We start from the raw sequence: 144,179 nt of genomic DNA on the forward strand, positions 1-144,179 counted from the left end.
TTATTTACTTATATCAATGTCTGTCTTCCCCACTAGATTGTAAGCTCGCTTTGAGCAGGGAATGTGCCTATCAGCTCTGTTGTACTCTCCTAAGCACTCAGTACAGAGCTCAGCACCTCAGCTTCTCCTCTCTCTGGTGGTGCCACCCACCACCAGACTTGAGGGACTCAAGACTCCATTAGAAATGCACCTGAGGGGAATTAGAAGAAAGCATGACTCACATCCAAATGGGTTATTTCCACTTTTATTAGGCATAACTTATTTTCACAAAATTGACTCTTATACATCATTAGAATACTTTTCAATCACTCTCAAAAATCATAACCATTCAAATATTATGTGTTATTTCACAGTTTAAGGACACCAAATGTAAGAAATGTACAACTGCACATTGCTGTGTTATGTACCCCCCCAAAAGCCTGCAGGTAAAAAAATAAAACAAATATGTTAAGATGGCTATTTACACAATATACAGCAGCTTGTCATAGATTGTAGTCAATTTGATAAAAACTGAGCACTTTAAAAGATACAGAATTGATAACTCAGATATCACTATTTAAAAGGCAATCAGAAGTGTTTACTTTTAAGGTTTGTATTTTGAAGACAAAATAATGCTTTCTACTACTACTAGAAACAGGAACATGGCCCAGTGGATTGAGCATGTACCTGGGAGTCAGAAGAACCTGGGTTCTAATCCCAGCTCCACCTCATGTGTCTGCTGTGTGACCCTGGTTAAGTCACTTAACTTCTCTGTGCTTCAGGTACCAAATCTATAAAATGGGGATTAAGACTGTGAGTCCCATGTGGGACATGGACTGTGTCCCAACTGATTATCTTGTATGTACCATAGTGCTTAGTACAGTGCCTGGCACATTGTGCTTAATGAATACCATTTAAAAAAAAACCCATGAACTTTTTTCTTAAAGGGCTCTAATCTTGACCTTCAATTCAGGAATAATGAACAGGAATAATGTAAATGCCTTACATATAAGCATTTCCTTGTGAGGTAGTATACACATTATCCCCCTTTTTAGCTAGAGAAGCTGAAGCAAAAAAAAAAAAAATTACTTGATTTTGTTGAGTTGCGATAAGCCCAAAGATTTGGGCTCCTTTTCCCTAAGGTAACTTACTTTCAATTATGTGGAAAATAAAATGGAAAGGTCCTTTACCTGTTAGATCATAAATTCCTTGAGAACAGGGATCACGTTTTCTACTTCTATTGTTTTCTCCCAAGTGCTTAGTTCAGTGCCCTGTTCACAGCAAGTATTCTATAAATAATTTTATTATTACTCTGCTCCTTAATTCAGAATTTACTCTCCTCCTCTCTCTCCCTTTTCTCTTTGTCCCATCCCCTCCTTCTCTCTGTCTTTTCTCTCCCTGTCCCCTAACCTTTCACTGTACTTTGGAAGGCTTTTTAAAAAAACTCCTACCTTTTTCCTTTATTAAAGTTTAACATTAGCCAAAAAAGAGACCATCTTCTTAGGGACCTGCGACAGAGAAGAAACTGTTGCACTAACAAAAAGATACAAATGGTTTTAAGCTTTTAATGTTAGTGATTCTTAGACCCTGTATTACACCCAAAAGACACATTTATTGAGATACCCATTAAAAAATCAAAAGGAAAATAACTGTGCTATTTATAAGTGATCATAATCTTTGTTCTAAAACCAAATAAGCGAAAAGAGATTTTTTTTTTCCTTTGCTACAATCACCATCCTATTACATCTTGATGATAGGCAGTCTGGAGTAGATGTGGCAAATATGGCATTCCAGGTAGACATTAATTTAATTTAGGTTTAGCATAGGAATTGAAAATTGCTGTGATTAGATACAATCACAATCACTTAAAAGTTTAGTCTACATTTTACATTTTTATTATTATTATGATAATGACATTTGAGTGTTTTGTCTTGTTCATAAAGCCTTAAATTTAATGATTTCATTAATGAAAGGAAAGGACCTGAATGGTCTACCATCTTTGTCCATTCAAATGCACTGTAAATTCCCAAAGGAATAATTGTAGAAAACATACATGAATATGCATATATATATACATATACATGTTATGTCTATCCATCCCATGCTAAATGGCAAAACTTGAACTATTGATTCTATTTATCTTGATGATGTTATCTTGTTTTGATTTGTTCTGTTTTGCTTTGCTGTCTAACTCCCCCGTTTAGACTGTGAGCCCGTCACTGGGCAGGGATAGTCTCTATCTGTAGCCAAATTGTACATTCTAAGCACTTAGTACATAGTAAGCGCTCAATAAGTGCTACTGAATGAATGAATGAATAATATGTTGGCAAAAACAAAGCTAAAAATGGCCTTATAACAGCAGTCAGTATAGCAGACAAAACCTTTCAGATTTCATTTAAAATAGTAACATATGCTGTGATTGATACAAATTGTATTAACTGTGGATTTACTACTCCTCTCCTCTTTAATTTGCTTTACTATTTCATTTTGGGGTTTGTAAAAGGAAGATAAAACAGTTTGATGACACCTCTTCCTATCATTCCAGGACAAATTTGCTTTGAAGATAGGAATTGATCAAAAGGATATTGGTAGGTAGCAATTCCTGTACCAAACCCAGGCACGAAGCCTGAACTTTGAAAACCACAGAGAGCTTTGGAAGTTAAATGAATGTTATTCTCAAAGACCGCAGAATGTTTAGGTCTGTTTTGACATTGTAATTTTCAATGATTTATCAAAGACTATCAATACTCAGTTATCAGATACAAAAATGACATAGGAATAACAAGCCCCAACATCCATATAAAACATCTTGATACAGTAGTACACTAATTCCCATAATAACACCTGGTATTTCCATAGCACCTTTCACCCCTAAACCTGTATGCAATAATAATCCCTCAGAGCAGCCATGGGAAGTCATTTGTTATTATTTCTATCCATTTTTAAAGTGAGGAAACAGATATGAGAGTGAAACCCAATTAATGAACAAAACTTGTCACCTGACCCCTCAATCTCCTAGCCATGTCCATTAGATACAAGATATTTTTTAAAACATTTGCTAACTTTCATTTAGGCTCTATCCAAGCACACCAATATAGGACATGTTTTTTGTTTTTCTTTTTAAAAAAGGTCTGTACTTTCTATACATTCCCTTGATTCCTCATGGCTTCAATCCACAAGAAAAAAAATATCAATTATATTTACTAAACATTTACTTACACTGTGCAGAGAATTTGCTAAGTGTTTGGGAGAGTACAATATAAAATGCAAGATGGCCCAATAAACCTATACCAGACAGCAAGTGAGCTAATGCTAGAAGGAAAAGAATATTGAGGGTGAAGAAAGTAATCTTTCAAGTCTGTCGCAAAGGTCTGGCACCTTGTTTCTCATGAACATAATTTGTTCAATTCAGTGCATTTGTAGTGTCAGCCAGAACCAGAAGAAGAAGAGAACCATGCAAAACCACGTGGCTGTTCAGATTTGATTGGCAGTTTCTCTCATGTTCCTGGGCATGGAGCAGAGATAAACAGACCTGCCCATCTCCCCACCCAGGCTTGTGCCCAAATGGATGGGGCATTTATCACAACAGTGCAGCAGAAGCTTCCTTCAATTTCATCCCGGACCAAATCCCATTCTAACAGTGGAGAGTTTCACAGCTTCCCAAAGACAATGTTCTCAGACCTGCAAAACACTGTTGCCTGCCAAATCTTTATTCACCCTCATACCCATTCCCCTGGGACTCGGAGAGAAAATTTGGCTGTCATTTAGAAGAGTGATGGACACAGAGCTAAAGCCAGACAACATGCATATTGCTTGACCAGAGAAGAGAGTCAGGTTGGTTGAAATATACATTTCAATGAAGATTCGGAGCAATCACTTCTTTTCAGCATTCAGTGTAAGAGACTGGCACATGATGGCTGGAGAGAAAAAGTCTCCACAGGCCATAAACCCCATGATCCACAAAGTCAAATTCAAGTGCAAGAATGATCTTTGTAAACACAATTGATGGCAGTGCTTTCATTGGGCACGGGTTCACTAGGAGTTTTTGGGAACCCAGGTAAACTTCCAACCTCCCTCTTCATCTCGACGCACGAAGGCTTGTCCTTGGTGGAAGGAATGTGTTTTCACATTGCAGTGGGGGCTCAGGGATGTAGAAAAGACCACTTCTGTCTTATTGGGTGACACATCAGCAGAGTAGAAAGGTGAGTTGAAAGGGCCAAAAGGCACAGTATTAGGGGTGGAATGCAAACCTCCTGGTGGATTAGCCAGCCCAGGGTGGAGGGCTAAGTCCTCCTCCTCCTGGCACGGAGTGATATTTAAGGGCGCCCTCTGATCACCACTGTAAGCGATGGGTAGGTTATCATATCCAAACGCAGTGGCTTGGGCGGGGAGTTGGGAGAATGTTTTGGAACATCTTGAAGATTCAGAGGATAGGGCACTGTAGTTAGCTGATAAAGAATCATCAATGGTGTCAATATCTTTTAATCCAAGTGTCTGAAGGACCCATGAGTCCACAGGTGGACTAGGTTGCCTTTCGCAGGCAACGAAGTCTCCAAAAAGGTTTCTCTTGGCACTCTTAGGACGAGAGGTCTCTGCAACAGTGAAGTGTTCTTCCTTTGGTTTCCTCTTCCCACTTTTTGAGTTTTGAGTCAGCAGTTTCTGGGGAAAGTAACATTAAAGACTGTGTAAACTTTTAAAAGGAATACTAGATATGTCACCTAGATAAATCACTGTCCATACCACGGGTTATTTATTAACTTCGTGTTAAGGATCACTTTAAACAGATATCCTCTTCCAAATTCCTTTGCATCCTCCAACCATACAAACAGATCATTCTGATTATTTTCATTAAGCTGTCCTTGGAATCAAAGTCAGGAACTGATGTGAAACTGCAGGGTTACCATACCACCTCTTACTACACAGTAATTTGTTTTTCTCACCACTCCCTCTGAAAGTGAAGAAGTTCTCTAAATAAGCACTACAAACCTGTCCCCAAGACTGATCCAAAGTCATGGTTGTTAAGACTGGAGCTCAAAATTAAAATAACAGAGAAAATTGATATAACTCTGCAAGAGGTTGGAACTATGTAACTATCTGAATTTAAGCATTTGGCTCAAATTTTCCCTTAGTGGAAATCCAGGGTACAAAATTACACATGGTTATGACAAGTGTTTAGTCAATATGGAAAGGTGATAGCTTCAAAATATTTTATTTCTTATTGTATATAAAACTTCTACTCGACCAAAGGAATTATATTGATTTTCTAAATTTATTTTTCATTGAACTACTGTGAGATTGAACCTCTCTTGCAGATAGTAAAACTAAGTCTCAGAAAGATGAAGTTACATAAGAAAAAATGAGTCAATTGTTTTTATGGAGCACCCACTACATGTAGGACACTGTACTTGAGCATTTGTGAGTAGAATTGAGGTGGAAGACCCAATCTCTGACCACATAAAGTTTACAACCTAACAATTAGAATGACTGTATTAGAAGGAGAGATACACAATTTCAAGACTGTGATCTGATGAAGCTCTATGTTCTGAGTGGAGTAGAGTGATCCCTGCCTACTCCCTGTCCTTTAAATGAATGCATATTGCCCATAGATACATGAATATTACTCTTTCTTAGCTGATTGAGCTCTTTGCTATCTCCCAGTTTGGTATGTTTTCTCTTCCTCCACTGTCACTTGCTTCACCTTTTCAATTCTCCACGCTCCACACTTTCTTTTGTCTTCAGATTTCCTTTCTCTTCTCTCAGTCTGTCCCTTTCAGTTTCTGCCTCCACCGTCCCAACCCTGCATCAGTAGTAGCCCCAGGGAGCATGAGCCAATTTGCTTAAATGTCATCACAGTTACACCTGAGAGAGGCTCCACAGGAGGAAGAACCAGGACCCCAGTAATCCAAAACCCATTCTGATCCCATGAGCTAGTCCTAACCTAAATTATATGGGGCCTAAAAGTTATTCATACAGTGAACTGACACAGGTTTTTGATGACTATGGAAATAAAATAGAGGAAGATAAGTAAAAAGTATTTTTCACATGTTTGAAAAAAACCTCATTTGGTCATAATAATAGTATTTATTAAGTGACGTAAGCACTGGGAAAGAGTTCATGGGTGAGAATTAGACAGGGTCCCTGGTCCTCAAGGGGCTCATATTCTAAGAATAAAGAGGGAAATGGGACTGGCAATGAACATTTAAGGAAAAAAAACAATAAGGATACAAAAAACACATAAAAGGTGAGGACTGGGATAAATACAAACATGCAGTAAAGGTTGAACAGCAGCGTTTCAGGCTTCTCCCGGCTCAGTTTTGACAGTCACCATCTAATGGAGTCCACTGACTTACTAAAATGTCAAGCTTCGAGTGCAAAGATCATGCTTTCTTTAGGATTATTACCATTATATAGCTGTGAACAAGGTGCCTTGCACACTTATGTGCTAAATAAAAGTTATTAAATGATGAAGACACTTTTTATGCATCCAAATGCCTATAAGATACATCTCTATCTACTGCTATCCTCCACATTCATAGGTGGTGCTAATTATAGGTCCGAAGTCCAATCCATAAACGCAGGGCCTAGTGGAAACTGCATGGGAACTGGAGTCACTCAACTTCTCCGTGTTTCAGGTCTCATCTGTAAAATGGGAATAAAATATTTGTCCTCCCTCCCCCTTAGGCTGTGAGCTCCTTATAGGCCATAGACTGTCTCATCATCTTATCTATTGCATCATTTAGCACAGTGATTGGCTTATAACATGGACATAATAAAAACTTGTAGTAGTAGAAAAGTGACTAAAAGGTTCAATATTGTATTGGCACCATCTCCCTCATTGCTTACACACAAACTGTTATTATGCTGCAGGATTAAAGCTCACCAGGCACAGTTGGGGGTTGGTGAGGTTTGAGGTTGGTGAGGCTGGCAATATTAGGGCAATTTTTCTAGGTTCCCTCTCACCCTGCACCCCCACGGAGTGAACAGTGCATCCCTAAATAGGGCTGCTCAGACCCTCAGGGTATCACCAAAATACCCAAAATATCTCACACTCCTTGCCCATTTGCCCAAGGGTTTTGTTTAGTGGTAGGGTAAGGACTAGCCCCAAGGAGATAGGAACCCTAAAGTGTATTTGAGGGAGTGACCATCATAGGAATGAAGCCTCACCCCACAGAAGCAAAAGGTGAGCAGAAAGAAGCCTGGCCTCCCAACTTATCAAATGTTGCTGACATCTGGGCTGTTTGAAAATAAAAGCTGTATGTGTGGAACAATCAGTTATATTTATTGAGCAGTTACCATATGCAGGGTACCCTACAAAGTGCTTGCAGAGTACCAGTATTGTTCAAGTGAGGTATTTCTTATGTCATATTAACTTGTCTTCATTGTGTTTCCATAACCTCCTCTTTTAGGTGTTCCTTCTCCATTTAGACTGTGAACTCCCTGTGAGAAAGCACCATATTTTAAGTTGATCTTATATTTAGACCAGGGTTTGGGGCAGTGCTTTGCATACAGGAAAAGCTTGATGAATGCTAGTAATGAGGACTTTGCTCTATAATTTAAACATCCTTCTTTCAGCCTTCTCTCAAAATGAACAAAACAAAGCAGGAGTAATTTTCAAAGGGAGAAGCAATATAAAGTAGGTCACTAGATATCTGCAGGAGGAAAGAGTCCTGGGAGTCTGCGCTGTCACTGGTTGCGTAGTTCTCCTATTTCACTTTCTCCATCTGTAAAATAGGGTAACATCTAAACCTCACAGTTCACCCATGAAGAAGGAAAGAGTGAAAGCATCTCTAAAAACACTTTGGGCTTGAACAGAAGGTAGTTAGAACACCCAAAAAGTTTGATTATACCCCAAAAGGGCCTTGCCTTTTAATTCAATTACATTTTTCCCAGATGTTCTCGTTGCATGGCATACCTTGGCTTTTTCCTCAAGACATTTAACCAAGGCAGAATTCAGGTACTTTCTGAGGTTATTATTTTCTTCATGTAACCTAGCAAGTTCTTCTTCCTTCTGCAGCAGGGTGTCTTGAAGCTGTGAAATGCAGACAACTGATGAATTTGTTTCTCTCCCTTATTGACTTTGTAACTTTATAATAATCAAATTTCTCCTTAGCTTGCTTAGACTTGGTTATTCCTCTGTTTGTTTTATGAACACAATCTCCAGAAACTCGCATCCAAATAGAGCTAAGTAGAATCTGCCACCCCAGCCACCTGACTGTTCACTTTTCTGCTTTTGACTTCTCCTATTCTTTGCAAAGTATTGAAAGGGATTACAGTATTTTAAAATTGTAACCACAGAGGAATAATTGAGGTATACAGGAAAATGAGCTGCGCACAACTGTTTAAACAGAGAGACAGAAGCTCAGGCAGAAATATGTCACTGGCCCTTCTTTCCCCTCAATATCAAAAAAGGTGTTTGGGTTCTATTTGCTTGACTGATTGATCTGTGTGTAGGCAAATAGATTGAATTACTCTCCCAGGTAGAAAACAAAATGGGGACTTTGCTTTAGTTATTGGAATGGGGATCAGAAAATAAAATAGAAATCTTTAAGGGTTCACATATAGTGAGCCCATACTGGTTGTAATGTCAGTTTTGACTCTGCATCTAAACCCAAGGCCGGGTTAAGGGAAGTTATGGAAATCAGATTGAGTTGAGTTGAAAATGTAGATTGTTCTAGTCCACGTATTCCTTGTTACCTGTTTATTTCTGTAGAGCTGTGAGGATAGCTGATCCCCTTCCCATGCGAAGTCATCTTGAACCAGAAAATCCAAGTCACCTAATTGTTCTGTATGAAAAATAAGTGAATGGTTGATAGGCCAGGCTTGTTGTATCAAAAAGTTTGTAAACGTTCAAACATGTTCATCATCCTGGTTAATCCGAGAGAAAGATTATCCAGAGTTTTCTGTTTGGACAGTCTTAGGGATAAAAATATTTGTCTCCTTTGGCCCATGTATCTTGGTCCCAAAAGTAAATTGTTTAGAACTATGGACAAACAGAAACTTATCCTTTTGTGCACATAGAACAGTGCTGTGCACATAGTGAATGCTTAAAAAATACCATTAAAAAATTCCTATTTACCAACCTCAAAGGATTATCAATCATCCCCTTTTATATTTACTTCTGTGTAATGTGTAAACTTTCTTTAGCGCGGGAAAAACCTACGTATGACCTAAACACTCTGGAAATAGTTTTGAGAACAGACTTATCATTATGCTTCATTATAACATGAAAGTTATATGGCTTGGTTTTATTTTAGTCTTTTCGAGTTTTTTCATGTCTCTCAAAAGAAGTAGATTTATTCAGTATGCAAGAGTTTCCTCTTATTAGTGAAAAATAAGGTGCAGCAATGACCACATTTCCATAGCCCTTTTTACATCAGAATGGCTCATCAACACTCATACTCTTGATTTTATATTGATTTAATTTACTGTCTTGGGAGATTCGTTGGCCAAGCTGGTTCAGGAAGTGGTAGAGGGCTAAATTCAGCTCCTCAATTCTAAATTCACTTCAAGTATTTTCTAAATTTTATGACTCTTGAGACAGAATTCCACAGTCTCAATCCTGCAGAACTCTCAGCTGTTTTTTTGGCCAGCAATTTTATTAGGGGCCCTCTTTGCTCTGAATAGCCAATGATAGTCCTGTATAGTAAACAAGCTAGACCTTAACTTCAGTGCTCACACGGTTACTGTGGCAGAGGGGGCGATTTGAATCTCCTCTCACCCTCCACCTTCTATCTCCAAATATCTAAACATGGTCATTTTCCAAAAAGGGGCCCTGCCTTAGTTTAAATAATTGGAAACGTTAATCCTCATAAGAAAAGTATATGTCAGTCTGTGGAAATGCTTCTTTGCTTTGCCAATTAACCTTGGTTTCACCTAAAAATTAGTTAGATTCTTGGGGAGTTCTTGAAGCACAGAGCACACTCCAGAGTGCTCACAGTAAGTCCCTTAGCAGGGAAGCTCATCCGCTCAACTGTATATATTTTCATTTCCCTATTTATTTGTTAATGAGATGTACATCAACTTGATTCTATTTATTCGCTACTGTTTTAATGAGATGTTCATCCCCTTGATTCTATTTATTGCTATTGTTCTTGTCTGTCCATCTCCCCGATTAGACTGTAAGCCCGTCAAAGGGCAGGGATCTTATCTGTGGCCGATTTGTACATTCAAGCGCTTAGTACAGTGCTCTGCACATAGTAAGCGCTCAATAAATACTATTGAATGAATGAATAGACTAAATTGAATGATCTACCCTGCTTTGATCCTTAGCTATTCAGTATGTTACTGAGATATACCGAAGATACCAGGAAGACAGGCAGGAGAGGGTCCCAGTATAAAGTGGGGTTAAAAAAATAGCAGTGATGCTTCGAATCACTTAGCTATTGGAGTCTGTTGAAGTGGTGCTAATAAAAATAATAGTATTTGTTAAGCATTTACCTGGTACTGTACTAAGCGCTAGGTGGATACAAGCAAATCGAGTTGGACACAGGCCCTGTCCTACATGGGGCGCACATTCTCAATCCTCATTTCACAGATGAATTCACTGAGGCACAGAGAAGTGAAGCGACTTGCCCAAGTTCACACAGCATGCAAGTGGCAGAGCCGGGACTCCACATGTGGCTCACAGTGTTAACCCCTATTTTACAGATGAGCTAACGGCACAGTGCAGTTAAGGGATTTGCCTAAAGTCACAGAGCAAGCAAGTGGCAGTGGGGATTAGAATCCAGATCCTTCTGATTCCCAAGCCAGTAGTCCACTCTGCTTCTCACACTATGATGATGATGATGATGATGATGGTATTTGTTAAGCTCTTGCTATGTACAAGCACCATTCTAAGCGCTGTGGTAGATACAAGCTAATCAGGTTGTTCCCAGGTGGGGCCTCACAGGATGATCCCCATTTTACAGATGAGGTCACTGAGGCCCGGAGAAGTTAAGTGACCTGTCCACAGCTGACAAGTGGCAGAGCTGGGATTAGAACCCATGACCTCTGACTCCCAAGCCCAGGCTCTTTCCACTAAGCCACGCTGCTTCTATCTTCCCTTCATCTCCAGGGATCTGAGCCCCTTTTCCTCTCTGCAGAACTTAGCAGCTTTCAGTGCAAACGGGGGGCTTTGGTGCCGGGATCCAACCGGTCCTGTAACGGTGGGGACAGAAGAGTAGGAACTTACCCTGCGCCTGAGGCTCTTGTTGGCTTCTCTGTTGTCCAGGAGACCGGCGGTTCCAGAAAGAGACCCAAGTCTCCTGGAAACATCAACACTGGATTCTGACGTGGCGACGGAATAGGGGCAGTTAGAGACCTGCCCTCCTACAAATCCTGATCTTGGCAAGAGGGAACGGGGCGCTGGGAAATTCAACACAAGGGATGGATGGGGTCGGGGGGGAAGGGGTGGGAGAGGGAGAAAAATTAGATGCATTTAAAAAGAACAATGAAGTTTAGGAAAAAAAAACCCTCGAGATCATCAGCATCTCTTGAGAACACACCACTGCCTCCCTCCCCCAGGAGAAGCACCTATTCCTTAAAGATTTTCCGGACTCTCCCACTTTCTTCTCTCTGTTTCCTTTGCCATCACCGTTCATTTCCCATTCTGGGAAAGGACATCACTGGAAGCTAAGAGCCTCAAAATGTTATCACTCCCTTTGGGCAGAAAGGAAGGTGGTGTGGCCCGAGTTCTGAAACACTGAAAACTGAAAAAAAGAAGTTATTTCCTCGATGAAATGACTCGCCCCGGCCCATCTCGCGGAGCCAGATCAGAAGGGCTGGGGAATGGGGTTGGAAGGACGGTCTGCAAGTGTCCAGTCGCGTACATTTTTTATTAATTTTATTTTTTTTGCTTTTCTCCGATATACACTAGCTCTCTTTCCAAGGCACGACGGGCTGCAAATGATCCAGGCACAACCAGACACTGACGCCTGAATAATCAAGCAGAGACGCCACGGTCCAGATCTCTCTCCGCAAAGAGCTCTCCTCCTGGCCGTCACCTTTGCCCAGGACAGCGTGACACCCCAGGCACAGACACACACTACACAAACACAGGAGAGATGAAGTTGGATTAGTCAGTTTCATGTCACAACACACACCACCCCACCCCTCTACTCCGCCCTCTCCACCAATTCTTACTCCCACGTTGCACGCTGCTGGTTTACACAGCAAGCTAACTGGCCGACTCGTTTCCTACGCATCACTCCCTGCAACAAATTACCCCAGAGGCCATTCAGGAATTTTTTTTATTATTATCATCATCCCCCCGGCAACAACTGAAATCTCCCCAGCCCTTCCACAGATATACTTGCTCTTGAAATAACGTTTATGTTCTGTCTTTCAGAGGCTTCAAAGGTTACTTGATCTTATCAAAAGATCTCGGAACAGAATCGTTTAGGAGTGTTTGGTTAATTGTCTGTCATCCACCGCAGCTCTAAACCGACAAATGCATATAAACATCCAATCCAACATCCAGGTAAACTCGGGTGTGAAGGCTTGCTTGATTAATTCGTTCAGCCGTTCATTTTTATTTCTTTGCAAAGGTTTAATCTTCTTAAAGAATTGAGGCCAGTAGCTTAGTCCCAGCTAGATGCGGTCTCTCTGACCTCCAAAATCTATCTGGCTCAGGGGCTTTAAAAATCCTAGAATAGCTGATGGGGAAACAAGTTTTTTTAAAAAATAGTAAACGAGAAAAATTGAAACCAGTGTCGCACACTGCAAATCAAGACGATTCAGTCCAGTTTTATCTAATGCTACTTTCTTCCTGCCTATGCACAGTTTTCACCAGATTCACCAACCGAGGCACGACTGTGGAATCCACAATTGTGACCAAAACCAGATCTTTCCGAGTAAATCAGAGATTCGGTGGGAGAGAGATAGACAGATAAAGAGAGAGAGAGAACAGGAACACACCTGATTTTGCAGGTACTAGAGAAAGATCACTCGCACTGTGGAAGAAATCCTGAAGATCCAGATTAATGCTACTCTGCAAATTTTCAGACTAGCCCAAGTTCCTTCCCCAGCGGGCAAATGTTTTACTCCTAACTTACCATCTTGCTGAGGGAGACTGAGCGGCAGAACTTGAGACCACGTTTTCCTTAAAGCCCCGCGGAGCTTTAAATGGAAATGAAGGGAGAGAGCAGGGAGGCGAGTTCTAATCTAAAAGGAGAGTCTAGTGACGCCCCGGGGCTTTCTGCAAATCCGCCAATCTGATTTGGTGCGAAGCTGTCAAACTCGTGACGTGCATAAATAGAAAACTTGGCAGAAAAATCAAAGTCATTCTGGTCCCACAAATCAAGCCCGCGAAGGGAGGGGAGGGAGGACCAGGCGGCACCAGCTGGATACCGGATTCATTTATTCATTCCTATTTACTGAGCGCTTACTCTGTGCAGAGCACCGTCCTGAGCGTTTGGGAGAGTGCAGTACAACAATGAACTGACTCATTCCCTGGCCACAACGAGTTTACAGTCTAGAGGTGGGGAGACAGATATTCATATAAATGAAGAAATTACAGATCTGTACATAAGTGCTGTGGGGCTGGGAGGGGGGAAGAAGTAAGGGAGCAAATCAGGGCGACACAGAAGCGAGTGGAAGAAGAGGAAAGGGGGGCTTAGTCTGGGAAGGCCTCTTGGAGGAGATGGGCCTTCAATAAGGCTTTGAAGAAGGGAAGGGAGATTAATAGATTGTCTCTGTTGCCAAATTGTACTTTCCAAGCGCTTAGTCCAGTGCTCTGCACACAATAAGTGCTCAATAAATATGATTGAATGAATTGCTATTATTAATGATAAAAATTGTGGTATTTGTTAAGCACTGACTATGGGTCAGGCACCGTTCTAAGCCCTGGGGTAGATACAAGCTAAATGGGTTGGACGGACTCCCTACTCCACAAAGGGCTCACAGTCTTAATCCCCATTTTAAAGATGGGTGAACTGAGGCCCAAGGTCGCACATGTGGCAGAGCTGGGAATAGAACCCATGACCTTCTGACTCCCAGGGCCTACTCTAACCATTAGACCATACTGCTTCTTGTCAGATTTGAAGAGGGAGGGTGTTTGCCCGGTGCCGCTTCAAAACGGGCACCCCCAGACCTGCTCCTTGGAAGCCACAAGTCCCCAAGCCTCCTGACCCTGGGGTGAAAGAGGTGGGCGGCGGCCACCCAGAGGATGGGTGGAACAGTGGGCGGAATGGGCCAGCCAGAGCCCACCAGTCCAGGTAGAGCTATCAGTCAGTCAATCAGTCCTACTTATTGAGCTCTTACCACATGCAGAGCCCTGTACTAAGTGCTTGGGAGAGTACAGTGCAACAAAGTTCGGAGTCACATTCCCTGCCTACAACAAGCTTGCAGCCTAGATGGGGAGAGCTAGGGAACAGAGGGAGCCATCCGAGGAAAAAGCCGTGAAAGGGGAAGCCTTCCAATCCTCCTTTTTCCTTGTGTCCCCACTCTGCCATGTTGAAAGACGTCAACCGGGGAGCCCAGCATAGCAGTGGAAAACAAAATTCCAATGCATTCACACCCAGATAGCATTTATAAGGAACAGCATTGCTTGAGAGCTAAAAGTGATGCAAGATTTGACACTATTTTTTCACAATAAAGTGTTTCTAAGGTATGATTTTTAGACACTAAAGTGTCACTGTTTTAGGACCAAAAATCATCAATGAACGAAGCTCTTCCGCTGTTTGGGATGGGTATCGAGTTTTAATTTTTGTGTCCAGAGTGAATTTTAGGCAGATCTCCCAGGGACTGAGGTAAGGTGAAAGTGTGGAAGTAAAGATACAGAGAATAAGAAAGACTATGAGCTTCATGTGAGACAGGGACTGTGTCCAATTCAATCATTGTGTATCTAACCCAGTGGTTAATGCAGTGCTTGGCACAGGGTTAGCACTTAACAAATGCCATTATTATTATTGTTGTCATTATCATTATTTTTATCATTATCATCCCCTAAACTCCTATGCCGGTTGGTTGGGGTGAAGTGGAAGGACAGCTCCTTTTTCATAGGACTTTTGGGGCAAGGGTGAGAGGAACTACTCCTGCTCAGACCTGGTGACTGGTGAGGGCCAAAATAGCAGTAGGGGTGGTCTGCCCCTTCTTCCACTTCATCCTCCTCTTCCTCTTACACCCCTTCCTCCTTCTCCTCCTCCTCCTCTTCCTCTTCTCCTCCCCTCCACTACTTTGGGATGTGATGAAGCTGGTATCTTGGCTCCATCTCTGGCCCCCGCCTCTGAGAGCCTCCCTTAAACATGGCCAGAAGGAGCAACTCTTTGCCCCAATCACTACTCCACCCTTTGTTGGAACTCCATCTCCTCCCTGCAAATCTGACCTATCTCTGCAGAAAACCCTAGCACGGGATTGTTAAATGGTGCAGCCCTCTCGATGGGGATGGGGCCTGGGGTGTGTGTGGCGGAGGATGGGGGCGACAGAAAGATGAGGAGCCAGAGAGAGGACATATTAGGGAGATAGGAAGAGATGGGAAGAGAGACAGCATCTTTGGGGAAGGCAACAATAGAGTCAGTAGGTTGACCACTCTAGACACTGGAGAGTTTCCCAGCGGTACTTAGCCATGCTGCCTAACACCACACCCATGTTGGTCTCAGCAGCTTCTTTTCCAGAGTGTGTCTCCAAATTCCTGACTTGGGGAAAATTGGAAAATAAAACACAACCAGCTGGTAAAGGCACTATTCCCTTTTCTAGTCCTTATTGTAGCCTCTTGTAAAAGGGCTCCATTGTCCCCTTCCCCAAAGATGCTATCCCCTTCTCTTCCCATCTCCCTAACCTGCCCTCTCTCTAGGTCCTCACCTTCTGGTCACCCCTCTCAGGACCCATTCACCTCAAGGGCTACATCATCTATCAATCACATGCTGGGATTTTCCCCAGCAACAAGCCAGAGTTGCAGGAAGGAACTGGATACTGACCCTGGAGCTTTGTTACAGTAGGGTCCCATTACTACATAAACTGATTTTGGCAGTTCCAAATTAATTTGGGGTCAGCATATGGGAATTATAAGAAAGCAGAATCCCATGGCATCAGATTTGACTGAAATGTGCTCTTGAAGATACTCTTCCTTTGGTTTAGAAATTAGGAAGAACATCTAACAAAAAAAGCAAAAAGCAAAAACTTGAATCAATATGGGAATGTCATTTCAAACTGTCAACAAGTTTCATTTGATATAAAATAGAGGATAACATTAAGTACTCAGTCAAAATCATTGATTGATTCATGACTAAGTATGGAATGATAAAGGCAAATGCAAAATGGGCAGATTTTCTATACACCCCCCCACACACCCCCACATGCATTTGTACATTCTGGTTTTCATGGCGATAAAAACCCTAAATTGACTTGATTTCCATGAAGAAAAATCTCATTTAGGAACAGTCTTTGTATGGGCTGTAAGGGGATGGTGTACAAAGTTGGAGCTAATAACAGACCAGTTGTTGAATCGTGGCAGGGCAAAGATAGAATAAAAAGCTAGGTAACCTGACCTGTCAGCAGACATGATCTACAGACAGTAAAAGGTACAGTTTGAGCAAGGGTGAACCAAAGATGAAAACAGGTTGGCATATGGAATGTGATTGCATTTCCCCCCTGGAGGATAGTTTATTCTGTTAACCAGTTAGCAGGGTTCAATGACACAGATAAAAAGAGAATAATTTTCTTTCATTTCTCTCATTACAAATATATCTTCCTCCTGTGCTGCAGGAGCTAAGTCACCACCCCATGAGAAATCTTGTTAAAAAGTGGCGTGTGGGGCAGGTCATTTAGCTGTTTTTCTTGACCAGCCCTGTTTTCTAGCTCTTAATTATAGAGAATCAGTCAAATGCCAGGTTGATACTAAATAGGATATGTATTTTATATATATCCTATTAAGTAATACCCTTGAACTACTGACTCCTATCTTGACTCAGCTTTTCACAGTGCATAAGCTCTGTGGCCAGATGAAAAACAGGGACTTTAAAATGTTATGTAAGTCATTTTTTAAAAAAGCAAACCAACAGTTTCTGTCCATCTGCTTTGAGAAGAAGTATGGACTCTTGGAAAGTGCTAATCCCAGGCTCACCACTTTCCTGCTGTGACCTTGGATAAATCACTTAACTTCACTGAGCCTCAGTTTCCTCATGTGTAAAATGGGGATTAAATTCTTGGGCTCTGAGCCCCATGTGGGACAGGTCTTTAAACTTCTCTAATCCCCTTGATTTCCCAGAGCCAGCTGCTTTTACTTCCTCCATGCCTACATCTCTCTACTTCCTCTGCAGAGGGAAATTTCAGCTAAGAAGAAGCCCTCCCTTTCTCCTTTGCTATTGGTCATCAGGCTAAAGTAGACAAGCTACTGCTTTCTCAGAGAAAACCCTCTCTCCTCTGCTAGTATTATATTCAAAGTGCTACTGGGAGAAGCAATCAGTCAGTCAATCATATTTATTGAGCACTTACTGTGACCAGAGCACTGTACTAAGAGCTTGGGAAAGAACAATATGACAACATAACAGACATATTCCCTGCCCACGGTTAGCTCACAGTCTAGAGGGTCACATGGCCTGCTCTGAACAATTGATCTAATTCTCCCTAAAAAGTTTCAGTTGAGTATTAGGCCAGATTTCCCCAACTTTTATCCTTCCTCCACAATTCTGATTCCTCTGTCCCTGGGGGAAAATTAGAATTTTTTTTAAAAAGGTATTGATTCATTTATTCAACTGTATTTACTGGGCACTTACTGTGTGCAGAGCACTGTACTAAGCATTTGGGAGAGTACAATACAAAAATAAACTGATACATTCCCTGCCCACAAAGAGACTGTAGGCTAGAGGGAGAGACAGACATTAATGTAAATAAATATATAAATTACAGATTTATACATATTTCCTGTTCCTCTCCTCTTAATCCCTACGCACTCCTATTTTTTTTAAACTAAAAATCAATCAAAAGTATTTTTTAAGTAACTTCTGTGTGAAGAGCACCATACTAAGGCCCAGGGAGAGCTAAATAGACTGACTAGGCACAATTCCTACCTCCAAGGACCAAGGACGGGAGAAAGATATTACAGTAAATTATAGCAAGAATGAAGTAATGTAGCAGAAAGAACATGGACCTGGGAGTCAGAGGATCTGGGTTCTAACCCAGATCCACCACATGGCTGCTCTGTGACCTTGGACAAGTCATTTAGTTCTCTGGACCTCAGTTTCCTCATCTGTAATATGGGGATTAAATATCTGTTCTCCCGACTCCTTAGACTGTGAGCCTCATGTGGGGCAGAGAATGTGTCCAACCTGGTAATACTGTACCTATCCCAGCATTTAGTATAGTGCTTAGAACAGAGTAAATACTAAATGAGACCATGAGAAGCGTTGGAAAGACCATAGGCCTGGGAGTCAGGTGACCTGGCTTCCAATCCCAGCTCTGGTGATTGCTTGCTCTGTAACCTTGGGCAAGTCACCTAACTCTTCTGTGTCTCATTTCTCCTATTCTCCCTCCTACTTAGGCTGTGAGCCCCTTGCAAGACAGGGATTCTGGCCAACCTATTTAACTTGTATCTATCCAGTGTTTAGGACAGTGTTTATGTCAAACACACAGTAAGCACTAAACAAATACCATAAGACCAAATACCATCACCATTATTATTTTTAATAATAATAATAGTCATATTTATCAAGTGCTTACTATGTGCAAAACACTGTATTAAGCCCTTGGGAGAGTACAGTATACCATCAGATACATTCTCTGCCCACAATGAGCTCATTATTATTAGTCAGCCAATCACATTTATTGAGTACTTATTGTGTACAAAGCACAGTACTAAGTTCTTGGGAGAGTACAGTGACAAAATAACAAGCATATTACATTATCTGCTCACAACGAGCTTACAGTCTAGAGTGGGATGCAGCCATTAATATATAAATAAATAAATTACAGATTATATTTAGCATAAATAAAATTACAGGTAAGAATAAATAAAATTACAGACATGACCTGGTTATTATTACTATTATTTACATAAGTTCAACAGGAGGTTGTGAGTACTTACCTATTTATGTGGTATAAATAGGAATCATGGCAGTAGCTGGGATATAAAATGTGGAGATTAGATTTTAACAGGGGAATACCTCATGGGAATGTAATAGCCAAAAGGTTTTAAAGATGTGGAGAGCTGTGGTCAGTCAGATGTGAAGGGGGAAGGAGTTCCAGGTAGGGGGAGATCATGAACAAGAGGTCGCAGAGGGAGAAGAGAGAGACAAGGTGAATAGGTTAGCTTGAAAGGAATGCAAATTATGAGCTGGATGAAGTGGAGAAAAGAGTAAGTAGGAGGGAGAGGTGATTGATGCTAAAAACTATTTTCAATCCGTCAAGTTTTTTTGTAGTGGAGTCTAAGTGGAGTATGTAAGTACAGTGTACGGGGATGTACAGTGGAGTGAGTAAGCACTGGAGGATTTTGAGGAGTGAAAGATGTGTGCAAAATGATATTTTAGAAAGTGATCTGGAAGCAGGGTGAGTACTGTCTGGTGGCAAAGAGATGAGCAAGAAGCTAACTCTTTTTCTTGGCTCCATGTATCGATAGTTATGATAATGATGATGCTGTGAATTTAGTTTATCCACTGGGTCTTATTCTTCCACTGCTGTCTTTTTGCTCACACCTTCACCATACTGGAACACTTTCCCCACTCATATAATAGGAATAATAAATGGTAATTTTTTAAGTTCTTACTAGTGCCAAGATGTTCTAAGTGCTTGGGTGATACAGGTTATCAGTTGTTCACGTGGGGCTCACAGTCTATCCCCATTTTATAGATGAGGTCTAAGCACAGTGAAATTAAAGTGACTTGCCCAAAGTCACAGCTGACGGAGTCGGTGGAGTTGGAATTAGAATCACTACCTCTGACTTCCAGACGTGCTCTTTCCACTAGTCACGTACGTGCTTTTTAAGCATATCTGAAGTCCAAGTCTCCCATGTTCAAAACCTTCTGAAATCTCATCTATTCAGGAGATAAGTTCTAATCTCCCATATCTTTGTGCCACTTACGTATTTAAATAAAACCCATTTGAATATATGTAGTCTTACATAACCTGTTATGCCCCTATTTCAATTTATTTGCTTGTCTACCACTAGTCTGTAAGATTATTGAGGAAGGAATCATGTTTAAAACTCTTTTTACTCTTTCAAGCACTTAGTACGTAATCTGAACACTAGGTTCTCATAAATGCATTTATGGATTCCATGTCATAGCTTTTCTTCTACATCCTGCTTGAGGTTAACTTTTTAAGATCATGTTATTCACCTTTTATTAATCTGTTCTATGGAGCTTAATTTTTTCTAATAATTGTATGTTATATGCTTTATATATTGCCTTCCAAAGTGACTATATTGGTAAATGAAGGTGATTATTCCAGGTCATTCTATTTTTAGTATGTATTTCCTTGAAGAATGATATGTAATTTACAAGGGGACTGATTCTTTAAAGAATTTGTTTTTTAAAAATGTAGAATATTTATATTAAACTTACATAATCCCTAGATTGCCTAATATTTGTTGAACACCTTGAACAATTAGAAATGAAAGTGCAGAAAGATTCATAAGTTGTTTTCTTTAATATTACAAGGAAATTCTTTATAATCCTTTATCTCTAATTTTCAGGGCAACAGAGGTGTGATAATTCTCCTAGTCATCATTATGGTCTTTGTGTTTTCATGGAAAGTTGACAAATATTCCATTAAAATAAATTAGGGCTTCTGGATTTCACTTTAGGTTAGGAGGTATGTTTCTATCTGTTAAGTAGAAGCATTCTATTGTCCTGAATTATAGGCAATCTGGATATAGCAGGAAAAGGAAAAGAATTAATGAGAATCCCTTATTAAGGTTATAAGGCTTCAAATAGAGGATAGGGAAAAGTGACTGGCATCCCATTCTTTTTGTACTTAGCCAAATTGACAAACCCGATAGAATTGATCAAATCATATTTATTGAGCATTACTGTGTATTAGAGCACTGTAAAGTGCTTGGGAGAGTAAATATCAAGAGAGTTGGTAGACACAGTCTATTGATGGTGTATTTTATCATCAGACATTGTTAGAAAACATATAAAGTAAATTGAATTCTCAACATGTTCAGAGACGCCTAGGATGATTTTGGTTCAGGTGAAGAAACTATATAAGGCAAGTGATAATTAAGGTAAAAGATACTCTTTGGGTAAATGACTGCTATCATTATAATCATATTTATTGATTGCTTACTATGTGCATAGCACTGTGCTAAGTGATTAGGAGTACAACACAACGATATAAAAGACATATTCCGTGCCCAACACAGATGGGGGAGAAAGGCATTTAATAGAAAGAATTTAGATATGTAGCTTTTAAGACCTGTGAGCCCGTGTTGGGCAGGGTTTTGTTTCTGTTGCCAAATTGTAACATTCCGCTATGAGAGGTGGCTTTCCAGGCAGAGCAGGAAATGGGTGAATGTTGCAGGGATAGACAAGCTCGAGTACAGGGAGTAGGTGGGCATTAGAGGAGCGAAGTGTATGGTTGGTTGCAGTAGGAGTGTAGTGAGGTGAGGTAGGGAGGGGGCAAAGTTATTGAGTGCTTTAAAGCTGGTGGTAAGGAGTTTCTGGTTTGATGCAGAGGTGGATGGACAACCGCTGGAGGTTCTTGAGGATGAGAAATGGACTAAACATTTTTGTAGACAAAATGATTGGCAGTCAGAGTGAAGTATGGACTGGAGAAGGGAGAGACTGGAGGCCGGTGGTCAGCCAGGAGGGTTACAGTAATCAAGGCTCGATAGGATAAGTGCTTGGATTACATGGTAGTAGTTTGGATGGAGAGGAAAGGAGGATTTTAGTGATGTTGTGGAGATTGACCAAGAGGAATTAGTGATAGATTGAATATAATTAGTAGAATTTAAGTGTCCAAAAAAGGAACATGAATTAGTGATACAAAGTAAATCTGATTCTGTTCTGGTCCACCCACTTTTGCGAGAGAGTGGTTGATATGATGTTGGCTGGCATTTATTGATTTAGCGGGGACTGGGACTATATTTGCATGTTGCTGCAGTTTTGATCTTGGCTGTTGGAAATGTAAGTATTCTGAATGACAGCAAAAACTTTGGAATCGGGGGAGGAAGAAAAGATAGGGAAGAAGAAATGAAAGAATCATCATATAGAGGTATAGAAGATGTTGGAAGAGGATGAATTTTATGAGACAAGAATATAGAGAGAAAATGGAAGATTGGGGACATAATTTGAAGGGCATGATGAAGTAGGTGTATCATATTTTTATCCAAGGAGGAATCTAGATACTGCTTATCGGGACAGTTACTTGTCAGTGCAGCATTAAGAACATAATTTATTTCAGTCGAGGTATGTACCTAGCCTGGCCTATCCACTCCTTGTTCTAACTCTTGGCCTTCCACCTCTTCTCTCCACACTCTGAACCCAGCCACCCTACTCTGTGTGCCCGTTCCCTCTCTGCTCCCACCTAACCTTCACAGATTTTTATTCTTCGAGCTCACATATATTTTTACAGCTATTGCTGCCTCTGCGACTGTGCTATCTGCTCTCAACCATCCCGATCCATTCTGGCCGGCTCCTGGCTCTGCATCTCCGAGAGATGGGAACCACAAAACATTAGAGAAGCAGCGTGGCTCAGTGGAAAGAGCACGGGCTTTGGAGTCAGAGTTCATGGGTTCGTATCCCGGCTTGGCCACTTGTCTGCTGTGTGACTTTGGGCAAGTCACTCAACTTCTCTGTGCCTCAGTTCCCTCATCTGTAAAATGGGGATTAAGAATGTGCGCCCCACGTGGGACAACCTGATTCCCCTGTGTCTACCCCAGCACTTAGAACAGTGCTCAGCACATAGTAAGCGCTTAACAAATACCAACATTAACATTATTAAGAAGGGGATGATGGCAGTAGCAGCAGTGGGAAAGGAGGACTGAGGGGGAATAAGTCTGAAGAGGCAGCAGAAAGGAAAGAGGTTTGGGAGGGGGCTGCTTCATCCCTGTGCTCTGCTACCTAGTGGAAAGAGTCCTCTAGACTGTAAGCTTGTTGCTAGACTGTAAACTTGTTGTGGGCAGGGAATGTGTCTGTTATATTGTTATACTGTTCTCTCCCAAGCATTGTGGGCAGGGAGCGTGTCTGTTATATTGTTAAACTGTACTTTTCCAAGCACTTAGTACAGTGCTCTGCACATGGTAAGCTTTCAATAAAGATGATTGACAGACTGACTGAAATGGAAGTGTAAATCCCTGTTCTGCCTCCTACTCAGACTGTGAGCCCCATGTGGGGACAGGGACTGTGTGTTTCCTGATTATACCATACTTACCCCAGCTCTAAGTTCAGTGATTGGCACATAGCAAGCACTTAACCTGTACTAAAAATTTAATTATTATTATTTACTCTCAATCCATCAATCAATTATATTTATTGAGTGCTCACTATGTGAACTTTCCTGTCCCTACCACTCTATCTTGGTGTGGCCCTGCATCTCCGGTCTCTAGGCCTGGAAGATGAGAACTGCAACTTGCAGGAGGAGGAGGGATCATGGAAATGGAGGGCAGTAAAGAAGGGGCTAGATGTTTTTGGAATTTGGATAGGTGTCAGGGAGCAAAACCGTGGGCTGGGAACGAGGATGGTAGATGGAGGGAAATGAGGGGAGATTTGGGGTAACCAAGGGGCTGGGTTACTTACCTGGAGCACCTGCAAATATGGAAATCCTAGATGATGTCATTTCAACTGGAAGTGATGTCTATTGGGCTGATAGGGAATCGATTGGGACTTAGTCAAGTGCTGAACTGGAAGACTTTCTGTATGAGGAGTGTCAGCCATGCTTAAATTACAAATGCCAATTTAATGTCCAATGTGATACTGAAGGAGGTTATGATGATGATAATGGCATTTGGTAAACACTATGTGCTAAGCATTCTTTTAAGGGCTGCGATAGATGCAAGGTAATCAGCTTGTCCCGCGTAGGGCTCACAGTCTTAATCCCCATTTTACAGATGAGGTAACTGAGGCATCACCCCTCAGGGTCGCACCTGGAGAGTTTCCAGTACTCTACCAGTCTCAACTGTAAGAGGGGGAGTTAGGCAGAGGCATATCCATTCCATTCCTATCTTGGCCAGTGGCTAGCGAGTGGAAGACGATCTGCTATAAGTCAAAAATTACCTGTGCTGGGCAGCAGCATCATGGGAGAGAGTCGAGGGTGGAGACTCAGGTTTACTGCGCGAAAGGAGGTAATGGTAAACCGCTTCAGTATTTTTACCCAGAAAACTCTATGGATGCACTACCAGAACGATTGCAGTTGGAGGTGGGGCATTCTGGAAGAGATATGTCCATGGCGTCGCTATGAGTCCGCACTACTAGACAGCATAAGACAACAGCACTGAGGCACAGAGACATTAAGTGACTTGTCCAAGGTCACGCAGCAGACAAGTGGAGTTTTGCAGCTGCAAATCTACCTCATTCTCATTATAATCATTTAACTTCTCTGTGCTGCAGGTACCTCATCTGTAAAATGGGGATAAGACTGTGAGCCCTATGGGGGACAGGGACTGTGTCCAATTTGATTGTCTTGTATCTACCCTAGCGCTTAATATAGTACCTGTCGCATAGTAATCACCTAACAAATATCATAAAAAAAGAACTAGGGTGAACTGACTTTCCTAAACAAATGATCTGTTTCTCAACATCAACAGAGTAGGTAGCATGTTTTGATATGGGGGATATATTTTAATTAAACAATGATGAACACAAGATGATAGAAGGTAGCGATTTTTCAGTGACTGAAGTAGGGAGAAATCATAATAAATAATATCAACTTGGCAGCTGAACATGGATCAGCAATCTTTTGGTCTTAGATCAACATCTCCAATAGGTAATAACGTTTGAGTATTACTAGTTATGAAAATGTCTCCGTTCAACTACGGAAAACTCCCAGCTATGTATGGGTTGACTTGATCTTCATGTATAACCGTTGCAATCTTTAGACACTAGAGGGCTACTGAAACCTTTCCAGTGTTTTTTTATTTTTATTTTTTATGTAGCATTCTTAATATGTCCTTAACATTTATTCAGTTGTATTTATTTAAGCGCTTACTGGTGTTGCAGAGCACTGTACTAAGCACTTGAGGAAAGTACAATATGACAGTCCCTGCCCACAACAAGCTCACAGTCTTGGAGGGGGGCCGAGACAAACATCAATACAAATAAATAAAATTACAACATATAAACATAAAGTGCTTTGGGGCTGGGGGGCCGGGGGGGGCGGCGGGAGGGAGAGCAAAGGGAGCAAGGCAGGGGTGACGCAGAAGGCGAGTGGGGAAAATGAGGAAAAGTGGGGGTTTCGTCTGGAAGGCCTCTTGGAGGTGAAGGGCTTCAAAAATCACTTCCGATTAATTTTAAAGAAAGTGGTTTTGCTGTTCTGAATAAGTGGATGAAAAGTGAAGTAGGAAAAAAGAAAATTTGTATTAATTAAGCAATGAGCTACAGAGCAAGAAAAAATGTTCAGAAAGAAAATAGGGTCAGTGGCCTAGTGCAGAAGAGAAAGGGATTGGGGAATCAGGAGACTGGTATGCCATCTGTATGACCTGGGAAAGTCACTTAACTCCTCTGGGCCTCAGTTTCCTCATCTGTGAAGTGAGGGTTAAATATCAACTTTCCTTCTCCCTCAGACAGTGAGCCCTGTGTGGGACAGGGATTATGTCCGATCTGGTTATCTTGTGTAAACCCCAATTCTTAGCACAGTGGTTAGCACTTAATAAGTGCTTAACAAATAATAATAATAATCATAATGAGTGGAGTGGAGTGGAGTGGAGTGGATACAAGCAAATCAAGATGAGACTGGAGTGGATACAAGCAAAGAAAGTTGGAAACAGTCCCAGTCCCACATGGGGCTTATAGTTTCAATCCCCATTTTACAGATGAGGTAACTGAGGCACAGAGAAGTGAAGTAACTTGTCCAAGGACACACAACAGAAAAATGACAGAGCCAGGATTAAAACCATGGCCTTCAGACTCCCAGACCTGTGCTCTATCTACACCACACTGCTTCACAGTCATGGTCATTATTAAAACACAGTTTAGATTTGTTAAATAGCAGTCATTCTTTATGGTGTAGAATGATACTGGCAGGAAATCTACTAACCAAAATGTTTTGCCAGCAGGTCCAAAATTGATTCCTGAAGGCCATCAATACCAAAGGTCAAAAGTAAGTGGTGCTAAGGTAATGGGGCTTTTTCTACCTCAGGGTCATTAAGATGACTGCAAGGGATTCCTCCACTCCTAGTACAGGAACAGGTAGGCGAAATATAACCTACTTACTCTGCCAGTCTTTGAACACATGGATTTTGGGATTCCTCAGGTTCAAAAACCTGACCTGTAGACCCTTTGCTGTGATTCCGTCAGGGGTTAAATCGGTGTCTCTGAGCGTTGTGAAGTGTCTTGTTAAAGGAGCAGGAAGACAAAATGCATGCCCCCCTTCAACTCTTGAGTTAACTTTAGCAATAGAAGCAGTCAGAGGCTTTCCTGCAGATGACCAGTTTGTTTGACTTTCCCCACTCACAATTCAACATTAATTATTTTTTGTTTGACTTTCCCCACTCACAGTTCAACATTAATTATCCTCTGAAATGTAAATTCTCAAATTTTTAGCTGTTCATTGACTTTTTTATGATATTACATGTACTGTTTAGAGCATATTTCTGAAAGTCATGATTCCTGGGCTTTGCTGCTCCACAAATTATTTACTTGGTTTAAAGAAAGAAAAAGGGAGTGTTGGAAGTGATTTTCTGCTGTGAATTTTTTATGCTTTGGGTACCCCTGTTGTCCTTAGATAGAATTCCAGAAAATTAGATATTGGATTTCTAGAGTGAAAGCCCATTGTGGGCAGGGATTGTCTTTATTGCTGAATTGTACTTTCCAAGTACTTAGTACAGAGTTCTGTACACAGTAAGTGCTCAATAAATGTGATTGAATAAATGAATGAAAGCATTTTATTTTTGACAATCCATGGAATCCTGTCACCCTAACTGACAGCTGTCTTTAGCTTGACACTGACACTGACAGATTTTTTTAGGGAGACAAATGAGTATCTGCCTTGGGCTTAAAGAGGATAAAGAATGAAGACAAAAATGCTGGTCCAGAGGTCAGTCATTTGTTCACACTGTGATCCTAACTGGGGGCAGGTGGAGTGGCTGTGAATAGCTTCCCCAAGGGCAAGAGCTGTTATAATTGCTGCTGGCTTGTGAGTCTCCCTCATCTCCTAGGTAAGCATATTTTGTTCTCTTTTCAAATTGGTCAGAGAAACTCATGCATCAGTAAGAACTCTCACCAGCCTCTTTGGCCTGGGAGGGTGTCAGGTAATAATAATGATGGTATTAAAGGGACAGTCTCTGATTGGAAGGAATCTGGCAGGCAAAAAGACTTAAGGCAGGTTGCCAATTTGGCCTTATTCAGAGCTTATGAAGTTAACCAAGTGGGGTTTCTCCCTCCTTGTCACTACTGGAAACAAGGAGGCTGGGGTTGAGGTAGGACAAAAGAATATGTATGGACAGGAGGCCAGTTAATTGCCTGTGCTTGAATCTTTGTGGATGTTTTCATACTGTTTAAATTTTCAATCTAAATTCATCAATGATCTTTATTGAGTGCTTACTATGTGCAGAGCATTGTACTACGCTCTTGGGAGACTATAATAGAACAGAATTAGTAGAAATATTACCTGCCCATAACAAGCTTCTGTTCTAGAGGAACAAACATTAATATAACTATTTCATTAGTATAAATGGTCATGTCTTAGGGAAGGAAACAGAGAAATAGAAACTGAAGACCTGGCCTTGTTTTCCTTGATAGCTAGAACAGTTATTTTTATTCTCAGGGTATTTGTTAAGCAGCAGCAGCAGCATCAATTTTTTTTAGCCCTTACTATACATAGATTACTCTAAGCACTTATTGTGTGTTATACACTCCTTGAAGCATGGGGATAGATACAAGTTGATGAGATTAGTTACAATCCCACATGGAGCTCACAGTCTAAGTAGAAGGAAGAACAGTTGTTTAATCCCCATGTTCCAGATGAGGAAACTGAGGCACAGATAAGTGACTTGCCCAAAGTCATAGCAGGCAGTTGGCAAAACCAATATTAGAACCCAGGTCCTCTGACTCCCAGGTTCATGGTCTTTCCATTAGGCCAGGATGTTTATCAGTAGTGGCAGCTAGGAGGCCTGCATTTATTTCTGGCTCTTCTACTAATGTTCTATGTGGCTTTGGATATAGTACTTGACTTCTGTGACTCAGTTTCTAGACCAAGAAAAAGTCATCATTCTTAGCTAAATAATGTTTGTGAAAGATCTTGAGCTTTTCAGATGAACGAGGCGCTATAGGATTTTTCCAAAAGTAGTAGCGTATAGCTTTTTAATCAACTTTGGGTATTGTGATGTTCACTGTAGGTGATATGTTGTGAAACTCTAACAAAACAATGGTGAGGTTTAGTAGTAAATTTGTCATTTCCTTCACCTGTAGACAATGAAAGAGATGCTGCCTTTCAGGCCTGACAGAATTTGAATAGAAAGTGGGATTCTCTAAATAAAATTTTTCATTAAACTAACTTTATGTGGGGGTTTTCATCTTTGAAATAAACAACATAAAACACACACCTAGTAAGTTCTTGATGTGTAGGACCCCCTACCAATAAAATCTTCCCCTTCTTTTGTTCTTTGGCTTTGAGGCAACAGATGACAAATAGTTTGTGAAGTTTGTCTGAAAAGGCCTCGTTTTAACTAATGATCAATTCAAGTATAAAATCGACTTTAATAATAATAATAATGTTGGTATTTGTTAAGCACTTACTATGTACTACACTGTTCTAAGCGCTGGGGTAGACATGGGGAATCAGGTTGTCCCACGTGGGGCTCACAGTCTTAATCCCCATTTTTACAGATGAGGGAACTGAGGCCCAGAGAAGTTAAGTGACTTACCCACAGTCACACAGACGACAAGTAGCAGAGCTGGGATTCGAACTCATGAGCCCTGACTCCAAAGCCCGTGCTCTTTCCACTGAGCCACGCTGCTTCTCTGACTTTGAAGACAAGAAACACATTAAATCCCATTGTCTGAATTAAATTGAAAGGAGTGCAGTTAAGCCTATTGTAAACAGTAATAACTTTAGCTGTGTCCAATTAGGGCCTTGAATTAGATGAAACTCCAACCCATATCTGCTTCCAGGGCAAAATATTCCATGATACCATTGCAGTTCTGAGAAGCAGAGCTACCTGCTACCCACTGTCCAAAGGCTTCTGTGACATTAAGTAGAGACCAATGTTGACCTATTATTTCTGAGAATAATTCAGGCTAGACATGTTCTTTCACGTTGTTTTTCCATGTTCTATCTTTTAATGGTGGAAAGTACAGATCTGACAAAAGACTTAGGAAAATGAAATATTTGCTTGTGACTCGGGTGGAACTATCATTGTCCACTTCCTTGTTAGGGGACTGTACAAGGTCCTTCAGGATTCCTGTCCTGGAAAAGACTGTGGGTGATTATTGTAATTACTGCAGCTGGGAAAATGTCTAAACTTGTGGAACATACACATTTAGAAAACTGGTAGGGTCCACTGTGCTTCCTTGTAATCCTCAGGATTTCAATTCCCAGTAGCACCTGGAGCTTTAAGCCCCTCCTGTACTCCTCATCCTCACTTTCCTGTTGATGGAGTGAGAGTGGGGAGGCAGAAACTTTGCTCTAGGCCTTGTTCTGCAGTTGGATTCTAATCAAGAAAAAGGTAAGAGTTGTGATATTTTCCAAAATTCTCAAAAGTAATGAAGATTGTAAAGTCATGAAGGATGGGAGCCTGTCTTTTTTAATAGAGACTAAGATGTAGAAAATACTTTATGTAGTATTAACCCTGAGACTTGAAAGTTCATTTCAGGAAAAATGGGAGTTTCACTGGCAATGTTATTGGATGGTCCAGGCTTTCATAACCAAGATGAAAGAATTCATAAAGAGGTTAAGTAGGATAATGTTATGTTAACCAATCCAATTGCCTCCAGGTTGATCTTTTCTGGATCAACTTGGAGGCAATTAGAATACCTATGATTTAGTTATAATTAGCAAAGGCTAAAAGAACCCAGGTGATTTAAGTGACAGTGTATTTGTTGATGCCTTTTATGAGACAATTCTTTGTTCACATTTGCAAATCAAAATGAATCCTTATGTTGAGATTAAATAGTACTTTTCAGAGAATAGGTCCTTTTAACCCTTCTTCTAGGGAAGAGTCAACTTCCAATCCTATGGTACCTGTCCCTTATTAATTTTGTAAATACATGGGTGATTTCCTACTGGCTTGGGACTTTACACATTCAATTGCTATTCATTTTGTGGATGTGATCAGATTAATTTTAAATAGAACTACAGAGAGCATGGTGTAAACTTTTTGAATTGCTTTTTCTTTCCCATGTGATGAGATTTCAATTCCAGTTCTATACACACTGTTTGACAGCATTCCCCGTCTCAACACACAAAGTACAGCAACCACATTTGCTGGTAAGAATTAACCAGTGCATATGGGAACAAGTGTGAATTTCTTATTGTGGTTACAGTTTTCCCCTTAAATACTTTCTAAAAGTATTTATTTTAAAATGTTTTCTTCTGCTATATTGAGAACCATTTTTTTTCTTTACAAAACACTTTAGGCTCAACTCTGAGGGAACAATATGTAAGAGATAAATGAATTGACAGATTGAAGACCAAAGCCCTGGATAAAGTCCTAGCCCCTTTGTTCCTTAGGTTGTAAAAGATAAGACAGTGTGATTCCACACATCTGGAACTAAATATTGCCCTAGATTCACTTAGAATCTTATTCTTTTGAAACCCAGTCCAAGCCCATGTAAATTAACAATGTAGATGGAAGAAAAGTGTCTTGGGTTGCATATTGGAAACTTTTTTTTATAATGATATTTAAGTGCTTACTATGTGTCAAACATTCTAAGAGCTGACACTCTCCTAAGTGCTGACTCTCTGGCCTGAGCCCATGTCTTGGGCCAATACCATTACCTCTCACTGGACTAGAAAGACCAGTTATAGAAAGGGACAAAGCAACTCAGATTCCACATCCAAACTTGTTTTTGATCTTTGTTGTTGACAGTGTCAGTAGAGGGCCTATTAATTGAAATCAGTTGTTTGTTTCTCTAACTGGTAAATACATAAGTACCTAATGTGAATCTTGTAAATAATTTAACAATCCCCTTCTTTCCTTCTTTCACCCCTCCATCTGTCCTGAATGGGACAGACAAGGATGAAAGAGTGGCTTCCTACAAAACATCAGCAGAATCAATTCCTTTACAAAGATTCTGGGATCCAAAGTCTTCATGATCAGACTGAGGCTCATCTGTTTTAGGAGGAGACTCCAGTATCACAATAGCTAAACTGTGGGTGCCTTAAGACTCAGTTAATGAATTAAGAACTTCATCTGTTAGAGGTTGCTATTTTGGAGGTAAAAAAACAGATGTTTCCTTGGCATGTGTCTTGTATCTTACTGATCCAAAAATCACATTGGTAATTTATAATTCACTTGTGACCCTATAACATCAACTGCAATGTCAATTCACCCAGTAATTCAACTAATATTGTAGCAACAAATATATGATTGCTAATATAATGGAATCTCCAGCTCATTGTTAACCAGCCTGGGACAAGGGACTTCCTCCTTGAGACAAATTATGATCTCAGGTTTGATTCTAAATTATTGTTTTCCAATACTCAAGTAACCCACTGTAAAGAGTGATTAATTGATGACTCCACAAAACTCCATGATTTGTTAATTTTATCTTAAGATAAAGTTTCATAAACTTTCAGCTGATAATCTTTCATCTCCTACTAATACTCAAAAGCTGGTATTCTCCCAACCTTCCTCTCCTGTTAGTGCTCTAATTTTGCATCTTATGAATAGCAGGGCAAAAAGTATCTTCATGGGTTTTGGGGGTTCCTTTGTCAGTTAAGTACTAAGCAGTATAATAGAAATATTTCCTATTTCTTTTCTATTTCAATTCTTACTGAAAATTTCCATACAATTTTTTAAGGGGAGATTCTGACCTTAAATAGTCATATTCTCAGGGCCAGTCTTCTAACTTTAGTTATTAATATTGTCATCATCCTCAATGATATTTGAGCACTTAGAGTGCAGATCCTGGACACTTGGGAGAGTACAATATAACAGAGTTGGTAGACTCATTATCTGACCACATATTAGATCAAAACAAAGTTACATTTGTAGTAATATCCAATTATTATAGTTGGAATCTGGTCACTGTACAGTGCAATTTTATTTCACAGGTTTTATATGCTTAAATTCTTTAATGTGAATTGCTCTGGAAAATAGAAATGCAGTAGTGATGCTGGGGATCTTTACTCCTAAATTGTCTTTGCTGATTTCTAGAAACTTGAGCCTCTCAAATTTAGTAAAGATGTAGTGAAAACTATTGAGAAGGGCTCTTAAAAATATACATTACAATGATAATTCATTCTCATTAAACCAAATCTCCTATCCAAGTTTACTTATTTTCTAGAAAAATGGAACACGAGCTGATTTTGTTCTTTTTTATTAAAAAAGCACTTTTTTAGATATTGTGAGTATTTCTACTTCATTTTCAGATTCTAAGCAAGGAATATTGCTGTCCTTGAGATACAAAGAAGTCTGTAACTCAGCAAGCCATGTCCCCCATAAAAGGCCCACAGAAGCACAATTGCACATATGGATGTATTAATCGACCAGTTAAAGTTTATATACATTAATCTTACCTTGAGATGGGAATTCTTAGTCAGCATAGTATACTGATGCTACTAACATTAATTTCTCATTGCCCAGTAACCTCATTGCTACCTAAAAATTTGTTTGACTGGCTCACAAACAATTATATCATCAATCCCCTCAGTGTATAACGAGAGACGTTAACCACAAAAGTGGGAAATAAAAGGAAGAATTATGTCAGAAGTCTCAATACTGCCGGTAACCAGCCTGTCAGGGATTGGACGAGTGGGACCGGCCAGTAGAGTTTCATTCAGCAGACTTTTTGAGTTGACCGGCCAGCATTTATTTTTTCGTTTCTCAAGTTTTCTTTTCTTGAGTCTCCTTTGATTTCCTGCTGGCTTTTTAAATTGAGGATAAAGTTAATTCACTTAACAATGCCACAGCTGGAATTAAGTATGCCTCTTCTCCTATTGCTGAGGGGAGGGGCTGGTGGTGTCTTATTGGATCCTAGAGGCCTTGAGGGCTGTGTCAGTGGTGCCTCTAGTGACAAGCAAGAAGTTAACTAATTGTGAACATATGGTTTGGCAGACCTAAGCTCTGCAGACACCTTGTTAGCCAAGAGCCAGCTAGGTGTTTGGAAGGAGGTAAAGGGGAAAAGTTCGAGGTAAAAGGTGTGGTTAAAAGTCCCACTGACAAGCCTGGGGGAGGTTTGCTTGATCCTAATCTATTCTCTTTGTTGGGAGACAGCATGCTGCTGGTAGCAACAGCTTGGTAATAGCTGAGATTTGTGGCCTTTAAGTCCTTGTGGTTATGGTCGGCACACGACCACTCAATTGGCTCCTTGCGATTTCCTCCTTTAATTGGCTCCAGCGGTGGGAACAGAAATGAGATGTTAGGTCAAGGTACACACATGGCCTACCTGAAATTGTTCGCCCTGAGCTGGAGCACAGATGTCTCCTCGTTATTGTTGTGGTTGCCAGGAGAGGATTAGGAGAGTCCTTAGAGAAAGGTGGGGAGGGGGTTGGGACGTGGGGAGGGCTTGGAGAAGTTTTCCTGATGGGTTGTGTGTTGTGCAGAATTAATTAGAGGAAAAGTTAGATGAATGCAAAGAGAATTGTTAGGAAACATGTCAGACCAAGCTGAAATGAAGGCAAAGAAAGTAAGAATATTACATTACACCAGGAGAAGCTCACAATTTGAAATACATAATTCCAGATTGTTTTTTTTAATCATATTTAATAAAAAGCTAGGTAGTATTTTGTATTGTTGCAATTGTCCACCTGCATGAAATACACAAACACTAATAATCATCAGGAAACATTTATTAAGCACCCAAGTGTGTAGGGTATGGTGGGTACCAAACAGGTTTGATCAAGTGACTTGACTTCTGCCCTCTATTAGCTTTCCTTCTAAATTATAATTTTTAATTCCTACTATAAAGAAGCCTATGAACATGAAATAAGCAGGCTCATTCCATATACCATAGTAAGAATTCAGTGTCTCTCTATATATTATATCTACATATATTAATATATTATATATGTATTTATATATTATATATGTATTTATATATTATATATGTATTTATATATTATATATTCATATATATATATATATATATAGCCAACATCAGTTGATCTGAGCTTCATCTTGTATTCATCAGACTCCTTGGGTAAATGGGTACAGAAGATGTGTTATCAGAGTCTTTCAAAATCACTACTCAATAGCCACAAGTCCATTTTTCAACAATATGAGGAAATATGGTAACTTTCTTGAGCAGGGCAATCCTAGGGAGCTGCAGAGATGTTGTCAGTGGACTGATTTAGCAGCTTCTAAATGCAGGACAGATTCATCTCCAACATTCACCCACTGCCCTCACGTCCTAAATTCTGTAGACAGAATTTAGATAGGTCCTAATAAGATACATGTTAAGTTTCCTTGTCGAGAGAGAACCTGCTTTTTGGTCAAGCACCCAAATACAGTTCATTTATCATTTGTGTCCCCAGTAAATGACACTGTTTATGGGCTAGAAGATGAAAGCAAAGTGATTATTTGGCTGAGTTTCTAAAAGCAAAGTTGTCATCAGTTTAAGAGAAAAAAATGCAGAATCTGTATGTTCTAAAACCATTTAAAATCTGCCTTGACAGCAGTTAAAATGGGCTTGCGGAGGTTAGTAGAGTGCTCTTATCTTGGGAGGGTCCATTATAGATCACCTGGGGTGTGAAATGTAATTACTTTAGGAAGTGTTCCTAGTGGGTTGGGCAGCTCCTGAGCTTGCTCCCGTGGCTATGCCACCTCTGTGGAGGGCAGGTCCTTGGCAGGTTTACTGAAATTTATTTCCACAATATTATTTCCATTTTAATTCTGGGTTAGTCACTGCTCCCTACTTTAATCTTGCACAGGCAGGAATCCAGCACCTTGACCAATCCACCTCTACTCGATTCCCATGTGTAACCATCCCGAAACTTGTTCTAGACAATAGAACACTTAAATGGACCCTGAACTGAAACTATTCCATTTGAAATCTGAAGTTGACACTTTTGAGGGGTTGCAAATAAAAGAGGGCTGTACAATTTCAAGATGTTATCATCGGCTCCCATAGCCCACTCAAATTGCATAATTCTTTAATAATAATAATGTTGGTATTTGTTAAGCGCTTACTATGTGCCGAGCACTGTTCTAAGCGCTGGGGTAGACATAGGGGAATCAGGTTGTCCCACGTGGGGCTCACAGTCTTAATCCCCATTTTACAGATGAGGGAACTGAGGCACAGAGAAGTTAAGTGACTTGCCCACAGTCACACAGCCAACAAGTGGCAGAGCTGGGATTCGAACTCATGAGCCCTGACTCCAAAGCCCATGGGAGTCTTTCCACTGAGCCACGCTGCTTTAAGCCCTTTCACCTTTTCATTAACAATTGGGGCTGGCAATGGTAGGAGACGATGGGAAGGCATGGGACTCATCCACTTGCTCACAGTCTTGGGGCTTGATTAGTTGCATGGAAAGGCTGAAAAGCATGGAGGTAGTGTGAAAGGCTACTTTTATAAAAATAGGCTCTATGCTTGTGGGTGCTACTGATAATCCAGGTATTTTTTTTGGAATCTCAGCTTCTGACTCAAGTATCCTGGAGATTCTTAATTGTTCCCTTCATCCCAGTAGTAGCCTTCCTGATCTCTGGGGATTGTCATAAAATCCTTCAGATCAGATATAAGATGTGGAAACTGCTGGGGACTGGAGGAATTTGACATTCAGGTGAGTTTGCTGGTGTCAGTCGCCCTGGGGTGGATTCAAAGGCAGAACTAATAGTATGAACCTCCCAAAACTATTTTTCTTCCCTATTCATGAAGCAATTCCTTGCTAATGTTAGGTTCGGCCCATGGAGTTTTACATTATTTAAAATACACCCCTACCCCATGCAGACTAGGCTGTTTCATAGGCTAAGGGCAGTTGTTTTAGACATGATGCAAGGAAATTGATTACGATGAATGAGCTCCTTGGATTGTTTTGAGTGAAGCAAATTTCAGAGCATGACTGCAGCTGCTGGTGTTGGAACTGATAAAGAGAGTTTCCTTTTGGTTATCCACATTGGTGTTAGTTTCTGAGCAAGCTGTGCTGAACTGGCAAAAATACTGATGCCTTTTGATCAAGGATTGACTGAAATGTATGTGGATAGGTGTGCCCTGTGCTCAAGGATGATATGCTATCCTTGTTAGCCCGGTGTCAAGATGTTGCAAAGGCCAATCTGAATTGCATGTCGTTTCACTTCATGAATAACTTCCCCTGCACTGTTATTTGTTTATTCAGCACCTGGTGGGGTTTGCTATTTTTCCCTAAGCCTCCTCTTGGAAAAAGTCTTCTCCTTGCTGACTCTTCTCATGCCCATTTTCTTTCCCAGAATTTCCTAGAGAGCTTCACATACAGCAAGTAACAAATACGATTACTACTACTTCTGTGCAGCAGGCAGATTCTTTTCTTTGCCATATTGTTTGGTGGTCACTGTTTTATTAAAATATTGATTTCTGTCTTCCTTATGAACAGTCACCCCAATTTAGCTCACCATACAGCAGCTGGTCATACATTCTGCAGACATTGATTTTACTCACAAGTGTCAGATAAAATGATCAGATTGGATGGTTTACATGGAGTCCATGTTGCTCTCCAAGGAAAGCCACACTCCATTTAACAGTTTTCCAGCTAAATGTGGTCCTCAAAACTGTGAGATTGGATGACGTTGTTGGCTACTTTCAGCACACTCTAAACAGCAACTATGAAGCCAGACAGCTGTTGTCCAAGTGACCGTGGTGGAGGATATCACTTTGGTCAAAAATAGGTCTTACACGTTAAAAAAAAAATAGTAGAGTGATCTTGGGAGGGTCCATTGAAATGCATTCTTTATATCACTGGGAACAGAGAATGCAAATCTAGTATCACTATAATCAATTAATGGCATTTACTGAAGACTTACTGCAGAGTACACCGCACTAAGTGCTAAGTGCTCTGGAGAGTACAACAGAGTTGGTAGGCCTGTTACCTACCCTCTAGAAACTTACAACCTAGTGGGATTCCTCTGTGCATGTTCTGGGTCTGGAGGTCTCTTTGGTTGTTCCTGCCTCCATCATCAAATGTTGGGGAGCCCCTGTAGTTTGATCCAGGTTACTCAACTTAGGGTACAGCAAATCTCCCTGCCCCTCACAGTCCCCAACATCCCATAATCATCCAGTGCAACTGACAGAGATCAGTGTTCCCTAGGTGATGGCTTTTGTGTCCCGCCTGCTTCCTGATCGACTGCTGACCAGTTTGGCACAATAAATTCAGTGATTTTTCAAATAACAATTCCCGAGGATGAAGGAAGAACCCCTTACCTCATTTCCCACTGAAACTGATAGGAGTTTTATGAAGAGATCGATAGCAGGATCAGGTATAAAGTTTCACTGTATATCCTGCTCTAATTCTTATGCATTAAGCTACCATGGAACCCACATATGGGGATTTTAATTATGAGCTAAGGTTACCTGCGGTGTATTGTTCCAGTCACTGCGTGAACCATTTGGTCTTTCTTTATTTTCTTGATTAAATAATTTCCCACCATCAACTGTCAACACAATGGGTGTTTTTCATCTGCCATTTTGTAAATTGCCATTTCATTGCTTTGGCGTAGATTGCATTAGATAATCAGTAAATCATTCTTAAATTTACCAGTAAATCAAAAATCATTGAAAAATTAAGCAAATGGATTTTTTTCCTTACTATCTCCTTTGATGTCACTTAAATCATGAACTCTATTAATTCAATGTAATGATACTCTCCCTTTCTCTTTCTCTTGTGACTTTAAGGTGAGCAATTCCGAGAAAAGACTTTTTCAAGAATTTTCTATGATGACCTTCACTTTATGACTGCTGAGGAGATGCTGAAATGTGCATCCCTAGCCCTGTTCATCCATGCACAGTTCACTCTTCTACCCCGTTTCTGGATCTAACCACCGAGGTGCAGGAATATGAAAGTGAAAAAAGCCATTCTTATTCCCTCACTGCTGTGGCTTTGATTTTCATAATTCCCACTTTTCCTACATCAGACCTCAGTCAATCAGTGGCTATATTGAGTGCTTACTGTGTGCAGAGCACTGTACTATGCAGTTGGGATAGTGCAGTACAATAGAGTTGGTAAGTACTATCCTGTCCCTAAGAAACTGACAGTCCAGAAGAAGGAGCTTGCAGTCTAGTCTTACATCAGCACCACAGCTACAAGTACCACGAGGTGCTATTCTGAGCGTTGTTGGAAATGGGAGCAGCTATTAATGACTATGCCACCTTTGCTCATATCTTCCCTCTCTCCTCTGAAGACAAAATCAGAACCTTTTATCTATATTTTGCCTCCGTCTGGGAGACCCTTACCTCTAAGAGAGTCCATAGTCCCGCCCAATCAATCAATGGCATTTGTTGAGTGCTTACTGTGTGCAGAACACTGTCCTGAAACTAGAAATGAGGATGGGGGACACTACTGCCTCATAGTTGGAGTCCCCTCTGAGGACTTTGCCTCCTTCCTCCCAGTGACCCATGACTATTCAGCGTAACACTTTTTAGCTAACTTTTTAGCTGATTGTAGAGTGAGGTCAGGAGTATCACCTTTTCTCTCAGTCCCATTGCCGCTTGGCCTTCGTCCCTATCCATCTTCATTCAGAGGAAAAATTAGATCCTTGTACAGTGACCTGAACGACCTATAAAAGAATCACGATATGGTAAAAGAGTAGTGTGAGTTCATTTAATTTTATTCAGTTTAAAAGTGAAAAATACACCTAAAGGTGTGATATTAAATAGAAAGTGAGAAAGCTCTCTGAGTTCTGTTCCAACTCCAAGCGTATGAACACTGAAAAGCAGGCAAGTTCCAGTTACTTGCTTGGGAAGAATGGGTCAAGTGAGTTGAAGTCCTTCATCTAATTCCACATGGATGGGTGTTGACCACTCCTCAAGGAATACAAACCCATCACAATAATTGACCCTCATGTAAGGAACTTCATCAGAAATCCGAGATCAAATGGGCACAGAGACTGAACTAACCTCTTGCTGTAAAGGCAGTCTTGAGCCCCACAAATGTAGATTGGGAGCTGGGAGGGGCAGGTCTTTGGGGCTTCATTCATTCAGTCATATTTATTGAGTGAGTACTGTGTGCAAAGCACTGTATACTAAGCACTTGGGAGAGTACAATATCTAATAGACACATTCCCTGCCCACAAGGAGCTTAAGGTCCAGCCATCCACCTTACCTGACTAAGTGTCAAAAGAGGATTTTTTAGGCACTGAAATGCTCAACCTGACACTTTTCTTGGCATCACATTCACTAAAAGGAAAGAATGGTGGTAAAAATTATGCTCTGCTCTTTTCCTCTCATTCTCCAGATGGTAGGAATGGCTGAATTGCCCCAGTTAGGAATACAAAAGTAAGGTTCCCCACTGCAGCCTTTCAGATTTGCATATTTATTCCAGAGACAAATTCATGTATATAGGTTCTTCCTGAAAATTTCCCCCAAGAGATATAAGCCCTGGTATTCATTTTAATTATTTGAGCATAAGTCCTGATTGGCAAAGTGAGAGCCCATGTTCTATCAGATCATCCTTTATTAAAGAGAGAAGAAGAGATCTTTTTTGTCAGATAAAGCATAGTTCCCTGTAGAAATCTGTTCCGATAGCCAGGCAAAGTCTGCTTTCAGAATGAAGGACAAAAGGAAAATAGGACTCTGTTTGCAAGTATTCAGTAGTTGGAATTAAAGGTGGAGACTGCTGCCTCTGCCAGAAAAGATCATCTTTCAGACAAGATTGAAAAGGAATATTTTCATTGCTTATTAATTGACTCACGCTGATTTTATTTTCCAAATCAATTGTGCTCACAAGTGTATGCCAAATCCCAAATGATCCATTAGTATTTCTCTGCTTCCTGAACATCTTTGAGAGGTTCACTTTATCTCATGCTTTAAACCTTTGCAGATAATCATTCCAAACCATATTGTATAAACTTTTATTAATGAAAGCATCATATTATGATTTGAAAAAATGAAAACCTGCCTTTAAAACTTTATGCCCAAATAAAATGTTTATGATTAGGGAGCAGCAAACAGGAAATTCCTATAATGTGCATGTTGATGATTCTTGATTCTAATGTGTAAGCAAAATAAATGTCTTATTCTTTCTGTAATAAGAAGTACTCATGTGTGTTTCTCAAACATTTTTATTCATTTTACATACAAAGCATCTATCCAAGTTTGCATAATGAAATAATGGTATGTCAGTACAAAAGGTTCCTGTCACTCATTCTGTTTTTAGTCTATGATTCTCAGAACTACTAGCAAGCAATTTGTCAACTAGTCAGCCTTGTTTTGGCCAAGGAAAACATGTCCAGGTTTTTCCATTTAGGGCTACTTGTCTTCCCTTCCCAGCTAGATTAATGTAATCAATCAACAAGAAACAACAATCTTCTGAGCATCACAGCTTGCTCACAGATTCACTTTTTCCAGGGTGTGCTAAAACATGAGGGGAGGGAGTTGCAAGGAATTGTGGAGTCATTTCTAGGTGGCTTCCAATCATGGGACAGCATCAAAATCAATATTTAATTTTGAAGTTTGTTTGCAGTTCTTTGCCTATCATCTAATTTCATTCATGCATTTAATTGTTTTTATAAAGTGCTTACTGGGTGCAAAGCACTGTACTTTGCTTAGGAGTACTTAGGAGCGTACAATATAACAACAGACACATTCCCTGCCCACAATGAGCTTCACAGTCTAGAGGGGGAGACAGACATTAATATGAATTAATAAATTACAGACGTACCTAAACGCTGTGAAGCTAGGAAGGGGGATGAATAAAGGGAGCAAGTCAGGCTGATGCAGAATCTGTGGCTTGTGCATAGAGAATAACCAGACAATCATGTATTACTTTCAGGTGTACAATTCTGTGTCCTAATATATATGCATTGGGGTTATCTGTGTGTGAAAGTGATTTATTTACCAATGTAATAACTGTATTTGTGAAGGGCTTACTATGTTCAGCCATATTTATAGAGCATTTACTGTGTGCAGAACTCTGTACTCAGATTTTGGGAGAGTACCATATAAAAATAAACAGAAACATTCTCTGTCCACAGTGAGCCTTCAGTCTAAAGGGTCTAAGCACTGTACTAAGTGTTGTGGTGGATTCAGTATAGTTAGATCAGAAACTGTCCCTGACCGATATGGGACTTGTAGTCTAAGGGGGGGGGGGAGGTGAGAAGAGATATTTAAACTCTATTTTATAGAAGAGGAAACTGAGGCATGGAGAAGTGATTTGCCCATGACCAATAACAGGCAAGTGGTATCCTGATAGGGATTTAAATCCACTCGCTTACCTACCTCTCTTGTAAACTTATTTTTCAGACTTCATTGCTTTGTGATGGAAGAGGAACTGAGTTTAAACATCTAATTTTGTATATATCCACATTTATTCTCATTTTCTTCCTGCCCGTATATCAGTTGGGCTCAAAGAAGGGTCTTACAGTCCTAAACTTAATAACTGTCCATTGTTCCCAGTGATAAGACAGAAGCCTGTTCCATCATCTTACATTGCCTCCCACTCAATACTTCTGTTGTATCTACAAAAAGAACACCTGAATGTAGTTTACCTTATGTTTAGAGAAGCAGTATAGCCTTGTGGGAGGAGCATGGGACTGAGGGTCAGAGGAACTGGGTTCTAATTCCAGATCTGCATTTGCCTGCTGTGCAACCTCGGACAAGTCACTTAACTTTTGTGCTTCAGTTTCCTCAACCTGTTCTCTATCATATTTCAACTATTAGCCCCAAAGGGGAATGGGACTATGTCTAACTTGATTAATTTATATGTACCCCACTGCTTAGAACAGTGCTTGCTACATAGTAAATCCTTAACAAATACCATAATAATACCTCATCTTCCATCTGTAGCTGATGGTGTAATCATTTGCCTGCCTAGAAACAACTGGCTGAACCAAATGAACCACTGAGGCCCCTTTCACTTCTATGGTCATCTAAGAGGGAATAAGATTTCATAAAACAATTACTTGAAGAGGTGGTTACATTAGCATCAAAAGTAAACAGGCATACAAGAACAAGGAATCAACTTGAGATTTCCTGGTGCCAGAAGTGAGATGTTTATGGAAAATGTTTAACTTCCACTCTCTTTTTCCATATAAATATTGAACAGTTTGGGTTTTATATACCATTTTTCTACAGGAAGGACATTAAATTTATATGCACTCCAATCAAAATTATCCTTCATGGGTAGGTTGTTTTCAGTGGTATTTTTTTTAAAAGTTTGAGCTGAAAAGATAAATCTTCAGTACTGTCAGTATTTATTGCACATAAAATAGAAGTAGACAAAGTAGTCTCTACACTCAAGGAGCTCACCATCTAGTGGGAGAGAAAGACATAAATTGTCAAATATATAGTAGGAATCAGAGTAAAGGAATATAATTGATTCTTCTTTCACATAAGAAAAACAATTTCGGATGTTAGGAATTGTTGCTGTTTGCAGATGGAATTGACTGTGTTATTTACAAACAATAATTATTGAAATCTGTGACCAAACCACTGTGTTAGGTAAGGTGGGAAGTTACAAAAGAAAAAGCAAAGCTCTTAAAATGAAAGATTAGCCTTCCATGTTTGTGAATAATTGATCCTATTTCTGTATCTTTGTGTCCTTCGCCTTCCCTGCTCACCCATCCCCAAACCTTTTAGATTGTGTGTTCTGTGACAGAAATTGTATCTGAAACAATGTGCTTGCACCTTTTCCAAGAGGTTTTCAGATTGTAGAAATTTACCAAATGTCTTTACTACTATATTCAGTACTATTGAGAGCTCCAACTGTGGTTATTAACCACAAACAAGGAAATAAGGACAAATATTCACCAGCCCAAAAACCTTCGAACTAGACTTTCTCACCTGAGAAGTCTTATTGGATAAGGATGTAAAAGAAAAAAAAAACCCAGCAAACTTTTCTATTTGCCTGACACAAATCTTTACTCGATCTGGCCTAGTGAACCAGACTATGACTTCACAAAACTGGTTTAACATCACTGTAGCTAATCTGCTTAATTCAAATCATGCTTCAAGGTGTCAGTGGGGTAATTCTACTATTCACTTTGCAAAAATTCCCTTTCTTTGCCTGTGAATTCATATGTCACCGATTTCCAGAAAGAAGTAAGCAACATATATTCAGGTCATTTCAGTCAAATCAATGGTATTTATTTAGTGCTTATTGTGTGCAGAGTACTGTACTAAGCACTTGGAAGAGTACCATGCAATGGAGTTAGTAGGCACGTTCCCTGGCCACAGAGAGCTTACAGTCTAGATGGGGAGACGGATCTTAAATTATGGATATGTATACAAGTGTTGTGGGGCTGAGGGTGGAGTGAATATTAGAGGATTAAAGAATACAATTCCAAGTGGTGACAAGGAAGGGAGATCGATTAGGGGAAACGGGAGATTAGTCAGGAAAGGCCTTTTGGTGGAGATAGGATTTAAGGAGGGTTTTGAAGTAGAAATTATTGTTAAGGCTTTAGCCTGGAAGGCACTATGACTTAAGACATGGTGCAGCCAAGTCTCTAAGAATATGGTTGTTATATTCTTTGTTATGTTATATGTAATATGTTATGTTATATGGAGACACCAATGCATAGGACAAACTATCTTGATGGACAGAAATCAGGAAGAAGGGTTGCTTTCCTTGAGGGCAGCTTTGTTAAAGATTGGGATGCCTGAAGGCAGGCTTGGAAATAGGAGTAGAGAACAAACCCAGTAGTGCAGCAATGATCCAGCTTTATTTGTAACCAAAACGGGAGGGGGAGTCGTTCCCTTCAGCCAAACTGAAGAAACGGATTTCACATGTGCAGCTTCATTTTATAAAATGGACAACCAACATCTTCTGTGGAAGTGATTTGTTGCCCAGGCATTCTGAGTTCATCTGTCCCATGCCTGCTTTCTTCCAGTAATAAAAAATCCACCTTGCAGATGAGGGAACCAGGGCCTGGGAAAGTGAGTAGTTGAAAAGTGATGGCACAGAAAACAACTAGATACTGAAATGCATGCTAAATCAAGCATGATATGCCAGCATGCAGTGGGTCAGTGGCTTCAATGAAAAGTATCATCACTGAGCGCTTAATCTGTGCAGAGTTTTGTAGTAAGTGCTTGGGAGAACATGATAGAATTAGCAGATGTCACGTGGCTGTCATTTTGTGTAAATACACTGGAATCAGCCCAATCCTCAAGCATTTCTTGGGGTACCCTGATCCTTCCGATTACTCCAGAATTAATCATTACCATTCTCCCTGTCCCAAAAGTTCGCATCTAACTTTCCTGTCTCCCATCCATGTGAATTTGGCACAGTGAAGTAGTTTTCTTCTGGTCATGAGAAAGGTTGAGCTCAAAATTGCAACTTCCCATTCCTGGTGTCAGTCAGCTAAAATATTTTGGCCTTCACTTAATCCCTAATTCAGCTGTATAAAGTAGATGCCACACATAGGAATGGAGAAAGTATCTACAGGAAGTCCTCAATTTCCAGCACAACTGGTCTCCACTGTTGTTAAATTTTTCAATCCCTTGACTCCATCAAGACTATGCTCTCTAAAGTTTCTTATGGAGAGGTTGAAAAAGCTATACTTTATACTGATCTTCTTGGATCTCTCAGCTGCTTGGTTGCTGTGGACTGCTCCCTCCTCTTCAAAAGACTATCTGGCCTCAGTTTTGCTCACAGTATTAATCTTGTCCTTTTGCCTCTCTGATGACTCTCAGTTTTGCTCATTGGCTCCTCCTTTGCCTCTCACCCTCTTATTAGGACATTCCCCAAGACTCTGGTAAGTGTCCCCTACTCTTTTCCCCCCCCCTTACTTTGTGCCATGCACTGTATTAAGCACTAAGGTAGATACGAGCTAATCAGGTTGAACAAAGTCCATGTCTCACATGGGGCTCGTAGTCTTAATACCCATTTTACAGATGAGGTAATTGAGGCAAAGAGAAATTAAGTGATTTGCTCAAGGTCACACAGTAGACAAATGGCAGAGCTGACTCTCAGACCGGTGTTCTATTCATTAGACAATACTCCTTCTCATCAGTTTTCTACTCTTTTAGCTCTACACTCAGTCAAGTAGCTCATCTTCTCCATGCTTTAGCTACCATGGATTATAGGTGGATGACTGTAGCATCTAAATCTTTAGCCCTCACCTCTCATCTGATTTCAATCCTGCCTCTCCCTCTGCCTCAGGGACAACTCTACTTAGATGCCGTGTTGGCAAATGAAAACTTATTTTTACCAAAAGCCCAAACTGCTCGTCTTTTCTCTGAATCCTGCAATGTAACTCTTCTTTTTTTTAATGGTATTTGTTAAGCACTTACTATGTGCTAGGGACTGTACTAAGTACCGGGGTAGATATAAGATAATCAGATTGCACATAGTCCTTGACCCACAAAGGGACCACAGTGTTAATGCCCATTTTACAGATGAGTTAACTGAGGCACGGATAACTTAAGGGACTTGCTCAAGGTCACACAGCAGACATGTGGCAGAGCCACGATTAGAACCCAGGTCCTTTGACACTTAGGCCCATGCTCTTTCCATTAGGCCACGCTGCTCCTAACTCTCCCACTTCAGTCAGTAACGCTACCATTCTACCTGTCCCAAAAGTTCACAAACTCAATGTCATCCCCAACTCCTTGCTGCCTTTCAACTTTTACATTTGCTTTACTTCCAAATCCTGCTGCTGGCTACACAGTGTCTCTTCTTCCACTCAACCCAAATAACTACCATCCTGGTACAAGCCCTAGTCATAACGCAGCTAAACTACAGCATCAGGCTCCTTGCTGGTCTTACTCCCTCTAGCTGCATTCTGCATACTACTGTGCAGCCCTTCTGCTCGAAGTGTTCATTGACCCACATGTCTTTCCTACTCCCAGCTCTCCACTGGCTTTTGTGCTCAATAAATACTACTGCCACACCTGAAGATTGCATCTTAAGTCTATGTGTAAATTGAACCTGTGCAGCACCTTTGTCCCTAGATTTAGCTGCCCATCCATTTTCCTCAACCTGGAGGTCAGGTATCACTTCAACTCAGAGGCATTTCCAGCAGTGAGAAGGAAACAATCTCTCTCTGCCCTCCCAAAGGCATTGCTCCTTTCTCCCAGAAGTGGCAGCACAGAATTGGACAGGGAGACAAGAGATCTCCATCCCCTTTCTTTTCCTCCCTGTTTGTCTTTCCTCCCACCGAATCCCTTCTAAAGTCTGGAACCCATCCTGCAATTCACTGACTAGGAAGGGTTATAGTGGAGGACAGAACAAAGGAGGGAAAAAGAAATAATGGATTTCCCTGCAGCAATTAGATACGATGCTGGCCAGGTCTCATAGATCTTGGGCTGTGGTAAAAATTAATGCATGCCACTTCACCCAAAGTGATGTTTGTCTTCCCCAAAAAAGGAAAGGAAAATTGAAGTCCAGAGTCTCCAACATGGATCATTGCAGTTAGAAAACATTCCTACCAACTTCGTTATATTGTACTCTTCCAAGCACTCAGTACAGTGCTTTTCACACAGTACTCAAATATGGTAGATTGATGGATTGCAGTTAACCGTGTTTGCTACCTGGGTTTCCTTTAAGGGCCATTCCCTCCTTCTGATCCATTGGTTTCTTTCCCGCCAAATGTGACGCTTGTCATTCTGGTGACTTGCATCCTGCTGAAAGCAATATGTCTGATCTTTAACACACAAAGGCATTGTTTAAAAGAGCCTTATGATTTTGAACAAACTCGCTCAGCGGGGAAACTTTAACCTTCCCTCCCAAACAGACGCAACAGCCTGTGTTTGTAAACAGAGTCTTATTGGACCAGTGAAAGCCAGTAGAACAGTGTCAGCTAGTTAATTGGATGTCAATTCCCTGCTGAGAATAAAGTCTAATGAGTCATCCCTTCAATAGAAAGTGGGGGTTGGAGGGTGGAGGAGGAATGGTTTAGTGAGAGGCAAAGATTTGTACAGCAATAACTGCATGCATAGAAAAGACTGAATCCCACCTGTTGGGATAAAGGGAGAACAGCATTTGGAGCCTGTTAGTTTTCCTGTTCGTAGTACACTATTCAGAGATGAAACTGAGCTTATGAATTCATAAGTTAAAACCCAGGTGTAAATGTGTGTGTGCGTGTGCACATGTATGAGTATTTGTGGCACAAATAATAACAAAACAGCTTGAAGTTCAGAATGTCCTTGTCTTATACATTCAACTAGAAAAAGAAATATTCTCCTTTTCCTAAAGCTCAATAAAAATGCATTGCCTTTATTCTGATCAGTTCTGTTATTGAAAATGAAAAATGATTTTATAACCAGTTTGTCTTTTAATGGGTTCACTTAATGTGTTTGGTTATCATCTGATGGGTAATTGCTCTTTTGAATTATTTCTAGACATTTACCCCATTGAAAATTAAGTCCATCGTGAATTCCAAAAAAATTGCACTGGAGTTACTGAGAGGTGAGAGAAAGATTATAATTTCTTGATGCAAGTTTTCTTCAGCTTCACTGTTCTTGAATGCCCCAACCAATTTATTGAAAGTTCTTGTTGGACCCGAATTTGAGAAGCCTCTTCCTAAAACAAGACTGTTGGAGAAAATAGGATAGATTTTGAAGAAGCTATCAAGTAGAAATATACATGAGATCATGTTACATTGAAATCCTTTAAAATCATTCGTATTTTCTTATTAAACATTTGTTGGCAATGCACTTAAGGTGTGTGGTATGTGAAATTGAACAGGCTAAATATGTGTCACAATTTGAGAGTTTTTAAATAAATCAGTGGTAGTTATTGAACATTTACTGTGTGCAGAGCACTGTACAAAGTGCTTGGAAAAGTATAATACAGTAGGGTTGGTAGACACAATCACTACCCTCAAATCATTGTAACAGTTATGTTCTAAGCACAGTATACTGGGTCCTGGGGAAAAATAGCATGAAAATTGGTTGTTTAGGTCTCTTTCTTAATTTAAAATGACAGGAAATCCACACATGTAGCTCTCAACAATCTAGAAGCCTACAATAACAATCTCTTGATGAATGGGGAGCCTCAAAAATCAGTTTCAACCAGTAAATTGCCTGCTCTAGGGTTCAAAATGTCCAATTTGCCATTTTTTTTTTAATGACAACCTCACAAAGCATCCTGGAAGGGCTGGTTGGGCAGGGGGTAGGAAGAAAGAGTCTCCCAGTCTCTTGGGTCCTGGTGGCCATTCCCTATCCCAATCTGTCCTTTCTCATAGCTTGAGTACCCTGGGCTCAGGAAGATGCTGGTTCCATGGAAGATCATGCAAGAACTGTAATTAAATCCAGTGTCTATGTGTATTCCATTCAATCTCTTACAAAACGTGCACCAGGCTAAAATGACTTTAAAAAGATAGCAGAAATCTAGGACCATGACGTCCTATTGGTCAGAATATTGGATTTAGGATTAAGACACAAAGGTTTCTTGGCAATTCAATCATTTCTCTCAGTCCAACCCTACTTAACTGATCATTCACTCATTCATTCATTCAATCATATTTATTGAACAATTACTGTGTGCAGAACAGTGGATTAAGCATTTGGGAGAGTACAGTACAACAACAAACGGACACATTCCCTGCTCACAAGAAGCTCACAGTCTAGAGAGGGAGACAGGCAATATAATAAATAAATTACAGATAGATACATAAGTACTGTGGGAATGGGAAGGAGGATAAATAAAGGGAGCAAGTGAGGGTGACGCAGAAGGGAGCGGGAGAAGCAGAAAGGGGGTCTTAGGGAAGCCTTCTTGGAGGAGATGTGCTTTCAATAAAGCTTTGAATGGGGGAGAGGAATTTTCTGTCGGATTTGAGGAGGGAGGGAGTTCCAGGCCAGAGGGGGAATGTGGGTGAGGGGTCAGCGGTGAGATAGACAAGATCGAGGTACATGCTCAGCTTCTCTATTTGGTAGAGTAATCATAAGAGGTACTGCACTGCCAGGCGGAAAGAGTTTGGGACTAGGAATCAAGAGACAATGGTTCTAGTCCCAGTTCTACTGCTTACTTGTGTGGTGATGGCCAAGTCTCTTACCTTCTCTGTGCCTCAGGTACCGACTTCTCCCTAACTCTTAAGTAGTATGGAACAGAGGCTGTGTCTGGTCTGATGATTATGTATTTCCTCAGGGTGCTACACTTTTAAATACTTAATATAGTGAATATCAATCAATTAATGGTATGTATTGACTTGACTACTTACTAAGAGCACAGCACTGTACTAACCACTCATACAACAGAAATAGCAGACACGTTCGCTGCCCATAATGAGCTTACAGTCTAGAGAGAGAGATGAAATAAAACTACTTGTCATCCTTCTAAGGTATAGAGGTTTTGAGGGGATCAATAGACCACCGTATAAATAATTTTCAAATTTTAGGCCATTGGAGGAAATAGTTTTTACTTTATTGAATTAACATCTTTTCCAACATTGGGCCCCAAATCTGCCAGGGAATGTCTTGAAGATTGGGGCAGCCTTGCTTTCCACCCTTCCCTCCCCATCCCCATTGCCACAGAGAAAACCCATTCCTCTGGAGCAAGGCAGACAGACATTTTTCTTTACAATTTTTATATCATGGGGAAAGTTATGGCATTATGGAGCTAGGAGAGCTCTGCCTGAAGCTGGGAGGGACTCAAGGACTCTTACCCAGTGAATCTACTGAGGCTCTTATTGATCTGGGATTGTTTTTGTTGACTTGACCCTGTTATTTATCTCCCTATGTATCTGTTTCCCACTCACCTTTTTGATTCTGATCTAGGGGCTTTGTCGGAATCAATATCTTTTATCCACCCTAGTGCTTAATACAGTATTTGGCATATAGAAAGCACATTCTTTACTATTATTATTACTTTCATTTATAATATCCTTACTGCTTACTACTATTCTAAGCACATTATATACACATAAGAGCTAGTAGTAATAGTAGACAAGTAGCATGGTGTAGTAGCTAGAGCATGGGCCTGAGAGTCAGAAGGTCATGGGTTCTAATCCTGGATCCACCACTTGTCTGCTGTGTGACCTTGGGCAAATCACTTAACTTCTCTGGGCCTCAGTTACCTCAGCTGCAAAAAATGGGGATTAAGACTGTGAGCACCATGTGGGACAGGGACTGTGTTCAACCTGATTATCTGTTATCTACCCCAGCACTTAGTTCTCTGCCTGGAACATAAGTGCTTAAAAAATGTCATTTTGTTTAAGAAAAAGTTACATTTGATGAGGAAATGTCTCTATGGGACTTATATTCTAATGGAAAGAAATGAGGATATAAATAACACTAGCTAAATCATTTTTTCCTTGTTCCCCCATCCAACCCCACAGCAGACTGTAAGACACTATGTGTCCTGCTACTGTTGCTTAACGTGCTTTGGAGAGTCAGTAGGTATCACTGAATGGGAAGTCAATAAACATTATCATTGATATTTCATATTACAAAAGAACTTGAATAGCTATTAATAAAAGGCAAAAGTGAATAGATAGAGAAGCAGTGTGGCCTAATGGAGAGAGAAGACAGATTCAGAAGGAGGTGGGTTCTAATCCATGCACCTTCACTTGTCTGTTGTGTGACCTTGGGCAAGTCACTTCACTTCTCCATGCCTCAGTTACTCATCTGCCAAATGGGGATTGAGATTATTAGCCCCATGTGGGACTATGTCCAACCCAATGTGCTTGGATCCACCCCAGCACTTAGTACAGTACCTGGCACATAGTAAGTGCTTAATGAATACCAGCATTATTACTAAGTGACCAATCGAAAAGAATGTGAGTGCTGAGGTCACTGTGGGGGAAGGCATGACTGGCACAATTAAGGGATTAATCAGGTAATACCTATAAGGATAAGGGGAAATAATTGGTCTAAGCTCTCTGCCAGACCATTTAGAGATGGAAGGTCTGAGGCCTTCTTCCCTCCCCAGGAGAGCTGTCTGCTTGCATAATGTCCAAGTCCTGCCCTACTGCCTGGCAAGGAACAGTTAAAATGTTGCAGACTTTTACTGGACTGGGGATGAGCGAGGGGAAGGAAAGTGGTTAACTTTGTTTCTCTGCATTTATCTTCCTAATAATAATAATAATATTTGTTTAGTGCCTACAGTAAGCCAGCACTGTACTAAACACTGGGGTAGATACAAGATAATTGGGTTGGACACAGTCCCTATCCCACATAAGACTCACAGTCTTAATCCCCATTTTCCAGATGAGGTAACTGAGGCACAGAGAAGTGAAGTGACTTGCCCAAGGTCACATAGACAAGTAGTGGAACCAAAATTAGAACTCAGGTCCTGCTGACTCCCTGGCCCATGCTCTTTTAACTAGGCCATGCTGCTTGAAATGGATCATTCTTTACTTCTTAAAATTCATGCTTCTCTGTATTCTGTATATCTGTATAAAGATCACAGAGGCAAAAACATTAAACTGTACTATAAATATCATGATTCTAGGGGACAAAAAATTTGCTTGAAAACCCATCTACTAAACAATTCCATTGTTTATCAATCTTCACTATTGCCTCCATAAACTTTATTTCATTTTTTTATGGTATGTGTTAAGCATTTACTATGTATCAGGAGATGTACTGAGTGCTGGGGTAGATACAAGCTAATCATGTTGGACAGTCAATGTCCCACCTGGAGCTCACAGTCTTAATCCCCATTGTATAGATGAGGTAAGTGAGGTACAGAAAACTAAAGGTCACACAGCAGACAAGTAGCAGAGACAAGATTAGAATCCAGGTCTTTTCGATCCCATGCCCGTGTTCTATCCACTAGAACTCTCCTAACTTTTACAACACATAAATTTGTCTCTTGAAATATTTTCTATGTGACAGAAGGAAATTCTACCCTGCAAATTTGTAGTTTGTTTTGTGCAGAACACTGTATTAAGTGCTTGGGAGAGTATGAGAGAATAGAAACATGATGCCTGTCCTCAAGGAGATTACAGTCTAACTCTATAGGCTACATCCTAAAAATGCAGTGTCTTGGAATCCTGGTTACATAATGTTAAATTGAAACGTGTGAAGAATGATCAAGTCATTCAAGAAGTCTGGAGTGCCTGGAAAATGTCCCCTAGACCTCCACTTTGAAACATTTGGCTAGAGATTCAACCTTAAGAGTCATAAGAGGTAACATACTTTATAAATGCAACTTAAGCACATTATAATTACAGTCAGGGATCTGATTAGGAAATTTCAGCAGTGCTAAGCTCTGGAATGAAGCTTAAAGGTACAATTAATATGAGCTTATATTAAGGGCATTTGTGAAGTTAATAAGCTTTGCAACAATAGGTTATTACCCTCCCTTGAATATAGACATCATGCATTTATGTTCTATAATTAGAAAAGGAGTTTATCTTCAATTTGCTAGGTTTAAATTATGTTATTTTATTCACTGTAGCTCTTCAGGAAACAAGGTACACCAAGTAATAAAGAAACCTAGGCTAGACATCCTGCAACAGTGATTAAGGGGATGATGATAATGATGCAGTTTCCCATTGTGAGTAATGGTTGAGCCTCGCCAAAAACCTACACGAGCAGTAACTGATTATGATGTTAGAGCTTTATCCAGCATCATGTACTGGTTCTGGGAGAGTATAATAGAACTCTCTCCAGCTCTCTTTGGCTGGTCATATATTCTCTGGGGTGCGGGAGCAGGATATGGAACATTTATAACCTAGCTCTGAATTCACAACTGCTTTCTTCATCCTTGACAGCTATCACTTCACTCTGCCTGTCTCTCCCTTTACCATCAATCAATTAATGGTATTTATTGAACACTTACTTTGTGCAAGGCCCCATACTAAGTGCTTGGGAGTATAATAATACTAATAATAATGATTGTGGTTTTTATGCCCTTACTGTGCGCCAGACGTTGTACTAAACGCTGGGGGTAGATACAAGGTAATCACATTGGATACAATCCCTGTCCCAAATGGGGATCACAATCTTAATCTCTATTTTACAGATGAAGCAACTGAGGCAAAGAGAAGTGAAGTGACTTGCCCAAGGTCACACTGTAGACAAACGGCAGAGCCGGGATTAAAACCCAAGTCTTGCTGACTTCCAGGCCCAGACTTTATCCACTAGGCCACGCTGCTTCTCTGCAATAGAGTTGGGAGAGATGATGCCTGTTTTCAAGGAGCTTCTGGCCTAGTGCTGCTGTCTGGAGAGGGATCCCACCAAGCCTGCTCACGATGCCAGCAGTGAGGTTGATTGCAGTTTCTTCTGACGCCTCATCCCAACTCAGCTTCTGCTTTCTCATGTCTCCAGGCTTCTCCTTTGTATTTTCATTTGCTGAGGCTGGGGCTGGAAAAAGAATTCTGTGTACCCTTAGCCTCTGCATGCCAACCCAGGATCATAGATTAGGTTTGGCCTTCCACTCCTTTCTTTTGCCCCTTCTCCCTCTATACTCAAAATGAGAATTTGGCAGTTCTGAGGGCAAAAATTTCCCAGAGAAGTAGCAGCAGTTTTGGATCACTGAGGCACTTGGGTACTCCCCAAATTCTACCAACTCTATTATATTGTATTCTATCAAGTGCTTTGTACATATCTTTAAACTTTACTGCTTCCCATTACTGTAATATATTTTAATGTCTGTTTCCCCAACCAGATTATTCATTCATTCAATAGTATTTATTGAGCACTTACTATGTGCAGAGCACTGTACTAAGCGCTTGGAATGAACAAGTCGGCAACAGATAGAGACAGTCCCTGCCGTTTGACGGGCTTACAGTCTAATCGGGGGAGACGGACAGACGAGAACAATGGCAATAAATAGATTCGAGGGGAAGAACATCTCGTAAAAACAATGGCCACTAAATAGAATCAAGGTGATGTACATTTCATTAACAAAATAAATAGGGTAATGAAAATATATACAGTTGAGCGGACGAGTACAGTGCTGAGGGGATGGGAAGGGAGAGGGGGAGGAGCAGAGGGAAATGGGGGGAAAAGAGGGTTAAGCTGCGGAGAGGTGAAGGGGGGGTGGTAGAGGGAGTGGAGGGAGAAGAGGAGCTCAGTCTGCGAAGGCCTCTTGGAGGAGGTGAGTTTTAAGTAGGGTTTTGAAGAGGGGAAGAGAATCAGTTTGGCAGAGGGGAGGAGGGAGGGCATTCCAGGACTGCGGGAGGAGGTGGCCCAGGGGTCGACGGCGGGATAGGCGAGACGGAGGGATGGTGAGGAGGTGGGCGGCAGAGGAGCGGAGTGTGCGGGGTGGGCGTTAGAAAGAGAGAAGGGAGGAGAGGTAGGAAGGGGCAAGGTGATGGAGAGCCTTGAAGCCTAGAGTGAGGAGTTTTTGTTTGGAGCGGAGGTCGATAGGCAACCACTGGAGTTGTTTAAGAAGGGGAGTGACATGCCCAGATCGTTTCTGCAGGAAGATGAGCCGGGCAGCGGAGTGAAGAATAGACTGGAGCGGGGCGAGAGAGGAGGAAGGGAGGTCAGAGAGAAGGCTGACCCAGTAGTCTAGCCGGGATATAACGAGAGCCCGTAGCAGTAAGGTAGCCATTTGGGTGGAGAGGAAAGGGCGGATCTTGGTGATATTGTAAAGGTGAAACCGGCAGGTCTCGGTAACAGATAGGATGTGTGGGGTGAACGAGAGAGACGAGTCAAGGTTGACACCGAGATTGCGGGCCTGAGAGACGGGAAGGATGGTCGTGCCATCCACGGGGATAGGAAAGTCTGGGAGCGGACCGGGTTCGGGAGGGAAGATGAGGAGCTCAGTCTCGCTCATGTTGAGTTTTAGGTGGCGGGCCGACATCCAGGTGGAGACGTCCTGGAGGCGGAAGGAGATGCGAGCCTGAAGGGAGGGGGAGAGGACAGGGGCGGAGATGTAGATCTGCGTGTCATCTGCGTAGAGATGGTAGTCAAAGCCGTGAGAGCGAATGAGTTCACCGAGGGAGTGAGTGTAAATGGAGAACAGAAGAGGGCTAAGAACTGACCCTTGAGGAACTCCAACAGTTAAAGGATGGGAGGGGGAGTCCTTGAGGCAGGGATTTGCCTACTAAATTGTACTCTGCCAAGCTCTTAAAACAGTAGTCTGCTTAGAGTGAGCACTCACCATAGTGCTTTTCACCAAGTAAGAACCCAACAAATACCATAAAAAAAATGGCACTACCTGATTGCTTGAGAAATGTGTTGTACTGTTTGACCACCTATGCCCCAAGAAAATGAGGAGGATCAGCCAATTTATAGTGTTTATCTGCATAATGTACTTCTGTGCTATTAAGGTGTCAGGCCTGCTTTGCAGATTACTCCCTTCCACAATCAAATTCACAGCCCAAAATTCATATCACAGATGCAAAACTATAATCTCAATGAATTTTTTTCCTATAATGTTAAAAATAAGAGTTACAGCATTGAAGCATATTACTAGAAATTTAGTTAGGAAATATGATGAAAATCATATTGAAGTGGATTTGGTCATATTCATTCAATTATATTCATTGGGTGCTGTGTGCAAAGCATGGTACTAAGCACTTGGGTCATGTGCCAGGGTAGTCTCATGGCTGAGGTGCCAGTCCAAGAAGTCAGCCAATCTGAACTCTCCTTCCTGTTTTGCCACTGTGGTTCCCTTGGAAATTTATGGCAAGTTCCTTTTTTGATGACCCCTGTTTCTAACTAAAAGTGGCTGATGCAATAACACTATTTTCTGAAGTTTCTTGTCCACGTATTTAAACAAGCTCTTTGATCGCTTAGGAAGAACATAGCTATATTGGTGTTTTTGTTGTTTTTAATGAAGACAAAATTCACGGTGGGTGCTTACTATATGAAAGTTCATGTGATAGTCATTTCTGCTTTGACTGGGCATTTAAGGAAGTAGCCTGGAACACAGTGCCTTGCTTTATCAGATATATTTCTCCTTACTCTGACCTTTAAGATCCTGGCTCACCGGGCTTTAGCAAATACATAATTCTCAAAGAAAAACTAAACTCTCTTAATCTGGCTTCTCACTGAATAACCTGTTCTAAATGCCTCTTCTGGCTTGCACTGCCTTCCAGAATTCATTCCAGATCTCTCTCGATTTTTATTCCTCCATTTTGCCATTTATTCGGTGTGTATCCACTCCCGGTGCCACCAGTCACTCTCACTGTATGAGGAAGCAGTGCTTGTTATTAAGATTGTGCCTAACATCCCCACTCTCTATCTACAAATATCTGAATTAGAACAGACTTTGCCTTTTCTCTTTTGCCTAAATTCTGAACTTCTCATCCATTCTGCTGCCAATCTATTCCTTAGTGGCTTAATTAGAATTATTTCATTTTTAGGAGAATTTGAAGCCTAAACTTTAAATGAAAGGTGCCACACTAAAGTTTATGATTATATATTTATAATGCACATACTTCCATAGACTATCTTACATAACACCTATATATCTTAATTCCAGCTAGATTTCCATATATAGAGTCTGATTGTTGCCATTATGCTTTAGATTGTGTTTTCAAATATAATTTCCTGTCACATTCCTGACTGTATTTGCTTTCTGAGTTTATCCCCTTCCCTGCTGTTCTCTGATCTGCCCCTAGGTTAGGGAAAGCCCCAGCAGACAGACCGGCTCATGCTGCCTGCTGCTTAGGCACAGATTAACTCACTACCAGCCATATGGACTAGCGACTTTATACATTCCTCTCCTTTTGCTTTTCACTCTTAGAAAAGTTAATGGACAGTTTTCTGGTGGGGGGAAAAGCCCTGGTGGTGGCCAGCCTGAGCCATAATCACCTGCGCTGAGCACAACTGGCCCTTCCATCTGCCTTTCCGTAGCTCCTTGTGCAAATGAAATGGATTACTGCATTCTGGGCCACTTGGATTTGTTAGTGGCCATGATTTGTCTCAATTAAAAAGGGAAATTATTAAACACTGAATATATTACAAATTTTGACCACCCCAATAGTTTGTCTCAGTAAATTTACAAAGTTTAACTGCTTGACAAGCACTTAATAAATACCATTATTATTATTGTTATTATTCAATCAGTGGCATTTATTGAGTGCTTACAGTGTGCAGAATATTTTCCCATGTTAAAAGGTAACATAAACATAAGACAATGTATGTGAAGATTATATAGCTCCATTCACTCATATGATTAACTTAATATTCACACACAAGTGTCTGTATACCTGTACTAGAGATGTACTACATCAGAGATGGCTTAGATTATTTAAATTTGTGGTTTTTGTCCACAAAATCTAAAACATTTGTCTTCATATATCATTTATATGGATGTTGAGAGCTAAACCAGGGTGTTCCTTCATATAGTGAAATCTGTATTATAGAGAAAAATACTATTTTGCATTTCTCATTAGTCTTCTTATTGTCATCTCTTTAATCAAATCTCTAATTTTAAAATACGTTTAAGGTTTATTATTGATCATTTTGTTCAGAGCACCACACTAACGCTTGAGAGAGTACGACAGAGTTAGGCAGTATTCCAATTCTCAAGGATCTTACAATGAAGATGATGAGACAGACTCTAAAATAATAAATTACAGGTTTAAGCAACAGAGTATAAGGATATGTGTGAAAGTACAGTGAGACTGAGTAATAATAACAATCATAATAGGTAATTGTTAAGCATTATGTGCCAACCACTATACTAAGCATTGGGGTGCTTGGTACAGTGCTTATTACAAAATGTTTAGTTTGGACACAGTCCCTGACCCACATGGGGCTCACATTCTAGGTAGGAGGGAGGACAGGAATTGAATCCCCATTTTGCAGATGAGGAAAATGAGGCATTGAGCAGTTAAATGACTTGCACAGGCAGGTGACAGAGCTGGTATTAGAATCCAGGTCTTTTGAGTCCCAGTTCCATGCTCTTTACACTGGCCCATGATGAGTATGAGAGGGCTTAGGAAGTATGGATTTAGATTACACAGAAAGGAGAGAGAGAATAGGGTGGAGATATGAGAGATCAGTCAGAGAAGGCTTCCTGGAGGAGATAAGCTTTGATCCCATGAGGGTTCCCTTCTCTCTCTCTCTCATTACAGATGGAAAATGTGAGGGACAGATAGGGTCAAGGTTGCATGCAAACCATTTTTCAGATCAGGAGTTAGAACTAAATTATTCTGACCTGCAACCTGATGTTGAATTTCCTAAATTATTTTAAATTTTCATATAAACAGATTGCATCATATTTTTTGGAGTCTTTTGTCAACTAGCAAGATATTATTCTACTCCTTTCATCATCCTCATGACCAATATCATGCACGTGTGAACAAGTTAGGCAGTTATCTGTTGCCGAATTGTACATTACAAGTGCTTAGTACAGTGCTCCGCACATAGTAAGTGCTCAGTAAATACTACTGGATGAATGAAGTTATCATCATCATTACCATCAGGTATGTACTGACACACTCTAGGGAATATAACACTATACTGGGGTCTGGCAGATTTAGGGTAACTACTTTGGTGAGGATTTGAAACTGGGTAACTTCTTAAGAGACAGAAGTAAAAACCACAACACTACAAATTCAGGTGCCCAATATATTCAGGGACTAAAGCCAGCACAACCAAGTTGTGCATGGGCATGGGCCCAAAGTCAGAGGACCTGGATTCCAATACCAGCTCTGTCAGGTACCTGCTGTGTGACCTTGGTCAACTCACTTAATTTTACTGTGCATCTATTTCATCAACTGAAAAGTGGGGAAAAGAGGAAAATAATAATGTTGGTATTTAAGCGCTTACTATGTGCAGAGCACTGTTCTAAGTGCTGGGGTAGACACAGGGGAATCAGGTTGTCCCACGTGGGGCTCACAGTCTTAATCCCCATTTGACAGATGAGGTAACTGAGGCACAGAGAAGTGAAGTGACTTGCCCACAGTCACACAGCTGACAAGTGGCAGAGCCAGGATTCGAACTCATGACCTCTGACTCCAAAGCCCATGCTCTTTCCACTGAGCCACGCTGCTAATAGGCAGTGGATCATGCAGGCATTTTATATACTCTGCCTGCTTTCTAGTGATTTTTTAGGGAGAAGAAATCACTAGTAAAGGTAGACCGAGTCCACATATATTTTGTAGGTCAAATAGAACTGCTGTCACTCTAATACTATTCAAAATTATCGTGTGAAAGGAGGTATTTAGCTGGTATAAAACAGTCTTACTGCTGGTTGGGAGGATGAGCGTTTAAGATTGTTGCTGGCCATTGTGGGCAAATGTTAGCCAACTGTTTGAACTTTCCAATCAGTTTCACTTTAATTTCCACTTTAATATGGTTGAGGGTACAATACTCAGAAAGCTGTGTTTTAAATGAAAACTGTGATCACTGTCTGTTGGGAATCTTTTTGTAACAAAGGCACTGAAAGTTTCCCTCTGTAACAGAAGGCAGTGGTCTCGCAATCTGCCATTTGAACAGCTTGCAATAGGACGCTGCCAAGGGGCACATCATTAGGTTAGCACACTGCCTCACCTGTATCTTTTGGACAAGATTTGGCCAGTCAACAGCCATAGAATTAGTTGCCAAGAGATAGTTGTTGCCCAGATTTAGGAACAGGTTTCATATGCCAAAGATGAAAAAGATATTTGGAATGTGATGGTTGTTTGTGGACTACTGGGGAAAAAAAACCAACTACATTGGATGCACTTGAGGTTGAATTCTCCTGCAATTATTGGTTTTAGTTCCTGAAACCTTTTTCAGTTCAAGGATTAAGACCTGCTTGATTTTCATTTTTTTATTTTTTTTTTAAGAGCACCATGCAGTAGGCTGGGAAACAAATAATGGGATAAAAATGAACAAGTGAACATTGAAAACCTGGTTTTAATGAGTAATTTTCCCTAATAACTAAAATCTACAGCACAATTTTTGTTTTAATGGCATTTGTTAAGCACTTGCCAGGTACTATACTAAGCATTGAGGTAGCCACAAGGTAATCAGGTTTGACACAGCCCATGTCCCTCATGGGACTCATAATCTTAATCCCTACTTTACAATGAGATAACTGAGGCACAGAGAAATTAAGTGACTTGCCCAAGATCACACATCAGACAAGTGGTAGACTCAGCATTAGAACCCAAGTCCTCCTGACTCCCAGATTCATGCTCTATCCAAGAGGCCACACTGCTTCTCCAATATTGCAAAATATCTCTCATTTGAAATAGTCACTCCTTAACCCGCCTTAAATAATCACCTTTGTCCAGTACTTCAAATTTGAACATGGTTCAGTCTCATTGGCTATCTCATGCTGAAGCCTAAATCGCCATTTGAGAAAGGAGAATAAAGTTACTTCAAGACTGTGAGCTCACTATGGGCAGGGATTGTCTCTCTTTACTGCTGTATTGTACTTTCCCAAGCACTTAGTACAGTACTCTGCACACAGTAAACACTCAATAAATATGATTGAATGAATGTATGATATTAATTGAGCACTCACTATCTTCAGAGCACACTAAGTGATTTAGCATATACAGTATAATAGAGCTGGTAGACACGACAACTGCCCATAAGGAGCTTGCAGTCTGCAAAGGGAGACAGACTACAGCTAGATGAAATGGTAGAGTAAAAAGGTTTGTACTTAAATGCTGATGGACTGGAGTTAATATCAAAGTGTATGAGTGATACAGAGGGAAGGGCAGGTAGAGGAAATGAGGGCTTATTCAAGGAAGGCTTATTTGAAGAGAGGTGATTTAAGAGGAGTTTGAAGGTGGGGAGAGTAGCGGACTGTCACATATGAAGGGGGATGGTGTGGACCAAGGGGCGGGGACAGGATAGATGAGATCCAGGATGAGAGGAGGCTGATGCAGTAGTCAAGGTGGGAAATAAGTGCTTGGATCAGCATGGTAGCAGTTTGGATGGAGATGTTGTGAAGGTAGAGCAATAAGATTTTGTAAGAGATTGAATGTGCTACTTGAATGAGAGAGATGAGTCGAGGATAATGTCAAGACTATGAGCCTGCAACACTGGAAAAATGATGGTGTTTATAGAGAAGGAAATTCATGGGCAAATATATGATTTTTCTGGAAAAATGAGGAGTTATCCCAATGTCTGTTCATAACGTCACTGTAGAACATTAGAATTTCTAGTGCATTTTCCTTGGCAAAGAGAAGAGAAAAGAATGCAAATTAGAGCAAACGATAGTGTAAAGTGAAAAGACCTAGTGTCTCCATTAGTCTTCCAGTTAGAGAAAGGTGATGCAGGCAGCTGAATGCCTGTAACCCAATACAATTTATATGCATACGGCTGAGGTGTGGAAAGACATGCACACAATTTCTTCCTTCTAGCTGGGCCAAACAGGTAGTCTGGCTGTAAATCACGTAGCTCCCTGGAGTCCCAGAATAGGTACTGGACCAAAGGAAGGATTTGGTGAGCATCGATCTATTCTTTGAGTTGAGAGCTCCTCAGATTACTTCATAGTTACAAACCAGAATTACAAGAAGAAGAAAAAGAAAGCTGACATGAGCAATGTCTGGGAGAAGAAGAGGGTGGGTAAAACACCAGTATTCAAATGGGAACTACTGCCTACCTTTTAACCTTCTAGTTTCCAGGAAGCACAAAACCAGTCATGGGTTCTTAATTCACACTAACAGTATAAAATAATAGTACTATAATTTGCTAGATACTTATTGTGTGCACTGTACTAAACACTGGGAAAGAATACACAGGAAGGGACTAGACACAGTCCTTGGCCCTCAGGGAGCTGATAATCTGAAAATACAAGGGAAGAGAGGAAACTGGCATCAGACAATGTCAATTCAAATATTAATTGGATTTCATGTTATCTTTGACTAACATAGAAGCAAGAAGTTTTGGTTATGCATTAGCGTTAGAATGAAACTCGGAAACACTGATTCTTCATATTCTGTTTTAATTATATTCCTTCCTGTTAAAGAATAAGTCTTGGAATGATTATTTCTTGGTTTAAAACAGGTATTTGAAAATTCAAACACTAATTGTGCTTCTTTCCCATACATTTTTTTTCCATGGTTCTCACCTCTATGTTTCCTCTTATTTTTCCACAAGTACATAATTAGAAATAGTAATTTTATGTGAATAAGAAAATTAACATTGAAAGTTGAATTGTAAGTACTTTAACTGAATTCAGGAAAGTCTATTATATGGTGATTGATAAATAACTGTTGCAACCTTGTGAAAAAAGTTATATTGAAGTGAATCTTAACTTATCTCCTTCTGAAAGTGGCTGTCATCACCATCAATCATTTATTAAGTTTCTGTGCTGTGACTGGTATAATACAAGGCCCTGGGGAAGTTAAAGAAAAAATTACAACTACCACCACACAATTAATGGAAAGGCAGTGGCTCTGCTCTCTTCCCAGTTCTGAAGAGAAGCCACGTTAACTTTTGAGATTGTTTCAGTCAATCAGTGATACTTATTGAACACTTGAATTGTGCAGAAAACTACTTTAAACACCTGTGAGGGTACAATACAACAGAGTTGGAATACAGATTAGCTGCCCATAGGGAATTTAGAAGAATCAAGCCTCTGAAGTAATCCAGGGAATACAGTAATTTTTTTTTTTTGCATTTCATGTTTCCTAGTTTGTTTTAGGGCTCCAAGTGTATCCTAAAGGTTATGTGAAATAAGCAATATGGTTGATAATTTGGGGCTAGAATTCAACACTAATGGCAAGCTGGGGCAGGGTGTTTGCCTGGACAATTCTCTAGTGTCACTGAATATAGTAGAAGACCAGTAGCAGCAACAATGGAATTATCAAGCATGTTAGCCCTTCTGAATTACTTCTGGTTAATGTTCCAGGATTTAGACTGTTGAGAGTGAGATGTGTTTTGGATATCCTTTATCCCTCTTCAGACAAAACCCACTTTCCTATTTATATTTGAGGTAAATATGATTATTGCTATTTGCATTTAGATACATGCTTTAATCTAAATGAAAAAGAAGTGATATAAACTTTTTCAAACTTGGATCTATTTTATTTCATGAAATTAAGGTATACACGCATGAATTATTTATAGCTGTATTATATTGGACTAATTGGACTTGGACTAATTTATGTAAATGTCAGTGTCACAAAGACTTTGTAATTTTTTTTTAATAGTCATAAACTCCTCTAAAATTCCTTGTGGGCAGGGAACCTGTCTACCAACTCCATTATATTGTACTTTCCCAAGTGCTTAGTAAGAGCGCTGCACATAGTTAACACTCAGTAAATATGATTATGTGCAGAATTCAACTTTTCAATTTTAGGTTATGGTTGAAAGGGTGCCATCTTGCAATTGGAGTCAGTATTGTAAAATATTAATATTTATACTTGGGCAAAGAAGATGTTACATAACATCTCGGATTTAAGGTTAAGTATGAGCATATATAATTTGTTTCCCACCCCCTGACTATTCCACAAATTCTGCAATCTCATTTTATGCAACATTTGTGTGAAAATCTGAAAAGCAGTAAGAAGAGATTTCTATAAGAACTCATTTTACTTATCAAACTCTGGGGGTGTGATGTGGAGCCTGTGTGTGTTTAGAATACCAGTTTGGTTATTCTAAAGTCTTGTCCATCAGTACATCTATACACTTAAAATTTGATAGGTACATATGTGTCTGTCTCTTTACATAACTCAGATTTGGTTGGTATTCATGAAAAGGTATTTTGGCCATTTTAGCTTTGAAGAGATTATTTTGCCCTCTGTCATATTTGTAAATATTTCCACAGCCTAAACACAACTGAAACATATTTTAATAGGAGAATTCAGCGATTAGTACTGAAAGTTAGTCGTGTTAGGGGTCCATCAGTCTTTTCCTACAAACTTATGTATTTGGAAATGATCTTACCATCAGTAGCATCATCTTCAAAAATATTCTGCTTCAGTACACTGTGGTCCCCTGGTGGCATGAGAGAGTTAATTCAGTTTACAGGAGGATGAATTGGTTCCATGAAGGAATTACAACCGTTATTCATGACAATCCTTGTGTTTGGTTGAATCCCTTGAAGATTGGCAGTCAAGAGGCTATATGTAGCAGGCTCATTCAATGGTTTTCAAGTCCTTTAGTATCCCTTTAGCTTGTTCTGGTTAAGAGAGGTGTGACAGGGGGAGGCAAGCTAGGTTGGAACTTCCTCTTCCCTCATCCAGTGTGTTTCTACATCCCCCTGCCTCCCCTCCTCTCCCCCATCTCCCATACTACATCAGCCCCCTCTTTCCCTCCCCTCCCACCACCAAGTGCCAAGGAGTCAATTTGGAATCCAAACTGTGCTACAGAAGCTCCCATTACCTACCCAGACTGTAAAGCTTTCAATGTGTGCATTAAAAAAAAAAAGAAAAATGTGATGGGGATGGTTTCTGAACATTGATGCTGGTGTCACTGCTGCTATTTTTCTCTCCCCCTCCCATACACACCAATAAGATCCTGTCTGGGGGAATCAATCAGATGAAATCGCAACAGGCAGATTGGCAGATGTGTCCACCAATCAGATACTATTGGAGGAATCAATCAGAGGACGTGACCCATAAATGGCTCATAAATCAATGCTTTTAACGGTAGCATATATTCAAAGATCATCCAGAAGCTATAATTTCCTCTGGTGGGTTTTACTTTAACATGGCACAAACTTCTCATACTGATGAATTTACTTTCAGGGAATATTTTGGATCCAAGAAGAATCTGGTTTACTGTGTCTTTAAAACAATCATGTTATTGTTATGGAGGAGCTCATCGTGTTTTTATAGAAGAATGCTAGATGGTTCATTAAATAAGGGTTGTTAATGGAAAGATTATGGACCAAATTTCAGAAGAAAGGGGTTTCATTTTAAATTCAATCAAGCTTCAGTAGTATAATACTAGTGACATTTAAGTGCTTACTATGTGGTAAGCACTGGAGTAGGTAAAAGGTAATCATATCCCACCCAGTCCCTGTCCCACGTGGGGCTCACAGTCTAAGTAGGAGGGAGAACAGGTAATGAACCCTTTTTACTGATTTAGGGAATGAGACAGAATTTAAGTGACTTGCCCAAGGTCACACAGCGGGAAAGCGGTGGAGCCCGAATTAGAACCTAGGTCTCGACTCCCAGTCCTGTGCTCTTTTTCACTATGCCATGCTGCTTTCCAGCATGAATTGGGATTGGAAGTGAAGATATTTACAGTTTATGGTGCTCACTCACACATTCACAGTTCCATATACAGTAAACCAAATTCCTCATGAACCTAAACTATTCAGGGTGGCTTAGTGGAAAGAGCACAGACTTGGAAGTCAGAGGTCATGGGTTTGAATCCCAGATTCACCACTTGTCAGCTGTGTGACTTTGGGCAAGTCACTTCACTTGTCTGTGCCTCAGTTACCTCATCTGGAAAATGGGGATTAAGACTGCGAGCCCCACGTGGGATAATCTGATTACCTTGTATCTATGCCAGCACTTAGAATAATGCTTGGTAAATAATAAGCGCTTAACAAATACCATTATTATTATATATGAATATCTGTGTTTGTGTATATTTACATACACATATCTATACATACATATTTATATGTGTATATGGTTATATACATATACACACATACAGTTTATGATGGATTCAATTGTTTTGTATAGGTGTGGCTGAAAAGACAGAGATGTAACTGATAATCCATGCCACAGTTTTTCACATGAGGGGAATAAGTATTTGGAATTTACCACAGAAAGTCATGCAGTTTGAAAATATTAGTTATAGAGTAATTTGGATACAGTTATGGATGAGCAGTCACTCATAAAGGGTTAATAGAGGGCAAGCTTGGACATGTTATATGGCACATTCCTAAGGTGTCGAATGTATGTCAAGAAAGGGCAGCTATTACATGTTTTCTCCAAATATTTCCCTGACACTTCCAGAGACAGACTACAAAGCTGAATCAGCACCTGGTCTGAATAAAAGCATTTCCATCTTCTTATGTCCCCAATGACCATATCATTTCTACTCTGAAGAATTTGCCACTTGCAGCTCCTGTTCCAATTTCAAATCTTCCTCTGTTGTCTCCTGATCACCAAACTTTTATTCAAGGAAAACAAGCTCTCCTGGTTGCCATTTGCTTGACTGGTCTATCTGTTATAATTGTCTCTCCAAAGTTGGCTTTTATTGTCGTTGTTTGCAATCGTATTTTAAATATTTGCATATCCAGTTTTAGTTCACCATATAAGAGTTGCTCAGATACTTTGCTTTCCTTCTCACATATCCCCATCCCCCTCTCATAACTTCTTGATCCAGCAGAGCTGGATTGTCATGGCATTTTCTCAGTTTGAATATATAGACATCATTCCAGGACCTCCTTGGTAGTGAGTCTGTCTTATCATTTGTCTTTGAGAACCCACATTTGTTATGCTTTTCAAATCCCTCGAGATGTTGGATGGCCTTTCTGTGACTGGTCCAGGACCCGTAGCCATAGAAAATTGGTCACTGGTTTAGCTCTGTAGACATTCCTTTTGGTGTGAATATCTGCTCAGTAGCTTCCACAAAATGTTACGATCATAAATCCTAGAGTTGAAAGCAGCCTCACAAATCCAAATGATAGCATTCAAGCAAGTGAGAGAAATAGCCATACATTTCCTCACTCAGGTTTGTAATCTCAGTGCTTAACTGAGCACTGCTTTTCCCCATGCGCACTGTCAGCCCAATCCTCTCAGAGAATGAGTCTCACCTTCCTCTTCCTATTGTCTTCCCTCTCTGAAGTATTCCCCTGTGAAAACATTTGAATGTCCTTCTTCCACAGATTTCAAGGAAAGAAGATGGTTTACTGACAAGGTTCTTTTAAATGGTGCCCTACTATCTTACTATTTCCAATAATGATAGTATTTGTTAAGCATTTATATGCCAAGCATGGGTGAAGATACAAGATAATCAGGTTGGACACAATCCCTGTCCCACAAGATGCTTGCAGTTTAATTTGGAGGGAGAAAGATTTAATCCCTATTTTACAGATGAGGTAACTGGGGCCCAAAGAAATTGTGACTTGCCCAAGGTCACCCAGCAGGCATGTGACAGAGATAGGATTAGAACCCAGGTCCTCTGAGTCCCAGGACTGTGTTCTTTCCACTGGGCCACACTGCTTCCCCACTTTCCCCACACTTTCAACTTCACAAAGAGTATTCTTGCCTTGATGATTTTTACTTCTTTTTCTATCAATATATTGCTGCACAAGGGATGGCTAGCAGAATTAGCAGAATTTGTTGGTCACAATAAGATTTGTTTTTCCCCATTATATCCTTTGGTTGTGTGCAAAATTTGCCTGTTGTCAACAGACACATAACCTTGGTCTCCTTCAAGCTGTCAGTCCATAGCCCTTTGCTAACTCCAAATAAATTCATTATCATCTGCAAATGTTGGAGTTGTGCTTATAGAACAGTCATCAGCAATAACTTCCTCAAAGATGACTCTCCTTTCCTTTGTAGCTAAAGAACCTCCTGGTGGAACAAAAGTCTATTTTAGTACATTTTCTGTCATTCTTCATCAGTCAACATCATGCCTGCATAGGATATTTTGACTGGGACTAAATCTACTACATTGACCTAATTTATTTCTTTTTGTTTCTAACCTGAACTGCCTAGATCATTTCCTCAGCCAGAAAATACTAAAGAAACTGGGAAACAAGCAAACAATGGAAAATCAATTTTGCCAATTTGATTTCTGAGAATTGTTCGGAAAAAGCTTGCCCAAAGATGGATATCCAAAATTACTTACTCTTGTTTCTGCTTCTCTTTATGACTCAGTGTAAATTTACACATGGGATGAGTAATGTAGTGTGAGTGGCCAGTTCCACTTCTACTACTGCAACATTTTCAGTAATAATGAAATTTTCTCAGCTGGAGGCAGGTCCTCCTGCCAGCTCTCTGTGCCGTTAAATGAGAAGAGAGATTTCTGCATCAGCAAAATACCTTCCAAGTGGATGGCCTGTATTTAGCGAGCACGTGCAAACTACTATGAGAGTGCTGGGGAACAGAACTCATAATGAAACTCTGGGTCAGGGAACGACTCAGCAACTGCTTGCTATGGGAGTGGATGCCAAGGCCCGTCCAGAAGTAATCCTCTTAAAAAAATCTCAAAAAGCATTTCCATGGAGTTCCTATCCTGTTTTTACATTCTTGGATCTGTTTTCTTTCTCTCTCTGACTTTTACTTGAATCCACTAGTTATGATGACAAATATACATGGCTAATTAGACTCAAAGGACAGTGACTTGGATTTGAAATGAAATATAAATTCAGTCTGCTATGGCATTCTATCACTGTGTGTGTGTGTGTGTGTGTGTGTGTGTTGGGCAGGGAATGTGTCTACTAATTCTGTTGTATTGTAGTCTCCCATGCACGTAGTACAGTGCTCTGCACACAGTAATTGTTCAATAAGTGCAATTGTTTGTGAAAGAGAGATTGGCAAGGACTTAATCTCTATGGCATTCTCTTTTCTTTATATCTAAAATAGGAATGCTAATAATACCTGCTCTGTGTCTACCACAAGATGATAAGTTCCTAAATCTTAGCACAGAAAGCAGCCTCATAAATCCAACTGGAAGCATTCAAGCAAATGAGAGAAATAGCTGGAAGTTTCTTCACTCATCTTTTTAGTCTCAGTGCTTAACTGAACCTTGTTTTTCTCCATGTGTACCATTAGCCCAATCATCTTGGAGAATGAGCCTCATCTTCCTCTTCCAATTGCCTTCACTCTCTAAAGCCTTCATGTGTATCCTGCTATTTAGTGGCAATTATACTGTGCCATGAAAACATTTGAATGCCCTTTTTCCACAGATTTCAAGGAAAGAAGATGGTTTATTGACAAGGTCTTTTACATGGTCCTTTCCACCAATGGAATGTCTCCCTTTATTTAGAAATCAATCAGTGGTATTTATTGAGTGCTTACTGTTTGTGAAGCATGTAGTAATGCTTGGGAAAGTAGAATACAGTGGTGGGCAGTATCTCTGCTCATAAGGAGCTTACAGACTAGAGAAGGAAAGGCACATTAAAATAAATTGCAGATGGGGGAATAAAGTATAAGGATACGTACATAAGTCCTGAGGGGGTGAGGTGAGTATAGAGGTGCTTAAGGGGTACACAACCAACTGCATAGATGACACAATGGGAAGCGTGGGTAGGAGAAATCTTGGAGGAGATGTAATTTTTAATAAGGCTTTGAGGGTGAGATCATTGGTAGACTGTCAGATCTGAAGTGGGGAAGGAGTTCCAGGCCTGAGGGAAGATGTGGGCAAGGAGTCATCATCCTGATAGACAAGACTGAGGTACAGGGAATAAGTAGGTTGGTGCTAGAGGAGAGGAGTATATGGACTGAGTTGTAGAAGGAGATCAGCAAGGTAAATTGGGAGATAAAGAGCTGAGTGCCTTAAAGTGGATAATAAGGAGTTTTTGTTTGCGGGAGCTTGAAGGACAACCTTGGGAGGTTTTTGAGGAGTGGGGAGATATGGACTGAGCAGTTTTTGAGAAAAATGACCCAGGCAATAGAGTGAAGTGTGCACTGGATTGATGAAACACAGGAGGCAGGGAGGTCAGCAAGAAGGCCTATGCCTATCATTAACTGAACTGGAATAGTAGGAGTCCGAGACCGCAGCCCAAGATGAATGTAGTGTTGGGGAGGCCTGGCTGAGCAGTTTTTACATAATGAGAGCCAAAAGCAATTGAATAGGATATCCTGGAGAGCAGCAGTTGAGTGTGGCAGGGAGAAGAGGAGGGAAGCCCTTGCTTAGCTCACCTTGCTCTTTTTTCTGAAAGTGTTAAAGAAATTGTAATGTGTCCACAAGGAGGGATCACCCTCTTTCTTAATAGCTCTTAGGTTTTATTTTTCCCACTGACTTGAGTACAAGAAAAGAAAAGAAAGGGTTAGTATGCAGTCAAGCAAGGAAAGAGACCAAGTTATGCCTGACAAGGCAAACACTGGTGGAAAGTATCAACATTTCTTTCACAATTAATCACTTAAAAGGTATTAGCAAGCATGAGGCCATCTTTACATGTCATTGATAGTGAAATAAATCATTTAGATAACAGCAGCAGTATTACTGAGCCCAATACCCCGATTAACACTTATTTAACCTTAGAACAAAATGCTGAAGAACTGGAGTTTAAAATGAATAAAACTCAGTTACGTGAAATTGCTCTGACATAAAAAGTAATCTTGTATGGAACGTATTTTACAATGACAAATTAAACAGGCAGTGGAATTCTGTTGGAAAGTGTCATTCTACTAAATGTCTATTGCAATAACTTGCCATAGAAAATACAGCTGGGAACAGTGCTCGGCACATAGTAAGCGCTTAACAAATACCAACATTATTACATTTAAGTGTAAAGGTTAAATCCAATGTCTTTGAGCCATTGATCTTATTCAAAGAAGCTTGTACTTTTTGTGTTGAATATTTAGCATGCAGCAAACATCCACATTTCGGCAAGGCAGATTGTTAACTTACATTCATATGGAGAGAAGCAGCAAGGTAATAAAGATCTGAATGCCTGGTAAATAAAACTGCTAGAGGTAACCAACCTAGAATTTACAAGGGCCTAGGAGGATAGAGAAAATCAAGGAAAAGGTAGGAGCACCATGTGGACCCAGTGCAAACCTAATGACAATTTGGAAATAAATTTCCAGAATCCATGTTTCTTTTAGATCCTACTAACTTCTCACCTGCTAGTCAGTTTACAACAGGTTTCGAATCAAAATAGAGAAGCAGCGTGGCTTAGTGGACAGAGCACAGGTTTGGGAGTCAGATGCCATTGGTTCTAATCCCAGCTCCGCCACTTCTCAGTTGTCACTTGGGGCAAGTCACTTCACTTCTCTGTGCCTCAGTTCCCTCATCTGGAAAATTGGGACTAAGACTGAGCCCCATACGGGACAGCATGATAACTTTATATCTATCCCAGCAATTAGAATAGTGCTTGGCACATAGTAAGCGCTTAACAAATACCGTCAATATTATTATTACTTTTTGTCAAAATTCAGTCTGTTAGAGTGGCTTGATTGACATCCATGGCTTAGGGTATTTACGGCTCTGTGTTGCCATCTTCACCATGACTGAACTATGGGGGTCTGGGTTCGGGGCTGGAAAATAGGGCTGAGACCCAGAAAAATCCAAAATGTTATCTGTCAATCTGGTGGATTTGTTGACAGGGTATCTGGCCTAGAGCAGGGGTCAGGGCTAATGGTATGTGGCTCCAAAAATGTTAATCCTATCGGCATGGTGCAGTGCCCTCTAACATTAGTCTTGCCTTGTGTGGAATCAGTTGAAAATTGGAATTTTCTACTGAAAAATTCCTTTCAAAATATATGACAGCCCTTTGACAGTCAATGAATAATTGAGGTAAACAGAAGTTATTTACCTCAAAGTCTTGACTGGTGCAGGTTTCCCAAATGCCCTGCCCTTAAGCTTTTGTAGCTCTCAGGGGTTCCCAAAGACATGATGTCATTAATGGAGATGAGAAGACTATGCCCAGTGTTGAGAGAATTCAAGATAATGATAAAGTGACAAATGAGTCAACAACAAGTTTTAACAATGAACAATAAAAGTGAGATGCTCTGGTTAAAGACCCCTTTCATCTAAAATGGGTAGAGCAAAAAAAAAAAAAAAGGAATAGGGGAACTTAGATGTAAGTGAAACTAGAATACTTCCAGTTTAGCTTGGCTCTACTCAATTCTAGGGACTAGTTTAAATGACTAATGGACCACGGTAGTGTAAATCTGTGACCCCTTCAGCTCAAGTTCACCTTGCAGGAGGCAGGGGTCATCAGTTGTGCCCACCTTGTGGAATGTCCACCCTCCGGAGTGACCGAGTGTTCAGATCGAGGGAAGAAGGTGAGGACAGCAAGTCCCCTCTTGGACCCAGTGGTTCCCCGGACCACAGGTAGTGTGTGATATAGGTCCTGGGCCTTGGCAAGTCCATTTTGTGGAAGCAGCTCTTCCATTTTCAGCACCTCTGTGGAATCATCCCATTTATGTGTTTCCTTGTAATGTTGGGTTTAAGGAGTTTCCTTTTGAAGTGCTATTAATTGCTACATCAAGATCCGGAAGGAGAATAAGACTTATCACTCACTACAACAGATATTCTTCTATGGTTTGAATCATAGACACTTGAGTTTAGCTTTCCTCATTCAGGAGTAAATCAAAATTTTCTAATCGTTTGTCACTGCCCCTTGTCATTAAAAAAAAAAATCTGTGGTGACCATTTACTCTTTAAGAGTTCCCCTAACACTAAAAATTCTGTTGATTGTCTTTCAAAAATGCTGCATGATGATGGACTCTGATCTGACAGTCATAATTCAAGGTAGCTATTTTGGAGTCATTTGTTGACTGTTCTTCAAGTCCTCTGTCCAGTGTTTAGCAGCTAAAATGGTGCTGAGTATCATCTATATTACCTCTATATTAAACCTCATCTTAGCTACTGTGTTTAGTGTTAGTCACTGCGCAAAAGAGAAAGGGTAGAGATCAAAGGTTGATCAAAGTAAGCAGAGGATTAGAAAATATCCTTTTGTTGGCGGATGAATAGAAGAGAAGGTTGATAGAAAACTTGACTGAAGTTAGGAAAGATATGGACAGGGCAAATACCTTTGCCAAAGGCCACAAAAGCAGGAAGAAGAGGCACCCATTGAAGCTTGAGTGCTGTATATTCAAATGAAATAGAATAAGAAGCTTCATAAAGAGAGTAGTAATCCATCAGTTCTTGATGTTGTACAGGCCTATAGCATGTAGATATATCTGGATAAATCCAGACCTAAGAAATCCTTGATAGACTATTAGAGGGAAAATTAGGTATTTAGAGAGAAATGAAAATAACTGCGGCATTTATTGTGTTTAATATGTGCCAAGCACTGAACTAAGCCCTGGGCTAAATGCAAGATAGGTTGAACCATCTGGTATTTTCATTACCCTATTTATTTTGTTAATGAAATGTACATCGCCTTGATTCTATTTAGTTGCCATTGTTTTTACAAGATGTTCTTCCCCTTGACTCTATTTATTGCCATTGTTCTTGTCTGCCTGTCTCCCCCGATTAGACTGTAAACCCATCAATCGGCAGAGACTGTCTCTATCTGTTGCCGACTTGTTCATCCCAAGCGCTTAGTACAGTGCTCTGCACATAGTAAGCGCTCAATAAATACTATTGAATGAATGAATGAATGAATCTGGGGCTCAGACTAAGAGAGGGAGAACCTGTATTGAATCCCCAATTTACAGATGAAGAAACTGAGTCCCAGAGAAGTGATATGCAGTAGGAAAGTCACAGAGCCAGGAATAGAAATGCATGTGTCCTGATTCCCAGTTCTGTACTCTATCAGAGAGCTAGACCTCTATCTTGTAATATAGATGTCGCATACTTCCTCAAACATTCTGCTGTAACTGTCAGAAAGAATGATCAACTGGAGGATCCAGTGGTCTGAACCAGAAATGGATTTCTTATGTTCTGTTAAATTCTAAGGGATTAGGCTGTATAAATGCAAAAACTAGGCAGTAATATACTGCTAAGACAAGCTGCCCCAGAAGTTCTGCTGTCAGTAAAACAGTAAGCTCACATTATTTTTACTCTACCCTCCCCACTTTTCTAAATCGTACTCCTGCCCCACTGTCCACTTCTATTTTGCTTCCAACCTGAGTGGCCTCTTGGGACTCCTCAGAGATGAGTCTGACCGGGAGTGGGCTAACAGGAAAATGTAGGGGCCATTAGCTCCCTTGAAATCATCTCTCAGCTGGGTAGAGTCCTGATACAGTCCAGAGGTATGCACATTCTCCAAGGCCACGCTGCCCTGATTCCATGAGCCAACTGGGTGGGTGACCATGCTGAACTGTGACCAAAGAAACCCAAACAATACTTGTTAAAAATACTTTGACTTAATCTCTCTTTTGTTTAATAGAAAAATCAGGCTTGGAACACAATGACTGTTCAACAGCCGGCTGTATCCACTGCCATGTAGTTCACCTGTTGAAAACACAATGGGAGACTTCCGTGATTTGGGACTATTTTCCTCCACCTCGGTGAATTCATTGGAAGAAACAAAGCCCTGAGGAAGTTATTCATTTGACACTCTCGGGTTTATGTTGGAATGTTAATTTCAGTTACTCTAAAGAAATATCGACTGACATTTTTTTCGACTAAGCTTTTGTTACTGGAGAAATGGGGGTATGAATTTTTTATTCAGATACCTTTAGTAAAGAGTGCAAATATTGAATAGGGATTACATATCCCAGTTTCAGATGAGTTTCTCAGAAACCTCTATCATATAACTGTCCTTGGCAGATCAAAGATGGCCCTATCAAAAGTGAAATTCTATGTGTGAATGAAGTTGATAAAAGGATGAGTGACCGGTTATCCCTTCTATATCATGGGTGATCATCCCTTGCGGCACTGTTACATTTGCTATAGAGTATCTTGAACTCTGCTTTCTTCCTGTCAGTGACGTGCTCATCTCAAAGCCTCTCCCCAAAGAGCTACCCATTTCGCATCTCTGGATGCCAGTTCCCATTCAAAATTGTACAGGTCTAGGCTTATCCCAAGAGCAGCGTGTCATTCTGATATAGCATTATATGCTATTGTACCTGGGTTGGTATGGCTACCTCAACTTCCAAATAACAGAAGAAGTACAACCTAATGGAAGGACTTGGGCCTGGGAGTCAGAGGACACAGATACATCACTTGCCTGCTGTGAAACCTTGGGCAAGTCACTTCACTTCTCTGTGCCTCAGTTTCCTTACATATAAAATGGGATTTCCTTACCTGTTCTCCCTCCTTCTTAGATTGTAAGTCCTATATGAGACAGGGGCTATATCCCACCTGATTATATATAACTACTCCACTATATGAAGGGAGGACAAAAAAGGGGAAGGAGAGGAGATTCCTGGTCACCCAACTCCCCAAACCCACAACTATTCAGTTCTGTAACTGTTCATTACAGGAAGGAATAGCCCATCCCATACCCTACCACTTGTGAGATGCATCTGGTAGCAGGGCATCAGATACATCTTGTTGGCCTGCTTCAAGGAGATAATCTGACCACGTTGACCCCTAATTAATTGTGTCTGTTAAATGCCTTGAGAACTTTGAAGGGCAATTTACAAAAGTCAGTATTAAGCACAAACAAATATTCTGGGATCACCATATCCTTTGTCTCTGGCTTCTGGAATGACTAGCACAGTGTTTTGGCTAGAGTTCCCATTAGTCATTATGTCATGAGAACCTCCAAACACAACAGGACCTAGGTTTTGGAACCACGGCCAGACATTCCAAATTGACTTAACTGAGAAAGCCACACTTACTGCTCGGTTTTTAGTATTTGAACATAAGCTACCTTATTTGTACAGGGTAAAGGAGGATCATGTTTACTTAAATATTAAGCACTCAGCAGATTACAGTAATATACTGTGTGAGCAAAAAAGGTTCATGTAGTTTATTGTGTTTTTAGTTTGGGATTAAAAGACTTTAAGGCAGATTTAATTAAATAGAGCCAGAAGACGTTCATCAACACAAAGTCAAGGTTAATGCACCTCCACCCACACCATATTCTGTGTCTGGTAAAGCCTTGCTTACATAAAGATGAAACAAATTCCTGGTCAATAAAACAACATTGGCATCTTACCTGGGGACCCCTAATGTGGATTGCAGAGTTTCATCTCTGGAATCTTCTGGGACCTTTCAAGAGTAGAGTGATTAATTGTTGTGTCAGGAAACTTGGAGTGACAGAATGAAATAGATCAATCTTGCCTTGATACAGGACCAGTGGCTTGCTGAGGGTGAAATAGCAGAGGTGTGAGGCCACCCAAATGGGTTGCACTTAGAGGTGGGGGATGGTGATGGGACTCAAGGCACAAAGGAATGTGGCCTAATAGAGAATGGGCCTAGGTGTCAGAGGACCTGGGTTCTAATCCCAGGTCTGCCACAGGTCAGTCAGGCAGTCATATTTTTTGAGGACTTGCTGTGTGAAGAGCACTGTACTAAGCGCCGGAGAGAGTACAATATAAAAATATAACAGACACATTCTCTGCCCACAACAAGCTTATAGTCTATAGGAGGAGACATACATTAATATGAATAAATTACAAATTCATTCATTCATTCAATCGTATTTATTGAGTGCTTACTGTGTGCAGAGCACTGTACTAAATGCTTGGAATTACAATTCGGCATGTACATAAGTGCTGTCGGGCTGGGATGGGGGATGAATAAAGGAAGCAAGTCAGGGCAATGCAGAAGGGAGTTGAAGAGAAAGAAAAGAGGGCTTAGTCAGGGAATGCCTCTTGGAGTAAGACTTTGAAGGGGGAAAGTAATTGTCAGATATGGGGAGGGAGGGCATTGCAGTACTGAGGCAGGGTGTGAGTGAGGGGTTGGCAGCAAGATAGATGAGATCGAGGTACAGTGAGGAACATGTCTCCTATATGACCTTAGGCAAGTCACCTAACTTCTCTGTGCCTCAGTTACCTCATATGTAAAATGGGGACTAAATCCTACAACCTCCTACTTATTCAATAGTATTTATTGAGCGCTTACTATGTGCAGAGCATTGTACTAAGCGCTTGGGATGAACAAGTCGGCAACAGATAGAGACAGTCCCTGCCGTTTGACGGGCTTACAGTCTAATCGACTGTACTTACTTAGGCTGTGAGCCCCATGTGGGACAGAGACTGTGTCCTACCTATATAACTTGTATCTACCCCAGCACTCAGTACAGTATTTGGTACATAATGAGTGCTTAACAAGAACCACCATCACAGTATTATTACCATATTTAAGAGTGTTATGGTAGTCAGAAACTACTGGTTTGTTAAGGAGTATTACAATTTGGAAACAAGCTTCTTTCGATCAACAGCTGGATCTTAAGCTGTTTTTTCAACTCAGGGTTATCCAGAGGTAAGTTAAGATGGGCTAAAAATCTAGTTCCTTCAACATTTGCAACTTCTAGTTAGAAAATGCATAATTGTTTGTTTTTGATTCCAAGCTGATAGAGTTGCTGGTGTCATCCTAGGTTAGCATTATTAATATTAATGTCTGCCTCCGCCTCTAGACTATAAGATCATTGTGGGCAGGGAACAATGTGGGCTTAGTGCAGTGGTCTACACACAGTAAGTGCTCAGTAAATGTGATTGACAAATCCAGCTGAAATTTTACCAAATTTAGATATTATTGTCATCACTGGTATTTAAATGCTTACTTTATGCAGAGCACTGTTCTAAGCTCTTGGGAGAGTATAATGTAATAGAATTGATAGATACGTCCCCTGCCCACAACGAGCTTACAATATCAAATATTGTAGATGATAGCTCAGATAAAACATATCCTTATATTTAGTTTCTTCCCTTACTGTGGTTTAATTTTAATTTTGTCTCCTAGGAGACTCTAAGCTCCTTGAAGGCAAGAATTATATCCCCTAACTGTAGTGTACTTTCAAAAGTGCTTAGTACAGTGCTATGCACAAAGTAAGTGCTCAATAAATATCAGAGATTGATTGAAAATGGACTCAAATCACCTAACCATTGGGTCATTCCCTAAAGCAACTTTCTTGGTTGTAAAATAAACACCTTTGAAGGCTGCATTAACTCTTCCACTGGGGAATTGGTTAGGATTAGATACTAGAAATGTTTATATAATAATGACAATACTTCTGCTGCTCATGACTGCTCCACCTCTAGACTGTAAGCTCATTGTGGGAAGAGAAACTTGTTTGACAGCTGTTATAGTGAACTATCCCAAATGCTTAACGCAGTGCTTTGCACGTGGTAAGTGCTTGGTAAATATGATTGATTGATGCCCATAGTAGTGATGACTCTGATGAGTCCTAAAAGACTCCAGTAGTTGCCCATCCGTCTCTGCATCATAGAAAAACTCCTCACCATTGGCTTTAAAGTTCTCAATCACCTTGGCCTCTTCTATGTCACCTCGCTACTGTCCATCTACAACCTACCCTGAACACTGGGCTCCTCTAATGCGAACCTTCTCACTGTGCCTCATCTCACCTATCTTGCCACCGACCCCTAGCCCAAATTCTGCCTCTGGCCTTGAACACCGTCCCTCCTCCAATCCGACAATTACTCTCTCCACTTAAAAGCCTTATTGAAGGCACATCTCCTTTAGGAGGCCTTCCCAGACTAAGTCCCCACTTTCTTCTCCCTTTTTGCTCCCTTTCTTCTCCCGTCCCCAAAGCCCCACAGAACAGTGCCAGCACTTAAAATAGTCCTTGGCATCATCACAGCACTTATGTACATCATCTGTAATTTTTTTATTTATGTTAATGTCAGTCTCCCCCACTCTAGACTGTAAGCTCATTGTGGGCATGGGGTGTGTCTTTTATTGTGTTGTACTCCCCCAAGTACTTAATGCAGTGAGTGGTCTGCACACAGTAATCACTCAATAAATACGATTGAATGACTGTCAGTGACAAAGGTTTGAAGAATGATCTCTCAAAATCACTTCCCTTTTCATGAGGCCCAGGAATTAGACATTAATTTCACTATCAGATCAGGGCAAGTAATTCCAAATCAAAAGTTTTATGCCAGGTATTGAGTGAGTTATGCTCAATGGTGAAGTTTTGCCCCTGGTTCTATTCTCTCCATTCAGGTATTCATCTCAAATAATATGTCTTTAAGTTTGAAAAGATGAATAGTTTACTCAACTATGTGGCATTAGGCAGATGAAGATTAGTTGAAATGGCAGGAAAATGTTTGATTTATCTCTGGTATGTCTGCCAGAAACTAAGTCCAAACAGATAACCATTTCTGTGCATTATACTTGGTGCCTGACGTATTTCAGGAGCATTTTGTTCTCTGAGGAGAAATAATGCCACCCTATGGTTTGTCTTATCATTGCAAAAGTTAACTGACTCAGGTTTAAGCACGTGTGAAGTGTTTTATCATCATCATCATCAAATCTAGGTTTAAGTATGAAGTGTTTTATCACCATCATCAAATTTATCATCAAATCTAATGAAAACAAAGCATACTGATTTGTTCTTACTTTGACATTAAAATTATTTTGTTTCTGAACATTTAGCTGCAGGGATTTCAACGCTTTAGTATTTATATAAAATGGCTTTTCACACTTTAGTGTACTCTATTGGCTCATTTTAAAAAATAATTGTTTTAAAGTATAATACAGAGAACTCTAATAAAACAGTTTGCTACAGGCTAAAATAGTCTGCGGTAGATCTTGTTTTTCATTTCAGGAGAGTTGTGATCAACGCTATATATCAGTAGCAATAAGCAAAAGTGTGTCCAACTGTATGACTTACAGTGTCGTCGCTGCTAGGGTTATCTATTTCCAACAGTGAACCTAACAACATCCAAAGGACAAACGGACTGTTGCTGGAGAGGGATCACATACAGTTAATAGTGATAATAATAGTGGTTTTGTCTAAATGCTTACCATGTGCTAAGTACTGTACATAATTCTGGGGTAGATACAATAGAATCAAGCCTTACAGTTAGAGGAGAGAGAACAGATATTTAATTTCCATTTTACAGATGAGGAAACTAGTGGACAGAGAAGTTAATCGATATTTGAATGTTTGCTGTGTGCAAAGCACTATACTAAGTGTTAGGGAAAGTACAATACAGTAGATTGGTAGACACAATCTCTGCACTCAAGGAGTTTACAGTCTAGTGGGAGAGACAAACATTCAAATGAACATTAACATTAAAATAAATTCCAAATGCTAGAAGCAGAAGCATATAAGGATTTGTTCATAAATGCTTTAGTAATGGGGTGAGTATCAAGTACTCAGAGAGTATAGACCAAAGTGTATAGGTAATACAGAAAGGAGGAAGAAGAGGGTGGGAAGGTGAGGAGTTATTCGGGGAGTGTACAAGAGAAGTAAATGCCTCTCCTAAAGTGACACATAGCAGGCTAGTGGCAGAATTGGGACTGCAGAACTGGGATTAGAACCTAGTCCTGTTTGCATCTTGTGTTCTTCCTACTAGGCAACACTTCTCAAAGTTGTCGATTGAGTGATTCAGCAAAGAAATTTTTTTTAAAAAAACACTTCAGTTTATATGATAGCCAGCATTCCACTTAATTTGTCCAACTTGGAGTCTACACATTTAGTTCCCCCGTAATCCCATCTGTTTGGGGCCCGATGCAGCCTTACCTCTTATATAAAAGTAAGCCTGTTGTTTCTAGACTTTAAGCCCACGTGGTCAGGGATTGTCTCTCTTTATTGCTGAATTGTACTTTCCAAGGACATAGTACATTGTTCTACACACAGTAAATGCTCAATAAATATGATTGAATGAATGAAAAGATCCATGCTCCTGCCCATGCTAGATTCATATTTAGGCATTTTATATTATAGAGAATTTATGTCCAGTGGAGAATACAAGTCTAACATGTCCTGAACTAGCAAAACAAGAAGTGGTGGTTGGACATTCCTTTTATAAAAAAGCGGCTGGTTGTCATCTTTTTTTTTTTCCTTCTTCCTTCTCCTCAGAGCAGGCCTGGGTTGCAGTGTAGCCACAGTGAGCCTAGCTTGACTCCAGGCTAGGGGTGGTGGAGGGTAGAGGGTAGCAGAGGCATCTCCAGAGTGAGGGCAGGGGAAAAATCAGTCTGTATTACAGCTATTTGGCTTTCTCCAGTAATGCCTGCTTGTCTAGTGGAGATATGCTTCTGCTCCAGGTGCACAGTTTTGGTGACATGCAAGGTTAGCAGGGCAAAGGGCCACTGGGGTTAACCCCACCAATTCCAGGCTGGATAGAAAAAAGGAGGAAGGAAGGCAGGGAATGAGAGTGGGTGGGGAGGCGGAGAGGGGCAGGTAGAGGAGGAGGGGGTGCAAGAGGAAAGGGGAAGGGAGGCGAAGGTTAAAGGGAGAGGAGGAGCTGCAGTAAAACAACTTTCTCTACCTTGTGTTTGTTGTGTGAGCATCCCTCCTGTAGCAATCTCACTGAGACCTGCCTTTCCAACCAAGACCTGGCCTCTAGGTCAGCTCTGGCAGCAGCAGCTGTTCCAAGAAAAGACAGAAAACCAGGTTCCAGGATGTTTAGCGATTGTCTGGGTGGCAACAGTTTGAGGTAGGAGAAGCAAGGGGGGAGCGAGGAAAGTTCTGCCTTTTAGTCTTGCACCTGGCATACGTGGTGGCAGTTCCTCTCCCAATTCCCCAGGACTTGCTTATCATTTTGGCTATTGGAATTTTTCATTTCCATGCCAGCTTATTTCATAAAAATGAATATCTAGCAATTCTCTCTATAAATGAGCAATAATCTATAAAATCTACACTAAATCACTTTAATCTTTCCTCGTTGGTTCCACCCAGGGACACTATTCTAATCTGAGATAAAAATAATAATAATGATATTTCTTATGTGCTACATGCTGGGGGTAGATACAAGTAAATTGGGTTGAACACAGTCCTTGATGTGCTCATTGTGTCATCAAAAGATGTTCACTTTTTTAAGTCTTTTATTTTTCAGCCCTGTTAAAGTTTTCAAGTTAAGAGAGTAAAATTTCAGCCAATGCCATGTGTCATTTCAGAATGATTGTGGAATATTTGAAATTTTAGGAAAGAAATTTTTAAAATAAATCAGTTGCTTTCTATGCTGAGGACCCTAACTAATGTTGGTGACGCCACCAGAGGGGGTAGAAATACAGTTTTCCAAAAATGAAATGCATTTTTGGGCAGAGATTTGATACGCATTGATTGTGCTGCCCCCAGGCAATTTAGTTTGTTGTTTGCTCCTTGCCAATTCGTGTGGAAAATGTAAGAGTTAGAACTTAAGCATTTTTCTACACCTATACTGGTATAATGGAAGAATTAAAGGAATGTTGTGATTTTTGTTGGCGAAGAATATACGAGCTATTGGGATATAGTAAAGCTAGATGGTAAGCACTCATTCCTGTAGCTGGAATAATTCAAACATTGTTTCCTGCTCAGAAGTCTTGTTTTTCTAGTCAAAGCTTATTTCCAGAATCAACATTCTGAACTTTGACTTACCTTCATGCATAATCCCACAGCAGTAGTCAAGTAAGCCATTTTAAAAATAGGGATTATAAACACTTCATCTGTGGAAGTTTCAGCCTTAATAATTTAAAAGAATAATTTTCAAGATTCTTCATGTATAAGAATCAAAAGCTTTTATACCACAGTGAGCAAGGGTGCTTTTGAACACACATAAAGGTTGACTAAATTGATGACACCGCAGCACTGAAAATGTATTATAATGTGCCTGTACAGTATTTTGAGTAGTGATTTCCAAAAGCCTAATCTTTTAGAGTAGACATCACAAAACCCAATTCCAGTGCAGTCAGGTATGGATAAAGGCATTGATTTTTGTGTCTGTGAGACATTTGGTGAGACACCAGTGTGATATCTATTTAATTGGTTTCCTTTCCTTACCTAGTGCATTAACATTGGAAAAAAACTCTAAATAAAATGTCTCTAAAATGCTCACTGTTAAATAAATCAATCGATGGTATTTATTAAGTGTTTATCATGTGCAAAGTACTATGCTAAACACTTGGGAGAGTACAATACAAAAGAGTTGGTAGACCCATTCTCTGCCCACAGTTAGCTTACAGTCTAGAGGGACTTTACCCTTCAGTCTTCATAAAGATCCTCAGATATTTCAAATAACACCATAACAACCCTGCTAAAATTTCACAAAGACATCATATGATGTCACTGTGAAATCCATTTTTCAATTACTGACTTTTTTTCCTAATAAGTAAAATGTGACCATCCATTTAAAACAGCTTCATGGAGCCATTGTTAACAACAGAAGAAATTTGAGTCAGACTTCTCTGGAATTCCAGTTTTCTGAAATCCTATCCTGAAATGCTAAAGAAAATGTCTAGTAAATGTATGCTACAAAGAGCGGTGCTCAATGATCTTATAACTGTTTAATGTGGGAGAAAGAGGACTCCTCTGCCTTTTTCATTTGGGTGACTGGACTTGAAGGATTCTCACTAGCTGACTGAGTGGTGGGAACTTGCTCCAAAATTTATATAGCTCTTACCGCTCAATCAGTTTTCCCCTCCTACTTGGTCTCACTTGTCTCCCACAGCAACTCAGCCCACATTCTTTGCTCTTCTAATGCCAACCTACTTTCTGAACCTCAGTCTCATCCCTCTTGCCTTCAACCCCTTGTGCACATCCTCTTCCTGGCCTGGAACCGCTCGGCACATTGTAAGCGCTTAACAGATACCATAATTATTATCCCCCCTTTATATCCTACAGGGCACAACTCTCCTCATCTGCAAAGTCCTATTAAAATCGTACATCCTCCAAGAAACCTTCCCTAAGTCTTCAATTTCCCCACCCCACTTGTCCTCTCTTCTGTGTCACCTATTCTCTTGGGTCTGTACCACTTAAGCACTGTAATGATACTCACCCCACCCCTAGTCCCAACTCTTATGTACATATCCTTACACTCTCCTCAGTTCCCTATCTGTAGTTTAATATATGTCACTCCCATTAAATCTCAGACTCCTTAAGGGCAGTGATCTTGTCTACTAACTCTATTGTTTCGAACTCTCCCAAGCATTTAGTACAGCACTGCCACTCAGCACTTAAATACGATTGATTGATTGATTGATTGGACAGATGATGTTTGGTTATTTGGGAGGTTAGGGGAAGGCTGAAGGAAGGAAAATTTTAGTCATTCTTGGATTTATCCTATCTGGAATTTTTGATTTTTGAATATTCAGAATCAGATTGGTATTTAACCAGAGCTGTCCCTAGCATTTTGTGCATCCATGTTTAATGTGCCTTATACCTTTCTAGCTATCACAGTATTTCATTTTGAGTAACTCAGTTTTCTTGGTTTATACCTCAACCACCACTTACCATGCTCCTCAGTGCTCCTCATAAAGCTCCCATCATTTGAGCAGGTCATAATGCTCCCATACTGAGGCTCAGGTGGATATGTGGGGGCTTGCATGCCTCCCTCTAACTTTTTGTTTCAGAGCTTTAAGGTCCAGTTACAGTGCTACATACATTTTCTACTGATTTAACACTGATTTTTTGCCCTAAATTTATCTCTTCTACATTCATTCATTCATTCATTCATTCATTCAATTGTATTTATTGAGTATTTATGGGGAAGCAGCATAGCTCAGGGGAAAGAGCCTGGGCTTCGGAGTCAGAGGTCATGGGATCAACCCCCGGTTCTGCCACGTGTCAGCTGTGTGACTGTGGGCAAGTCACTTAACTTCTCTGTGCCTCAGTTACCTTATATGTGAAATGGGGATTAACTGTGAGCCTCTCGTGGGACAACCTGATTACCCTGTATCTTCCCCAGTGCTTAGAACTGTGCTCTGCACATAGTAAGCACTTAAAACCAACATTATTATTATTATTATTATTACTGTGTGCAAAACACTCTACTAAATTCTTGGGAGAGTACAATATGATAACAAACAGATCTACATTGAGAGAGTGATCAGTCAGTGAAAGGGGCTAGGTAAAATCATTTATTTAATAGGCAGAAGTATTATTCACATAGCATAGGTTTCTTTTTAGTCATGACTATCATATTTATCATCCCTCTGAACTGTAAACTCTTTGTGGGCAGGGAATGTGCCTAGAAGCAGAGTGGCCTAATGGATAGAGCGTGGGCTTAGGAGTCAGGAGGTCCTGGGTTCTAATGCCAGCTCCGCCATTTGTCTGCTGTGTGACCTTGGGGAAGTAACTTCACTTCTCTGTGCCTCAGTTACCTCAGTTGTAAGATGGGGATTAAGATTGTGAGCCCCACATGGGACAACATGATTATCTTGTATCTACCACAGCACTTAGAACAGTGTTTGGCACATAGTAAGTGCTTAACAAATGCTATAATTATTATCATTATTATTAACTCAATTATATTATACACTCCCAAGTGCTAAGTCCAGTGCTCTGCACACATTAAATGCTCAATAAATATGATTGATTAATGTTTAGTGCTAGCTTAGAATGCTGATCTTTGACTGTTACAAATCTGAAACCAAAGCCATGAAGTTTCAGTTACAAATCTAAAACCAAAGCCATGAAGTCCTTAAACTGAACTGTCCCATACATCTTTAAATTTCATCAGCATCACCATCATTATAAATGGTATTATTGATTACTTACTGTGTGCAAAGCCCTGAACTAAGCACTTTGGAGAATATAATACAACAGAATTGCTAGACATGTTCCCTGCCCACAGTGAGTTTACAGTCTACCAGGGGAGACAGACATTAATATGAATAAATAATCGTATTTAATTTATAGATATGTTCCTGTCATCATGAATAGTATTATTGCCAATCTGCTGTGGGTGTTTCGATGAGTTGTCCAGAAGCAAAAGACACAGTCCTTGGTGTCTACGCCTACAGTCTAATAGGTTTTATCAATAATGTTTCTCCTTGAACTCTGAGGAAACTAACCCTGAGGACAGGAGAGGGAAACCTGTACTCATCATCATAACCTGTCTTGTGTTCTTATCACTTCATCATTTAGTTCATTTCCTAATTAAAAATCTCCAAAACATATGTCATTATTTCTATTAGGAAACTTGCCGCAAATCCAAGTCTGTTCACCTTAACATAAGCCTAGCAGGTGGCAATTAGTCAAGGGCTTGCTCTGCTTTGCAAAGATAGGGGTACTGATAGGCTAGAAGACAGAGCCAGGTCCCTCATGGGACCTTGGGGAAGCAGCATGGTATTGTGGATAGAGCACAAGACTGGAGCCAGAAAGTCATGGGTTCTAATCCTGTCTCTGCCACTTGTTGGCTGTGTGACCTTGGGCCAGTCATTTCATTTCTCTGTGCCTCAGTTACCTCATCTGTGAAATGGGGATTGAGACTGTGAGCCCTATATGGTACAGGGACTGTGTTCAACCCGATTTGCTTGTATTTCATTCATTCAATAGTATTTATTGAGCGCTTACTATGTGCAGAGCACTGTACTAAGCGCTTGGGATGAACAAGTCGGCAACAGATAGAGACAGTCCCTGCCGTTGGACGGGCTTACGGTCTAATCGGGGGAGACGGACAGACAAGAACAATGGCAATAAATAGAGTCAAGGGGAAGAACATCTCGTAAAAACAATGGCAACTAAATAGAATCAAGACGATGTTTAACAAAATAAATAGGGTAATGGAAATATATACAGTTGAGCGGACAAGTACAGTGCTGTGGGGATGGGAAGGGAGAGGTGGAGGAGCAGAGGGAAAAGGGGAAAAAGAGGGTTTAGCTGCGGAGAGGTAAAGGGGGGTGGCAGAGGGAGTAGAGGGAGAAGAGAAGCTCAGTCTGGGAAGGCCTCTTGGAGGAGGTGAGTTTTAAGTAGGGTTTTGAAGAGGGGAAGAGAATCAGTTTGGCAGAGGGGAGGAGGGAGGGCGTTCCGGGACTGTGGGAGGACGTGGCCCAGGGGTCGACGGCGGGATAGGCGAGACCGAGGGACGGTGAGGAGGTGGGCGGCGCAGGAGCGGAGCGTGCGGGGTGGGTGGTAGAAAGAGAGAAGGGAGGAGAGGTAGGAAGGGGCAAGGTGATGGAGAGCCTTGAAGCCTAGAGTGAGGAGTTTTTGTTTGGAGCGGAGGTTGATAGGCAACCACTGGAGTTGTTTAAGAAGGGGAGTGACATGCCCAGATCGTTTCTGCAGGAAGATGAGCCGGGCGGCGGAGTGAAGAATAGACTGGAGCGGGGCGAGAGAGGAGGAAGGGAGGTCAGAGAGAAGGCTGACCCAGTAGTCTAGCCGGGATATAACGAGAGCCCGTAGCAGTAAGGTAGCCATTTGGGTGGAGAGGAAAGGGCGGATCTTGGCGATATTGTAGAGATGAAACCGGCAGGTCTTGGTAACGGATAGGATGTGTGGGGTGAACGAGAGAGACGAGTCAAGGATGACACCGAGATTGCGGGCCCGAGAGACGGGAAGGATGGTCGTGCCATCGACGGTGATAGAGAAGTCTGGGAGAGGACCGGGTTTGGGAGGGAAGATGAGGAGCTCAGTCTTGCTCATGTTGAGTTTTAGGTGGCGGGCCGACATCCAGGTGGAGACGTCCCGGAGGCAGGAGGAGATGCGAGCCTGAAGGGAAGGGGAGAGGACAGGGGCGGAGATGTAGATCTGCGTGTCATCTGCGTAGAGATGGTAGTCAAAGCCGTGAGAGCGAATGAGTTCACCGAGGGAGTGAGTGTAAATGGAGAACAGAAGAGGGCCAAGAACTGACCCTTGAGGTATCGACTCCAGCCCTTAGTACAATGCCCGGTACACAGTAAGCACTTAGCAAATGCCACAGTTACTGTGAGACACACACATTAGCTCACAGGGATCTATCCTTAAATTCAAATAATGCAGCAGCATACATTGGTTATGCTTCAGTCTTTTCGGTGATATGAACAAAGGTGGGCTTTTAGCATCAATGGTGAGTTGAGGGAGGAGGTGGTAGAAACAAAGGGAGTTTGAAACATCTAATTATCTTTAATGAATAAGTGCAATATAAATGCAATTAATTTTGCTTTCTGTCTGAAGTGAAGAGGATGTCTCCTTCCTTTATTCCATATAAAATCAGATTGCATTTATGTTACATGTTTCTAGTGTAGACTTTATGAAATAGCTCACTTGATTCTCTACCCCCATTTATCTCTTTGTAAATCAGGGGAATTTCTCCCTTTGCTGATTTGCCAAAGCTGAGCCAGGTTAGACAGGGCTGCAGCTGCCATGTGACTGGATGCTGAGGCTCAAATGTAGCTACTGCGTGCTCAGGTCTGTGAGGTGAAAAGCAGCATGGCTTAGTGGATAAAGCACGGGCTTGGGAGTCAGAAGGACTGGGTTCTAATCCTGGTTCTGCCACCTGTCTGCTGTGTGTGTGACCTTGGGCAAGACACTTCACTTCTCTAGGCCCCATTTACCTCATCTGTAAAATGGGGATTAATAGTCGGAGCCCTGTGTGGGACAGGGACGGTGTCCAAGCTGATTAACTCGTATCTACCCGAGTGCTTATAACAGTGCTTGACACATAGTAATAATAATTGTGGTATTTGTTTGCTTAGTATATACTATGCATTGTACTAAGTGCTTGGATGGATCTGCTTGGATGGATCTAAGCAAATCAGGTTGAACACAGTCCCTGCCCTATGCGGGGCTCACAGTCTTAATACCCATTTTACAGATGAGGTAAATGAGGCACAGAGAAATTAAGTGATTCGCCCAAGGTGGCGGAGTTGGGATTAGAACTCATGACCTTCCGACTCCCAGGCCCGTGCCCTACCCTCTCTGTCATGCTGCTTATTACCTTCTGTAGCCTGACCCCAACAATCGGTCAGAGCTACAGGGAAGAGAGGCCATTCTGCTTGGAAAGGAGGAATGATTGGAAGGAAAATTGTCTTTAGCTAGGCTGGAAAGCATCCTTAAGAACAGGAGCTGCAGCAGTGGTGGAGTCCCCAATTGAAGGATGTTTGGGTAACCACTTATCCTGGGTCCTTGGGCTTCATCCCTATAAACCCCATGTTAATCTGATCCTGCCTACAACCCAGACTACCTTATGGTACTGTACATCCAACAATTTCTAAGGAGAATTTTTTTTTTAAAGTATTTATTAAGCACTTCTTATGTGCCAGGCACTGTACTAAGCTCTGGTGTAGATAGAGAAAAGCTAAGCAGGTTGAACACAGTCCCTGTCCCACATGGGCCTCCCACTGTTAATCTCCATTTTGCAGATGAGGTAACTGAAGCCTAGAGAAGTGAAGCGTCTTGCTCAGGGCCACACACACAGCAGACAGGTCTTAATCCCCATTTGACAGATTAGGCAATTGACACACGTAGAAGTTGTGACTTGCCCAGCAGACAAGTGCCAGAGCCAGAATTAAAACCCAGGTCCTTCTGATTCCCAGACCCTTACTCTAACCATTAGGCCACACTGCTTCTTAGGAATGAATGGCATAAGAGGTTTCCATATTGCTCACAGGCTTTTTCCTTTATGTGACAGTCTCAAAAGATAATGTCTGTTGTGCTTTTTTGGGGGGCTGAAGCTTCTTTGCAATTCTGGGAAGGCGTGGCAAAATTCATTCTAAAAACAGAGCAGTTACATCTGAGTTGAGGTTTGAAGTAGAAGTCTTTTGCAGTAGAAGTCTTTAAGCAGTTCCCTATAGAGTATTCAAGAAGACCTGCAACTAAAGACCACACTAGATCGTGTGCTTCACTATGTCTTAGCAAAGGTAATTTAAACATAGATTTCTCTCGAAACAGGTATTCAGAATAAAGATATGGATAAAAGAGAGCTCAGCCTTGCTTTTTGTGCTTGGTGTAATTTCGACTTTGTTTTCAAAAAATGTTTTTGTATTGCATAAAACATTCATCCATTTATCTTAAATCATTGCTTATTAAGGGAAAGTTAATTGAAAAACATGTTTTGCTCTCCAAATGGAAGGCTGCATCATGCAAGTAATAAAGATTCTCTCTTGAAAGGAATTCTTGCTCCTGCTTCTAGGACTACCATGGGAATAGAGTGTGAGCAGGGTTGGGGAGGGGGAAGAACTGGGGTAAAAACAAAACAAAACAAAACAAAAACCTTGAAGTAGCTCAGAACTTGCGTTTTTTCCAAAGAGCCAAAAGGGATTTGAGGCTGTGAGTTTTTTCAGTTCACTTCTAAATTGAGCACCTCAAAATTTCAACTAGGTTCTAAATTTAGCAAAACAAGCTCTCCTTTTCTTAAAGTAAGTTTCCTTGTATTAGTTACTTCGTTATAATAGGGTGTCTAATTTGCCTGTTCAGAGGATTAGCAATGGTTTATATTTATAGTTACAAGGACCAAAGAGTAAGAAGGCAGCAGAGACTAGAAGTGTCTTCTAAGATGAGGATAATTTTGAGATATAAAATGACTCTGAACAGGACAGTATGTTCACAGCTTAGTTATTAAGACACTCCACAAGCCTTCTGCCCTCATACAATTTCCTCAGGTCCTGGGCAGATCATCACTTCCATCCAAAAGCATTACCCGAACCAAGATTTAAAACTGCACCATTACACTGTTTAACTCTGGAAACATACACTCATAGTGCTCAATGTTGTACAAATTAATTAGACACAATCTTTCCCTTTAGAAAGGTTTGTAATCTAAAATTGGCAGCATTAATTTGGATAACTATATAATAATTACCCAAATGAAAGCAATTATATGTCATTTCCTTCCTCCAATTCCCATAATTTTCAGGAATAAATATCTGTAATGCATTCAGCTCAATTATCACCTTCTGTACACAGAATCTACCTTACCAGAATAAGGAGAACATTGACCACACAGAGTTTGATTTTGTCACCAAATTCTATTACTTAAACTTACACTAGCCGTTGATGCATGGATAAACAAAGAGGGGGAAAAAGAAATAAAAAGGATTAGCATGCTGACAAAATTTGGGAGTGAAGCGTCATCAAACTTCATTCCAAACTAAAAGTCAACAGAGATACAGTGCTTTCCACAGCCATGAGATCCGAACCCCACACAAATGCCACATCTAAAAGCTTGAGAAGTTCCATCAGCTATATTTTGGGGCTTCAACATCGAATGGCAAAACAGGATCAAAATAAATGAAATTACTATTGACTATGGTATTTATTAAGTGTTTACTAGGTTCCAAGCCCTGTACTAAGCCTTGTATTAGTGTAGATATAAAATAATCTTATAAAACACAGTCTGAGAGAGAAGTAGAATACATATTAAATCCTTATTTTATGGATGAGAAAACCGAGGTACTGAGAAGTTAAGTGACTTGTCTTAAGTAACAGGTAGGTGTCAGAGCCAGAACTAGAACCCTGGTTTTCCCACTCCCAGACTTGTTCTCTTTCGACAAGACAGCACTACTTGGTCTGGAATCAAGTCAATCTCTTATTGTGGGACTCACATAATTTTTGAAACTAGAGCCTTTTCACTAAACCACACTGAATAAGGGGGCAAAAGGATTAACCCTCTTATACCCAGAGCACTCAGAGGGAAAAATGGGTGGGGATAGGGAGTAGAGAAAGTGACCCAAGTCCAAGTAAAAGTTCTATAAAAGTCCAGGTGCACATGGCTGAAAATGGTTTCTCCGGGAGAATGAGGACCAGCAACTATTTAATCACAATTACAAATGAAAAGAATGCAAGGGGTGATTCAAATGGACATTTCCTGAACCAAGATTTAAAGCTGCACCATTAACATGTTTGCCTCTGGAAACAAAAACTCTCACCATATACTTGGTACCAGATCTCCAAAAACACAGAAACCCGTACTCTAAAGCTTTTACTTGGAAAAAGGATGGAATCATAAATCCCAGAAATCTTTATGTCCCTTGCCTACTTTAGCACCAGTACTGGTTAGACAAAGAGAGAAAAATTTACCACATGCTCTTAGGTCAGATTGAGGTGAAGCAGGGTTGAATTTTTTTCCTAGAAGAGTCAGATCCTGCCAATCCAGAGCTGGCATGATCCCAGAGAGAGCCTTTAAAATTTTAGCAACGCCTCATAAAGGCTTAGCTCTGTCCTAGTCAATAGAACCCAGGCTTGGGTGTCAGAAGGATCTGGGTTCTAATTCCAGTTCCACCACTTGTCTGCTGTGACCTTGGTAAGTCAACTCGCTGTCCTTCAGTTACTTCTGCTGTGAAATGGGGATTGAGATTGCGAGCGCCCGTGGGACAAGGACTGTGTCCAAGCTGATTAACTTGTATCTACCCCAGTATTCAGTACAATGCGTGGTACATAATAAGCAGTTAACAAATACCATTAAAAAAAAAGATGAAGACAAATAAAGCATTTTAAGTGTATAGTTAAAATCTCAGGCATTGCTGCATCCCACCTGAAAACTGGAAGCTATTTACCAAAGATAGCCCAGCATAGTGTACTGCCATCGAAAAAGAAAGTGGCTCACTGTGAATATTTGGCAGTATTGCTGTGTGTTGACATACTGATAAACAATCGGCTATAATAACCATTTTTGAAATAAAAGCCAACTAGTATGTTACTGCTTGCATGTTAGACGTTTATGAATTTAAAATATAGATTTCCTTTTTACTTTCATAAATGAAAAGGCAAGTAATGATTGAATCAAATAATGGTAGGATTAAGACTGGTGTTGAGGCTTATCATTTGCATGATATGAAAAATTGCAGGTGAATAGGTTTTACACTCTGTTTTGCTAGTTACTCTCGAGTAGAGATTTCCTTCTTCACTCCAGATCTCCAAATACCTAGCAAACAAATCTTTCCTTCTCTTTCAGGATAAACTGTTGTATTTGCCTTAAACTCCAGAATTGATATACAAAAATGGAATAGGGTAAAACCACGATGTGTTTTTTGCACTTGCCATTGGGAAGAATTGGCATTTTGACTGGGGTTACTACATTTGAAGGATATATATATATATATAGTTATCCTTTGCATTCCAGGGAGAAGTCCCGGATGTTGAAATTCGCATATGTGTTGGTCTGTAACTGAGAAGGCTAATGGAGTATTTACAGTCCTGACCATATTGGATACACAAATATTTAAAATAGGTGTGAACTGTCTAAACTTTTATTTTTAACCTCCAAACTACCCTGTAATATTGCCTGGTGCAACAGCAGTATTACATAGATTTAAATTAAGTAACAAACACACCCTCCTGCCTTCACCTAAAGCTTAGGCACCCCTAGAGCCTGCCTGGAACCTAAAACTCTACAACTGGACCACAGGATACTGATCTCTTTCCTCATCCCAACTTTGATTTGTCTTGTAATCATTCATTCATTTGTATTTATTGAGTGCTTACTGTGTGCAGAGCACTGTACTAAGTGCTTGGACAGTACAATTCAGCAATAAAAAGAGACAATCCCTGCCCACAATGGTCTTATTGACTAGAAGAGTGGAGACAGACATCAAAACAACTAAACAGGCATCAATAGCTTCAAAATAAATAGAATTACAGACATATATATAGCACATACACGTATCAACACAAGTAAACAGGCATTAATATAAATAGATGGAATTATAGATATGTATATATATACACAAGTGTTATGGGGCAGAGAGGTGGGGTGGAGCAAAGGGAAGGAGTTGGGGAGATGGGGATGGGAGGGGGAGCTGAAGTAAAGGGGAGTTTAGTCTGGAAAGGCCTCTTGGAGGAGGTGAGCTTTCAGTAGAGCTTTGAAGAGGGGAAGTGAGCTAGTTTGGCAGATGTGAAGAGGAGGGCATTCCAGGCCAGAGGTAGGACAGGACAGGGGTCCACAGGGGGACAGGCGAAAATGAAGCACAGTGACAAGATCAGCACCAGAGGAGAGGGGTGTCCTGGCTGGAATGTAGAAGAGAAGGGAGATGAAGTAGGAGGGGCAAGGTGATAGAGAGCTTTGAAGACAATAGTGAAGAGTTTTTGCTTGATATGGAGCTTGTAATATTAATAGTAGTATTTATTTAGTGTTTACAGTGTGCGGAGCACTGTCCTAGGTGCTGGGAAAGAATACCCAGGTGGGAATTTAGACACAGTACCTTTCATCTGGGGTCCAATCTCATCTGCTCCAAGAAGTCTTCCCCGACTAAGCACTCATTTCCCCTACTTCTTCTCCCTTCATTGAGCCTTTTGCACTTGGATATGTACCCTTTAAGCAGTTGAAATTCACCCCATCCTCAACCCCACAGTACTTGTGTTCAAAGCCATAATTTATTTTAATGTCCATCTCCCTCTGTGGATTATAAACTCTTTGTGAGCAGGGAACATGCCTACTAACTCTGTTGTGTTGCACTCTCCCAAGGACTTAGTACGGTGGTCGGCAGACAGTACGCATTCAATAAATATGATTAATTTATTAAAAAGTTGTGAACCTCAGTTGAGGGCATTTATCTGTTCATCCCTATTTTCCTTCTCACTGTGATTCCTTCTCATCTCTCTCATGACCAACCCCTTGCTCACACCTTCCCCTCTGCCTGGAACACCTTCCCTCTTCATATCTGGCAAATCACTGCTCCCCACCAACTTCAAAGTCCTTATGAAATCTCTGCTGCTCAAAGAGACCTTCCTTGACTGATTTTTCATCTTCCCACTCTCCTATCACTCCAGCACTTTTATGTCACCTAAGCACTTTGACACACACCCACTCCTCCCCTCTCCTCCCCATAGCACTTATGTACATATTTTATATCCTATTTCTTCCCCTTACATGTAATTCATTTTAGTGCCTGTGTCCCCCACTAGTTTCAAGCAGGAATTATGCGCACTAATTCTATTCTATAGAGGAGCAGCAAGACCTAGTGGAAAGAGCATGAGCCTGGGAGTCACAGGACCTTGGTGGTAATCCCTGCTGTGCAATTTGCCTGCTATATGACCTTGGGCAAATCACTTAACTTCTCTGTACCTCCGTTTTCTCATCTGTAAAATGTGGGTTGATACCTATCCTCTCTCCTATTTATACTGTGAGCCCAATGTAGGACAGGGACTCTGAGTAACTTATATCTAACCCAGCACTTAGAAAAGTAGTTTGACACATAGTAAGGCCTGAATACACAGAGAAGCAGTATGGTCTAGAGGATAGAGCATGGACTTGGAAGTCAGAAGGACGTGCGATCTAATCCTGACTATACCACTTGTCTGATGTGTGACCTTGGGCACTCACTTATCTTCCCTTTGCCTCATTTACCTCATCTGTAAAAATGGAGATTAAGATTTTGAGCACTTTATGAGACATGGACTGTATCCAACCTGAATAGCTTGTACCTATTCCAGTACTTAGTACATTGTCTGGAGCATAGTAAACATTTAACAAATACCATAAAAACAAACCAAAAAAACACCCCATATACCATAATAATGATAACAGTTATAATGATAATATTGTACTTTCCCAGGAATAATGATAGTAAGTGCTTATCAAATACCACAGTTGTTATGCGCCAAACCCTCTAGTAAGCCCTGCATAGATGCAAGGTAATCAGGTTGGACAAAGTCCTTGTCCCCTGTGGGACTCACAATCTAACCTGATTAACTTGAAACTACCCCAGCACTTAGTACAGTGTCTGGCACATAGTAAGCGCTTAACAAATACCTTTTTTTTTTAAAAGGAGAAGAGAGTACAGGAATTTAATCCCCATTTTACTGATAAGGAAGCTGAGGTACAGAGAAGTTTAGTGACAATGTTATTGTGGGTTGGCATTTGGGATCCACCTTGTTTTTACTTAGGTGTTTTCTGTTGATGTTTCTTAACATTGACATAATGGATTCTTAATGACTTCAGCCCCATTGCCCGAATAGGATCAGTCCTGCATGCTTTTGGGCTTTTATCAAACCCAACATCAGAAGGCAGAATTGAGTTGTAGTTGAGTTAGAGAATAAAAATAAAGGTAATAAATCTGTCCAGGAAGAAACGTCTCTCAGCCCTGGCAAAATACAAGAAGTGTACCTCTCAGGGAAGAATCTCCTGCAGAAATAGTTGCTTTGAAAATGTCCCTGGAGAAATGCCTAAGGATCACACAGATCTTTATCAACATCTGCTAAGAATCAAGATTGAGTTTAAGGGAAATTTTGAATTATGCACGTTGGAATTTTGCTTCTAACCTCCAGATACTCTCCAACAGCCGTGTTAAATTCTGTTAGTTGAATTCACCAAATATAGAAAAATATCACTTTTTCACTTCTAATATTTTTGTTGGCTTTTGACTCTGAGTATGTATGACTGTAATGTTGAGAGTAAGAACTTCTTCCTCCTCAGCATTTGTTTTGCTTTCCTCTCCTGTTCAGCTCAACAGATATCACTGATGTTATGCTCATTGTATTTTTCTCCCCATACTTTGATCTCCTTTTGTTAAGTGGAACTCTGAAATAGTTGGCAAACACTGGACATCTTTAATTATCATTAGTAGATTGTTGAGAACACAGTGGATAATGGAGTCTGTGGTCTTCAGAGCCATTAAGGCTGATTAGAATAAGCTGTTTGTGAGTGTAGGGCAAGTTTGTTTGTTTTGAAGCATTCAAACTGTATGGAAAATATCCAGGTCAAGCTTGGCTGTTACCATGGTGTCAGTCAGGTCTCAGGGTATATGACAGAGACTGCTGTTTTACAGATCCTGTGATGGAGACCAAATGTGAAAGAAAAACATAAACTGGTAGATGAAAATTGAAATTCTTTTACATTTCCTTGTAAATTCTCTCTTTGCACACATTCTCACTCTGCAAGATGCCTTTGGTAATGAACCGTTTGAAATGTGTTTAAGAAGTCCCAACTAAGCCCTCATTTCCTCTTCTCATACCCCCTCCTGTGTCAACCTTGCACTTGGATTTGCACCCCTTATTCACCCCTTATTCATCCCTTCCTCAGCCCCACAACACTTATGTGCAAGTTCACAATTTATTTATATTAATGTCTGTCTCCCCCTTCACACTCTAAGTGCATTATGGGCAAGGAATATGTCTACCAACTTTGTTATACTGTGCTCATTAAGCCCTCAGTAAATACGATTGATACCCCAGTCAATTTCTTTGAAATCTTGTATTGAATTATGCCTTCAAATCATGTAGTTTCAATGGCCAGATGATTGGTATCAATAAAGTAGGTAATGACCAAGCCACTCCAAAATTCAAAAAAAGTTCAAACTCTGATGGTGATTCCATATAGGTCTCTCTCCTTTTTCTAATCTCTGCTCTCTCTCTCTCCCTCTCTTTCACTCTTTCTCTCCCCTTGTTGCCCCTATCCCCTCCTCTCCCAATATAGATAATTCTCTGGACTTCTCAAACAATCAATCATATTTATTAAGTGCATACTTTGTGCAGAGCACTATACTGAGCACTTGGAAGACTACAATATAACAGAGTTGGTAGACACTTTCCCTGCCCACATCAAGCTTACTTTCTGGACTCACAGATAAACTAAGAAGACAACCCCCCCACCCCCCAAACCTGGCTTGTTTTCAGTTTAAATTTTAATTGGCCTATTCTTGAGGTTGAGAATATGTCAGCTTTTTTCATGAGATTCAGTTGTCTTGTTCTTTGTCAGGTTGAAGAAACAGCTGAGATTGGAGAGGCATGCTATGAAATTCAAATGTCATATTTCCATCTTGTGGAAAAGTAATCATTAATTGTGGAGTAATGATAAGAATATTCATAATAATAATGGCAATGGTATTTGTTGAATGTTTGTTATATGCCAGGCACTGTACTAAACACTGGGGTGGATACGAGCAAATTGGGTTGGACATAGTCCCTGTCCCACGTGGGGCTCACAGTCTAGATCCCCATTTAACAGTTGAGGTAACTGAGGACCAGAGAAGTTAAGTGACTTGCCCAGTGTCACACAACAGACAGTGGCAGAGGGAGGATTAGTAACTTGACCTTCTGAATCCCAGGCCGGTGTTCTATCCAAAAGGCAAAGTTGCTACCCAATAATGACTCTGGTATTTCTTAATCACTTACTCTGTGCCAGGCACTGTACTATGTGCTGGGGTGGATACAAGCAAACTGAATTGGAATCAGTCCCTGCCCCATGTGGGGCTCACAGACTCAATCCCCATTCTACAGATGAGGTAACTGAGGCCCAGAGAAGTGAAGTGACTTGTATGTCATCATATCAAAGAAGGTTCTGACTTGTTGATATTGACCTGAAAGGCATCTTTGCATCTGCTGAACTCTAGAATCAATACCTCAAATGGCCACCTACTTTGGGTTATAATAATGTCGGTATTTGTTAAGCGCTTACTATGTGCAGAGCACTCTTCTAAGTGCTGGGGTAGATACAGGGTCATCAGGTTGTCCCACATGAGGCTCACAGTCCTAATCCCCATTTTACAGATGAGGTAACTGAGGCACAGAGAAGTTAAGTGACTTGCCCACAGTCACACAGCTCACAAGAGGCAGAGCCGGGAGTCGTACTCATGACCTCTCCCAGGCCCTTTCCACTGAGCCACGTGGGTTATGGCTAGAGGATTCTGTTTATGACTGTAGTTGTTTCCCTAGAAGATCTAAATGTAGCATGGCATATTGGATAGAGCATGAGCCTGGTAGTTGGAAGGTCATGGGTTCTACTCCTGGCTCCGCCACTCGTCTGCTGTGTGACCCTGGGCAAGTCGCTTCACTTCTCTCAGTCTAGGTTATCTCATCTGTAAAGTGGGGATTGAGACTGAGAGCCCCACATGGGACAGGGATTGTATCCAATTCAGTTTGCTTGCATCCACCCCAACATTTAGTATAGTGCCTGGCACACAGTAAGCACTTAAGAAATACCACAATTATTGAAAAGCAGCTCAGCCTAGTGGATAGAGCATGAGCCTGGGAGTCAGAGGTCAAGGTTCTAATCCTGCCTCTGCCACTTATCTGTTGTGTGACACTGGGCAAGTCACTTCACTTCTCTGTTCTTCAGTTACCTCAGCTGTAAAATGGGGATCTAGACAGTGAAGCCTACATGAGACAGGGACTATGTCCAACCCAATTTACATGTATCCACCCCAGTGCTTAGTACAGTGCCTGGCACATAGTAAGTGCTTAACAAATAGCATTACTGAGAAGCAGCATGGTGTAGAACATAGAGCACGGGCTGGGAGTCAGAAGGTCATGGGTTCTAATCCCAGCTCTGACACATGTCTACTGTGTGACCTTGGGCAAGTCATTTTACTTCTCTGTGCCTCAGTTACCTCATCTGTAAAATGGGGATTGAGATTGTGAGCCCCACGTGGGACTGTGTCTAACCTGATTCGCTTGTATACATTTAGTATGGTGCCTGGCATATAGTAAGCACTGAACAAATACAGTAATTTATTAGTATTGTTATTATTGAATCTCTGCTTTTGTTATTGAAAACCTTCTTTCTAGGACTACTCCTTCTATGGCTGCCACCATTATGCATTTAGCTGCTTTTAGAAGAGATGTTTTCCGCAATGGTGATGTATATTTTCTAACATACTTTCATTTATTTACAGTTCCTTTTTAGGAACAAATTCACACTGGAGAAGCAGCGTGGCTCAGTGGAAAGAGCACGGGCTTTGGAGTCAGGGCTCATGAGTTCGAATCCCAGCTCTGCCACTTGTCGGCTGTGTGACTCTGGGCAAGTCACTTAACTTCTCTGTGCCTCAGTTCCCTCATCTGTAAAATGGGGATTAAGACTGTGAGCCCCACGTGGGACAACCTGATTCCCCTATGTCTACCCCAGCGCTTAGAACAGTGCTTGGCACATAGTAAGCGCTTAACAAATACCAACATTATTATTAAATTTGACTTTTTCAAGAAAAGGGGAGAGAGCAGCTACCCTTTCTTAGCATTTGCCTTTTACCCTGGGTTTATTAAGGAAACACAGATGACTTGTCATCTCTTCTCTAATTTTCACCACTAGCTGTTGAAAATAGTGGCATTTTCTGCTTGGATGCAAACGAATTATTCATCTGGGCACCCCTGAAAGGGCTTAATTTGCTCAACTAGTCAGTATTCTGTCTCCGTTAAAAGATCCCAGACTCAAACTTGGACTTCGTCTTATAACTTGTGTTCTCCCACCCTTTTCAAACTTCCCAAAGTAAGAACTGTCCCCTCCACCCTCTTCAACAGGCACTCAACCACACGCGCACACACACACATACAAACACACACACTCTCTTACCCCCACCACTGTTTTGGTTATTATGCACCTTAGCTACCCTCAGCTGGAGGTGAACTGCCCCTCAAATCAAAAAACAACATTCCATAAAAATAAATAATAAATAGAAGTAATCAACTCCTGGTTTGTTTTCTGCCACCTCGTCTTGAAGCATGAGGTAATGCATAACTATTCAACATATGATGCAACTGGCTAACAGACATTTAGAGTATCCCAGTGGTGGGAGATGAGGAATTTACCCAAGCAAAGACTGGCAAAGGAGCCCAGACTTGCATAAAAGAGGCTATTTAAAACCACAATGGGATGAATTTTTAATGTTTCCATTCAGAAGGGGATTTAATAGCTCACTGACAAACCACCTAGACATTTTTTTGTTTGTGCTTGGAGCTGGAATTATTCCACACACATTCCCTTTTTTCCAGAATAGTATTAATATGAGTAAAAGTTTTGCTTCTTCTGTTTATGCCTCTTCATTTTAGAAAAAAATGAGTTCAAGCTACTATTTTTCTATCTGCAAAACACCCAGGAACTGTTCATTTCTGGGTCAAGTCTCCCTGTAGGCCTGAAGGAAGAACGAAGAATTAAGTTGCAGTAATGTGGGTCCCAGGGAATGGAGTTTGTGGCTAGGAATAATATGTTTTTGTGGTGTTGAGGGCAGAACAATTCTTTAAACCAACCTCTTCCTCTCTCTTTTCCTAGTTTGGGTGATGGTTCTGAGGATGTGACTGATAACATTTATTAAGCATGTTCCTCAGAGCCATTGTAACCTTCCTAATCAACAGAGATTTGCCCAGTTCTGCCAGGATGTAAGTTTCTGCCTTGGGTTTTAACTTGGTTACATGATTAGGGAACACTCTTCTGTCAATGCATATCAGCTTGATTACATTGAGATGTGATGTTAGAAGAAGTAGTTTATTCTCTCATGTGTGGCATTGGACACGGAGTGAGCAGTAAAACAACAGTTTTCCTTAATGTAGAGTTCTGCAAGAACACAGCTCCAGGACGATGGGAGAACTGGATACATTTGAGTACTGGTCTGAGGGTTTTTTCCCTCCAGTCATTATGAACTGAATGACAGCAAAGGAAAAAATGAATGTTTAGCTTTGGGAACTAGGGTATTCTAATGTCATTTGTCTTTAATTTGAGCAGCAGCATGGCCTAGTGAAAAGAGTGTGGAACTAAGTGTCAGGAGATCTGGATTCTTATCCCACATCTGCCACTGGCCTGTGTGTGACCTTAGGTAGCCACCTAAGCTCTCTGGGCCTCAGTTTCAGCAACTGTAAAATGGGAACAAATTTATCTCTTCCACTCAAATGGTGAATCTCATGTCTGAGACTTTGTCTGACCTGATAATGCTCTATCACAGTATGTAGCTTTTTGTAGGCAGGGAACATGTTTACCAACTCTGATATTGTGCTCTCCCAAGTACTTATTACAGGGTTCAAGTGCTCAATAAATACCACTGTTGAAGATGATGATGATATAGCACACCATTTGACACATAGTAAGTGCTTAATAAATCTCATACTAACTGAATGTTTGGAAATTACTTGAGATAATTCATAAAATGTTTATCCTTCTAAATTAAGCATACATTGAAGCCTTTTGATGAAAAATATCTTCCCACAGGACATCACAAACACGGCTTACACGATGATCACAGGGTGAATGAGGAGTTCCTATTCCCAGCCTGGGGATGGAAAAAAAAACAATTGGTCAAATGTTGGCAGGTTCAGGTATTTCAACAATCTGGAGAAACCACAGGGACAATTTCCAAGGCAAATAGATTGTTCCTTTATCCATCACTGGATGCCAGATTTACCACAAGGATGCATGTCTGGACCTGGGTTGTCTCCAGGGATCTGGTTTGTTTCTGGGTTGCCCTGTTTCTGAGATCCCAAGGGCAGGTTCACTATAAAATTTCTACGGGAGTTTGGTTCGTTCATCGGCTTGCACCAGAAATCCATTTGGGGGCTCTGTAGACCCTCCCTTCAGTCCTCAAGAGCACTCCTAAGTGATGATGATGACAATAGTATTTGTTTAGTGCTTACTATGTGTCAGACACTTTACTAAGTTGTGGGGTGGATACAAGCAAACTGAGTTGGATGCACTCCTGTCCCATGTGGAGCTCAGAGTCTCAAACCCCATTTTACAGATGAGGTAACTGAGGCACGGAGAAGTGAAATGATTTGCCCAATGTCACACGCAGACAAATGGTGGAGTTGGGATTAGAACCTTTGTCTTCAGAGGAAGTCAGGTCACCTGCCTCTTCTATCCTAGTATTAAGTTGCTTTCTGCCTGGATGTCCCATCCAGAGTGCCTTCTGGAGAGCAGCTGGAATCACAACAGCAGCAGCACACACATCATACTATCTCCTTCGCTCCCTAGAAACTACAGTGTTAATCCTCACAACCTTCTATCCCATCTCTGGTAACTCTTGACTTGATCTTCCTGTCATCTAAGCAACCAGCCAGATACACATCCACCAGAACAAAATAGAGCCTAAAACTATGTGGATTAAGAGAAAAAAAGGAAACAAAAAAATGTTAGAAAATCATAGATGTGTATTCGTTGATTTAAAAATTAGTTAAGTTGAACCTGGCTCAGCTTAGTTTAGGAGCATAAAAATTTGAATTTTTTTTTTTAGAAGTTCCTTAAAATGAAACTTTGATATTGTGTCCATTAAAATAAGACTTAGTTCTAAACATATAGTTACCATTCAGATATCTCTCTATCCCTGACCTTTTTCCTACTCATCTGTCTTCCATTTCCCTTTCTTTCATTTGGATGACCTTCCAGCACCTTCAGTTCCATTATGACTCCTGGTTGATGATGTTAATTCCTGGGTCTCTTTCCCACACCAGGTGAGAGAGAGAGAGAGAGCTGAGAGCTCTTCTTACCTCCTGCTCATGATCTCTTCAGTTGGCTAGAAGAAGCTGCTGTGTAGCCAAGGAATTCCCAACCAGTATCTTTGTTTCTTGAACATGTATATGTTCAGTCTATACACCTTTGATCTAACTGTCATACTCATGTAAATATTATTATCTTCTAAGTTGTTGGAACTCTGTCAGTGAGTTTCATGTGTTCAGTTGTTGAGAGTTTGGCACACTCATATCCATCTATCCTGGTCACTGATAGAGATATAAATCAGTACTGGCTCCAGGATCAATCTCTGAGACCTCATTCAATGCATCCTCACAGTGTTACATTGTCACTGCCACTCTTTTGGGGATTGATCAGTGGCCTTTACTGAGTGCTTACTGTGTGCAGAGCTCTGTACTAAGCCCTTGGGAGAATACGATACAACTGATTGGTAGACATATTTTTTGCCTGCGGGAGTTTAGAGCCTAGAGGGGGAGTCAAAAAATAAAATAATTAATTATGGCATTTAAGAACTTGCTATGTGCTAAGCATTTTATTAAGTGCTGGGTTAGATACAAGATAATCAGGCTAGATACAGTCCCTGTCCTTCATGGGGCTCATAGTCTTAATTATGGTTATGTAGTGTGTCCAATCTGATTAGCATGCATCTTCCTCAGTGCTTAGAACAGTGCCTGGCACATTGTAAGTGCTTAATAAATATCATAAAAAGTGTACAGAAGTCCTATGGGGATGAAGGTGAAGTGAATATCAGGTGCTTAAAGGGTACAGATCAAAGTGCAGAGGAGATGCAGAGAGTGAGAAAATAGGGGAAATGAAGACTTAGTACAGGAAGGGCTCTTGGAGATTTAATTTCAGGAGGCCTTTGAAAGTGGGGAGAGTGGCGGTCTGTCAAATATGAAATGGGGAGGAAGTTCCAGGACAGAGAGAGCAGGTGGGCAAGGATTTGGTGGCATGATAGATGAGATGGGGGCACAGTGAATAGGTTGGGGTTTGAAAAGCAAAGTATGTGGGTTGGGCTGCACTACGAGATCAGAGAGGTAAAGTAGGAGGTAGGGAGTTGGAGTCCTTTAAGGTAAGGATTTTCTTTTTGAAGTGGATGTAATCCTTTTTTTCAGCTGAGATCCATTTTACTCTCTGTGCCTCAGTTTGCTCATCTGTAAAATGGGTATTAAATACTTGTCCTGTGAGCCCTAACTGGGGATAGGACTATGTCTGGCCTGATTATTTTGTATCTACCTCTTGCTTATTGCAGTATCTGGCACTTAGTAAGATCTGACAAGTACCATAGTTATTTTTATCCTAACATATGTTCCTATCATCATCATTGGTATTTCTTGAGCATTTAATGTGTGCAAAGCTCGGGCCTAAGCGCTTGGAAGAGTACAATACAACTGAGTTCCTAGTTTGTCATTGAATTTTAGATGAAAGTAATTTAAGGTTTTATATAATATTTGAGTTACTAAGCCCAGGCCTAAATGGAGATCTGAAATAGGACAAGTTGGCATAATTTCTAACAATAGTAAATGATTTCCATATTTTTCTATGGATGACATTAAACAGCTGAATAAAGTGTGGTATACCCTTAAATTCATAAATGTATTTAGAGGGTTAACTAAGACTATCCCAGCACACCCTCATCATTTATTTATGACTTTAGCTTCTGTGAGGGAGTTAAGCAGGTACAGTATGCATTTTACTGATATGTAAGGGAGGAGCTTAAATGAGTTCACCAATGACCCATACTTTCTTCCAGACCTTTCTCTACTTTCTAGGCTCTTTGTGTTTTAGCTTGTATCTAAAAACAAACAAAACCCCCCTCCTTTTTTTTTGCAATAAAGAAAACCCAGGGTAGGTGTTTGGGTGTTTGCTTTCTGAAGTTTCTCGGGAAACCAGTGGGGAATTTGGAAAAGAATCCTCACCAGCTTTTGGAAGTCTGACATATTGCATAACTTCAGTTAAAATGCTTATTTGAACACGGTTCACTTGACCAAATTGGACCGAATAACCAATTCTCAAGGTTTTAATGCCGGGCACAGACCCCAATCCCACCTATTTGAACCTGCAAGGATAATGTTGCTTGAACTTTCAAGCTGTATCCTTTTATATCCTGTTCACATACCCTTGAAAGATAATGAAAGCCAGAAAGAAAAGTTTCTACCCCTCCACCCCTCAGGCTAAAGTTAATTTTGGACCCTTTTTAGCAACACCAGTTACATTCTCTCTGCTCTACTATTGCCTCTGGCAACCATTTTCCTCCAAACACCTCCTGTTTGGAGACCCAGAAACTCATCACAACTCAGTCCTTTCAAGAAATCAGATCCTGATGATGAGAAACGAAAATCTCAGCTTGTACACTTGTCAGGCCACTGTTTGAGATTCGAATGCCAGAGAGGTTATTCTTGACAGACTGAAATCGAGCAGTGGAAGGAAATAGTCCATAAGTGAGTAGGAACATCTGGAAGCAGAGTTATTCAAATACTGATGCATTTTCTTCAGGGTAGAAATTAACACTTGAATCCTGAATCCTGCACCAAGGCTTGTGAGGCCTGTTACCTACACGTTTTAAAGTCAGGAGGAGGGAAAGGAACACCGGGCAACTGAAGTGAAGTGCATAGGCTGATAACTGGCAGCCACAATCATCTCCCTCTAGCCCAGCTTCCAATTCTGTTTTCATAAGCACTGATTACCAAAAAAAAAATCAATCTCAAACCACTTAATGGTTGCCCATTTATGCATGTTCATGAATTCTTTTGAAACATCTTTTTGAAGCTTTAAGATGGTCATGGAGAAGTTTACATTTAAGAGGGAAATGAATCTCCCTCATCAATCTTGTGCTGGACTTTTAGAGCTGAATTGATTTTTCTGAAGCACTTTGCCTATGGTGTTTCTCTTCAGTTTTTCTCATGACAGAGATTCTAGACTTTACCAGGGGACTAGCAGGGGAATGAGTCAGTGTGTGAGACTAGTTTAATCCTGTTCCACAAGCCTCTATGTGTTGAGGGAGTCAGGGGAGTGGGAGTGCCATGGCAGGATGGACAGTGGTTGGGAGGGGATGGGGTCTGTGGGCTGGTACCTAGTGCCAGGGTTTATTTTGTCTACAAGTTAAATGTGAATAGCAAGGAGAGGGATGGGAGGAGGGTGAGGGAGGAGAGAACCTCTTCTAGAGTTCACTGGGACTGGAGACAAGCCAAGCCCCAGGGGCAGCTTACAAATGAGAGGGAAAGAAAAGGAGCGAAGAAGGATAGAATGATGATTAGAAATCACAAATGAAGGAATGTAAAAGGAGAAGAAAATCAAAGTCTCTAAATATGTGCTGGGAGGAGAGGGAGTAGGGAAAGTACTGCTGGCCCTTTCATGGAGGACCAAATTCTTTGCTGAAGAGGTTGGTGCTGGTGCCAATTTGAAGACCTGTAGAGAACACTGCACTGCTTTCCCATGAAGCACCTGATCTTCAGTGACTACGGTTTTTCAGCTGGAACATGTCCCCACCACACATACATTCTCTCGCTCTTGCTCTCGCTCTCTCTTTCTACTAAGTGAGAAGAAATGGGAGGTTGTGGGTTGGAGATAAGGGGATTCATCAAGAACACTCACCTGGAGATTGAAGTCCCTGAGAGTCCGTTTAGGAGGGAAGGAGAGAAGAAAGGTGAGAAGCTTAAAAATCTCTCAAAAAACAGGTGGAGTGATGGGGAATATTTCCTGACTGCACCTAGCAGTTGTAGCAGATGGAAGAGGCAGATGTTGTGGATTTCAAAGGAAGAGAAGGTGTTGAATAAAGGGGCTTAGGCATTGTGAAAGCAGCATTGGGGGGCTCAGAGGAGAACTTCACACCTTTTCCCAATGAGTTGGGGGTGTGGGAGAAGGTGAAACCTCGCTGGGGAGAGAGTGGTGGGAGAAACAGTATCAATGGGAGTGAGCAAGGTCTCAATGATATTTTGGAAGAGAAGTAATTGGGTCATAAAGTGATCAAAGATGAAGGAAAGTTTGCCAACAATGGAGTGAAGGTTCCACAAGCTTCATTTAGATGGGGTTTTGGAGTAAGGGATGGTTTGTCATGGGAGTGAAGTGGCAGGTTTCATGACTGGGGAAGAGTGATTTGGACAGGAGTGAGAGAAGGCAGGGATGGAGCAAGTAGAGGAAGAGGAGGTCAGAGTGAAGTCCCAGATCCAAAAAGAATGAAGTCAACAGTCCCTAGTTCATTCATTCATTCATATTTATTGAATGCTTACTGTGTACAGATCACTGTACTAAGTACATGGAAAGTACAATACGGCAATAAAGAGAGAAAATCCCTGCCCATAACAGGTTTACAGTCTAGAGGTGGGGAGACAGACATCAAAACAAGTAAACAGGCACCAATATAAATAAATGGAGTTAAAGATATAGACATGTCTATATAAGTGTTACAGTTTCCCAACACATTAAAAGTAAAATTGCTCTGGGGGTAGTGAATGGATGAGGGGAAACTTAAGAGGCTTCTTGGGACAAAACAGGTGACAGAGCTCCAATGGAAAGGGTGGAACAGAGAGGTGAGGCAATGTGGCTGATTTCCTCCAACCCAGCCCTACCAAATAGGCTCACTGGGCAGTGGTGATGTGGAGAAGAGAGACTTGGGAAGTTCCACTGGACTGTCAGATAGCCCTTCTGATGTATGGGTAGCACTTCAAACTGCTTATGCATGAATAAACAATGTAGTTAGCATAGGCAATATCAAATGTGTGTCAGGCAAACTGGTTCTGAGAGGATTACACTGGACTCCTATGGAATTATCCTTTTATTTTGATTGGCAAGTGAAATCTTGTTTTTTAATGGCATTTGTTAAGTGCTTAAAGTTAAGTAGGTACATGCTGATCAGGTAGGACACATTCCATGTCCCTCACTGGACTCACAATCTCAATCCCCAATTTACAGATGAGGTAAGTGAGGGACAGAGAAGTTTAGTGACTTACCCAAGGTCACACAGCAGGCAGGTGGCGAAGCCAAGATTAGAGCAAGCCCACATTGCTTCTCAAATGCAACCTTGCCTTGAGAATGCAACCTTGCTTTGAGCCTCCCCAGGCCCTATTTTGAACCACTAAGACTCTTTTGAACCACTAAGGCAGGGATTGGATCAGATTCTGGTAGCTAGATAAGAGCACCTTGGAAGGATTCTACATCTGCTTATATTTACTTAGAGCCTCCTATTATTTACATAGTGCCTCTCCTCCAGGCCTGGAACCCTGATAAAGTGTCCTTCAGAAGAGAGGGTGTGATGATGCCCTTCAAACAAACAAGGAGAAAGATCATCGGCTCTCGAGTTTTCCCCTTTCCCACCCTATTCTGCAGAATAGATCCTGAACCTGGCTCAGTGGGGTAGACAAGATCGTTAATCCAATTTCTGGGCTGAAAAAGTAATTAGACATTGCACTGAGAGTTTCTGAAGTTGTTAGGGAGCAAAAAGTGAAGTGCTGATTAAGGAACACTCAAACTTTCAATTTTCTCAATGTGTCTGCCATTCAGACCTCACAAGCAGAAGGGATGGAATGTGTGTTCATCTCTGGGAATATGTGTGTATTTGAACCTGAATTTTGAATTCTTCATACCCAAGAATGGCATCTCAAACTACCAAATTTTGTTTTAAAGTACCTTTTGGGCAATATCTTTGCTGTGAGTGTGCATGGTGACAGGCAAAGGAAGCTGGGTGGGTAGTGAGAGAGGAATCCTGGCATTCATTCATTCATTCAATAATATTTATTGAGCGCTTACTATGTGCAGAGCACATCTTGGAATGTATAATTCGGCCACAGATAGAGACCATCCCTGCCCAGTGACGGGCTCACAGTCTATGGCATGGCTTGGTGGGGTCACAATAGATTCAGGGATTAGGCCTGAGGCAGTCTAGTGGGGTTGGGATCAGTTGAAGGCACCCTGGTGGCAGTGGGGCTCAAAGTTTGGCCTGGCCTGGAATAAACTCTGAAGCAGACGATCAGAGAAGTCACTGAAACTGAAATGAGAACAATATGCCTGAAATGAAAGGACGGTTGCTTGAAACTGAACCTTCTCTGCTCCCAAGACCTTTATGGAAGCAGCACGACCTAGAGGATAGAGCATGGACCTGGAAGTCAGAAGTATATGGGTTCTAATCCCAGCTCTGCCACTTCACTTCTCTGTGCCTCAGTTACCTCATCTTTAAAGTAGAGATTGAGACTGTGAGCCCCACATGGGACAGGGACTGTATCTAACTCAGTTTACTTGTACCAACCTCAGCACTTAGTATAGTGCCTGGCACATAGTAAGCACTTAAATGTCATCATTATGATTATGATTATTATTATTTATTAAGTACGCAGAGGACCGTATTAAACACTTGTTCACTGATGGACAGGAGTATCGACTACCATCAACCATTTTATATGAAGCAGCATGGCTCAGTGGAAAAGAGCACGGGCTTTGGAGACAGAGGTCATGAGTTCAAATCTCAGCTCTGCCACTTGTCAGCTGTGTGACCGTGGGCAAGTCACTTAACTTCTCTGTGCCTCAGTTATCTCATCTGTAAAATGGGGATTAAGACTGTGAGCACCATGTGGGACAACCTGATTCCCCGTGTCTACCCCAGCGCTTAGAACAGTGCTCTGCACATAGTAAGCGCTTAACAAATACCAACATTATTATTATTATTATTATTATGACAATGACCCAACTTGCATCCCTAGCTCCTCTTCCAGCCTACCTCTTTAGAATCAGTTCACCCCTTCCTCCTCTCCCCCTTTCTGCTCGTAGAAGTGCCCTTGGAAGATGTAGCATCAGATCCGTTGGCAGTGTTCTGTCTCCTTTCTTACCTGCTGATTTCCTGTCTGTCTCTTGGCATCTTTCTGAATGTCCACCTCCCCATTTTGGAAAATTTTCTGAAAATAGTAGGACTTTGACACTAGAAAATGATTGGCTCTAAGACCAACAAGGAGTCAGGGAGCAGGACTAGGAAAGTGGCCGTAAGGAGCTGGAAGGAAGGTAGAAGAGCAGGCAGACTACACATGGCCAGCTTGAGTGAAAAGCCACTGTAATAAGAGGAGATCTCAGTGGGTGGAAAACAAAGTGGTCAGTCTCCACACACAGCAAGAGGACAGTGGGGCCTGAGGAGAATTGGGTTGTGTTTCTTTTCACTGCTCTTTTTGTGTCTATCTCTATAAGGGTGCATCTGTCTCCATTTCCTCCCTTTTCTTCCTCCTTTTTCTTCCAGCACATATACCAGACACTGCTCTCACTCTAGAATCTCTGCCTCCTCATCCCACCTCCTCTCCTCCCACTCTCAGCAGAAGTCTCATCTCTTAGAGTGGGGGAAAAGAAATCATTTTTTTCCTTAACATAACTATAATGTTTTCACTACAGGCAAAACTATAAAGGAAATGAATGTAGGTACCATTATCATTTAGTAAAGGTACTGACTCAGAGATGAAGTAGGGGTTGGAAGGTGTTTTCAAACTGTTTTGAGAAAACCCTTTTTTTATCTACATAGTTTCTCATTCTCCATACATCTGCAGTTTAACTTAGGCACGAAACTTCTCTCTCTTTTCCTGGAATATGAACTATTCCTGAAAAGTTGTCCATAACAAGCACACTAAACAAGGAAGATGTCTAATAAAACACTATCCCATATTTTATGAGATATATATTTCTGGAAATAAAAATTCCTCCTGCTTTCCTCTTCCTCTCTTGAGCCAACTGACCCCAGGATCCGCCTCTCCCCTCCTTCTCTCTTCTCCCACCTCTTTGCACTGTGCGAGAGGCTCACGTCAATGGATTTCGTTGTCCAGCCTCCAAAATCTTGTGGCAGTTCTCAGGGCTGGGAATGGGTTCATTGTGAGAGACCAAATGAGGCTTTCTCTGTGCCAACAGGTTACAATCATGAAATTTCATGTCGCATGGCAGTTCAGATAGATGACAGCCAGAATTTGAAGGGTACCTTCTGCCCACAGTGCACCATTCCCCTTTCTCTAGCCTCTCCTCTGTCCCTGCCTCTGAGGAGTACTGTGCCCTCTCACGGACATACAGAACTTTTATTATTACATCATTTGTACTTTACCTCTGTTGTCTCAGACCCCAACTGCACCTCTGAGTATGTGACCACTTATTCCCGAAGGCCTGCGGAAACTAGAGATCTTTCTCCTCGGGTTCATTAAGGATCTGCCTCCCTTGTTTGTTGTTTCTTCTGAGAGATAAGTTATTCGAATGATCTTTGCAGCTTGACAGGCCCAGGAGTATGCAGAGAAAAGCCCCAAGCCTCTGTATTGTGTTCATCAATCAGTCAATCGTATTTATTGAGCACTTATTATGTGCAGAGCACTGTACTGATTGGCAGAGTTCAGCGTAACAGATTTGGTACACATGTTCCCTGCCCACAAGGAGCTTACAGTCAGAAGGAGGAAATTTCAAATCTAAAGGGCTTAAAAAGCATTTGATACCATCAACAGGAAATTGATAAGCAGATTCGGTTGTGCTGAGAAATCCCCAGGATCTTCAGCCTATTCCATGAAGGAACACTTTTTTCTTTTTTTATGGTTGGGTGAGTTAGAGTTGAACCTTTTGCAACTCCATATGGTAGTTTCCGTTCAGTTCAACCTATCCTTGAAGATACAATGAGAGATCTGGAACCTGAAATCAAAATGTGTTGCTTGACTCCCAGAAAACTCAGCTCAATAGGCTAGGAAAACCATCAAAAGTCTTTGGGACTGTTATATTCCTATTCTGGGACTGTTATATGCCAATAACTGTATTCTAAAGGGACATTCAGAAAAGCAGCATGGCTTCATGGAAAGAGCACGGGCTTGGGAGTCCGAGGACATGGGTTCGGATTCTGCCTCTGTCATTTCTCTGCTGTGTAACCTTGGGCAAACCACTTAGCTTTTCTATGCCTCAGTTACCTTATCTGTAAGATGGTGAATAAAACTGTGAATTCCATGTGGGACATGAACTGTGTCCAACATGATTAGCTTGAATCTACCCCAGTGCTTAGTATAGTTTCTGACACATAGTAAGCAATTAACAAATGCCACCAAAAAAATCCCCCTAAAAACCCAAAAAAAAACCAAACTCTGAAGGAAGGCTTAAAAGCAGAGACGACCCTTGTAATTTATTTTTTTTTGTCGTTAAGTACTTACTACGTGCCAAACACTGAGCTGAGCACTGGGGTTGATGCAAGATCCTCAGTTATCATATGTTGTTCATAGTCTTAAGTAGGAAGGAGAACAGGTACTGTATCCTCATTTTAAAGATTAGAGAACTGAGGCCCAGAGAAGTTAAGTGACTACCCCAAGGAAAGTGGCAGAACTGGATTTAGAAACAAAGTCCTATAAGTTACTAACTCGAAGAGTCCAGGCTCTTTCCTCTTGGCCACACCCACCTCTTCGGGGAAAATCTGATACAAGAGATCTTTCTTTGCAAGCGAACAATGCAGATGGTAATGTCAATTGCACATTAGTCTTTTAGTGAAAAGACATTCACATTACCAACTCTGTTACATTGTACTCTCCCAAGCATATAGTACAGTGCTCTGCACACAATGACTGCTCAATTAATGCAGTTGATTTATTGATGGATCACCAACAATAGTTTCATCTTCATATGGAAAGGAAATCATATAGGTATTCATAATACACCTGGAATTTATATTGCTCCCTTTCACCTTAATCCATTAAATTTACCCCTAGATATAGTGTGTACTAAAATGGTTTGTGGAAATAGTCTATTTTTTAATCAGTTCATTTAGGAATGAAATATAGTAGACAACACTTTCCTTCCAAAATATCCCCAAGTTAAAATCCCAAACCTATAGTAGTGACTTCACCTAAAATTTTCAAAAAGAAGTCTTGTACATAATATGCTTCAAATTGGTAGTCTGTAAAAAAGGATTTTATCTCAACCAAAATTTTGAACATCCAGTCTAAAATGCAAGCCATGTGAGTGCAACTTCACTTCAAAATCAATGTTACATATAATGCCTAAAGTCTATGTGCAGGTCACCAGGCTACAGTGGGCTATTAACAGGTCCCTGTGAGAAAAGAAGATTCTCATCATTCCCTTTAGTCTTGAAAAGAGAGCCAGGATATGGAGTGATTGCAGGTATTTGCCCAGCATAACATGACTAAACAATGAAAGGTCTTTGCTTTCAACCTGAGAAACTTCACTTTTGTATTTGAAAATGTTCTTCCCAAAAAGCAGCCCAGGAAGGTGTGGAAGTTGGATCTCTATAGAAGAAAATAAGAGAAATCTGTGGAGATACTGAGAGACCAGCAGACCAACTCAGGGAAACCTCTACTTATTTACATTAGGTACACTATTGGATTCAGGGACAGTGAAAAGAGAGGCCTGGAGGTATTGGCTAGGATAAAAGACTCTGAACTTCACCCACTCAAAGCTATTGTTTAGGTTGCTCACCGGAAAATTGGCTAAAGAATTAGATTTCTTGGCAAATCCTTTGGTCTCCTCTGATTTTCACCTCTCATAGGAAAAAGGCAAGAGTTTATGTAGCAATGACGATTTCAGGGCTCCATACGTCTTTTGTGTCCTCAAACGCAGAAGCTGCTTCTCGGGCAGATGAGTGCCCAGAGCATTTCTTAGAACTGCTAAATCAATCACTCAAATGTATGTATTGAGCACTTTACCTGTATAGAGCACTGTGCTATGCACTTGGACGAGTACAATGTAATGGAATTGGTATGCATGTTCCCTGCCCACAATGGAAATCACAGTTTAAAGCCTTTTCTTGCTCATAGGTTGAAACTAGATTTTGTCAGATTTGACAGGAGGGTGGCAATAACATTGTAGAAAAAGTTGTTCTCACTCTGTTGGAAACTTTTGACTACTTGAGGGAAAATCAGAAAGCTGCATACGAAATCATCCAGCAGAGGTATGTGTCTAATGTACCCAACTGCGAATACAACACTGAAAACTGCATTCTGCACACATGGGGGTTGTTTTGAAAATCCCAATGACTTAGATGCTGTTATATGGTTTATTAAAACAGCACTTTCCCAATAAACATGATCTATAGTACTTAGTTTTAAATCATCTTCTGAACTGATCAGTGACATTGTTTTCGCATCTCGTAGCCTTGATGTAAAGAGGAAGGAAGATTACATTTTGAAGAATGTTATGAAGGAACCTTCATCTTGGCTTTCATAAGTGAAAATTTACTACTGCGGTGTTGAATTAAATCAAGATCCAAAGGAAATAACTATAAACATTTTCTGTCAGCTCTCATATAACTGTAGGCATGCCTCCATCTTGTGGTAGAAGGGTGCAAATTCAATACAATGCTACATAAACTGCATAAACTGCAGGACAAAAGTGTTATGAAGTCAGTCTTATCGATTAAGTTTAAGGCTTAAATCATTCTCGTTGATGTAAATGGATTTTTCCCAGTTATCCAGCTTTTTTAGCCTTCATGTTTGGCTGTGTTACATGCTTAACTGGGGAGCAGTCTTGGAAACTTACCAGAAACTTTGAAGAATTAGCAGTTCTCTTTTTTTTCAAGTTATTGGCAGTGTGGAGCACATTATGCCAGCAAAATTCAAAACACTCACTAGGTAAAAAACAATGATTTATGGATCAGTATTTCAGGACCACTTTTCTTTCTAGATCCCATCCTATTAGATTTTTAATGATATGTGTTAAGCATTTATTTAGGGCCAGGCACCGTACTGAGCACTGGAGTAGATATAAAATATTCAAGTTGTACACAGTCCCTGTCACACATAGCGCTCACAAGTCTTAATCCCCATTTTAGAGATGAGGTAACTGAGGCTCAGAGATATTAAATGACTTGCTCGAAGTCACACAGCAGACAACTGGTGAATGTGGGATGAGAAACCAGGTCCTCAGACTCCTAAGGCCAGTGCTCTTTCCACTAGATCACGATGTCAGCTGTGGCACTTCTCCAAAATATATTATTCAAAGAACTGGAGGCAACATACTTTCTTTGTCAGTTTCTCTAACTTTCCCTCCTCACTCCTACTCTTTAGACACTTTGTTGGCATTTGACAAATATTTCAGTTTCCAACTACTCAATTTGAAATGAATAATGAGCACTAGTAAAGGACCCCTATTTTTATTTAAAGTCCCTTCTGTCATAATATTTAACCTTCTAAGCAAAAAAAAACAAAACTAGACAACATTTGTTCGTTGTGCCAAAAACTGCCAACATTCATTCAATCCTATTTATTGAGTGCTTACTGTGTGCAGAGCACTGTACTAAGTGCTTGGAATGTACAATTCGGCAGCAGATAGAGACAATCCCTGCAAAACAACAGTCTCACAGTCTAAAAATAAATGATTTACCCAGTATTGCAACATGTTGTACTTCAGAGACTTAGATAGAGGTCAGAACATTGAAAATGGATGAGATCTGGTCTTGTGATTATGTCATCTCATTGACTTGCCCTTGATAGAAAGCTCCCATTTCCTGAAATTATCTGGTAAGGGTTTTTTTTTTCCTCACTGAATGAGGTAATGTCATAATACATATTAATTACATCAGTTTTGCTTCCATCAGCATAATATTTCATACAATAAATGAGGCACCTATGATCCTCATTCTCATCTAGCTGAAAAATTAAAGCTGCACCTACATTATGACCATTATTCTACAAGGATCAGAGCTGCAGTCCTGAAAGTTGGCACAAATGTTATCTGTACTTGGCTGATGATTAGCTCCCTTAGGCACACTGCTTTTGCTAAATAATTATATTGTATCCCAGTGGAGCTTGTGGCTCTGGGAAGACCCCTGAGAACATTGGGAGGAAAATAAAGACATAAAATCCCTCTTGTCACAGATGCTTCTATTCAGCAGAAATATATACTGTTTCAGGTCACTGTTTCATAGCAGCTGTGTCCCAAATAATAATAATAGTAATGATAATGACGGTGGTATTTATTAAGCAATTACTATGAGCAAGGGCCGACTTGTTCATTCCAAGCGCTTAGTACAGTGCTCTGCACATAGTAAGCGCTCAATAAATACTATTGAATGAATGAATGAATGAATGAATACCAAGGGCTAGATAGTCAGATCAAAAGTAGTTCCTGTCCCACACTCAGTCGATCAGTGGTATTTATTGAGTGCTTACTGTGTGCAGAGCACAATACTAAGCACTTGGGAGAGTGCTGTACAGTATAACTAGTAGACCTGTTCCCTACCCACAATGCTAGCAAATCACTTAACTTGTCAGTACCCCCAGTTTCTTTATCTGTAAAAAGAAAGTGGGGTACTGACAAATTAACTGACTTGTCCAAGGTCACACAGGAGGCACAGTGAGAAGGTTAGCACCAGAGGAGAAGAAGGAGAGAAGCAAAATGAGGTAGGAGGGGACAACGTCGTGGACAAGGACAAGGAGGCATAAGGTAAAGCCAGGAGTAGAATCTGGTTCTCTGACTCCTTTCCAGGATCTTTCCACTTGGCCATCCTGAATGTGAGTCTCTGAACACAGCTGCTGTAATACCAGACATACAAAATGACAGGGAACATGGGAAATAATGGCCAGGACTGCATTTGAACTTCACTTTAAAACAATTTGATATGACTAAATATGGAAGGTAAGGAGTCTTCCAGAATTAAATTACCACATTCAGCTGTGGGGAGACATAGGCAAAATGCTTATATTAGAAACATTCTATTCAGTAATTTGAATGTCCTTAGATCATTTTTTACTTGGTTTCCGATGTCCAGTTAAGCAAAAATATCTGTTTTATAAAAGGTTGATCTAGGGAACTGGGAGTATCCACTCCAAATTAATTTTCATAGGTCACGAAGTCCTTCATGAAACTCATTAAGAATATATTGAACAAAAGGGGATACAGATGGTTGACAAATGGTTTTAACACAACCCCTTGGAAACCACTTAATGTGAACGGTCATGTGTAATTCAGGTTTGTAAGGAATGAGATGAAGTAGTGCTGGAAATTTGAAAAGCATCCAGCAGAGGATTGTGTCTTTGTGTGGTTCCACCAAGTAATGATTCATTAGGTGATTTCTTGGAGTTAACAAAACCCAAGAGGTTTTTCTTTCTCCCCTGTAAACCTTTCATTTATTTCAGAACCTGCAAACATTTTCCAGGGCAAAACTCCAGGTAGCAAAAGCAGATATTATAAGGTGTAAATTGATTGATTTAGATTGATTCTAGTGAAGATCCTACCAGACCTCACCTTTACCCCACTAGAATTATGTATTGATCAATAAAACCTCTAGTTTTCCTCTCAATAACTTTGATTTGGAGGGCATCCACAGTCTTTTTAAGGATGGTCCATATCAAATAAAAGCAACTGCCATAGAAGAATTGTTTTCAAAGTGGAAAGGAGAAGCATCTGAAGAACAAAAGGAAGAACTTCCCCATGTGTTGAGTTATAAAGAGAGGACATATATTACTATATGAAGCTGTGCAAGCAGGAAAAAAAAGAAAGGATTAGGATTTTTGATAAATTCATGGATGAGAGGTTCATAATTGCTTTGAGGGAAATATCTGTAATGTTAGAGGTTGAAGAAATTAGAGATGTTAGGCCCAAAAACGTAAAAGAGAGTCAGTTCTTCAATAGCATGTGCTTTTCCTGCATGTTTTGGTCCTAACACTGTTAAAGAAAACTGTTGAATGTAATTTTCACAAAGTCTATCTCTCTCAATACTGTGCCAATTGAGATCATAAAGAACAGTTTCTGTGATGCACATGGCATTTGTCAAGGTGTCAGTATTTTAGCACTACAATGCAACATTTCACAAATGCTAGATTCTTTGAGTTCGCAGCTCCTGCATTATGTAAGAATAAACTGTAGTTGGACCATAGATCCATGTCGGGTTATCCTTAGAGGGTAAGTTAGGGATGGTTAGTGAAATATCTGTAGTCATGAGGATAACTGACCAAGAATCCATCATTCACAGTGATCCTCCAAAGGATCTTGGGTTGCCGTTGGTGGTATACAATACTGAGCTGATGGATCACTGCTATTGGAGGTTAAAGAGGTGGAAAGCAGCCACTCACACACAGGGGAGATACAGAGAGACCTGGAGAGAGCAGAAATTTGATTCTGCTGCTCTACTCTGCACCCAGGCTATGGTGATTTCCAAAATGGTTATCACATCCAGAGGTCAATCATTCAGTCAGTCAAATTTTTTGAGCACTTACTGTTTGTAGAACATGGTATTAAACACTTGGAAGAGAATGATACAACAATAAACTGACACATTCCCTGCCCATAATGAGCTTGCAGTCTAGAGGGGAGGAGACAGACATCAATACAAATAAATGAATTAAAGATATATGCATAAGTGCTGAGGAGCTGGGAGAGTGGAGGAGCAAAGGGAGAAAGTCAGGTCATTGCAGAAGGGAGTGGGAGATGATGAAATGAAGGGCTTATTCTGGGAAGGCTTCTTGGAGGAAATATGCCTTCAGTAAAAGTGCGGGGAGAGTAATTGTCTATCAGACTTGAGGAAGGAGGACATTCCAGGCCAGAGACAGGATGTGGGCTGGGGGTCAGTGGTGAGACAGGTGAGGTAGAGGCACAGTGAGAAGGTTAGCACCAGAGGAGAAGAAGGAGAGAAGCAAAATGAGGTAGGAGGGGACAAGGTCGAGGATTGCTTTAAAGACAAAGGTGAGGAGTTTTCGTTTGATACAGAGGTGGATGGGCAACCCCTGGAGTTTTCTGAGGAGCGAGGTGACATGTCCTGAACGTTTTTATCGAAAGATGATCTGGGCAGCAAAGTATGGACTGGAGTGGAGAGAGAGGCAGACAATCAATGAATGGCATTTACTGAGTGAATACTTGGTGCCTGGAGCTTTACTAAGTACTTGGGAGAATATCGTAGTAGCAATCAATCTACATCAATGGTTTATTGAGCACTTACTATATTCAGAGCACCGTACTAAGCATTTGGGGGAGTACAGTGAAACAGAATTAGCGGACACATTCCCTGACCATAGCAAGCTTCCATTCTAGAGGGGAGTCTAGAGCAAGACATATATTACCTGCCCTTCGGTAAGATTTGAGTCTAAAGGATAAACAATAATTGTGTGCTTTAGTGGAAAGAGTACAGGCTTAGGAGTCAGAGGACATGGGTTCTAATCCCGTCTTAGCCACCTGTCTGCTGTGTGACCTTAGGCAAGCCACTTAACTTCTCTGTGCCTCAATTACCTCATCTGTAAATTGGGGATTAAGACTGTGAGCCCCATGTGGGACAACCTGACTAACTTGTATCTACCCCAGGGTTTAGAACAGTGCTTGGCACATAGTAAGCACTTAAAAAATACCTTTATTATTATTTATAAATTGTGAAAGCCAGAGGAAGGATAAGTATAAAGCAGAAAGCAGTCTAAAAAGTGGAACCCCATAGAGCTTACAAATTTGACTTGTTTTTTCTGGCCTTGCTTCTTTTAGGGTGAAATTGAAGCCAGAGCAGGGGCTTTCTGGGGAGAGCGGGTGGGATTTGGAGACTGTAACTTTTCATTAAAGCCATTCTCACCTCAGCTATCCTAGAGACAGGCCCACAGAAGGCCAGAGGGAATCACATTCTGTCTTATATTCATGTACTCTGTCTTATCTACCAAAATCCCCAGCAACCCAAGGCATTTACCACTCAGAAGCCACCTACAAGAAGCATTTGTGTGCTTCTTTCGTAAAGCTTACTCTGCTAAAAGGATTAGTGAAAGCAAGACATTGAGAACTTATTAGTTTCATCCACATTAAGCGTAAACTCTTGTCTAGGCTGTCAACCTATCTGCTAAAGCAAAGGCTCCTCTGCTAGACTGTAAAGTCCCTAATAGGAGGGATTGTGATTTCTCCATTGTACTCTCTCCATGTGCTTAGTATAGTGTTCTGCACCTCTAAATGCCCAATAAATAACATCAATTGATATGCTTTGTGTTTTAAATTCCCAAAATTAATTCCGTACCATCTTCCAAAAGACATTATTTTCTATTTAATTTCATTTTGTATGTGTTTGTAGCCCCATTCACTAAAATTCTGCTTCTGAGATTCTCTTCCAAATATGAATCAAGGTGGGAGAACAGGAGAGTACATGAAAGAGAGAGGTTACTAATGTAATTGTTTCAGATGTGAGGTGGAAGATAAGACTGCTAGATACCATATCAACTTTTATACTTTGGTTTGGAGGCTCTAACCTCAGTTTAGAACATACAGTTTGTCAAGGAAAGCATGAATAAATGTATTTAACTTGATAGACAAAGTGAGTAATCAACCCATGAGTGCTATTTACTGAGTGCTTACTCTGTACAAAGCAGTATGCTAAGTGTTGGGAAATTACATTACAGCAGAGTTGGAAGATATGATCCCTGCCCACATTGAATTTTCAGTCTGCAGGGGAAGACAGACATGAAAATAGATTAGGGAGAGGAGAAATATTAGAGTATAAGAATGTTTATCTAATTATTGATTATCAAAGTGCTTAAGGGATAACTGCAGGTTCATAGTTGACACAAAAGGAAGGGTAGATAGGGGAAATAAAGGGCATAATCTGGGAAGTCAGCTTGGAGGAGATATGATTTTAAGAAGGTTTAGAAGATGGTAAGCGTGGTGGATTGTTGGATATGAAGGGAGGGAGAATTACAGGCTTAGGTTTAATGAGGCCGAGGGCTATGTGGTGGAACTGTTGAGATCAAGGTACAGAGAGTAGGTCAGTGATAGAAGAGTGGAGTTTGTGGGTTGGGTTTAGTAGATCACCGAGATATGGTAAGAGGGAGAGAGCTGATTGAATGCCTAAAATCTATGGTAAGTTGTTTCTGTTTGAAGCAGAGGTAGATGGGCAACCATTGGAAGTTTTCCAGAATTGGGGAGATATGTACCGAATGATTTTTCAGAAAAATGATCCAGGCAGCAAAGTGAAGAAGGGAGAGATAAGATGAAGGGAGGTTAGCAAGGAGGCTGATGCAGTAGTTCAGTGATGATTGCTTGTATTGGCACGGCAGCAGTTTGGATGGAGAAGAAAGGATGGATTCTAGAAACATTGTGAAGGTAGAACCCACAGGATTTTGGGACAGATTAAATGTGTGGGTTGAATGAGAGAGATGAGTCGAGGATAATGTTAAGGTTAGAAGCTTAATCAGCTTCTGTTTGCATTGTGTTCTGAAATGTTTGGTTTAAAAATGTCCTTAAAGTGCATATGCTACTTAGGTGACTTCAAATATCCTAGACTTTCCAATTTTGTGAACTTTTTTTCACTCTGGGGCCCATTGTTTCCCCAAATAGATGAACCTTTGTTTATTTCAGGATTGACTATCAGATTTTTTATACTGCGATTTCACCTAGATGCTTGCGTGTCTGGTAGTGGTGAGAATGTGGTCTGGTGGATGAGAGAGTGATCAAGTGGAAAGAGCATGGGACTAGGAATCAGAAATATGGATTGTAATCCCAATTTTATCTGCCCTGGATCTTGGGCAAATCATTAAACCTTTCTGTGCTCCAGCTTCCTCTGGAAATAAGACACTCATTCTCCTCTCCCAATATGGCTGGAACTGTGGGTTCAATATTTGCCTTTTTCAGCCACATTTTAACTCTAATAATAATAATGGTACTTGTTAATCATTTACTACGTGCCAAACACTGTTCTAAACACTGGGTAGATACAAGTTAATCAGGTTGGACACAGTTCCTGATCCACATGGAGCTCACACTCTTAATCCCCATTTTATGGATGAGGGAACTGAGGCCCAGATAAGTTAAGTAACTTGCCCAAGTTCACACAGCAGACTTGAAGTAGAGCTGGGTTTATAACACAGGTCATTCTAACTCCCAAGCATATGCACTATCCACAAAAATGTGTATCAGTGTTTCACTTTGTGAACTGAAGTTAACATGCTTTTTTGCTTTTTCTCATTTGGTGTATCATTTTGGGGATCTCTTTCAATTTCCTCTTGGAGCTGTGACTAACCACTTATTAAGGATGACAGTGGGTAAAGACAAGGGAAAAACATGATGTTTACAAGAAGATATCTGATCACATAGAAGGTAACATGGGGCAGGAGAGGAATGGAGAAAATACAAGCTGATTCTTGTTGTCAGCACATGTTGGCAGTCATGATGCAACATAAAAAGGGAAATCCGTACTAAATCCAAAAATAAAGGTCATAGTTAATTGACCATATTTTAAAATATCAGGTGAATCAAGACCCAGCTGTATGTGCAGTGTTTAAAAAATACTGGTTAAAAATGTAAACAACACCTGAAATTTCCCCAGTAGAACAATCAGATATGAATTCCTTCCCTACCTAATCTAGAAGCCTACTATACTAATTACCTTAATCAGATGGTCCTTTCATTCCCTTATGATCACAGTCATTGTTTCTATGAGTTTAATGAGTTTCTCTTGCTTTTAAAATGTCTTTTTGGAGCAATAAATAATATTTTTACTGTAAAGAAAAACAGATGTAATAAGGATAAGCACCATAGCTAATCTTGGAGTTCTGCTTCTGTTTACGAGCTATTTAATCTGCATTTTTGTGGTTTTCAATGTGCAAAGAGCTTCTCAAAACAATTACTACCATATGCTAAGTTCTCTCCATCTATTATTCTTAAATGCTTTGCTGGGAACTTGTCAAAAACATAAAATCTTTATACTCTGACCCAAAACGAATGCTCTGTCATTTCTGAGTGTCTTGGTTATCACAAAAGCAAACAAAATATGGTTTCCTCTAAAAATGTGTACATATATATGCCTCAAATATTGGTTCATGGTCTTTGAATGAAGTACAGTCCCTTGACAAACTTGAAGTAAGTGCTTCTGATCATCAGAGTGCTTTCTTTACCCAGCTGAGACCCAAATAAAATGGCTTGGGACCAATTTAACGCAAATAGCCATTTTATCATATCAGATTTTGTATCCAAACATTTGTGATGAAAGTGAATGCCAGCTATAAGATTGAGATATAAATAAATATGGTCAACTCTGATGTTTATTTTTGAACATACTCCACCCAACCCCTAAATTATTCCTTAGGATGCTGCATCAACTTTTGCAAGTGAATGGACCCTATTTAGTTCTCTAAATATCTGGACTATTTGGTCCAAAAGTAGTAATACAGTTTATGAGGCTGCCTAAACATAGTATCACAGTATCAGGTCTTCAGAGGATGTAGTTGGGAAAAGCAAGCCATGGGAGCAATTAGATGACCGACTGAGACTGAGTGAGGATTTTGAGTTAAGAATTCAGACCTGAAGTCTTAGAGTAGATAGAATTCTCAACTTCTAAAATGGATGTGGTGGAGACAATGGATATGACAAGTATTGTGCAGGTAAGAGATATACCATTGAGGAGAACACATTAATGTGTGTAAACTCAGTAGTTGAAAAATATAAAGTGAATGGAAAAAAAAGCCACAATAATGACATCGTAAGAAGATAGTTAATTCAATCTTATTTATTGAGCACTTACTGTGTGCAAAGCACTGGACATAGGCCTAGAGCTACTGGACATAGGCCTAGAGCTGCAGGCCTAATAAAGAACAAAGGACATGGCCAACTATGATGGAAAAAATTACTTTGTCTTTCAAGAGAAATTGGTTATCTAAAATTGGAAACAAATGTTAGGGATTTGGAGGGCCTTAGTCTCCTGCCTGATGGTTAGAGATTGAGTAATAATATACCAAATATCTGAGATCACCAAGTTTAGAAGAACTGAGAATTTAGGTGAGGTCTAGGGTCAAATAGGTGTATGTTTGTTTTATATGTAGAATCAAATGTTTTCTTGTGATATTATTTATCCCTGCATAGGAAAGTTGGGGTCAGAGTAGGTTGAATTCTAAATAAAATATTCCTCTTTACCTTGCACCTTTCAAATGGGACCTACCTAGATTAATATATTTACAGCCATGTAAAAATAATGATAAATCTGAACTTTACTTTTCCAGGGCAGCCAGAGAATATCAGGTGGTCAGCAATGCATGGGAATTAGGCATACCTGGTTACTACTGGTGAAATCCGGCTCATCACATCTCTTTACCTGAAGGAATTTTTCATTCACTTCATCATGCTATTGTACTTCTCTTCCAAATCTTCTGGTGAAATCCCTCCCCTTTTCATTTTAGAATTGTTCACGATAAGGGTAGAAGAATGGTCAATACCTGAAGTGTACTGCTAGATAATGATAATAATAATGGCATTTGTTAGGCACTTACTATGTAAGCACTAGAAAAAAAATCAAAATCTAGGAACCCTACAGTGTTACACATTTTTTTCCCTTTTGGTTATTTGGTTTGGTTGTTTTTTCTGTGAATTTCAGTTGGATCACCTAGATCCACACATTATGACTTAGTGCTCTAGAAAGACTGATCTCAGCTCACATATCCCATGGAATGAGTCTCTGAGCCTCGTTGCATCAACATGGGGATTCATCAGAGAGGACTTTGGCAGGACTCAGATGATTTCTAGGACTTTCCTGTCACTTTCTGTTTCAGGACAGGGCTGCAAACTGCTTACTAATTAATAATGATTGTGATTTGTTTTAAGCAGTAACTATAGGCCAAGCACGGTACCAAGTGCCAGGGTAGATACAAGATAATCTGATCTCAGTCCTGTCCCACATTGGGCTCACAATCTAAGCTGGAGGGCACTTTACAGATGAGGAAACTGAGGCACAGAGAAGTGAAGTAACTTGCCCTGGGTCGTAGAGCAGGTAGATGGTGGATGGGACTAGAACCCAGATCCTCTGGCATCCAGGCCCATGCTCTTTCCACTAGGAGGTACTCTATAATTGGAAGCCAACAATCAATCTATCACTGGTATTTATTGAGTGTTTACTGTGTGCAGATCACTGTAGTAAACGCCTGGGAAAATGTACTAAACAATTGCAGTGGCCTTATCAACTTCAGGGTTCACGGGGCATATTTGAATATGTAACTTACCTCCTCTGCTCAGGAATATGAAGTAGTAAGTCAATCAATCATATTTAGTGAGCACTTACTGTACTAAGCGCTAGGGAGAATTAAATACAACAATAAACAGACACATTCCCTGCCACAATGAGCATACAGTCTAGAGGGGGAGTCAAAGAGTATAAATAAATAAAGTACAGATATGTACATAAAGTCTGTGGGGCTGGCAGGGTAGATGAATAAAGGGAGCAAGTCAGGGCAACGCAGAAGGGAATGAAAGAAGAGGAAAGGAGGTATTAGGGAAGGCATCTTGGAAGAGATGTTTCTTCAACAAGACTTTGAAGAGGAGAAGAGTAATTATCCATTGGATAAGAGGAAGGAGGGCATTCCAGGCCAGAGGTAGGATGTGAATGAGTAGTGAAATAGACAAGATCAAGGTACAGTGAGTAGGTTAGCACTAAATGAGTGAGGTCCACAGGCTGGATTGTAGTAGGAGAGTAGCAAGGTGATATCTATCGAAGGGGGAAGGGGATTGAGGTCACTTCCCTCCTGGTTGATGGCTCCTGCTATCTTGCCATGGCCGCCTTGGGCTTCCTAAGACCAAGTGAGGTGCCAACAGAGATTGAGACAGCAGACAGATCTCCAGCCTGTGCAGGGACCTAATCTGCTTTATAGAACAAAAAAACTTGCAAATCAGTGACCTAAGAGTGTCCCCTATGAAAACCGCAAGAAATTCTGAAATCAGTTATTCTGCAGTATGTCAGAAGTCATGCCGCCTCCCAAGTTATTTTAACTGATTTAATAATCATTTTGTGGGATTTCATTTGGTAAAATATGTTTTTACAGAGCAGAGAACATTGATTTTTTTTGGACCTGAGGTTGCGAGAATGTGTTGGGGAAGGCAGAGCCCACTCAAAGGCCGTTGTTTTTGAGTTATGAATACAGTTCAAACCTTTGGAGGGTTCAAGCTAGTTTATTCTTGGAAAAATAGCATTTCACGGATTTGGTTTTTTTCCCCTAAATAGATTTTTCTTTTTGAAAGTTTTAAAAGAAAATGACTTGGGCATAAATCAGTTCTACTTCCAAATGATAAGTTCATAAATAAATGTCAGAAACATATGGGTCAAACTTGCCCAAAAAGTAAAATAATAATAATAATAATATAAAAGTGTAGCATGCCCGAGGCAGAATTTTTTATTTCTCTTTGCCAAACCCAAACCATTTGATAAGTGATCTGAGTCACTCAACAAGTCCAAGTGCAGACTCGCCTAGGCTGACCTCTGTAGGCCTTCAATCAAGTCAGTGACCTATTTAATGTTTTGTTGCTCCTAGTGTTTACCTGTGTTATTTTGTTTTACTGTGTATGAACATTTCTGCTCTCTGTGCTTCGATATGATGCAATTTATTTTACCTATTTTAGCCTTTCAAGGAAAAAAATACAAGAGGATGAAAAAAATTCAGACAAGGGTTATATTTTTGTCTGACCTTTGGTTATGAAAGTGGTACTACTATTGCGATTGTATTCATGAATGCAGATGTGTCTAGAAAGAGTGTGCATGATACATCTGTATAATTCTGTGTACTTTTGCTGGGAAAGCCAGAGCATTGAGCATCCCAAGCCCTGATCATATCATGAGACCCATTCAATATGACGTTTTACATGACAGAGTAGAACATGTCTTCCTTCTCCCTCACCTACTTGCAGCAGGAAGGGCAGAGTTAGTACACAACATGGATGAACCTCCACTGATTAACCAAGAGTATTTATATGTATTTGGGTCTATCTCTGAATATAGATATGATTTTGTTTGATTTATTAATAAAAATAAATATAATAGTAATTATTACTATTATTATTATTATTATGGTACTTGTTGGAGAGGCAACATAACTTAGTGGATAGAACATAGTCCTGCAAGTCAGGAGGACATGAGTTCTAATCCTGCCTCTGCCACTTGTCTGCTGTGTGACTTTGGACAAGTCGCTTCACTTCTCTGGGCCTCAGTGCCCTCATCTGTGAAATGGGGATTATGAATCTGAGCCTCATGTGGGACAGGGGCAGTATCCAACCCAATTTTCATCTGTCCTCCCGTCCCCCAGCTCTTAGTACATAGGGCACATATTAAGCACTTAACAAATACCACATTTATTATTATTATTATTATGTGCTTACTAGGTCCCAAGCACTGTTCTAAGCACTGGGGCAAGTTAGGTTGGACACATTCCCTGTCCCACATGGGACTACTCACAGTCTTATTAGGAAGGAGTGGGATTTAAACCCCATTTTACAGATAAGACAGGAGTTAAGTGACTTGACCAAGGTCATACAGTAGGCAAGTGGCAGAGCTGGAATTAGAACCCAGGTCCTCTGATCCCCAGATCCATGTTCTTTCCTTTAGGCCATGCTGCTACACTTGGCCTTTTTCTAAGGCTAGAACTGCCCAGAGCTAATAATCGTTCCATAGAAATCCTCCAATCCTGAAAGGTTCAAACCACATGACTAAGAGGGAGAATCCAGGGCAAAGATAACTCAAATTTAACCTCAAGATAACGCAACTTCTTCAAAGCAGAATCCGTCCCCCTGGATAGATTTGTCTAAATTATACATGAGCTGTCCTAATTTCATCAAGACTATTAAGTTGACACCATACTGCAACACGTGTAGCTCTCCTCATTAGACAACCACAGTTCTCATTGTCGTCTAATATCCTAATGCTCCATGATGGAACCTTTGTTGACTCTGCCCCTTGTCAGCTGTGTGACTGTGGGCAGGTCACTTCACTTCTCTGTGCCTCAGTTCCCTCCTCTGTAAAATAGGGATGAAGACTGTGAGCCTCACGTGGGGCAACCTCATTCCCCTGTATCTACCCCAGCTCTTAGAACAGTGCTCTGCACGTAGTAAGCGCTTAACAAATACCAACATTATTATTATTATTATTGTTATCATATTTGTTAAACACTTACTATGTGTCAAGCACTGTCCTAAGCACTAAGGTAGGTACACACAGCCCCTGTCCAGCATGGGGCTCACAGTCTAAGTAGGACTGAATCCCCATTTTACCGATGAGGAAACTGAGGCCCAGAGAAATGAAAAGAATACCCAGGATCACACAGGCCGCAAATGGGAAAGGTGGGATTAGAACCTAGGTCTTCTGACGCTAAGGCCTGTGCTCCTTCTAGTAGGCCACACTGCTCTTCAACTGTTTCTTTCTTGGAATTTGGTAGGTTTTTGTTTTTGCCCCAAAGATTAAAATATCCAAATATTGAATGTATTTTATATAAAGTAGTATCATAACCAGGATATTGGCTAGATATTAAAAACTCTTGTGCAGGAGCAGAAGTCTCTCACAATGGGTATTCTACTACTCAACACTGGAAATGAGACTCTCTTCTTCGCTCCAAGTTGAGCAGAGAGTTAGTAAAGGTCTGAGAAGCATCAGAAAGGGCCAAAGACAGGGAGAAAATAACAATTCATTGAATCAATCAGTTGATCAGTAGAATTTATTGAACATTTACTCTATGCAGAGTACTGTGCTTAGCACTTGGGAGAATACAGTAGAATCAGTAGACAAGATTCCTGCCCCTCAGAAGTTTATCTGACTCAAGAACACAGCACATAATCCATAGATCATCAGGATGTGTTATGAGAGAGAAGGCCCATAAAACATAAAAAGATGGGAGCATGTTATGGCAACCATGCAAACGAATGGAGACTTTGTAGAACAGAGAGAAAACCAGAGTTAATTTGTGAAAGTAAATTATATTTTATCAGGACCTCTCTCCAGGAATATAGAAATGATTGCAATGAAAATAATTCAAAATATTTATCAAATGCATAAAATCAAATGGCACTAAAACTTAAATGAATAATAAGCAATACTTGCTGCATGTAAGATCTAAAGGTTATGAGATCAGGACCATAACTGGCCTATTTCTGGAAAAAAATATTGAAACATTCAGGGAAAGGAGTCACTCAGGAGGAAAGACAAGTCCAATCTCTGACTAGAACTGTTAAGCCTGCCTAGTCTTTAGATAGATTTCCATTGGACTAAGCCTTTTACCAATAATAATAAAAATTATGATATGTTTTAGGTGCTTAATACATGCCAAGTACTGTATTTAAGTGTTGGGGTTGATTCTAGATAATCAGGTCAGACTCATCCCTCTCCTACATGGGGCTGACAGCCTAATGGAAAGGGAGATTAGTTAGGGATTTAAACCTCATTTTGCTGCTGAAGAAAGTGATGTGCAAAGAAATCAAATGACTTGCCCAAAGTAGCAGAGCAGGCAAGTGGAGGATCTGAGATTAGAACCCATATCACTTGATTCTGACTCTTTCCACTAGGCTGTATCCATTTCATTGCTTTTGAACATGTTTTAACTAGATTTTTCAAACATTTTGTCATACTGTCACCAGAAAAGTTGTTTTTCTTCTAGAACTTGTATTGTTCCTATTATTTTTTATGACTATATTGTAATCTCTGTTTATACACTCCTTATTATGCAAAGTGGTGACATAGCAATGAAAAAAATAACACAACAATAAGGAAAACATCACAGATGTCATAGTGACTGGAAAAATTTAACATAAAATAAAAGAACTTTACCTTATTTACTTGGGGGCTGATTAAATTAGGAAGAATTTTTTGGGTCCAATTGCACTATTTGAGAGTTACTCTACGTTTTCCTCTAAAAAAGGATGGGGAAGAAGAAAAGTGAGAAAAGCAAGACTGACGTATGGGATGTGATAAACCAGACTCCTTAAGTTCTTAGTTTTTCTTACCCACTCCAAAATTCCTCATCCCAACAGCAAGAATAGAACCATATTCATTTCCAATTTCTTGGGACTTTATTTCAGCAATTGTTAAAACAATGTTCCTTTGTTTTCCCTCATTTGTAAATGGGGAAACTGAGCCATTACTAGATTCCTAACGGATTGACTTTGTCCAACTCAATTCACTTTTATCCACCCCAGCACTTAGTACAGTGCCTGGTACATAGTGATTGCTTAACAAATACTATTATTATTATTATTGTTATACAAGCAAATTGGGTGGAGGCCACTTCCTGATTTTACATGAAGCTTTTTTGTCTGTAGACCTGTACTAAATAAAATACACAAATTTTCTATGATTTTTATAAAACTAAATATTGAAGCAAAATGACAATATGTGGAGAAGGTCACTTACTAGGAAATGCTAGGAGAAACAAGTTCATTCTATGATAGGATAGAGCTTCCCCTTACAGGATAATAAAGAAGAACGTAGGTAGCAGGGAATTTTGGGGGTGAACACCGTTGAACACAACATGAAATACAAAATTAAATCAGTGTTTTGCAATAGAGTTGGATATTTTTAGTCTAGTTAGATGAGCAAAGGGTTAAAAGACATATGCCTGGAGAACTGAGTAGTAGAGTGATATGAGGAAAGCTATTAGTCATGTGTTATTATGGTGTCTCTTGCTTTATTACTTCACATCGATATTTTTCTCTGAGAGAATTCCTCCCAAATGTATGGGTCAGAAAATGAAGCCACAGGAAGTTGGACACATTGACCCAAATCACTGAAAGGAAATGCTTTCAGGCCTGAAACCTCTAGGTCATGCTACCATTTCAGACTCTAAAATAGCAGGTTGGAAGAAAGCATGCCAAGGTGGTAATGCAGATAGATAAATGGGCAAATCAAGTAGATGGTCATTCAGAAGCTCAAATATGTTTCTGGATTATGCTGAACATGTTTTCCCACAGGCCAGTTGTGTGGCCTAGGCCAAGTTATTTCATTCCTAAAGACTTCAGTTTCTTTCAGTGTCAAAGGGTTAGAAACACTGAAATGTACACACCCTTGAAATGTGCACACCCTATAACCCAGGCCAGAAGATTGAGTTTGTTTAAAAAACATTTAGGAACTCTCAAATATCAACATGCACTTAGAGCATGCAGATCATGATGTGCTTAACCAAAAGGTCACTGTTGCGAGCCCCCACCATCTTTCTATTAGTGATAGTGGGTGAATGATAGTCTGTGCATCCATTCCACTATTTCAATATAGCCCACTTTAAGAATACAACCCAGATCACACTGTAGCTTAATGTATGCACGGTCTCTCAGTCTGGGGGTTGTATTATAGAGTGCTTACTGTGTGCAAAGCACTAAAGGACACATTTGGGAGAGTTCATTATAACAATGTAACACACACATTCCCTGCCCAAAATGAGCTTACAGTCTACCGGGGGAGACAGACATTAATATAGATAAATAAATTACCGACACATACTGAATCATGTCTGTAGTCATCTGAGCCAGAAGAGAGACTTAAACCCCTGATTGCTGCAAATCCTGGCTCAGGACTTTGTTGGGACTGACTGGTCTTGAAGGAGTCAGGGGTCAGCTAAGATATATGCTATGATCGGCCCTTTTATGTTCAGGCTCCTTAGACAGAAGTTAAATAGCAGGTGGGACATCTGCTATGAGATATTAACAATAATAATTGGGGTATTTGTTAAGTGCTTACTATATGCTAGGCACTGTTCTCAGGGGTGGATTTAAGTCAATCAGGTTGGGGCTCACAATCTTAATTCCCATTTTACAGATGAGGTAACTGAGGCACAGAGAAGTTAAGTCCCTTGTGCAAGGTCACACAGCAGAGACATTGTGGACCCACAAATTCATTCATTCATTCATTCACTCATTTGAATTTTTCTACTTACCATGTGCAGAGCGCTGTACTAAGTGCTTGGGAAAGTACAATATAACAATAAACAATGACATTCCTTGCCCACAACGAGCTCACAGTCTAGAGTCGGGGAGACAGATATCAATACAAATAAATAAAATTACAGATATATACATAAGTGCTATAAGCGTGGAAAGGGGGAGAAGAGCAAAGGGAGAAAGAGCGACACAGAAGGGAGAAGGAGATAAGGAAAAGTGGGGGCTTAGACTGGGAAGGCCTCTTGGAGGAGCTGTGCCTTCATCAAGGCTTTGAAGGTTGGGGAGAGTAATTGTCTGTCAGCTATGAGGAGGGAGGGCATTCCAGGCCAGAGGCAGGATGTGGGCCAGGTGTCAAATGACACAATGATAGACAAGAAAGGTGGAAACCCCAGACAATCTTCAGTTTGTCTTATTACCACCACAGACCACTGCTCCAAAGAAAATAGTAATGATTCAGATGTCTCTATCCTCATGAGGATTCCCATTTATTATCCCTGAGCCTTATTCCCTGTCAGAAGCTCCCAAGGTTGCAAGAACACACTCTCAGATTACATCGAGGGGAAGTCAACCTCACTTTATATCAACCACACTTTATCCACTCCTTTATTCTCTGGTTCAAGCAGGGAATTACTCATTGGAAGGAGCCCTTTGGAAGTGACCTCTTCAGATGCCGAAAAATCCTCTTCCTGTCAGTGTAGAAATTACTTCAGGGGAAGAAGAGGAGGGTCAGCCGTGCTGTCAGTGAAGTCACTAGACGTTCATAGCTAATGATCGTTTTCCCAGTGGGTGCTGGGATCCTTTCCTATCACCCCAAAGCAAGGGTCCTACATAATATCCTTGCACTGTGCACTATGAGGAGATGCAATTCTCCCCTTTTCCTACCACTTAAGTCTATGTAGTCATCACTCTGAGGTCTTAGTACAACTCAGGATCTGAACAGAAAGAGGGAAAAACGCATATAGCAGGAATAACTTTGCTAGCTCAGTATAGCAATCAGTGCTTATGACAACTCTCTGAATCAGGGTTGCCCCATTTTTAAATATCACTGCACTTGGGCAATCATGTCATTTTACCATGCCTTTTCAATAAAGTGAAGTAGCTAAGATTTTTTTCTTACACAGAAGCTCACCTCTCATCTCTTAAAATCCATATCTGGTATGATGTCACTAGGCCAATGAAGTCTACAGGCTAGTGAGGATCAGCGTGATGCGGTGAATAGAGCATGGGCCTGGGAGTCAGTAAATTATGGGTTCTAATCCCAGCTCTGACACTTGTCTGTTGTGTTGCCTTGGGCAAGTCACTTCACTTCTCTGTACCTCAGTCACCTCATCTGTAAAATGGGAATGAAGACTGGGAGCCCTATGTGCGACAGGGACTGTGTCCAACCTGATTTGCTTATATCCACGCTAGCACTTAGTATGGTGCCGGGCTTAACAAATACTATTACTATTATTATTATTAGAAAACTGTTATATGTTTGAGGGGAGAAATGTGCTACAGAATTTAATGCAAACTGTTTATGTTATACTGGTATAAATTAAGCTATGAAAATAAAATTCATAATAAGCTGCATGTAACCAAGACATGCAACTCTATGTTTTTGAGAGACAAAATAGCCCTTGATAAATTCCAAAATGGGTCTTTTATGTCAAATAATATTGTTTGATTGATTAAATTCTGATTTATTGCCCAGCCTCCTGAGAACCACAGTACAGCTGCATGCATAATCGGTATCAGATTCGACAATCCTTGATATATCTACCAACTCTATTATACTCATCAAGCACTTAGTACAGTGCTCTGCCACACAGAGGGAACTTAATAAATACCATTGATTTGCCCAAAGAGTGGATTTGACGGCCACCATACCTGAATAAGTGGTATTGTCGCCTAACTGAAGAAAGATAGGGGTAAAGCCACTGAGGATAACTGTGGACAAGGTGGAGAAAAGAAGCAGGAGGCTGGAAAATTTGAATAGTCATTGCATTTTGGTTTTAGAAAAACAAAAAACAATAAAGAATTTCGAGACACCTCTTGAATGGACACTTCAGGTAAATCTCATCAGCTCTAAATTGGGTGTCCTGAAGTATGCAAAATAAATATAAAATATGAAATTTATCCATAACCAGTAATTATTATACATATAGCATCTTCTTTCAGTGCCTTTGGTTAGGCAATAATGCCGACTATTCTGGTCCAGCTCTTAGAACAGTGCTTTGCACATAGTAAGCGCTTAACAAATACCACCATTATTATGGAATAGCCCAGTGCTTAGAACAGTGCCTGGCCCATAGTAAGTAGCACTTGACACATAGGAAAAAAAAACAAAAAAAAGTTTCCCCATCCTGGGTTCTGTCCCCTCCAGCACTGTGAAATGGAGGGGAGCAGGGAGCATATTTAATGATAGGCAGGACAGGACAGTTAGGAGAGAGTAGAGAAAGTGAGATGTAAATGAGGGAAGTATTGAATGGGTAAGAAAAAATAGTTTGACAGTTTAGTGGTTTGCTTGTTAGGGGCCATAGGAACACTTGGTGGGTCTGCCACTGTGATGTGTAAGCACTAAAACTCCCAGTTTTTGAATCCATAACAACTCCAAATCAAGGATCAAATTTAGCCATCTGATAGCCAATGGCCTGCAAGCCGAAGGTCAGTTCCTATTTCAGGACTGCAAGATTTGATGTCGTTCTGAGATGGATTCATCACTTTTGATTTCCACAGAAATAAGTTTGTTCGGATAGGTCGAGACCATTTTCAGATAACCTCATGAGACCCGGCAGATAGTTGCTTTCTTGTCTTATGCCGTTGAGTCATCTTTGACCCATGGCAACACCGTGGACACATCTCTCCCAGAATGCCCCATCTCTATCTGTAATCATTCTGTTAGTGTATCCATATAGTTTTCTTGGTAAAAATATGGAAGTGGTTTACCTTTGCCTCCTTCCATGCAGTAAACTTGAATCTCCACCCTTGACTTTCTTCAATGCCACTGCTGCCCAGCACAGGTGAGTTTTAACTTGTAGCATATTGCCTTCCACTCACTAGCCACTTCTCAAGCTAAGAATGAAATGGGTAGGCCTCTGCCTGACTGTCCCTCCCATAGTCGAGGGTGATAGAGTACTGGAAACTCTCCAGATGCTAGCATTGAAATAATCTGGGATTGGTAATGGAAATTCAGATGCAGGTAATTGTTGTGATTGTCTGAACCATCAACTTTTAAATGCAGAAATCAGGGTGGTATATAGCTATTTCCCCCTATTACCTTGTCCCCCATTTTTATTAAGATTAAGAACTGCCTGGGGGTGTCAGATCCATTTAGTTCTCCAGCTGAATTGGGAAAATATGTAAATGATTTTGGTTTTACACATTTTTCCTGAAAAAGTACATTTCTTGAAGAGCAGCATAGCCTAGTGGAAAGAGCATGGGGCTAGGAATCAGAGGATCTGGGTTCTAACCCTGGCTCCACCCTGCTGTGTGGCCTTGGGTAAGTCTCATAACTTCTCCATATCCCCATTCTCTTTGGCAAAATGAGGATTCAATGTCTGTTCTCCTTCCTATTTAGAATGTGAGCTCCTTGTGGGACCTGATGATCTTGTATCTACCCCAGTGCATAATTCAGTGCTTAGCATATAGTAAGCCCTTAATAAAAACAACAATTATTGCTGTTGTCATGATGATGATGAGGATAATGATGGTTGTTATTATTATCCTTAGTTCTCAGGGTACTTTTCTGGAAATCACATTTTTACTACTTTCTTCATCTTATTAAAGTTTATTTTTGTATTCCAAGATTCAGAGATAAATTTTGTGAATGTCGTTATTCAGTCTTACATTTCCCGATGTGAAGTCTGGGAGCAAATGTGTTTACTCCATTTGAGAAATGGAAAGACAGTGGCATTGAAAGGTGAAGAAAATGCTTTAGGCTATGTAATGGTCTCAGCAGAACCAGAAATGAAACGCTGTGCTATAGTTTTTGTATACTATTCTCTCCACTGGTTTCTAAATATAACCTTAGTTTCCACAGTTATTTGAAACTAACCCTTGAAAATATTTGCTGAAGATTGAAGTGGGATTATATATGGGGATGCTATTCATTGAAAATCTTTTCATAGTAGATATACTTTCTTTCAGTTTCCCCTTATGAAATATGGATATATCACCTGACCCAAAATGTATAAACAGCCGCATATAAATGTGCTGCTTGCCAGCTTGATCTTCGGATTTTTCACTTGTTAATACTCACCATCGGATGAGTATTAAAAAATATGTGTTCATAATAACGATGATTCATTTGCTTGGTGTAGATATTATACAAATAATTTATTTTGCATCCAATATCAAATAAATGCATCTCATCACTGCAGTGAATGCACTGTGGCCGTAGAACATTGAATTGCAATGCGTTGGTGGTAGGCCAATAGAGGTCACTGCAGCTTTAGGTAAAGCCCCCAGTGTCATGAGAGTTTCAACAAATGAACAGTCGCTTTTCACTGCGAGTTAATCCAACTGTCTTTTCCATTGAAATGAAGAGTTCAGAGGTGCAAAAAGGCTTAAGTTAGCTGAGATCACGTCTAGTAAGGCACATATTGAATCTCAATCATAAATTTCAATGAACTTTAGGCTTGTTTTCGTTAGTAAGAGTCATAGTATTCATCTGCAAAGGCAGAAGATATTGCAAATAAATTTAGAAACTCCTGGGTTTTTTTTCTTTTTGGGGTGGGAGGTGAGGGGGAGGGTATTATGACTGCGATTTTATCAGAGTTGAAAAGTAGTTGAAATTTCAAGATATATGTAACCAAAAGCTCACCTTGAGACCAAGGGGTCTCTAGATTTGTTGAGTTGTCTTCTAAAGTATATAGGCCTGCGTATAGGCCTATATACTAATATAGGCCTGCGTATGTGAGGAAAGAGAACTAGAATAATCCTAGCAAAGACATTTATCTGTGATAAAATATAATTCATGTATTTGTATGTACACATAGCTTCTCTTCATTTTGAAAGATGACAATACAGTTGGGGAAATCCTATGTAATGTGATAAAGATTTTCAGATACAGTGCCCCGATGAGCCAGGTTTGATGAGACAGGCAGAGTTTAAGGCACCTTTCTGGCCTCATCTTATTTGGGCTGAACGTGCACCCCTAAATAGGGCTGGAGAAACACTCAGGGTGTCTCTAAGCACGACTGCTGCTGCTTTCAGCATTTGAACAGCCAATGTCCTGAGCCATCAGCTGGCAGAGGACTCTTGTTTAGTGGCAAGAAAATGGGGTATCCATCTCTGAAGGACCTGTGCTTGAGTGATTTTTTTTTCCAGTAGTGGTGATGGTTTGTGCAGAGCTATTCAAACTCTCTCTCCCAGTTAATAATAATAACAGTTGTGACATTTGTTAAGCTCTTACTATGTGTCAGGCACTGTTTAGTGCTGGGGGTAAATAAAAGCTAATTGGGCCCTGTCACACACGGGCTCACAGTCTTAATCCCACGTTATAGGTGAAGTAACTGAGGCACAGAGAAGTGAAGTGACTTGCCCGTGGTCTCACAGCAAACAAGCGGCAGAGCCGGGATTAAAACCCATGACCTTCTGACTCCCAGGCCCATGTTTTATCCAATATGCCATGCTGCTTCTCTTGTGATTAGCAGCCACAAGCCTTGCCAGAGTGGCCTGCAACCTGTGTCCTCGGGGAAGAATATTACTGTGCATCCTCTGCAACAATATGCATGGCTATGCCCTTACACAATTTTTTATGCAGTTGTCAAGTATGGAATGCCTGTCATGCGAAAATTGGTGTGTTTACATATTTAGGCTAAATGAATACATTTAGCTACTTTCCAGAAAATCGTGGCAGTCGGGATGGATAGAGGGGCCTGACAATTTTTTTTTATGGTATTTGTTGGTGCTTACTATGTGCCAGGCACTGTCTAAGCACTGGAGTAGATACAAGGTAATCAGGTTGGACACAGTCCCTGTCCCACATGGGACTCACAGTCTTAATCCCCATTTTTACAGATGAGGTAGATGAGGCACAAAGAAGTGCAGTGAATTGCCCAAGGTCACACAGCTGCCAAATGGCACGGCTGCGATTAGAACCCAGGTCCTTCTGACTCCCAGCCCATGCTCTATCCATTAGACCACACAGCTTCTCAATTCCACAGAAAGACATAGGTGGGGGAAAGATGCCAGGATTATTTGGAAAGGGAAAATGATTACTTGGAAATGGAAAAGAGAAAAGAGCAGCAACGGGATATTTAGAGATAATCAGTGAAGTCATATTCAAGCAGCATGTTTGTCTGGGATAGGAAGGAAGAGAAATAAATTTTTTTGGTGTTTTTTTTTTTGTAAACTAAACTAATCCTACCTAACGTGGTAGGTTTAATGGAAGATCAGTCAATCATATGTATTCATTCATTCAATCGTATTTATTGAGCACTTACTATGTGCAGGGCACTGTAGGAGAAGCAGCGTGGCTCAGTGGAAAGAGCGTGGGCTTGGGAGTCAGAGGTCATGGGTTCGAATCCTGGCTCAGCCACTTGTCAGCTATGTGACCGTGGGCAAGTCACTTCACTTCTCTGGGCTTCAGTTCCCTCATCTGTAAAATGGGGATTAAGACTGTGAGCTTCTCGTGGGGCAACCTGATTACCCTGTACCTACCCCAGCGCTTAGAACAGTGCTCTGCGCATAGTAAGCGCTTAACAAATACCAACATTATTATTATTACTAAGCTCTTGGGAGAGTACAATACAACCAAATTAACAGACATGTTCTCTTCCCATTTATTCCACTTAGTATCTAAACCATTTTCAGTCTGCTTGAAGTTCATTTTTCTCATTTGTAGGATGACTAATATCAATTTTCACCTAATTAATAGAAATAGAATGAGGGATAAGTAATAAACACAATTGTGATGCACTATATAAACTGATCCTGAATCATCATACAATAGGAGGGTGGAACACTGAGGCAATGACCTGAATAATTCAGGCCCCCCAAAATCCCCAACCCTGTCTGAAATATCTCTTTCATTTAGACATAAGTGGGTTTTTTTGCTTGAAGTGAAAAAGATACCACTTAAAGTGCTTTAAGTATGCTTAATAATAACCTTCAATTTACCAAAATTAGTCACTTCTCAAGTCTATCCTTGATTTTTAAAAATCTTAATAAAGTTAGATAGGCAAGAGGGACTATGTACAAACACAATGTAGTATCCAATTCACCAGTCCATATAGCCCATCTAGATAATCAGATGTTATTTTTATTTGGTTTGCTTTTTAGGGTGTGGTGTGGGTAGTTGCTTGAAGTTGTGTGATTGCTGTTATAAACATTCTATAATTCACCAAAGGTTAATGATATATTTTGCTGCACTTAAATTGAAAAGGAACAAAGTTATATCTCTCACTCATTCTCTTTTTTTCTCTTCCTAGCAGAATGTATAGAAACCAGCTTTCGTAGCCTACACATTATTACTATATTTGTTAAATGCGTATTTTGTGTCAAGCATTTTGCTAAGCATTATGGTAAGTACAAAATAATCAGGTCAGACACAGTCCCTGTCCCACATGGGGCTTACCGTCTAAGAAGGAGAAGCACAGGTATTGAATTCCCATTTTACAGATGGGGAAACCAGAGGTGCAGAAGTTAAATGACCTATCTGTGGTCAACCAGCAGGCAAGTGGCAAAGTCCGGATTAGAACCCAGATGGTTTCTGTTAGAAATCAATTTATTTAAAAGGCAAAAAGAAATGCTTCTTAAAAGTAGGTGGTAAACATCAGAGATTTATTACCACAAAAGTTTTGTTGGCAGACTATGTAAACAGGCTTAAGAGGGATTGGGATAAATTAAAGGGTGATCCATCTATAATATGTTACTAGGGAAAACTTTAGAGACACTAAATGGTGCAAACCTTATCTTAAAGCATATACTCAAGGAAAATTTACAATCACACAGTTCCTCCAACTATCCTATTTTCACTTCTTGAGTCAATATACTATTGATATTGATCTAACCCAGGATTAGCAATTTGTATGCTGCCATGCCCTTGTGGTTTGCTGAAAACTACAGTCAGCAGAGCGAGAAATGCATGAGCATCTTACAGTTCTTCATGACTGTAACATAAGGGAAACATAAAAATCTGCAACGTGAGTACCAAGAACACTTTTCTCCACTTAGACTGAAACCTTGAAAAGCCAGTTATCTTAATAGATTTTCTCCTTATTTATAATAATAATATTTCTTAAGCACTTGCTATGTGTCAGGCACTTTGCTAAGTGCTGAAATGGATACAAGCAAATTGGTTTGGGTACAGTCCCTTTTCCATGTGGGCCTCACAGTCACAATCCTTATTTTACAGGTGAGGGAACTGAGGTACCGAGAAGTGAAGTGATTTACCTAGGGTCACCCAGCAAAGTGACAGAGCCAGGATTAGAGCTCATGACCTCCTACCACCCGGGCCCATGCTCTATCCACTAGGCTATACTGCTCTCTACTTATTCTTATTCCCCTGCATTCTCCTTATTTCCCATCAACATTTTCTCAGTCAATTAGTTGAATTTATTGAGTGCTTACTGTGTATAGACGACTGTACTAAATGCTTGGGACAGTACACTACAACAGAGTTGGTAGACATATTTCCTGCCCACAGAACCAGTAAGGTTTGTTGGAAAGAGCTTCACAGAGTCCTTATATTTGAGTAATCAATTGCACAATTAGCATTCCATAAGTACCATTTACTGACTACTCAAAGGTATGCATTGAGCCTTAATGTATGGACAGCACTGTGTTAAGTTTTTGGTAGATGGCGGTAAATAAGTTGAAATGATCCCTTCCCTTATATATATATATAGCTTATAGTCTAATGGGGGAAGTGTTTAATCTAGTGGTGTTTACAATCCATTCTAAAATCAATAACAATCCTTAATAATGGTTCAAAGGAAAGAGTACTTTTCTTGGAATCAGGAGAGCTGGATTCCAGTAACAGTTTAGTCTGTGATTTTGGCCTGTGTTTTTACTCCTACTCGCTTGTTGCATTCTGTTTCTGAGAGGAAAAGTGAACACCAGGGATGAAAGAGTGAAGCTCTCCTCAAGCCACGAGCACTAATCACTTCCTCTGTGCAGATTTTCCAATCTGAAGTCTTAGAGCTGAGGCTTCATGCCTCACTCCTGATGGAACCCATCTTCACATGAGTATTGTCAACCCCGTCTCTTTTCAGTAGTGGTGGGTGAGTCAAGATGGATTTCAGCCAGTTTATCTATTCTCATTTTTTTAATGGTATTTGTTAAATGCTTACTATGTGCCAGGCACTGTACTGGGGTAGATATAGGTTTATCAGATTGGATACAGTCCCTGCCCCTCATGGGGCTTACAGTCTTTATTCCCCATTTTACAGAAAAGGTAACTGAGGCACAGAGAAGTTAAGTGGATTGCCCAAGGTGTCTCAGCGGACAAGTGGCTGAGAGGGGATTAGAACCCAAGTCCTTCTGCCTCCTAGGACTGTACTCTAACCACTAAGCCACGCTGCTTCTCAAATTGAAATCTGATGAACCTACTTCAAAACTTGACCACTGATGCTATTTTCAAAAGGTGCTATTTTAATGGTACTATTCTGCTAATATCATCTACAGGCCAGTCCCGCCAATGCTTAGGTTTTGTTGCTTTTTCTATTTTTTGAAATTATTGCACGTAGGAGTATTTTTTTTCCCAAGATGAGGAAAAGAGTTTATAAATTTGTAATCAGTGAAGTAGGAGAAAACACAGCCTTTAAATGGAGAGTAATATTGGAAATTCTCTGCCCTTACCAAAGAGAGAACTTATTTAGAGTAAGTCCGTGCTAACCTTGCCTCCAAATACAGAAATATTTCATCAAAACATTTTTTTTTGGTTTATAACTTTAGATAATTAACTTCATTTACGATTTTGGGGGGAATATCCGTGATGGTATGACTTCTAAGCTTTTGAGTCTTTTCTGCATGTAATTACAGAAATATAATGATACTTTAAATAAAGGTTGCTGCTCACAAAAGGAAACATTTCTAGACCATAGAAATCTGGAAAGTTTAGAGAGTCACATAACTCTCCAAACTTCTGAATGGTTCTCCAAATAAAATTTATGTTCCTTCTAAAATTTCCTCATTACTAGTCTGATTGACTTATTATTTGAAATGGGAAAAAAGCAGCCCTGGGAATCCAAGCTGCAATTCCAATTTATATTAAGTATAAGAGATAACAATAAGAAGTTTAACAAGAGAGCCCCTTAGGCAGAAAATTAAAGAACCCGTGATTCTTCCTCTTTCTATGAATAATACATTAGTAAAGATCAATCCTGCACTGACCCAGAGGAATGTACAGGGTGACCTCCTTCCATCTTTCATTTCTATAATTCTGTTTTCTGATTTTTCCCACCACATTAATCTTGAGCCACTGACCTCTAAATAACTGCAGATGCTCATGTGATTGCAATGTTCATCATTTAACTGTGAAAGATTTTCTAACATATAATGGACTCTTCTTTTTTCTTTTTCTTATGAGCCAGTGGAAAAATCTTAAAATCTGAGTTATAATAATTATACTAGTAACAACAACAATAATAATCATATTTGTTAAGTGCTTACAACGTGACAAGCATAATAATAGTAATAATAATTTTTAAAAATCTGATATTTGTTAAGCGCTTACTATTTGCCAGGCACTGTACTAAGTGCTAGGGTAGATAAAAGCTAATTAGGCCCCATATGGATCTTACAATCTAAGTAGGAGGGAGAAAAGTATTGAATCTCCATTTTGTAGGTGAGGGAACCGAGGCACAGAGAAGTCACGTGATTTGTGCAAGGTCACACAGCAAGTACATGGTGGATAAGGGATTAGAACCTGGGTCCTCTGATTCCCAAGCCCATGTTCTTCCCTCTAGGCCATATATGTCTTCTTGTACTAAGCACTGTTGTAGATACAAGATAATCTGATGGCACATACTCTCTTTCCCTCATAGGGTTCATAGTCTAAGGGGGAGGGAGAACAGGTATTGAATCCTCATTTTGTAGATGTGGAAACTGAGGCACAGAATGGTTAAGTGATTTGCCCAATATCACACAGCAGGCAGGTGGCAGTAGCCTGTGATCTTTCCACTAGGCCATACTCAAGTCAAAGTTGCCACATATTGAATTATTTCATTATAACTCGGTAGTATTCATGTCCTATGAGGACAATAGCCTACATTTTATACGGAGGATGCATGCTATGCAATAACATGCTAAGAGAGCTAACGCTAATGAGGTTGCTTTACAAAAGGCTGGAGGTAAATTCTCATCCAGTTCAAAAGCTGCTTTTTATAGAAGAGTACATATTGCATAGAATAACAAAATGATTAGAAGACAGAGTGAAGGCATGTACAATATTCATTCATTCAGTCAATCAATCATTTATTGAGTGATTACTGTGTGCAGAGCACTGTACTAAGCACTTGGAATGTACATTATCAGGCAGAAATCAGGCATTTATGGCACAGTGACAGAGGTGGAACTATGATTGCATTGATTACCAATGTCTAGTCCAATGTGAATTTCTTTGAAAGTATTGATCCGGAATTCAACAACTAGAGCTCAGTCAATCCTGTGATTCTCCAATAGAAAGCTATTTCATGGGACATAAGTGTGAGAAAGTGTATGTTGGTGGGAGGGGAGGAGACTTTAACTTCACAATGTTACCTTAACCCTCATTTTTCCAAGAGCGAAAGAGAAGGCAAATAGCTTCTAATGCTGTTTTGGCGGTTCAGTTCTAAAATAACTGTAACGTAAACCACTGGATTACGTAGATAGGTCCCGTGGAGCAAGGTATCCTATTTCCTCTCAACTCTTTTCCCCATCTTTACTGAGGATGCTTTGCAGATAGACCCATCTCTGAAAATCTGACCCTGATCTTATACTATCCCTTTATTACGGGTCAGGTACAGCGTTATACTTCAGTGAAAGGGCCATTACTGTGATTACACAATCTCCAAGTTCTACCTACGCCTCATCATCTCATGCATGCATGTGAAGTAACAGTGAAAATAGGAGAATGCCTGATGGGGCTATGCCATCAGTGGTAAAGGGTTTTGAATGAAGAACCACCAAGAATATTTCATGAAGTGTTTTTTGTTTTTTTCTTTTTGTAATGATATTTCTCAAGTGCTTACTATGTGACAGGCACTGTATTAAGCACTTGGGGTAGATACGAGCTAATCTTAATCCTCAGTGTACAGATGAGGTAACTGAGGAATAGAGAAGTTTAGAAGAGAAATGTGGCCCGGTGGATAGAGCATGGACCTTTGGTCCTCAGAAGGACCTGATTCTAATCCCATCTCTACCACTTGTCTGCTGTGGGACCTTGGGCAAGTCACTTAACTTCTCCGTGCCTCAGTTACCTCATCTGTAAAATGGAGATTGACTGTGATCCCCATGTGGGACATGGACTGTGTCCAACCTGATTATCTCATATAGTGCCTGGCACATAGTAAGCACTTTAAAAACATCATAAAATTGAAAGAAATTCTTGCATATCAACTATTGCTAACTTTCAGGTGCAGGATCCCTTTGATGTTAGCCATAAGTCCCATGCTCTAACTTTTGTGCACATCTTACAACCTACCAGAAGTTCTTGGTTTGCAGAAGTGATAAGATTGAGGCTCATCCAGTGCTTTCAATGTAATACTCCATCATCTACTGAAGTTTTCTATCCATCTTTTTTTTAATGGTATCTGTTAAGCTGTTACTAGTGCCAATCACTGTGCTGAGCACTGAGGTAGATTCAAGTTACTTAGGTTGGACATAGTCACCCACATAAGGCTCACAGTTTTAATCCTCATTTTACAGATGAGGTAACTGAGGCAGAGAGAGATGAAGTGATTTGCCCAAGGTCACATGGCAGATGAATGGAGGAGAGGGGATTAGGATCCAGGTCCTTCCAACTTCCAGGCCCATGCTCTATCCACTAGGCCATGCTGCCAGTCAATCTTCTCAGCTTTGCAGGAAAATTACTGTCAGTGTGGTCTTTGAATAAGTCAGTAGTATATCACTGAAGTAACTGTTGAAATGTTCATTTATGTCTGATGATTCTCATCTAAGATGCTAAATATTAAGGACTATATTTATTTTGAAATAAAGCTCTACCTTCGAACTACGTGGGACAGATTCAGGGGTACTATTGAAAAAACAGCCC

General features: G+C 40.5%; 1 protein-coding gene and 1 non-coding gene across 2 annotated transcripts; one reads left to right on the plus strand and one right to left on the minus strand.

Annotated features, from left to right (window-relative positions):
• Nucleotides 1–3,668: 3,668 nt before the first annotated feature.
• Nucleotides 3,669–101,532, minus strand: GMNC (geminin coiled-coil domain containing). Its single transcript, XM_039912738.1, is given in 12 exon segments — nt 3,669–4,638; nt 7,892–8,008; nt 8,674–8,762; nt 11,150–11,224; nt 11,227–11,322; nt 13,011–13,074; nt 42,134–42,196; nt 47,615–47,831; nt 48,461–48,612; nt 60,328–60,388; nt 101,160–101,255; nt 101,372–101,532. Coding segments are annotated over 12 exon segments (1,815 nt in total). The 3' UTR covers nt 3,669–4,014.
• LOC114813469 lies at nt 23,957–24,094 on the plus strand. The gene has a single exon (XR_003761187.1). It is a non-coding gene; the product is annotated as a small nucleolar RNA SNORA7 (small nucleolar RNA).
• Nucleotides 101,533–144,179: the final 42,647 nt, after the last annotated feature.

The sequence above is a fragment of the Ornithorhynchus anatinus genome, chromosome 7, assembly GCF_004115215.2.
Source record: "Ornithorhynchus anatinus isolate Pmale09 chromosome 7, mOrnAna1.pri.v4, whole genome shotgun sequence".
Classification (NCBI taxonomy): domain Eukaryota; kingdom Metazoa; phylum Chordata; class Mammalia; order Monotremata; family Ornithorhynchidae; genus Ornithorhynchus; species Ornithorhynchus anatinus.